We start from the raw sequence: 102040 nt of genomic DNA on the forward strand, positions 1-102040 counted from the left end.
CAGTGGCAGATAGCTTTCATCCCTACATCAAGCAGAATAACTGAATGTTTTTGAACTGGTGACTAGAAGCTTGAAATTATGTCATTTTATTTAAGATTTGACAGGATTGTTTTCTTTTTTTTTTTTTTGTAAATTTTTTTAATGTTTATTTTTGAGAGAGAGAGAGCACAAGTAGGGGAGGGCAGAGAAAGAGGGAGACACAGAATGTGAAGCAGGCTCCAGGCTTTGCGTTGTCAGCACAGAGCCTGATGTGGGTCTCGAACTCATGAACCGCGAGATCGTGACCTGAGCTGAAGTCAAGACGCTTAACCGACTGAGTCACCCAGGTGCCCCGGAAATCTTTTTTTCATTTGGCTTTGGTTTATTTGTCAGAGAAGTGTATATACCCATTAAAAAAATACTTGTGTAAAGCATATTAAAAGACATATATTCCTTCTTAGAGATACAACAAATGTCAGAAAGATTTGGGGGAGAGAATTGTGTTGAAACTTTTAAACTTTTTTACTTTTAAACTTTTAACTTTTAAACTTTTTTAAAAATAGTTATCCTTCTGTGCTTATTTCAGTTTAGAATCATACATTTTTACTAGATTGTAAGCTTCATGAGAGAAACTGTCTTGTTCGTTTTCTCTTTCCCACCACACATACTCCTCAGGTCATTTCCTTATGCTGTAGGCATAATCGATTGAATTACATATTTCTACTCCAGGAGTTTGCTTTTATAATGAGGAACAAACTCATTCCTCTATATATACGTATTTTTTCCGGACAGTTCCTTGAGACTGAAATATGGTGAATTTTTAGGTTTCCATTACAATTTATAAAAAGATTTTCTATTGAAATCCTTTTATTTGGAAGCTGGAGTTGTTTATTTCTCATACTGACTGTAAGAGTGTTGAATAATTCAGGCTTAAAATTGGCAATTTCAAAGTACAATCTAAGAGATGGGAAATTAGCTTTGAAGCCACATAGAACTTTGTCATGAAAATGTTTATTTTCCAGTGAAACCTCCAATGAAACACTTGCCAAAAAGTAAGAGCCCTGAAAGTAAAGTAACAGTTATAAGGTTTCCTTTATTTTAAACACTATTATGAAAATTTGCGAAATGTTACGTATCATTCACAAATTATTTGTGGATGTCAAATGTCAATAGTCACATTTGTTGCAGTGATTCTGACATTCTACAAAGTTTTCTCATCTTTTGCAACATATAACCTTATGAATTTATTTGATAAGATACCCAGATAAGACCTTAAGCCACAAGAACAGTTCATCATACTACTTAAAAAAGTTACCATGGTCAACTATTTTAACCAGGAATTGGCCTCTTTTCCTTCTGTTGCTTGCTGGAGTTTGAGAGAGAACCTTGAATAGAGGCCATTTGTCTTGATTGCCAGGTTTATTGCCTGTCCCCTTGAAGACTTGGATATTTCTGACCTGATCTGCTCAAAGGAGTGCAGAAATAGTATCTCCAGGATACTACTGAGCATATAAAGAGACTTCAGTGGCTCTTTAGAATCTCTATCATGTTCTAGGATTCTTCTAAGAATTTAGGGATAGGTAAAAGTGGCTTCTGACTGATAGGTACGAGCAGATTTTAAGGCTGAATTAGATTCAGATGAAATAGCCCATTAAGCCGTTACTACTGTGATGGTGACATGTTTTCTCAACTAGAACGTTTGGAGTACAAAAATGCTGGATGAAGTATGAGGCAAGTATTACTCTCTTAACTCCACCGATAATGACAATCCTTATATTCATTTCCTTCTATAATTTCTCTAAGTGTTCACTAGATTTTAACTATATTAAAGATCTTATATGAATTTTTCAAGGGGATAGAGTTCATAAAAGGCTACTAGTGATATTTCATACAATTTTATTGGACTTTCTACTTTGGGTTTATTATTAGGACTAATTCTAAAATAGACTAATATTAAACAAGAGTTAATTATGGATCACTTTGTGAGTGGAAACACTATCAGAATATTTAAATCCCATTATTTAATCCATTACTTTATTGTAACAGTTTACAGAAGACAGAGTTACCTTCAATTTCATGTCTAGTATTTGATATGTTGTTGACTTATTGATAGCAATGTTATATTAATACTGCGTACTGACCAAGATTATTCCTGCGGGATAATATCAGCATTTGGGTCTCCTCCAACAGCTAAGTGGCCTCTGGGCAACAATTTAAAACATGAATTTGATCTCAACACCTACATTCCAGTTCCAGTTTCAGGTCCTCAAGGTTAATATGTGTCCTTTGTACTTGATGTTTCTGTCTTATCCCTAGATTTGATAGGTCTGTGAATACAGCAATCTGTGTGTTTTGATTCATCATTGTATCCCTAGAGCAATGTCTGGCACAGTAATAGGTGACTAATAAGTATTTGTTGAATAGATGGATTTGTTTCCATAAGTTACCACAACTGTATCTACCTACCTAGTATCATCTGCAGTGAGCTTCTCAACCTTCCTGCCAGTTCTTGTAGGTGGACTCTATCCCCCTAGGCCAGTCCTTCCACTTTATTTTAGATGCTGTTATCTCTTGCCTACTAAGACAAGCATCACTGCATCACTGTTTTCCCCTCTCTTCTAGATTATTTCCATCAGTAACAAACCTGCTATCGCTACCTTTTCTGTTTTTCTATTCCCTTTATAACCCAAAAGAGTTATTTAATGCATACACCTATGGCCAGTTGATTTTTAACAAAGGTGTTAAGGAGGAAAGAAAAGTCTCTTCAACAGATGGTGCTGGGTAACTGGATTTCTGCATGGAAAAGAATGACCTTGGACCCCACACCTCATACCATGTACAAAAATTATCTCACAATAGATCAGTGACCTAAGGGCTAAAACCATAAAACTTTTAGAAGAGTTTTTACGTGAATTACATGGTAATTCCTTATGACCTTGGTTTTGGCCATGCATTCTTAGACAAGACTTGGAAGCATGAGCAACAACAACAACAACAAAAAAATGTAGGAGTTGGACTTCATCAGAATTGAAAACTTTTGTGCATAAAGGACATTATCAAGAGAGTAACAAGAAAGCCTACAGAATGGGAGAAAATATTTGAAAATTGCATATCTGGTAAGGGGTGAATATAAATAAAGAACTACAACTCAATAAAAAGACAACAAAATTAAAAATGGACAAAGGATTTGAATAAATATTTCTCCAAAGAAGAAACATAAATGATCAATAAGCACATGAAAAGATCCACAACATCATTAGCCATCAGAGAAATGCAATTTAAACCCACAATTAAATACCACTTCACATGTACTAGGATGGCAATAATTTTAAGAAGTGGGAAATAATGTGTTGATGAGAATTTAGAAAACTTGTACCTTGCTGGTGGGAATGTAAAATGGTGCAACAGCTATGGAAAATATATTGGTTGTTTCTCAAAAAGCTCGACAGAAAATTACCATATGACCCAGCATTTCCAGGTTAATACCCAAGAGAACTGACAAGTCACTGAAACAGATACTTGTGTGCCAGTATTCATTGCAACATTATTCACAATAGCCAAAAAGCAGAAACAACCCAAGTTGTTTTGCTACACCCTAAAGGACCAGATAAGACGTTAGGTTAGGGTCAGACCCTCTGACCCATGAAGGTCCCTCCTTCAGAAAGCCCTGGGTAACCTACATAACTGCTTGAGTGACCCCACCTCACACTTCCTGATCCGTAGCTCTTGCTCCTGTGCTTTAAATTGGCCAATAAAGAGTGAATGCAGGAAACTTAAGGCACACCACCCCCAGACCATAATGAAGGCAGAGACCCAAGTTGATACGCAGCCTCTCTCTACCCCCATTCCCGACCTCATTGTGTGATCTTTGGGCAGGCCATGTGCCCACTGAGAACTATGAGTAATAAATCTTGTTTCTTAAAGTTACCTGATGGTTTCTTAAGTGTGTTCTGCAGTCATAAGAACCACGATGACCCGTGCAGCCACAACTTTGGCCCTAGTGGGGGAGATGTCTGGTAGGGCCTCACTAGGAGTTATATGGGGCAGGATGTGTGCCTCAGGCATTCCTAGCCAACAGCATCACTATCAATAGGTGGGGGTTGACACAACAAAGAACCAGAGTAGTGTTTAATTTAGGGCTAGCCCACATTTATTTAAGCAAGATCCTTCTGGGTACTCTACACATGGTTTTGGGATTCTGAGGTCCTCTAATCTGGTAGGAATAATTATTCCTGGCTATTTGCAAGCCTCTAACCATTTTGGGTTGATACTTCCTCAGTTTCCTCACACAAATACAGTAATCAGTAGTCTACTGAATACTTACAGGGACGCTTAGCAGATCTCTAGTGTTCTTTCTGTGCACAGCTCTTTTACCCTACCCTGTGTATTCTAGCCTGCTTGGATGCTCAGCTCCAGGGAGTATGCTAAGCTCTGCCTTGGCACACCTTCCTTGAGTCGTGTCTTGGAACATGACTTTAAAGACTGTAACTTGGGACAAGTCTAGAAATCACTTCTTTCTTTTGTTTTCCATCTCTCAGGAATGCCCAAAGTGCTGAAACTCTTTCATTTGATCTATTTTAAATTTGGTTTCTTGGCTTGGAACAGAATTATTGAGAAGATGAAATTTTAAGATTTTGAGGTCTAAATTTTGTTGTTAACCCATGTGTTCTTTAGTATGATGTTCTTTAATCTCCAAGTATTCATGGTCTTTACAAATTTTTTCTTGTGGCTGATTTTGATTTTCATGGCATTGTGGTCTGAAAATATGCAAGGTATGATCGCAATCTTTTTGTACTTGTTGAGGGCTGATTTTGTGTCCCAGTATGTGATCTGTTCTGGAGAATGTTCCATGTGCACTTGAGAAGAATGTGTATTCTGCTGTTTTAGGATGAAATGTTCTGAATATATCTGTTAAGTCCATCCAGTCCAGTGTATCATTTGAAGCCATTGTTTCTTTGTTGATTTTCTGCTTATGTGATCTATCCATTGTTGTAAGTGGGGTGTTGAAGTCCCCTACTCTTATGGTATTACTATCAATGAGTTTATTTATGCTTGTTATTGATTTATGTATTTGGGTGCTATCATGTTGGGGGCATAAATATTTACAATTATTAGATCTTCTTGGTGTATAGACCCCTTAATTATAATGTCTTTCATCTCTTGTTACAATCTTTATTTTAAAATCTAGTTTATCTGATATAAGTATGGCTACTCCACCTTTCTTTTGAAAACCATTAGAATGATAGATGGTTCTCCATCCTCTTACTTTCAATCTACAGGTGTCTTTAGGTCTAAAATGAGTCTCTTATAAGCAGCATATAGATGGGTCTTGTTTTCTTATCCATTCTGATACACCATACCTTTTGATTGGAGCATGTAATCCACTGACATTTAGAGTGAGTACTAAGAGATATGAATTTAGTGCCGTTGTGTTGCCTGTTGGTGTTTTTGGCTGGTCTTTGTTGCTTTTTGGTTTGTTTTGTTTGTTTGTTTGTTTTTGTCTTTTCTCAGCTTAAAGGGTTCCCCTTAAAATATCTTGCAGGGATGGTTTAGTGGTCATGAACTCCTTTATTATTTGTTTGTCTGGAAAACACTTTATCTCTCCTATTTTGAAAGACAGCCTTGCTGGATATTGGCTGCGTATTTTTTCTGTTCAGCACGTTGAATATATCCTGCCACTTCTTTCTGGCCTACGAAGTTGTGGATAGGTCTGCTGTGAACCTGATCTGTCTTCCCTTATTGGTTAAAGACTTTTTTCCCCTTGCTGCTTTCATAATTCTTTCCTTTCTATGTATTTTGTGAATTTGACTATGATATACCTGTTGATGGTCGGTTTTTGTTGAATCTAATGGGAGTTCTCTGTCCTTTTTGGATTTTGATGTCTGTGTCCTTCCCCAGATTAAGAAAGCTTTCTGCTCTAATATCCTCACATAAAACTTCTGCTTCTTTTTCTCTCTCTTCATCTTTGGGGACTCCTATGATTTGGATGTTATTCCTTTTTAATAAGTCATTGAGTTCTTAAGTCCTGTAGTGTGCTCTTTTGCCTTTGTTTCCCCTTTTTATCTGCTTACTTATTCTCCATAATTTTATTTTATATATCACATTCCCTGCTCTGCTTCCTCCATCTTTGCCATCATGGCATCCACTCGAGAGTTTATCTTAGTTATAGCACTTTTAATTTTGTCCTGACTAGATTTTACTTATTATATCTCCACAGAAAGGGATTCTATGCTTTCTTCAACCCAGCTAGTATGCTTATTATTATGGTTCTAAATTCTAGTTCAGACATCTTACTAATATCTGTGTTGATTAAGCCCCTGGTTGTCATTTCTTCCTGTTCTTTCTTCTGGGGTGAATTCCCTCGTTTTGTCATTTTGGAGGAAAAACAAAATAAAATTAAAAAAATAAACATTAAATTTTTTTAAAAAATTTTTAGCACTTATATTTTATGCCATTACTAATTCTACAAAATATGCTCTAATACATATCAGTCACGTTATTGTCACGAGGCATTTATGTTTACTTCTTTTTTGAAATTTCTTGTGTAGTGTTTAAACATTAACATTTTTAATAGGGTGAGTATTTTCATCATTTGTGATTTAAAATATAACTAACATTTTTTAAATTAGAAAAAAGAATTGCAAACATTCAAACTCACCTGTTTCCAATTAATCTCCTCTATGATATGGACCTACCCTATTTATCCAGGGTGTTGCACACTATTGTTCAATAAGCACCATTCTTTCAAGTCAGTGTTATTTTCATAAGGCTTCCACACTTGAAATGTTCATTGCTATCTCCATGAATTTGCTCATGTTATCTTGACAAGAATTCATTTATTCTCAAAAGTATGGTGGGGTAGAGATTTTCAGGCATTTTAAAGAAAAGTTACTGTGATTTAAAAAATTGATTTCATTATAATTGATATAATTTTTATCATATGTTACATAGGGAAAACAGATTATTATATATGAATAATAGTAACAGTGGAATTGGAAATTTAAAAGCAGTACATAAATTTAATTTTCTATGTTTCTATAGAAATGATACTGGGACATCCTTAACATAGAGTAGTATAAATATAGTACAATTGTTCCCCAAATTTAGCTGATGTCCGAATCACCCTGAAAACTTATTAAAGCAGATTGCTGGACTTGAACTCCAAAGCTGATTCTGTAGGTCTGAGGTAGGGTCCAATAATTTGTATTACTAATAAATTCCCAGTTGATGCCTAGGTTACTAGTCTAGAGGACGCAATTTGAGAAGCATTCATAGAGAAATTTTAAAAGTTCAAACACTGGAATGATGGGTTTTGGTTGGAATACATATAATATATATGCTTACTATATTTATGGTTCTTCAAAAAATCAGTTTTAAGTGAGAGACAATTTGTGTACTGCGAAAGAAAAGGATCATAAAATTAGTGTTACAGAGGAAATAGTGGCAATTCCTTTTAGGTAGAAGACTCATCTTTGAGCTGATAGAAACCAAAAATGGATTATAAAACATCTGTTTATTCAAATGATGTTTGTTGCAACATTGTTTGTTAGAGAGAAAACTGAAAACAACCAAAGTGCCCATTTAACCAGAGGCCTGGTTAAATAAACTATGGTATTTTCAAATATAAAGGATTTTTAAAAAATTAGGTTGATTTGAATGTCCTGATATGGAAAGATTTTCAAGATATATTATTACATGTTAAAAAGTAAAGGAGCAAAAAGATGCATGATTCCTTTGAATAAATAATGATAGAGGTGATATCAACAAGATGGGGATCTAGAAGATCCCAATGCTTGTTTTCCCAACAAAACAACAAGAATAAAATATAAACCAATGAAAATAGCTCTAAAAAAACTCTGCACTACAAGGAAAAAGCAGAAGAAATCCTGCAGAGCTCAAAAACCAAGGATGACCACATAGAAAAGTGGAGGAGACACTTTACCTGAGTCACTCATCCTCCATGCTAGGGCATCCAGGAGAAGTTTCCTTGGAGGGATATCACCCCTTGGGGAAAAGGAGAACAGAAGAGCTCCAGCAAGCTTCACTGCCATAGATGTTTGCACTTTTGCTACTCCCACAGTATGCACCAACACTAATTCCAGCTGACAGAGCTGCTTGGAGTTCCCCCTCCCAACTACCCCCATCTGTCCAGGACTGAAGCTGTTGCTGTGGTGGGACCTGCCCCCAGGCACCCCAGTCATTGCTACTCCAGTTGAGAAACCACAACACCTCATCATCTATGGAACCAAAGGAGCTGCCACTGCTCTGTCCTCTGCCCCAGGTCCCAGAGGTTGTAGCTTTGACTTGCCATTAATAGAAATCACTACTCTTTACTCGACCCTCTAGGTTCTGCCATAGGACTTGAACATTATATCACCTGGACGTACTGCTGCTGTTTACAGACTACTCTGTGGGGCCAGAGTTAGGATTTTGACCTACCATCACCAGGCCATGGTGCTACTGCACCCAGCTCCCTAGGCCAAATCACCACCATACCCTACTACCACAGGGCCCATGATGTTGTTGCATACTCCCTTCCTCCAAACACTACCCAGAGACCTATATCTCAGTTCCACAGGAAATCTGCACATCCCACACCTCAAACACTAGTGCCCCTGCCACAGCAAGTGCACTGTGTCCCAGGATCTAATTGCTGTGGTAGTTCCACATGTAACTCCCAAGACTGGCTCTAGTGCTAATGTGAGTGCCAGTACATCAGAACTGGCACCAAGAGGGATTCATTCAGCTAGAACCTCTTCCACAGGTGAAAAAGAACAGGAAGACTCCAGCAGCCTTCACTCCTGAGGACCCTGATAGCCCAGCTGCTACTGCCAACCATACGAACTCCACAATCTTGGCCACAGAGACACCCACAGTATTCCCCAACATAGACCTCTACTGCTGTACGTCCCAGCAATTGGAGATGCTACACCCTGCCCTACAATTAACACCACCACACCTGCCCTACAAGAAATGCTAAAGGGAGTCCTTCAAGCTGAAATGAAAGGATGCTAATTAGTAACATGAAAATATGTAGTCAAAATCAAAATAGTACTGTAATGATGATGTATAATTTAGGCTGAACTCTAGCATATATGTTAAAAGGCAAAAATGTTAAAATAACTATAGATACAACATTTTGCTAATGTAAACAATATAATAGATATAAATTGAGACATCAACAAAATAAAATTGGGAGTACAAGTAAACGTGTAGAATTTTTTATAGAATTTAGGTTGTTATCAGCTTAAAATAAACTGCTATAGGATGTATTATAAATGTATTATGATAATAACAAAGCAAAAATCTATAATAGATACACAAATGATAAGAAAGTAAAACATATCACTACAAAAAATCATCAATTCACAAAGAAAGACAGCAAGAGAGGAAGAGAAGAACAATAAAACAATCAGCAATTAACAAAATGGTGATCTGAGTCCTTATCCATCAATAATTATACTAAATATAAATGGTTTAAATTCTCCAATTAAAAATACAGAGGACTTAAAAGGATTAAAAAATAAATAAGACTCAACCATATTCAGCCTACTATAGACTCCCTTAAACTTTAAGGGCACTGATAGACTGAAAGTGAAGAGATGGAAAAAGATATTCCATGCAAATGAAAACCATAAGAAAACAGGGGTAGCTATAATTTTACCAGACAAACTAAACTTAAAGAATTATCAAAAAAGACAAAATCAGTCTTTGATGATAACAGGGTCATTTCATTAAGAGAATATAACCATTGTAAATATACCTATCCCATATTGGATCACCTAAATATACAGATCTGAAGGCAAAATAGACAGTAATGCAATAATGTCAGGGAACTTCATATCTCACTTTCAACAGTGTTTAATATCTCATTCTTAACAATGGATAGATAATTCAGGTAGAAAACCCATTAGGAAATGATGAACTTGAATTAAACTTTGGACTCGACCTGACAGACACATATACAGAACATTTCATACAGTAGCAGAAGAATACACATTCTCTTCAAGTGCACATGGAACATTCTACAGATTAGATTATATGTTAGGTCAAAATAAGTCTTAAAAACTTGAGAAGATTAAAATCATATCAGGCATGTTTTCCAACCACAATGGCATAAAACGAGAAATCAATAGTGGAAGGAAAGGTAGAAAATTCACACATATGTGGAAATTAAACAACACATTTCTGAACAGCCAATGGGCCAAAGAAAAAAATCAAAAAGGAAATTTAAAAATTCCTAGTAACAAAGAAAAATGGAAACATAACATACCAAACTTTATGGTATGCAGCAAAAGCGGTCCTAATTGCTAAGGTTTTAGCAATAAATGACTACATTAAGAAACAAGAAAACTCTCTAATAAAGAATCTAACTTTACACCTCAAGGAAAAGTAAAGGAACAATAAATTAATCTGACATTAGCAGAAGGAAGCAAATAATAAAGATTAGAGAAAAATAAAAGAAATAGTAGAAAGTCAACAAAATGAAGAGTTGATTTCTTGAAAACATAGACAAAAATGACCAACATTTGCCTTGACTAAGAAAAAAAGAGAAATGACTTAAATTAATAAAAATTTATTAAATTTATTAAATGCAGAGTAGACAATACTGATACAACAAATACAAATGATCATAAGACTCTACTATCATTTAAGTAACTTAGGAGAAATAGATAAATTGAAACACACAACCTAACATGACAATCACAAAGAAATAATATGAACAGAGTAATAACAGCAATGAAATTAAATCAGGAATCAAAAAATCTCCCAATGAATAAAACCCTAGGACCAGATGACTGCATGAATGTATTCTAGTAAACATTTATTTTTAAAAATTTTTTTAATGTTTTTATTTATTTTTGAGACAGAGAGAGACAGAGCATGAGCAGGGGAGGGGCAGAGAGAGAGGGAGACACAGAATCCAAAACAGGCTCCAGGCTCTGAGCTGTCAGCACAGAGCCCAACATGGGGCTTGAACTCACGGACTGTGAGATCATGACCTAAGCCGAAGTCAGACACTTAACCTACTGAGCCACCCAGGTGCCCCTCTACTAAACATTTAAATAAGAGTTAATACTAATGCTTCTCAAACTCTTGCAAAAAATAGGAGAGAAGGGAATACTTTCAAACTCATTGTATGAGGCCAGCATTACTGATACTAAAGCCAGACAAGGAGAGAGAAAGAAAAAGAAAGAAAGAAAGAAAGAAAGAAAGAAAGAAAGAAAGAAAGAAAGAAAGAAAGAAAAGAAAGAAAGAAAGAAAGAAAGAAAGAAAGAAAGAAAGAAAGAAAGAAAGAAAGAAGAAAGGAAGAAAGAAAGAGAGAGAAAGGAAGGAAGGAAGGAAGAGGGAGGGAAGAAAGGAGGGAGAGAATTGCAGGCCAATATCCCTGATGGACATACATGCAAAAAGCCTCAACAAAATACTAGAATAGAATTCAAGAGCACTTTAAAGGATTATACACAATGACCAACTGGCATTCATCTCAGGGATGCAAGGATGATTTAACATAGCCTATCAATAAATGTGATACACCACATTAACAAAATGAAAGATTATAATCATCTCAAGAGATAAAGAAAAGGCATTTGAGAAATTCAACACTCTTTCATGATAAAAGTTCTCAACAAATTGGGTATAGAAGGAATGTACCTAAACATAATAAAGGCCAGATATGACAAGCCAACAGCTAACATACTCAATGAAAAACAAGAACAACAACACCACAAAACTTTTATCAGGGATCAGGAACAAGACAAGAATACCCCTTTCATCATTTCTATTTAAAAGAGTCCTGGGGGGGCGCCTGGGTGGCGCAGTCGGTTAAGCGTCCGGCTTCAGCCAGGTCACGATCTCGCGGTCTGTGAGTTCGAGCCCCGCGTCAGGCTCTGGGCTGATGGCTCAGAGCCTGGAGCCTGTTTCCGATTCTATGTCTCCCTCTCTCTCTACCCCTCCCCCATTCATGCTCTGTCTCTCTCTGTCCCAAAAATAAATAAACGTTGAAAAAAAAAATTTTAAATAAAAGAGTCCTGGAAGTTCTTCTAGTCATAGCAATTATAGAAAAAACAGAAACAAAAATTCATCCAAATTAGACAGGAAGAAGTAAAATGTTGTTTTCAGATTATATTATATATAGAAAACCCAAAAGACTACACCAAAAAATGATAGAACTAACAAAGGAATTCAGTAAAGTTGCAGGATCCAAATTGACATACAGAAATCAGTAACATTTTATAAACCAAAATAAAACATCAGGGAAATTAAGAAAGCAATCCCTTTTTGATTTAATGTTTGTATTTTGTTCGGATAAACAACCAGTAGTGGGATTACTGGATTATACGGTATTTTTTTCTTTCCTTTTTTTTTTTTTAGAAGCTTCCATACTGTTTTCCAGAGTGGCTGTACCAACTTATATTCTCAACAATGCACAAGGACTCCTATTTTTCAAGGATGTAGAAAATTTTGACTACAATTTTGACTAATTGACTTTATTTTTTTTTCAATATATGAAATTTATTGTCAAATTGGTTTCCATACAACACGCAGTGCTCATCCCAAAAGGTGCCCTCCTCAATACACATCACCCACCCTCCCCTCCCTCCCACCTCCCATCAACCCTCAGTTTGTTCTCAGTTTTTAAGAGTCTCTTATGCTTTGTCTCTCTCCCTCTCTAACCTCTTTTTTTTTCCTTCCCCTCCCCCATGGGTTTCTGTTAAGTTTCTCAGGATCCACGTAAGAGTGAAACCATATGGTATCTGTCTTTCTCTGTATGGCTTATTTCACTTAGCATCACACTCTCCAGTTCCATCCACGTTGCTACAAAGGGCCATATTTCATTCTTTCTCATTGTCATATAGTACCCCATTGTGTATATAAACCACAATTTCTTTATCCATTCATCAGTTGATGGACATTTAGGCTCTTTCCATAATTTGGCTATTGTTGAGAGTGCTGCTATAAACATTGGGTACAAGTGCCCCTCTGCATCAGTACTCCTGTATCCCTTGGGTACATTCCTAGCAGTGCTATTGCTGGGTCATAGGGTAGGTCTATTTTTAATTTTCTGAGTAACCTCCACACTGCTTTCCAGAGCGGCTGCACCAATTTGCATTCCCACCAACAGTGCAAGAGGGTTCCCGTTTCTCCACATCCTCGGCAGATTCTATAGTCTCCTGATTTGTTCATTTTGGCCACTCTGACTGGCGTGAGGTGATATCTGAGTGTGGTTTTGATTTGTATTTCCCTGATGAGGAGCGACATTGAGCATCTTTTCATGTGCCTGTTGGCCATCCGGATGTCTTCTTTAGAGAAGTGTCTATTCATGTTTTCTGCCCATTTCTTCACTGGGTTATTTGTTTTTAGGGTGTGGAGTTTGGTGAGCTCTTTATAGATTTTGGATACTAGCCCTTTGTCCGATATGTCATTTGCAAATATCTTTTCCCATTCCGTTGGTTGCCTTTTAGTTTTGTTGGTTGTTTCCTTTGCTGTACAGAAGCTTTTTATCTTCATAAGGTCCCAGTAGTTCATTTTTGCTTTAAATTCCCTTGCCTTTGGGGATGTGTCAAGTAAGAAATTGCTACCGCTGAGGTCAGAGAGGTCTTTTCCTGCTTTCTCCTCTAAGGTTTTGATGGTTTCCTGTCTCACATTCAGGTCCTTTATCCATTTTGAGTTTATTTTTGTGAATGGTGTGAGAAAGTGGTCTAGTTTCAACCTTCTGCATGTTGCTGTCCAGTTCTCCCAGCACCATTTGTTAAAGAGACTGTCTTTTTTCCACTGGATGTTCTTTCCTGCTTTGTCAAAGATGAGTTGGCCATACGTTTGTGGGTCTAGTTCTGGGGTTTCTATTCTATTCCATTGGTCCATGTGTCTGTTTTTGTGCCAATACCATGCTGTCTTGATGATGACAGCTTTGTAGTAGAGGCTAAAGTCTGGGATTGTGATGCCTCCTGCTTTGGTCTTCTTCTTCAAAATTACTTTGGCTATTCGGGGCCTTTTGTGGTTCCATATGAATTTTAGGATTGCTTGTTCTAGTTTCGAGAAGAATGCTGGTGCAATTTTGATTTGGATTGCATTGAATGTGTAGATAGCTTTGGGTAGTATTGACATGTTGACAATATGTATTCTTCCAATCCATGAGCAGGGAATGTCTTTCCATTTCTTTGTATCTTTTTCAGTTACCTTCATAAGCTTTCTATAGTTTTCAGCATACAGATCTGTTACATCTTTGGTAAGGTTTATTCCTAGGTATTTTATGCTTCTTGGTGCAACTGTGAATGGGATCAGTTTCTTTGTCTTTCTGTTGCTTCATTATTAGTGTATAAGAATGCAACTGATATCTGTATATTGACTTTGTATCCTGCAACTTTGCTGAATTCATGTATCAGTTCTAGCAGACCTCTGGTGGAGTCTATCGGATTTTCCATGTATAGTATCATGTCATCTGCAAAAAGTGAAAGCTTAACTTCATCTTTGCCAATTTTGATGTCTTTGATTTCCTTTTGTTGTCTGATTGCTGATGCTAGCACTTCCAGCACTATGTTAAACAACAGCGGTGAGAGTGGGCATCCCTGTCGTCTTCCTGATCTCAGGGAAAAAGCTCTCAGTTTTTCCCCATTGAGGATGATGTTAGCTGTGGGCTTTTCATAAATGGCTTTTATGATGTGTAAGTATGTTCCTTCTATCCCGACTTCCTCAAGGGTTTTTATTAAGAAAGTTGCTGAATTTTGTCAAAGGCCTTTTCTGCATTGATTGACAGGATCATATGGTTCTTATCTTTTCTTTTATTAATGTGATGTATCACGTTGATTGATTTGTGAATGTTGAACCAGCCCTGCATCCCAGGAATGAATCCCACTTGATCATGGTGAATAATTCTTTTTATAGGCTGTTGAATTCGATTTGCTAGTATCTTATTGAGAATTTTTGCATCCATATTCATCAGGGATATTGGCCTGAAGTTCTCTTTTTTTACTGGGTCTTTGTCTGGTTTAGGAATCAAAGCAATACTGGCTTCATAGAATGAGTCTGGAAGTTTTCCTTCTCTTTCTATTTGTTGGAGTAGCTTGAGAAGGATGGGTATTATCTCTCCTTTAAACGTCTGGTAGAACTCCCCTGGGAAGCCATCTGGTTCTGGACTCTTATTTGTTGGGAGATTTTTGATAACTGATTCAATTTCTTCGCTGGTTATGGGTCTGTTCAAGCTTTCTATTTCCTCCTGATTGAGTTTTGGAAGTGCGTGGGTGTTTAGGAATTTGTCCATTTCTTCCAGGTTGTCCAATTTGTTGGCATATAATTTTTCATAGTATTTACTGATAATTGTTTGTATCTCTGAGGGATTGGTTGTAATCATTCCATTTTCATTCATGATTTTATCTATTTGGGTCATCTCCCTTTTCTTTTTGAGAAGCCTGGCTAGAGGTTTGTCAATTTTGTTTATTTTTTCAAAAAACCAACTCTTGGTTTCGTTGATCTGCTCTACAGTTTTTTTAGATTCTATATTGTTTATTTCTGCTCTGATCTTTATTATGTCTCTTCTTCTGCTGGATTTAGGCCGCCTTTGCTGTTCTGCTTCTATTTCCTTTAGGTGCGCTGTTAGATTTTGTATTTGGGATTTTTCTTGTTTCTTGAGATAGGCCTGGATTGCAATGTATTTTCCTCTCAGGACTGCCTTTGCTGCGTCCCAAAGCGTTTGGATTGTTGTATTTTCATTTTCGTTTGTTTCCATATATTTTTAAATTTCTTCTCTAATTGCCTGGTTGACCCACTCATTCTTTAGTAGGGTGTTCTTTAATGTCCATGCTTTTGGAGGTTTTCCATACTTTTTCTTGTGGTTGATTTCAAGCTTCATAGCATTGTGGTCTGAAAGTATGCATGGTATAATTTCAATTCTTGTATATTTATGAAAGGCTGTTTTGTGACCCAGTATATGATCTATCTTGGAGAATGTTCCATGTGCACTCGAGAAGAAAGTATATTCTGTTGCTTTGGGATGCAGAGTTCTAAATATATCTGTCAAGTCCATCTGATCCAATGTCTCATTCAGGGCCCTTGTTTCTTTATTGACCGTGTGTCTAGATGATCTATCCATTTCTGTAAGTGGGGTGTTAAAGTCCCTGCAATTACCACATTCTTATCAATAAGGTTGCTTATGTTTATGAGTAATTGTTTTATATATTTGGGCGCTCCGGTATTCGGCGCATAGACATTTATAATTGTTAGCTCTTCCTGATGGATAGACCCTGTCACTATTATATAATGTCCTTCTTCATCTCTTGGCACAGCCTTTAATTTAAAGTCTAGTTTGTCTGCTATAAGTATGGCTAATTCAGCTTTCTTTTGGCTTCCAGTAGCATGATAAATAGTTCTCTATCCCCTCACTCTCAATCTGAAGGTGTCCTCACGTCTGAAATGAGTCTCTTGTAGACAGCAATTGATGGGTCTTGTTTTTTTTATCCATTCTGATACCCTATGTCTTTTGGTTGGCGCATTTAATCCATTTACATTCAGTGTTATTATAGAAAGATACGGGTTTAGAGTCATTGTGATGTCTATATGTTTTATGCTTGTAGCGATGTCTCTGGTACTTTGTCTCACAGGATCCCCCTTAGGATCTCTTGTAGGGCTGGTTTAGTGGTGACGAATTCCTTCAGTTTTGTGTGTTTGGGAAGACCTTTATCTCTCCTTCTATTCTAAATGACAGACTTGCTGGATAAAGATTTCTCGGCTGCATATTTTTTCTGTCTAGCACACTGAAAATCTCGTGCCAATCCTTTCTGGCCTGCCAAGTTTCAAAAGAGAGATCCGTCACGAGTCTTATAGGTCTCCCTTTATATGTGAGGGCACATTTATCCCTTGCTGCTTTCAGAATTTTCTCTTTATCCTTGTATTTTGCCAGTTTCACTATGATATGTCGTGCAGAAGATCGATTCAAGTTACGTCTGAAGGGAGTTCTCTGTGCCTCTTGGATTTCAATGCCTTTTTCCTTCCCCAGATCAGGGAAGTTCTCAGCTATTATTTCTTCAAGTACCCCTTCAGCACCTTTCCCTCTCTCTTCCTCCTCTGGGATACCAATTATGCGTATATTATTTCTTTTTAGTGTATCACTTAGTTCTCTAATTTTCCCCTCATACTCCTGGATTTTTTAATTTCTCTTTTTCTCAGCTTCCTCTTTTTCCATAATTTTATCTTCTAGTTCACCTATTCTCTCCTCTGCCTCTTCAATCTGAGCCGTGGTCGTTTCCATTTTATTTTGCATCTCGTTTAAAGCGTTTTCAGCTCCTCATGACTATTCCTTAGTCCCTTGATCTCTGTAGCAATAGATTCTCTGCTGTCCTCTATACTGTTTTCAAGCCCACCGATTAATTTTATGACTATTATTCTAAATTCACTTTCTGTTATATTATTTAAATCCTTTTCGATCAGTTCATTAGCTGTTGTTATTTCCTGGAGATTCTTTTGAGGGGAATTCTTCCGTTTGGTCATTTTGGATAGTCCCTGGCGTGGTGAGGACCTGCAGGGCACTTCCCCTGTGCTGTGGTGTATAACTGGAGTTGGTGGGCGGGGCCGCAGTCAGACCTGAATTCTGACCCCAGCCCACCGCTGGGGCCACAGTCAGACTGGTGTGTGCCTTCTCTTCCCCTCTCCTAGGGGCGGGATTCACTGTGTGGTGATGTGGCCCATCTGGGCTACTTGCACAGTGCCAGGCTTGTGCTGGGGTCTGGCTATTAGGTGGCGCGGGTAGGCAAGTTGCATGGGGGCAGGAGGGGCAGTCTTAGCTCTCTTCTCCTTAGGTGATCCACTTTAGGAGGGGCCCTGTGGCAGCGGGAGAGAGTCAGACCCGCTGCTGGAGGGGTGGCTCCACAGAAGCACAGCGTTGGGTGTTTGCGCCGGAGCAAGCAAGTTCCCTGGCAGGAACTGGTTCCCTTTGGGATTTTGGCTGGGGGATGGGCGAGGGAGATGGCGCTGGCGAGTGCCCATATTCCCCAACAAACTGAGCTCTGTCCTCAGGGGGCTCAGAAACTCTCCCTCCCTTTTCCTGCAGCCTTCCCACTTTCCGAGCAGAGCTGTTAACTTATAACCTCCCAGATGTTAAGTCACGCTTGTTGTTGGAACACACTCCGTCTGGCCCCTCCGCTTTTGCAAGCCAGACTCAGGGGCTCTGCTTGGCCAGCAGGCTGCCCCTCCTCTCCGGCACCCTCCCACCAGTCCCTGTAGCGTGCACCGCCTCTCCGCCCTTCCTACCCTCTTCCGTGGGCCTCTCCTCTGCGCTTGGCTCCGGCGACTCCGTTCTCCTAATCCTCTGGCGGTTTTCTGGGTTATTTAGGCAGGTGTAGGTGGAATCTAAGTGATCAGCAGGACGCGGGGTGAGCTCAGCATCCTCCTACACTGCCATCTTCTGCCCTTTCCCTTGACAAAATCGCATCAAGCCTGTTTCTTATCTCATTCATAGTATTCTTCATCTCTGATTCCATTTTAACTCTTCAATCTCTGCGGTAAGGGTCTCAACTGGTGTCTTCTTTTCTTTTCTAAAGCTCAGTGAGTATCCTTATGATTGCTGTTTTGCATTCTCCATCAGTCGTGTTACTTATATCTGTTTCACTTAGATCTCTGGCTGTAGCTTTATCTTTTTCCTTCATTTGTGATAAATTCCTCCATCTTTGCATTGTCAAGGCCTCTGCCTTCTTCTCTGTGTTAGAAAAGCCAGTCATGTCTACTGCTCCTGAAAGTAATGGCCTTATGAAGAAGAGGTCATGTAGTGCCCAGGGCCTGACACTTCAGGGGGATATCTCTGGTGTGTGCTGCATATGCTCTGCTTTGTATTCTGGCTGTTCTATCCTTTAGGCCAGTTGTCTGCAGAGGCTCTCTTTGCTTCCTGTGGTCAGTGTTTTCTCCCTGACTCTGAGTGTGATGAGTTAACTAATCACTACATTGGTATTTAATTTTCATTTATTTTTATAGTGTTTATTGTGTGCTTAGATTTGAAGGTATGGAGATGAGAATATGGTCACTTTCTTCCAAGTTACCTTTATACATTTCAGAAAAAAATAATATGTTTGTGATAGACACACATTTATATCTATCTAATCTATCTATATAATATATATATGAACATAGAGAAAATGATAAGACAAAAATACAGAATATAAACAATTGATGAATCTGGGTATAGGCTATATGAGAATTCCTTCTGGAAGTCCTTCAATTTCTCTGTAAATTTGAATTGAGAGAAAATTTAAAAAAAATTAAATCCTATTACACAAAAAATTTCTGCAATAACAAAAGCAACTACCAGAAATATAATAAGTAGGTGATTCTTGGAGAAAATTAAAATAACTAATAATAACAATATTAAAATATGCTTAGTTCTCATTAAATGTAAATAACCATAATTTAAAACATATTTAGTATGCATTTATTTTTATTTTTTAATTATTTATTTTAAACATTGCAGTAAAATCTACATAATATATAATTTACCCTTTAAACCATTTTTAAGTATATACTTCAGTGACATTAAGTATATTCACACTGTGCAGCCATCACCACTATCCATCTTCAGAAATTTTTCATTTTATAAAACTGAAACTCTACCCATTAAAAAATAATTCTCCATTCCCATTCCCTCCAGCTCCTGGAAACCATCATTATACTTACTATCTCTATGAATTTGACCATGTTAAGATACTTCATGTAAGTGCAATCATACAGTGTTTGTCCTTTTGTGACTGGTTTATTCCACTTAGTATAATGTCTTTCATATTCATCCATGTTATATGCTAAACCATGCTGTATCAGGTTTTCTTTCCTCTTTCAGGCTGAATAATATTCCATTGCACATATATGCCACATTTTTTTTTAGTCCATTAACCACTGTTGGACGTTTGAAAGTCTTCTTTTACCTATCATGAATGATGCTGCTATAAACAAAGATCATTTCGTGTCCTTGCTTTCATTCTTTTGGGTATATATCTGGAATGGAATCGTTGAATCATATGGTAATGCCATATTTAATATTTTGAGGAACCACCATACTGCTTTACATAGCAGTTACATCATTTCACATTTCCAACGGTAGTGCATAAGAGTCCCAATTTCTCCACATCCTCACCAATATTTCCTTCTTTTTTCCTCTTTTTCCCTTCATAATAGCTACCTTTCTGGATGTAAAGTGATATCCCATTGTGGTTTTGATTTGCATTTCCTTGATGAATAGTGATATTTACCATATTTCCATGTCTCTATTGGCTATTTTATATCTTCTTTGGAGAAATGTCTATCAAAGTCCTCTGCTCACTGTTATATCAAGTTTTTTGTTTTCATTGTTGAGCTTAAGAGTTCTCTGTATATTCTGGTTGTTAACTGCTATTCAGATATATGATTTGCAAATATTTTTCTCCCAGTCTGTGGGTTTCCTTTTTACTTTATTAGCCTTGTCTTTTGATGAATAATTTTAAAATTGTGATAAACCCTGTCCATTTTTTCTTTGTTTGACTGTGCCTTTGGTGTCATACCCAAGAAGTTATTGTCAAATACAATGTCTTTACGATTTCACCCTACGTTTTCTTCCAAGAGTTTTATAGTTTAGCACTTAGTTTTAGGTCTTTGATCTATTTTAAGCTGTAAGGTAAGGCATAAGGTAGGGATCTAATTTCACTCTTTTGCTAGTGGACATCCAGTTTCTTCAACACAATATGTTTTACAATTCTCCTTTTCCCATTAAATGGTCTTGGTCTCCTTGTCAAAGTCATTTGACCATATATGTGATGGTTTATTTCTGGGTCCTCTATTCTATTGCCTTAGTTTGTATGTCTGTCTTTATGTCAGTACCATACTGTTTTGACTACTGTCGCTTTGTAGGGAGTTTCAAAATAATGAACTGTGTGTTCTCCAACTTTGTTTTCTTCAAGATCATTTTGACTATTTAGGATCTGTAAAATTCCATATGAATTTTAAGATGGATTTTTCTATTTCCTTAAAAATACATTGCTGGGATTTTTGATATGTATCACACTCAAACTGTAGATTACTTTACATAGTATTGATAGCTTAACAGTATTAAGTTTTCCAATGTATGAAAAGTCTAGGGCTGATTAACATACTGAGAAATGTCATTCATGAAATTGCTAGCAGAATTATTAATTATTATCATTTGAAAAGTAATTTGGAAACATATATTAAAATAAAAAACGTGTATATCTTTAATGTAATACATGTTTACATGCTCTCTTTTATAGAAATACAATCACCATAACAGAGATAAATATGTACAGTGATATTTATTGTACCATTGCCTATAGTAGTAAAAAACCCGATTTGAGAAGAATTTAAATGTCATTTAGTAGAAGAATGGTTGAATAAAGTATAGCACATTCACATTATAGAATATCATGTAGCAACTTAAAGGTATGAGATATAAAAGAGATATATATTATCAGTTTATCTGGATTGGAAGCAAGAAGGATCTATACAAATGATTCTATTATGTACAGAACCAGCAAACTTATATATATATGTGTATATATATATATATATATATATTGTGTGCATGTGTGTGTGTGTGTGTGTGTGTGTGTTTGTGTATGTCAAACACACGTTTGAAGAAAGGTTTAGAAAAATATACTTGGTTCATAACATTTGTTTTTCTGGAGAAGGGGGTCCATAGGTTTAAGGTGATTGGTAAATAAAAACAATGGAAACATAATAAAAGGTTTATTTCATTTGTCTTTGTAAAGTAGTGTTTTGTTTTTTTTTTTACCTTCATAGATAGGTTTTTTAGTTGTAGACATCACAGCAAGCAGAGTATTTGTAAGTTCAACATTTTTTTTTTGTTTGAGATAGAATTTTTTTGGATGCCCTAGAAGATGAAAATAATATTACTAAATTATCTTATAAATGATCTGATTTCAACTTTTAAAATTTAAAATAAATCTTAATCCACTTCTAAAGCACAGCTTCCTTAAATTTTAAAAATAATTTAAAGCAGCTTTCCTAACACAAATATTTTTTCTCTGGTTTTTCCTTGCTGGGCATTTGATATTTAAAAACAAAACAAGGGCTCTTGGGTGGCACAGTCAGTTAAGTGGCCAACTCTTGATTTCCAATCATGTCATGATCTCAAGGTTGGTAAGTTCAAGCCCCACTTCAGGCTTCACACTGGCAGTATGGAGCCTGCTTGAGATTCTCTCTCCCTTTCCCTCTGCCCCTACCCCACTCATGTTCTCTCTCTCTCAAAATAAATAAATAAATAAATAAATAAATAAATACTTAAAAACAAAACAAAACAAAAAACAGTAAGAGTACAAATCAAGAAAAGAAATATTAGAAATATTGTATACAGAAATGCCAGAGGAAGAGGGGCACCTGGGTGGTTCAACTGGATTAGCATCCAACTCGTGATTTCAGCTCAAGTCATGATCTCACAGTTTGTGAGTCTGAACCCCGCATCAGACTCTGAGCTGAGAGTGTGGAGCCTGCTTGGGATTCTCTCTCTCTCTCTCTCTCTCTGCTCCTCCCCAACTCGCATGGATGCATGCACACTCTCTCTCTTTTAAAATAAATAAACTTCTGGGGCGCCTGGGTGGCGCAGTCGGTTAAGCGTCCAACTTCAGCCAGGTCACGATCTCGCGGTCCGTGAGTTCGAGCCCCGCGTCAGGCTCTGGGCTGATGGCTCGGAGCCTGGCGCCTGTTTCTGATTCTGTGTCTCCCTCTCTCTCTGCCCCTCCCCGTTCATGCTCTGTCTCTCTCTGTCCCAAAAATAAATAAAAACGTTGAAAAAAAATTAAAAAAAATAAAATAAAATAAATAAACTTTTTAAAAAATGCTAGAAGAGTTTTTTTTCAGTATGACAGTAAAAAATACTTAAACAATTAAATTGATAAATTCTCATATAAAGTTTTTATCTCTATATAAAATAGTATATCTTTATTAAAAAGTTTTATATTACTACAGTGAAAGATCTAGTGTTAATGGAAACACGTTTACAAATACTGTTATTAAGATACATACTTTCAACAGTTAAAAACAAAACTATGTATAAAGAAAATAGTATCAGGTTGCTCATTTCAAGAAAAATACACTAAAATAAACAGAATGTGGGGTATTTAGATGGTATTTTCTCAAAGTTAGTGGGAAAAATTTACTAAGTTAATGCATTGAGTTTCTACAATATATGTTGTACAAAGAAATAAAATATTTTTAATTTTTTCATTTCCTTAAGGCAGGTGTTTGCTCTAAAAATGTTTATCTGTTATTATTTTTAGGTTAAAAGGTTTGATAGTTTGATAGAAAATAAAAACATTTATAATAGAATCATTTCTATTCTATCCATAAAAGAAGACTACTATTTTTTTTCTCTAATTATGGAATAGAAATTTAGACAGTGAATTATTCAGACTATTTGTTAGTTGCTATTCTCTTTCTCTTTCTTGTTTCTTAAGGCAATATAACTGCTTATAATTAATGCTTCTATCAAAGGGAAAGCTTTAGCTTAGGAGAGAAAACCCAAATTGTTGGTAAAGTAGGAGCTAATAAATGGAAAGCAGTATTGTAGGTTATATGAAGTAGCAGGTGAATCTAAAATAAATTACATTTGTCTAAAATGTACATATACTATAAAACTACTGATCTCATTGTCTGGCAGTTAAGAAGAGGAGAGCTTATCTGAGTCTAAAAAGCATATTATAATTAATTTTTCTGAATTTACAGAATTGTTGTTTGCCTAATCATGCCTTACTTAATAGTCAAATTTATTTTATCTCTGAATTACATACCCATAGAATGGTAAAAAGTAGCCAATGGATAAATGTTGAGATAAAGATGCACAGTGAGAAAGAAAAACTGGCCAAAGTATTGGTAGTATGTATAATTACTTAGGACTTTAGAAAAATATAATAGACCAAATAAAAATAATCTACATTTTTAAAAAAACCTTTAAACTCAGTATCTATAGGAAATATACTAAGATGATGATTATATAATGCCTCTGGAGCAATAATAAGAAATGGCATCTATAAATTAGTTCCTAGATATTGGCTGGGGAGATAGTAATGAAGGAAAAGGGAAAAGTAAAAATAATGTTTATTTTCCTTCCAATTTACCCTCATGTTGAGTTTCTCTGTTGCAGATCCTGCTTGGGGTTGGACAAAAGGAAAAATGTATAAATATAAAAAGGAGGATTATAAGATGGGTTTATCTCAGCCATCTGCAGAATCTATAATAGTGAGCAAGAAAAGAAGGTTGAAAAAAAATGGAACTCCAATTTAGTGGTGACAGGGAAGGAAGAGATATATAAAAATGCATATATGTTAGATGAGCTTAATCAGTGTTTACTTTCACTTATGTTTTGCTAAGCTGGTTATATGACTAAGACTGGTACAATCTGGTTATTTACATATAATTAATGCTTTACTAATTAAAAAAAATCACATTGTACACTAAGAATAAAAATTACCTGAAGGTTCTTTATTTAGTGAAGGAAACTGGATGGTTTTATAAATGGTTGACCCAGCCCTAGATGTTCTGTGATATGCTTTTGGAGGTTTATTCACATGGGGTGAAATGTACTCAGATCTTTCTAGAAATATTAGAAAATATATTAACTGTTAGATTACATTTGTAACTAATTTTGATACACTTGCCAATAAAATTGAAATAACTAAATTTTTGAGATGATTAATTAGTAAAGAAATATACATTAAGAAGGATAGTTTTATTTATTTATTTTTTTAATTTTTTTTAACGTTTATTTATTTTTGAGACAGAGAGAGACAGAGCATGAACGGGGCAGGGGCAGAGAGAGAGGGAGACACAGAACCGGAAGCAGGCTCCAGGCTCTGAGCCATCAGCCCAGAGCCCGACGCGGGGGCTCGAACTCATGGTCCGTGAGATCGTGACCTGAGCTGAAGTCGGACGCTCAACCGACTGAGCCACCCAGGCGCCCCAAGAAGGATAGTTTTAGAGATCAGAGCTAAGTTATAAAAAAACAAGTCACAAAAAACCATCTATATAAATTCCATTTCTTTGAAATGGCCAGTGTAGGGAAATTTTATAGAGACAGAAATTAGATTGGTGGGTGATGGCTTGGAGTATGAATATTTCTTTTCCACATAATGAAAATGTTCTAAAATTGAACATGGTGATGGAAGCACAACTCTGTGAATGTACTAAAAGCCATTGATTTACACACTGTACATGAGTGAAATGAATGGTATGTGGCTTATGTATCAATAAAACTATTAAGTAGATCAACATCTGACTTTCTATCACAAACAATGGAGGACAGAACTCAGTGGAATGACATATTAAAAGTGCTACAAGGGGCGCCTGGGTGGCACGGGCCAGGCTGAGTATGGGCTCAGGTCATGATCTTACAATTTGTGTGTTTGAGCCCTGTGTCAGGCTCTGTGCTGACAGTTCAGAGCCTGGAGCCTGTTTCAGAATCTGTGTCTCCCTCTCTGTCTGCCCCTTCCCTGCTTGTGCTCTGTCTCTCTCTCTCTGAAATAAATAAATGTTAAAAAAAATTCAAGTACTGAAAGCAAAAATTCACAATCAAGAATTTAATACCCAGCAAAATTATTATTCAAGATAAAACGAAAACATTCCTAGATTAAAAAAACTAACAATATTTGTTATTATATTAGCAAAAATGTCTTAGAAGAAATGCTAAAGAGAATACTTCAGGCTGATACAAAATGACACTAGGTAGTAACTTCTCATTATATATAAAAATTGACTCAAAGTAAATTACATCCCTGAATGTTATAGTTATACTATAAATGTCTTAGAAAAATAGAAAATCTTGAGATTTTAATTAGACAATGTTTTTTAAATACAAGTTTAAAAGCATGATTCATAAAAGAAAATTTAATACATTGGGCCTCATAAAAATTTAAAACTTTTGACTGCCATTAAGAAAGTTAAGATGAGGGGGGTGCCTGGGTGGCTCACTGGATTAAGGGTCTGACTTCAGCTCAGGTCATGATCTCATGGTTCTTGAGTTCAAGCTCCACATCAGGCTCTGTGCTGTCAGCTCAGAGCCTGGATCCTGCTTTGGATTCTGTGTCTCACCCTCTCTCTGCCCCTGCCCTGCTCATGCTCTGTCTCTCTCTATCAAAAATAAATAAAACCTTTTTTAAAAAGTTAAAATGAGAGATGCCTTGGTGGCTCAGTCTGTTGAGTGCCTGACTCTTGATTTTGGCCCAGACCATGATCCCAGGGTTGTGGAATTGAGCCACACGTCAGGTTCTGTGCTGAGTATGGAGCCTGCTTAAGATTCTCTCTCTTTCCCTTTACACCTTTCCCCCATTCATGTTCTCTCTCTCTCTCAAAGTAATCACATATATATATATAATACATATACATGTATATATATATACATATATATATATACATGTATTACATGTATATATATACATGTATTACATGTATTACATATATATGTATATATATACATATACATGTGTATATGTATATATACATGTGTATATGTGTGTGTGTATATATATACATATATATATGTATATATATGTATTACATATATATATGTAATAAAGAAAGTTAAGACAAGCTGCAGACTAAAAGAAAATAATTTCATATTATGTATCCAATAAAGAAGTTGCATCCAGAATATATAAAGAACTCTTAACATTTTAAGAACTTAAAAGATTAAACTTTACAAATGGGCAAAAATTAAAAAGTTTTAAAAGACATTTCACCAAAGACATATACAAATGGGTACTAAATACATGAAAAGATTCCCAAAATAATTTTTCAGGAAAATGTAAATGAAAACCACAATAAAATGCCATTTCGCATCCAACAGAATGTCTATAATCAAAAGGATGGACAATAGCCAAATGATGGAAAGACTATGAAGAAATAAATTCATTCATACCTTGCTTGTCTGTAGGTAAAATTGTACAGCCACTTTAGAAAAGTTTGACATTAAAAAATAGTTAAACATAAATTTACCATACAACATGGCAACTCTACTCCTAGATATCCACCTAAGAGAAATGAAAACTTACGTCTTCACAAAGACCAACATAGGAATATTGAAAGCAACATTCATTATAGCCAAAAAGTGAAATGAACCTAAATGTCCATCAGCCTAAGAATGGATAAAGAATATGTGCTACACTTCAGTGTACTTGGAGAACAATGCTACAGTATTTCACTTGTATCACTAGGAACCAAATTTAACTCAATTATTTGTTTAAGGCTTTGAAAATTAAGTATATGTTTCATCTCAATGTTTCTCTTAACCTTTCAAATATCTCTTTCAGAAATAATAATTAAAAGTTTGAGATACAGGGACGCCTGGGTGCCTCAGTCAGTTAAGCGTCCGACTTTGGCTCAGGTCATGATCTCATGGTTCATGGGTTTGAGTCCTGCATCGGGCTCTGTGCTGACAGCTCAGAGCTTGGAGCCTGATAAGGATTCTGTGTCTCCCTCTATCTCTGCCCCTCCCCTGCTCATATACTGTCTCTCTTTGTCTCAAAAATAAACATAAAAAAAATTTTTTTAAAGTTTGAGATACAGAGGTAAGATGTAATAATCCTAATTTTACTTTTTCAAATTGTCATTAAAAGTGGCAATAAGGGGCGCCTGGGTGGCTCGGTCGGTTAAGCGTCCAACTTCGGCTCAGGTCATGATCTCGCGGTCCGTGAGTTCGAGCCCCGCGTCGGGCTCTGTGCTGACAGCTCGGAGCCTGGAGCCTGTTTCAGATTCTGTGTCTCCCTCTTTCTGACCCTCCCCCGTTCATGCTCTGTCTCTCTCTGTCTCAAAAATAAATAAACGTTAAAAAAAATTAAAAATAAAATAAAATAAAAGTGGCAATAATGCTGAGGGAAAAAATGTGCTACAGCCATAGAAAGGAATACTATTCAGCAATAAAAATGATGCATGTTACTATATGGGTGAACTTCAAAATCATGCTCACTGAAAGAAGCTACATACAAAACACCATGTATTCTTTGATTCCATTCATATGAAATGTCCAGAAAAGGCAAATTGATAGGCACCAAAAGCAGATTAGTGGTTTGCCTGGGACGGGGAGTGAGAACTAACTTAACTATCATTAGGGATCCTGAAAACTGAATTAAGATGGTGACTGCATACCTAGATAAATCTACTAAAATCCTTGACTCATACAATTAAGATGGGATAGATTTTCTGATATGCAATTTGTGCCTCATTCAAGTGTTTTTTTTTATATAGTTGCTAAACTGTACCTCTCTGAGAAACAAATTTACCAACTAGAGTACAATATTTTGCAGTTGTTTGTGTCTTTAGCCTTACAGTATCCACTCAAAGCACTCTTTTCCAGTTCCTTTGAGCACTCATTTTTCTCTGCTTCTCTCAGTAAGGTTATGTCATGCGTTTATTGTTTTTTTCAAGCTTTATTGAGATATGTTTGACATATAATATAGCATAAGTTGAAGGTGTACAATGTGTTGGTTTGACACAGTTATCTATTGCAAAATGATTACTACCATAGCATTAGCTAATTCCTCTATTACATCATATAATTACCATATCTTTTTGTAGTGAGAACATCTAACACTTACTCTTCTAGCAACTTTCAAGCATATAATACAGTATTGTTGACTATAATCATCACGATGTGCTTTATTTATTTACTTATTTATTAATTTAATTTTATTTTATTTTATTTTATTTTATTTTATTTTATTTTATTGTTTAATTTACATCCAAGTTAGCATATAGTGCAACAATGATTTCAGGAGTAGATTCCTTGATGCCCCTTACCCATTTAGCCCATCCCTCCTCCCACAACCCCTCCAGCAGCCCTCTGTTTGTTCTCTATATTTAAGAGTCTTTTATGTTTTGTCCCCCTATCTGTTTTTATATTACTTTTGCTTCCCTTCCTTTATGTTCATCTGTTTTGTACATGATGTGCATTAAATATCCAGAACTTATTCATCTTCTAACTTGGAAGTTTGTACTCTTTGACCAACATCTCCTCATTTCCCCAACCTATAGCCTCTGGTAACCACCATTCTATTCTCTGTTTCCATGAGTTCAGCTTTTTTTTTTTTAGATCCCACATATAAATGAGATCGTATTGTATGTCTTTCTCTGTGTGACTTGTTTCACTTTAACATAATTCCTTCAAGGTCCATCCATGTTGCTGAAAATGGCAGGATTTCCTTTTTTATAGCTGAATAGTATTCCATTATATATATTCAATTCTATTATGAACATTATATTTTATATACAAATAATATATAATTATATTTTTATATATAATTTATTTCCCATATATATTTATATAATAAAACCACTATTTTGAATGCTTTATATGGTAAATTTTAGATCTCTGTGTCTTTGGGTTTGGTAGTGGAAGATTATTGTAATCCTTTGGTGGTATCGTGTTTCCTTGATTTTTCATATACCTTGGAGTTTTGTGTTGCTGTCTTACATTTGAAGTAGTAGTCACCCATTACTAACTGCCTTCAGGGAAGGACTGCCTTTCATCAGCTCTGCTAGAAATCCAGAGACTTTCTCCCATCTTGACTGCACAACCCCGCTCCATACTTCTCGCTCCCTCCTGTGGCAGAATTCCTAAACTTGTATATTTTCTCTGGATCTTGCAACAGACCAGGCCAAGCGCTGACAGTTTAGTTTCCCTTTTGTTTTCCCTAAGGTCAAGTTGTTTCCCTACAGCTCAAGTTGTAGTTTTTCTCTAGCCCACAGAACCTGGCTTGTTTTCTGCAAGTGCTCCTAGCTGTTCAACAAAGCACTCTCAGGAGCATGCACAGGGAGTTGGCTGCAGAGTTGGGGGAGATGTGGGTGAGATAAGGTTGTTACTGGGGATGCCTGCAACTAGTTGGGGGGATCTGCAAGTGAGGCTTTCCCAGCATCTCATGGGTGGATTTCCTGATGGGAATCCACAAGACAGCATAACTATATCCCTTTAATGCTTTCTGAGAATCTGCCACTCTCCTGATCTCCTCTCACCCCATAATTTAGTATGCTGGATGCTTTGTGTCCTGCACAACTAACCTATTCTCCCTTCCCTCACAGTGGGAGAAATCATGGAATGAGAAAGTCTCACTTGGCCTTAGCTGTACCATGTTGGGGGACATGTGATGCAGGCAGAGTCAAACTATTCTTCTTATCCAATCCAATGTGTCCAAAATCTTATTTTTTGCTCCAACAAAGTAATGGAATTTCTTATCTAGAAACCAGGACTTCCACAAAGCTCTCTTGTCTGTGGGTGACTGATCAAGTCGGTGTTCTTCAGATGCTCCCTGACTGTGGCCAAGAGGGGTTGGAACCATTCATGAGCTACCTCAGAGTCCACAGCCAAGATGGAGGTTTGTCTGCCTATTACCTGATGCACAGGTGGGCAAGGCTTTTCCAGGTCCCTTGGTGTATGATGCTGGGTCCCATAACTTCAGTTGTACTTTTGTTCATGAATGGGTGCCAAATTTTTGTCGTTGAGAATGGGGGCACGAAAGAAGGGACATGTTATGCTATCATGATGGTGACATCAATCGTCATATACTTGTATGTTCCATATGTTCCAGTCTGCATTTCATCCTAGGATCTCCCAATACCCTGGTTCTCTTCTTTTTTGCATGCATATTTTTATTGAGAAAATTACAATATAATTAAAATATAGTATAATTGAATGATGGAAAAGGCAACATAACTGTATGCTGTATGGATCCTTGACTGCTATGTGCGTGTTTGTTTTTTTTTGGGGGGGGAGCCACCTTTTTGTAGAGGACTGGCTACTGAAGGGCCTATCCCTGTATTGTTATTGTATTTGTGTGTAAGTGTGTGTGTGTGTGTGTGTGTGTGTGTGTGTGTGTGTGTTTTGCAGGGAGTCACATCAGAGGAGCTGCCTCTGAAAATGATTATAGATAAAAAAAAGTGATCTTTGGCCCTAGTGCAAAATTTTAATATAAATTTGTGGGGTTTTGGGAAGAGCACATGTATTTTGCATGGGAGGGGTATCAAGAATATTTGCAATCAGAGGACATACTATGGTGGATTGGTTTCAATAATGGCCTTGATGTGTTCTTGACTACTGGTATTCATATCCTCTCATAAAACTCTGATCTTGGCTATATAACCTTAGTAAATGGAACAAAAGCTAACAAATGCAAACAGAGACTTCAAAATTGCTTGTACATTGGGCTTTTCCACATGCCAATCTTAGAAGGAACATCTATACTGTTTTCCATAGTAGTTGCACCAATTTACAATCCCACCAACAATGTGCAAATGTTACCATTTCCCTACATGTTCACCAACATTTTTTTATCATTTATCTTGTTGCTGATAACCATTCTAATGGGTGTGAAATGATATTTCATTGTAGCTTTGATTTGCATTTCCTTGATTAGTGATGTCAAGCACTTTTTTATGTATCCATTGGCTTCTTTGTATGTCTTCTTTGAAAAATATCTATTTACATCCTCTCACCATTTATAATAGCATTGTTTAGTTTTAGGGTTTTTCCTTCTCCTCCCCCCTGTCCCTCCTACTCCTTTTTTTGCTACTGAGTTGTAAGAGTTCCTTACATACTTTGGGTTTTAAATTATTATCAGATAGATGGTTTCAAATATTTTCTCACATTCTGTAAGTTGCCTTTTCATTTTGTTGATGGTTCCTTTTGCTGAGCAGAAATTTTAGTTTGATGTTCCACCTGCTTTTGTTTTTGTTGCTTGTGCTATTGGTGTAATGTCAAAAATATCATTGCCAACGTATATGTCAAGGAGCTTTTTACCTGTTTTCTTCTGGGAGTATTGAGGCTTCAGATCCCACATAAATCTTTAATCTATTTCAAATTAATTTTTGTTAATGATATAAAATATGGTTTTTTGTTCTTGCATATTGATAACCAATTTTCCAACATCATTCACTTAAGACACTATTATTTCCCACTAAGTATTCTTATCTCCCTGTCAAATATTAATATATATGAAGATTTATCCAGGCTCTTGATTCTGTTCCTTTGGTATATGGTCTGTTTTTATGTCAGTACTATCCTGTTTTGATTATTATAGCTTTGTAATATAGTTTGAAATAAAGAAGCGTAATGACTCTAGCTTGCTCTCTCTCAGGATTGTTTTGGCTCTTCAGGGTCTTTTGTGGTTCCAAACAAATTTTAAGATAGTTTTCTCTATTTTCAGAAAAATTCCATTGAAGTATTAATAGAGATTGCATTGAATCTATAGATGACTTTTTGGAATAGTATAAACATTAAAATTTTTTTAACGTTTATTTATTATTTAGAGACAGAGAGACACAGATTATGAGCAGGGGAGGAGTAGAGAGAGGGGTAGAAACAGAATCTGAAATAGGCTCCAGGCTCTGAGCTGTCAGCACAGAGCCTGACGTGGGGCTCGCACTCATAAACTGTGAGATCATGACCTGAGCTGAAGTCAGTCGCCCAACCAACTGAGCCACCCAGGTGCCCCGGATAGTATAAACATTTTAAAAACATTAACTTCCAATCCACAAACCTAGGGTATCATCCCATTTATTTGTGCTTCTTCAATTTCTTTCGTCAAAATGTTATCGTTGTTATGCTTAGATTATTATCAACCTTGTTTAAATTTATTAAGAATAAATAATTTATTTTGAATAAAGTATTCCGAATACTTATTTGTTTTGATGTTACTGTGAATGAGACTGTTTTCCTTATTTCTATTTCAGATATTTCATTTTTAGTGCATAGAAATGCAATTCATTTCTGTATATTGATTTTGTATCCTTCGACTTTACTGCCTTCACTTATCAGTCCTAACACTTTTATGGTAGAATCTTTAGGATTTTCTCTATATAATATCATATCATTTACAAACTTCACTTTTTCTGATTTGGATGCCTTTTATTTCTTTTTATTGCTTAATTGCTCTAAAATTTCCAGTACTAAGTTGAATAGTAATGATGAGAATGGGCACCTTTTCCTGAAAACCTTTCAATCTTTCACCTGTGCGCTTGTCATAAATGACCTTTATTATGTTGAGATATGTTCCTTCCATACCTATGGAGAGTTTTTATCATGAAAAGATGTTAAATTTGTCAAATGTCTCTTCTGAATTTATTGAGGTGATCATGTGATTTTTACCTCATTTTGTTAATGTGGTGTATCACATATAATGATTGATGTATGTAGATCCATCTTTGCACCTTATGGATAAATCCCAATTGGTCACAGAATATTATCCTTTCAGTGTACTGTTGAGTTTGTTTTGCTGGAATTTTGTTGAGAATTTTTGCTTCAATTTTCTTCAGGGATATTATTTCTCAGGGTCATAATTTTCTTTTCTTGTACTGTCCTTTGGTATGAGGGTAATGCTAACCTTGTAAAATGAGCTTGAGAGAATGTCTTTCTCTTCAATTTTTGGGAAGTTTTTGAGAAAGACTGGCATTAATTATTCTTTAAATGTTTGGTAGAATTCACCAGTGAAACCACCTAGGTGTGGACTTTTCTTTGATGGGTTGTTTTTGGTTACTGATTCAATATTATCATTATTGGTCTACTTAGATTTTCTATTTCTTTACAATTCAGTCTTTGTAGATGATATGTTTCTAGGAATTTATCCATTTCTTCTAGGTTATACAATTTTTTGGCTTATAATTATTCATTGTATCTCATAATCTTTGAATCTCTATAGTATCATTTTAATGTCTACTCTTTCATTTCTGACCTTTGAGTCTTTCTTTTTGTAGAAAAAATACTTAGTCTAGCTAAAGTTTTGTCAATTTTCTTTACCTTTTCAAAAAAACCCATTTCTTATCATCATTGATCTTTTTATTATTTTTATGGTCTTTATTTCCAGTCTGATCTTTGCTATTTCTTTATTTGTGCTAACTTTGGGCTTAGCATTTTCTTCTTTTGTAGTTCCTTGTGGTAAAAAGTTTTTTACTTGATATCTTTCTTTCCTTTTTTTGTAATGCAGATGTTTACCCCTATAAACTTACCTTTTAGAACTGCTTTTGATTCATCCTTAAGTTTTGGTGTGTTGTATTTCTATTTTCATTTGTTTCAAGTTATTTATTCATTTTACATTTTGTTTGTTCTTTGATTGGTTGTTTGGGAATGTGTTGTTTACTTTACACATATCTGTGAATCTACTAGTTTTCACTCAGTTATTGATTTTTCATTCCATACCACTGCAGTCAGAAAAAAATTCTTGGTAATTTTCAATCTTCTTAGATAGTCTAAGACTTGTTTTATGACTTATCATATGATCTCTTCTGGAGACTGCTGTGTGTGTATTTGGGAAGGATATGAGAATGTGTATTGTGCTGCTATTGTATGGAATTCTCTATATGTCAGTTAGGTCTATTTGGTTTAAAGTAGAGCTCAAGTTCAATGTCTCCTTATTGATTTTCTGTCTGGATGATCTATGGGTGTATGATGTTGAAAGTGAGGTATTGAATTCTCATACTATTATTATATTATTGTCTATTTCTCCCTTCATATCTGTTAATACTTGCTGGATATATTTAGGTGTTTGATGTTGGGTGAATAAAAATTTATGATTGTTACATTCTCCTGATGAATTTGCAATTTTATAAATATATAATTATCAGTCTGTCTTCTTGTTACTGCTTCTGAATTTAAGTCTATTTTGCCTGATACAAGTATAGCTACGTTGCTTTCATTTGGCTTCCACCAATATCTTTTTCCTTCACTTTGACCCTACATGTGTCCTTGAGTATTCCTGGCTCCTCTGTCAAATAGTAGTTGGCCATATATGAATGTGTTAATTTCTTGGCTCTCAATTCTGTTTGGTTGGTGTATCTGTTTTTATGCCAACTGTTTTCATTACTATAGCTTTATAATAGAGCTTGAAATAAGGAAGTATGATGCCTCTTGCTTTGTTCTTTCTCAGGATTGCTTTGACTAATTAGGGTCTTTGTGATTCTATATAAATTTTAGGCTTGTTTTCCCTAATACTGTAAAAAAATGCCATTGGAATCTTAATAGGAATTGCATTGAACCTATAGATGACTTTGGGTAGTATGGATATTTTGACAATATTAATTCTTCCAATTCATGAACATGGGATACTTTTCTTTTTTTTTTTTTTTTCAGTTTCTTTCATTAATGTTTTGTAGTTTTTAGTGTGGACATATTTTACCTCCAGGGTTACACTTTTTCCTAACTATTTAATTTTTTTGATGCTATTGTAAATGGGATCATTTTATTTCTTTTTCAGATAATTTGTTGTTAAAGTATAGAAATGCTACTGACTTTTGCATGTTAATTTTGCACCCTGCAACTTTATTGAATTCATTGATTGGATATAGCTTTGGTGTTTTTTGTTTGTTTTGTTTTTTGATAGAGTTTTTAACAAAGAATAGTCTCCCTGCCTGGCTGGAGCAGAACTGGCTCCATAAGTGGCAAGGGTCTTTTTTGTGGTCTTGACTCAAGTAAATTGTGCCCATTTCCCTGGCCAAATAGTGCTACTGGCTTTGCTCTGCCAAAGACCAGTTATGCCTGCTGTATCCTCTGTTCAAGTGTGGCTGGGCTACAGAGCCTCTAGTTGCTCTATCTAGGCTTTCTGGTTAGGTTGGTCTAAGAGCTACACTCAGCAGTGGGCAGGGTTTATGAATGAGCTTCCTTGCCTAGGCAGAATGGGCAGACCTGCTCCAAACAGCCTTCCTAGTGTTCCCAATCACGTTTTCTAGTTGGAATGTGCTGGGCATGGTTGTTGGTGGGGCTACAAATTAGTTCCCTTTCCTAGGCAAAATAGGGAAACTGACTTCAAGTCCAGATCTTTGTGATCTTGACTCAAGATGACAGTTCCCCATGTTCCCTGGCCAAATTTACCGCTGGCTTTGCTCTGCAAATAATCAGTTCTGTCTGTCATTTTCTGCTCAGTTGGTGTTGAACCACACAGCTTCCAGGTGTTTTACCAGTCTTCCTGGTCAGGTGGGGCAAGAGATATACTCAATGGTGAACGATGCTATGACTTAGCTCCCCTCTCTGTGCAGTGGTAGACCAAGCTCCAGGGCTAGCAAGATTCCTCTTTTAAGAACCCAAGTCATACAGACCTGCTCCTCACCAAGTTCCCTGGTGAGATTATGTCACTGTCTTGGCTCTGCAGATGAGCAAACCTGTGGTAAGGATACTACTTTGGTACTACAGGTAGGAACTCAATCTGCCAAGGTCTGAGTGTGGGTTTTTGCAAGCAATTCCTCCCTTCCCTGTCACAGATTCCCAGTGACCAAGTCCCCTGGATTACCCCACAATCCCCATGGTGTGAGACCAGAGTGGGGGCTCCCAACAGGTGACACAATGCTATAGGAGCTGAATGTTCATCCTGGGCTCTCTTTTCCAACTGGAGAAATGGGGCTCAGGGGAAATCTCTCAATGTAGTTCTCCAATGGGCATGGGGAAGAGGCAATATGGTCAGTGTGTAGCCACTTTTCCTATCTTTCTAATGCAATTGGTCTTGGTCTCTATGATGTGGAGACAGTGGTGCTTCACCTTCACCCCAATGTTCTAGGATTTTCTCAGTGGTGTCCTGTCCATGAATAGATTTTAGTTTTTCTTCTTCTTTGAGGAAGTACAGTCAGGAATGACATTTGTTACAATTTTGGTATGCCACTCTTCCTCCTACCTTTTATGTTTTTGATGTCATAATTTACCTTTGTTTATTTTGTGTATCCATTAACAAATTACTATAGCTGTGGTTATTTTCAATACCTTTTCCCCTTAACCTTTACAGTTAAAAGGTTAATATTTTACCATACTGCAGCATTAGAGTTTTCTGAATTTATATATTTGTCTTTACTATTTTACTGTATGCTTTCATGTCATAATTAGTGTCCTTTCATTTCAGCCTAAAGAACTCCTTTCAGCATTTATTGTAAGGCCTTTCTAGTGGTGATAAACCAATTCAGCTTCTCTTTGTTTTTGAGTTTTATTTCACCTTCATTTCTGGTAGGCAATTTTGCCTGGTATTCTTTTTGGGTAGTTGTTTTTTTCAACACTTTGATATATCATCCCACTGTTTTTTGGCCTGCAATGTTTTTGCAGACATTGCTTCTAATGCCTGAGAGGATTCCCATGTATGCAAGAAATATTTTCCTCTTACTGCTTTTAAAATTCTCTCATTGTATTTGATTTTAGACAGTTTTATTATAATGTGTATTGGCCAATATTATTGTGGATTGAAGTTTTGCACTGATTTATTATTTTTGTGAACTTGGATATTCAAATATCTCCCTAGATTTGGGAAGTTCTCAGCCATTATTTCTTTACATAAGCTTTGTCCCTCTCCTCTTCTTCTGCTATTCTAATCATCCATATATTAGTCAGATTATTGGTGTTCCATAGTTCATATCGTCTTCATTCATTTATTTTCTCTTCTTTGTATAATCTTAATACTGTCTTCTACTTTACAAATTCTGTCTTCTGCTGGATTTGCTACTAACTCTGGAATTTCTGTTTGATTCTTTTTATGATCTCTATTTCTCCATTAAACTTCTCATTTTCTTTGTATATTATTTTCCTGCTGTCATTGAGATGCCTTTCTGTGTTTTCTTTTAAAATTTTTTTTTTTTGAGAGCACATACACACATGTGTGAGCAGGGGAGGGACAGAGGGAGAGGGAGAGAGAGAATCTTAAGAGAGAAAGAGCCCCCCAGCCTCCAAATATGGAGCTCAATCTTAGGACTGTGAAATCATGATCTGAGCTGAAATCAAGAGTCAGATGCTTAACCAACTGAGCCACCCAGGTGCCCCTTTCTGTGTTTTCTTGTAGCTCACTGAGATTCCTTAAAACAGCTATTTTGAATTCTTTATCAGTTAAATTGCCAATCTCATTTTTTTTTGAGTTATTGGAAAATTATTGTATTTCTTTCATGGTAACATGTTTCCTTGATTTTTCATGTTCCTAAATGTGCTCTCTGCTGTCATTACATTTTTAAAAGTAGTCACCTCCTCCAGGCTTATTGACTGGCTTCCAGAGAGAAATCCCTTCTGTCAGCCCTGCTGGGGTTTCTTAAGTTTTTTCAGACCATTTCTATGGGTATGCCTGTTCCATACCTTTTGCTCTCTTTTGTGGGAGAATTCTTAAGCCTTGTTTCTGTGCTATAAAGACAGGCTGGTTGCTCAAGTCCTCCTTTTTGTTTTCCTTATGGCAGTGCTGACTGCTCAACTTTATGTTTTCTTCCAGGTCTGCTTTTTGTGGGTGTCCACTGTCTGTCAAAGCTCACTCCTGTTGTGGTTGGGAGCATGCACAGGGAGCCAGTCACAGGGTGGAGTTTGTGTGGATGAGACACATGAAGTGCTGGAGGTGCCTGTGGGTCAGGTGTGGGGGATCCACAGGTGAGGTATTTTCAGCAGCTCATGTGTGGGCCTCCTGATTGAGTCCTTGACACACTTAGCAGTCACAATCCTTTTATACATTTAGTTCTGAGCCTTGGCTGCCGTTCTCTCAGCCGTTCTCTGCCCTCTGGTCATGCAGCTTATGACTCAGTTCTCTGGATAAGATAGGAGAGAAATGGGTCTTTTTGACAGTATCCTGCATACCTAAAGAAGCTGGGTACTTACTCACATGCTCTCACTCTTTCCCATGCAAGAAATCCCAGGATGAAAAGGTCTCTCTTGACAATGAAGTATGGCTGTCCTGAAGGAGTGGTGCAATAAAGTCAAAATGTTCCTTTTGCCCTCTACAATGTATCCAATATTAGATTTTGTTGTTGTTCCAACAGTGTGCTTGGAACTACTTCCATGGACTCCTGGGCTCAACAAAACGTCTCTCATCTGTGGATGATCATCAACTTGGTTTTCCTTGGGTGGGGCAGGGGGAGGGGAGATGGCAAAAAAAGAAAAAAAGAAACAAAAACCCTGCAATGTTGATGTCATCACTGTGATCCTCCTTCTCTCTTGCCAAATATTTTACAGGAAATGTCACTTATTGTTTTTAGTTCTCTGATATATCTAATTATATCAAAGTGCTTTTTAGAAAGCTTTCTCCCTTCTCATTGAGAAAGGTTTTCTTTTCTTTTGTAGCATTTTAATGCAGTAGTGCTTTTAGTATTTGCAAATATAGATGTACAAAAGCTCTTCTTCCTTTTCCTATGTAAATTAGAATAATTAGCAGTACAGTCTTCACTGTTTTTTACCTGCTATAGAGGGTGGCATACACAGTTTTTGTTAGAAGGATAGAGTTTCTTATTCTCAGCATCTTCCTTAATTTTGTCCTTTATCCAAATGCTGTTTTATTTGGGACCAGAATACTCATTTTTGTATTTGATATGTAATCTAATTTAGAAGGATGCATCCATAAGGATATCTTTGACAATCTGAACTATAGGCATAAACCATTGGTTTCTCCTCACTAATTCAGTTAAAGTTTATTAGATTTTTTTTTTTACAAATCCTACTGATTTTAAAAGTAATGTGCTGTTGCAGAACACTTTCATTTAAACAAATAAGTATAAGCCTTATATTATTTACTCATTGGCTAGAATTAAACTGAAGCCACAGGCTGAGAGGCTTAGCAAGAGTTTGTAAGTGAGAAAATAAAATACTGTTGACATTATTTATTTCAAGCCATAATTCTAAACTAGTCATTAACATTTGTCAAATATGAACAAAAGCTGGGGGGGATCAAGTCACTAAAGATAAAAACCTTAGTGCATGTTAGGGTAATGGCCCCATACTGTGAAATTTATGTTTATTCTTCACCTTATTTTCATGAAAGTATCAAGACTAGATTGTATGAAAATATTTTGGTACATCTTGGTATTATATACTGAATATAATTTTGGATGCAGGTGGTACAGAAGACTAGCTATCCTAATGACCTAATTCTAACTAAAATGCTACATTTAAAAAACGCATTTTATTTTTTTTTTTAATTTTTAACGTTTATTTTTGAGAGACAGAGAGACAGAGCATGAGTGGGGGAGGGGCAGAGAGAGAGGCAGACACAGAATCTGAAGCAGGCTCCAAGCTCTGAGCTGTCAGCACAGAGCCCAATGCTGGGCTTGAACTCACAAACCGCGACATCATGACCTGAGGTGAAGTCAGACGCTTAACCGACTGAGCCACCCAGATGCCCCTAAAAATGCATTTTAAAAACTATTGCTGAGATGGCATAAAATATACTCAGGAAAGCAACACAAACAAAAAGAGAAGAAGTAAAAGCATTTAACTTGCAGATTTATGCTAAAAATGTGTGTGTGTGTGTGTGTGTGTGTGTGTGTGTGTGTATGTGTGTGTGTGTGTGTGTGTGTGTGTGTGTGTGTGGTACATAATTTTATAAAGTGGATTGTCCTGGAATAATGTGGGAGGTGGGGGAGAAGACAAGGTGGGTAATTTCACAATAAAGGGAAATAAAAAAGAGGGCATAATCAAGTATTTTGGAAAGTACTGGTATAGAACATCATTATTATATATGGCTTATGGTGGCAGATGTGAAAGCTGGGAAAGAAGGGAATGGGATTATAACAGCACAGAGTAGGAACCATTAGAATGACTTTTTAAAAAACTCTATATTAGTTTTACATACTTTCTGAATGCTTAAAACATTTCATAAAAAGTAAAATGAAAAATCATGCTACAAAAAGTATTCCAGGTAATTAGTTATTTTACATTGTTATATCTTTTACCTTGAGTGTCAAAGGTTGAAAAACTGATCCTGTTTGTAGAGAATTTACGTGGTGCAATGTGACTGTTAAAAAAATCTTCTTGATGTTGTGTGGACATATATCTGTTTTTGAATAAATTCACACCTAAAATAAAATGAAAAAAAATTTCACAAAGACATTGCAAATATTTGCATACTACTCCCTAGTCTCCATGTATTAGTTTTTATTTTTGCATTTGTAATTTTTCTTTTCATATTTAAATGTTTATTTATTTATTTTGAGAGAGGGACAGGGATAGAGAGAGAACAAGTGGGGGAGTGCAGACAGAGGGAGAGAGAGAATCCCAAGCTGGCTTCTACATGGGGCTGGATCTCATGACCCTGAGATCATGACCTTAGCCAAAATCAAGAGTCAGACACTTAACTGACTGAACCACCCAGGGGTCCCTTCTTTTCATATCTGAGTGGTCACTTGTCTATCATTCCAATTTCTATAAACTACTTTTTCATTTTCCCTCCCTTTTTTTGTTCTGTACTTTTAGGTAACATCTTCCATAATCTTGACCTTTAACCCAAACTCACTTTACCTTAAACATGAATATTCATTTCTATATTTGAGCTATAGTCTTGTTTTAACTCCTTTCCTCTTAGCAATTTCTTCCAAATTTTGCTTAGAACATTTAATTATAAATTCACAATTAGTAAATAAGCATAGATTAATTAGCTAAATAAATTTTGTTCTTAAAGGATATGGTATTTTAAATTGACTAAATGTAGGTAAGAGTACTTCATTGCTTTGCCAAAGGTTATTATTTAAAATTGACAAGGACTCCTAATAATAAGGAACATTGAAGAAAATAGTAATTGAAAGTACCAAAACAAAAATAGTCTGAAAATTAAAGACAGAAAAATTACTCTTCATACTTTATCAAATTTGCTAGAGTAAAACACGGAACAAATTTAACTGCTTGATTCAAACAGTTTCATTTTTATAATGCCTTAGTCATAAGCTGTTTGAGTTAGTCATTTTTATTTGTGGGGAGCCTGGGTGGCTCAGTGACTTGAGCATCTGACTTCAGCTCAGGTCATGATTTCAGGTTCATGAGTTTGAGCCCTGAATTGGGTTTGCTGCTGTCAGTGCAGAGCCTGCTTTAGATCTTCTGTTCCCCTCAGCCCCGCCCCCCCCCCCCCCCCCCGCCCAAAGTCTCTGCCCTTCCCCCGCTCATGCTCTCTCTCTTTCTCTCTCTCTCTCTCTCTTAAAAACAAAAATAAAACATTAAAAAAATTTATTTGCTTCATTTTTTAAATTTTATTTTAATTCCAGTTAGTTTCCATACAATGTTATGTTACTTTCAAGTGTACAATAAATATAGTGATTCGACAATTCCATATACCACCCAGTGCTCATCACAAGTGCCTCATTAATTCCCATCATTATTTCACCCATCCCCCACATACTTCCCCTCTGGTAACTATCAGTTTGTTCCCTGTAGTTAAGAGTCTATTTCTTGGTTTGTCTTTCTCTTTCTCTTTTTTTCCATTGCTCATTTGTTTTGTTTCTTACATTCCACATATGAGTAGAATCACATGGTTTTTGTCTTTCTCTGACCGACTTTTTCCATTTAGCATTATATTCTCTAGCTCCATCCATCTCATGGCATATGGAACTTAAAATGGATTAAAAACTTAAATGTGAAGGCTGAAACCACAAATATCCTAGAAGAGAGCTCAGGAAGTAATGTTTCTGACATTGGCTGAGGCAACATTTTTCTAGGTATGTCTCCTGAGGCAAGGGAGAGCAAAAATAAACTATTGTAACTATATCAAAATAAAATCCTTCTGCACAGCAAAAACAAACAAACAAACAAAAACAAAAAAAAATCAACAAATTAAATGCAATATACTGAGTGGGAGAAGATATTTGACTATTTTAACTAGTTCTTTTTCAGAAATAAATGTGTGATATAATGAAATAAATAAAGCATTCAAAAGCAAAGTTTCAGAAATCTTGCCTTAATCTTAAATTTCACTAAGAACACATATTTTGGTGCTTATATTTGAGATTCAACTATTTCCAAATGCTATATTTCAGCATTGTTTCTGCAAAAGTCATGACTACAATATTTCTTGCACCAGAGAGAAACGTATCTAATAGTGTTACTCCAGGATTAGAAGCAGTAGTGTAATCTGTGAGTAGACAACTACTCTAATAGAGATGTAAGTTCACATACCAACTTAATTATGTACAGGGAATTGCTAACCAATGAAATAACTGTTATAATCCTCTCATAACACTCATCAACTAGCCCTTACTGTTTTTTCCAGTTTAAAGCAACTTACCTTTCCAAACCAGCAACAGAAAGTGAGTAGACTAGCAGTGAGAAATACTACACTGAGTATATTCTAAGGTCACTAAAGCACTGGATATTATGGTTCACTTTCTAAGTGAATGAGTTTTAAAATTAATAATATCTAGCTGATTTTCTATTGATAGCAAATACTAAAGTTTAATTAATTATAAGAGGGAATTCATGAAGATTTTTACCCATGTAATAATATATACTTACTGTTGTCATTAATGATCCATACATAATAAAATCCAAAAAAAAGACATAAACTATAAATATTAGACTTGAAAAATACTTGTCACCAGGGTGACTTTTATGTTGTGTCTTGATTTTATCAATTATTTTTTCTCTTCCAACATTATATGTCAAGTGTCCTACATCAGTCTCTATAGACAAAAAAAAAAAAAAATCCCCAAACACTTTAAAAGGTAAACATTAATGTGTTGTTGTTTGTGTGTGTAGTATGAATTTAATTAGCATTTGTTATTATAGTAAAAGAGAAAAACACAATGTCTGAAATGTACAATCAAAAATTTCATAGAATTTGCATGGCTAAAGCAATTATATAAGCCTCATTATAATGAAATGCTTAGGGATTTGATCAAGAAAAAAGTCAGGATGATGAAAACCTGATAAAACTGAGGCACAACTGACACTGAATAATCCTTTAACCAGTGCTTTTTCTACACAAGGCTATCTTTTTTAAAAAACTATTTTTAATTTTTCTTTTTTAGAAAAGAGAGAGAGCATGTGAAAGGGGGAGAGGGGTAGAGGGAGGGAAGGAGAGAGAGAGAGAGAGAGAGAGAGAGAGAGAATCTTAAGTAAGCTCCATGCTCAGCGCAGAGCCCAACACGGGGCTAGATCCCATGACCCTGGGTTCATGACCTGAGCTGAAATCAAATATCGGATGCTGCACTGACTGAGCCACCTAGGCACCCCTACAATGTGATCTTTTTATAAAAACTTAACTTAAATTATTTTGAGGAGTTAATGTTAATATTATAACTTCCAAGTTTACACTAAAAGGACATTCATGCTGTAGGAGTATACAAATGAGATGGAATATGACATTGTTGTTCATAGTTCAAGTTATAAACCATAGTCCCACATCAGAAAAAGTTACTATGAGGCAGAAATTCTTTGACTCTCTCAAGACTATTTTATGCCATTTTTAGGTTATATAATTGTAAATTAAGTAGGCATCAGTGATGTAGAAGAATAAGATATTCTGTGGTCTAAAAAAAGTGTCTACCAGTTCCCCTTATGCATATACCTTGTAGCTGGAGAAAGGAATATGAGTAAATTTGCAGTAGTACCTGCATTGAGATTGCATACCATTTCATTTGAGGTTTTTTTTTTAATATATGAAATTTATTGTCAAATTGGTTTCCATACAACACCCAGTGCTCATCCCAAAAGGTGCCCTCCTCAATACCCATCACCCACCCTCCCCTCCCTCCCACCCCCCATAAACCCTCAGTTTGTTCTCAGTTTTTAAGAGTCTCTTACGCTTTGGCTCTCTCCCACTCTAACCTCTTTTTTTTTTTCCTTCCCCTCCGCCATGGGTTTCTGTTAAGTTTCTCAGGATCCACATAAGAGTAAAAACATATGGTATCTTCATTTGAGTTTTTATGGGATTTGAACATTTGCTGGATTTAGAAACTACTAACTAGGTCAAACAAGAGGAAAAACACAAGAAAGATATTAAAAAAGAATTTAAATTAAAAAGGAGATAACTAGGATTGGTGATTTGGATCAAATAAAATACCTAATGTTTTGTGAATGAAAGATGGTTATAGGAAAGCAAGTATCAAAGGTTGGAAACTTATAAATCTGACACCATAATAGGGACCTTGCTTTGTTGTAATGACTGAGACCATGAATAATTGTTAAGGGTTGTACTCTGATCTTTGTTGCCCAAATATATATTCACTGCAACATAAGAAGAGGAAGCAACCAGCCTGGGTATCTTTACCAAAAAGAACCACAAAGCATAAGATTGGATAGAACAACTTTCACTACATTTTGCGAAAATAAAATGACATATGGCAGTGAGAAATGGGGATATTAGTAGATACATCTGAGGCTTCTTTGGTTGTTTCTGCAATTTGTATAAGTAAGAATTAATTGTCCATTTGAACTGGACCAAGATATTCTTAAATAAGCACGGAGGCATTAAGAGCATTTCATAGTGGATAGGATTAAAAACTGGGGGGTGGGGGGTGGGGAAGGTATGTCCTAGAGAAATTTATGATCTAGTAAGAATCACAATTTCCCTCCTTCACTATGACCTCTCACTGCTTTAATGCTTTCTGAAAACTCTCCTTCCTGAAGTTCCTAGTGTAGAGTACACACTTATTTTTATTTTTTATTTATTTTTATTTTTAAAAATTTACATCCAAATTAGTTATCATATAGTGAAACAATTATTTCAGGAGTAGATTCCTTAGTGCCCGTTACCCATTTAGCCCATCCTCCCTCCCACAACCCCTCCAGTAACCCTCAGTTTGTTCTCCATAATTTTGAGTCTCTTCTGCTTTGTCCACCTCCCTGTTTTTGTATTATTTTTGTTTCCCTTCCCTTATGTTCATATGTTTTGTCTCCTAAAGTCCTCATATGAGTGAAGTCACACGCTTTCTGTCTTTCTCTGACTGCCTAATTTCTCTTAGCATAGTACCCTCCAGTTCCATCCATGTAGTTGCAAATGGCAAGATTTCATTCTTTTTGATTTCCAAATAATACTCCATTGTATACCACATCTTCTTTACCCATTAATCTATCGATGGACATTTGGGCTTTTTCCATACTTTGGCTATTGTTGACAGTGCTGCACAAACCTGGGGGTGCATGTGTCTCTTCAAAACAGCACACCTGTATCCCATGGATAAATGCCTAGTACTGCAATTGCTGGGTCATAGGGTAGTTCTATTTTTATTTTTTTTTGAGGAACCTCCATACTGTTTTCCAGAGTGGCTGCACCAGCTTGCATTCCCACCAACAATTCATTTTTTTTTTCAATATATGAAATTTGTTGTCAAATTGGTTTCCATACAACACCCAGGGCTCATCCCAAAAGGTGCCGTCCCTAATACCCATCACCCACCCTCCCCTCCCTCCCACCACCCATCAACCCTCAGTTTGTTCTCAGTTTTTTTTTTTTTTAATTTTTTTTTTTCAAAGTTTATTTATTTTTGGGACAGAGAGAGACAGAGCATGAACGGGGGAGGGGCAGAGAGAGAGGGAGACACAGAATCGGAAACAGGCTCCAGGCTCTGAGCCATCAGCCCAGAGCCCGACGCGGGGCTCGAACTCACGGACCGTGAGATCTTGACCTGGCTGAAGTCGGACGCTTAACCGACTGCGCCACCCAGGCGCCCCTGTTCTCAGTTTTTAAGAGTCTCTTACACTTTGGCTCTCTCCCACTCTAACCTCTTTTTTTTTCCTTCCCCTCCCCCATGGATTTCTGTTATGTTTCTCAGAGTCCACATGAGAGTGAAAACATATGGTATCTGTCTTTCTCTGTATGGCTTATTTCACTTAGCATCACACTCTCCAGTTCCATCCACGTTGCTACAAAGGGCCATATTTCATTCTTTCTCATTGCCATATAGTACTCCATTGTGTATATAAACCACAATTGCTTTATCCATTCACCAGTTGATGGACATTTAAGCTCTTTCCATAATTTGGCTATTGTTGAGAGTGCTGCTCTAAACATTGGGGTACAAGTGCCCCTATGCATCAGTACTCCTGTATCCCTTGGGTACATTCCTAGCAGTGCTATTGCTGGGTCATAGGGTAGGTCTATTTTTAATTTTCTGAGGAACCTCCACACTGCTTTCCAGAGCGGCTGCACCAATTTGCATTCCCACCAACAGTGCAAGAGGGTTCCCGTTTCTCCACATCCTCGCCAGCATCTATAGTCTCCTGATTTGTTCATTTTGGCCACTCTGACTGGCGTGAGGTGGTATCTGAGTGTGGTTTTGATTTGTATTTTCCTGATGAGGAGCGACGTTGAGCATCTTTTCATGTGCCTGTTGGCCATCCGGATGTCTTCTTTAGAGAAGTGTCTATTCATGTTTTCTGCCCATTTCTTCACTGGGTTATTTGTTTTTCGGGTGTGGAGTTTGGTGAGCTTTTTATAGATTTTGGATACTAGCCCTTTGTCTGATATGTCATTTGCAAATATCTTTTCCCATTCCGTTGGTTGCCTTTTAGTTTTGTTGGTTGTTTCCTTTGCTGGGCAGAAGCTTTTTATCTTCATAAGGTCCCAGTAGTTCATTTTTGCTTTTAATTCCCTTGCCTTTGGGGATGTGTCGAGTAAGAAATTGCTACGGCTGAGGTCAGAGAGGTCTTTTCCTGCTTTCTCCTCTAGGGTTTTGATGGTTTCCTGTCTCACATTCAAGTCCTTTATCCATTTTGAGTTTATTTTTGTGAATGGTGTGAGAAAGTGGTCTAGTTTCAATCTTCTGCATGTTGCTGTCCAGTTCTCCCAGCACCGTTTGTTAAAGAGACTGTCTTTTTTCCATTGGATGTTCTTTCCTGCTTTGTCAAAGATGAGTTGGCCACACGTTTGTGGGTCTAGTTCTGGGGTTTCTATTCTATTCCATTGGTCTATGTGTCTGTTTTTGTGCCAATACCATGCTGTCTTGATGGTTACAGCTTTCTAGTAGAGGCTAAAGTCTGGGATCGTGATGCCTCCTGCCTTGGTCTTCTTCAAAATTACTTTGGCTATTCGGGGCCTTTTGTGGTTCCATATGAATTTTAGGATTGCTTGTTCTAGTTTCGAGAAGAATGCTGGTGCAATTTTGATTGGGATTGCATTGAATGTGTAGATAGCTTTGGGTAGTATTGACATGTTGACAATATTTATTCTTCCAATCCATGAGCACAGAATGTTTTTCCATTTCTTTGTTATCTTCTTCAATTTCCTTCATAAGCTTTCTATAGTTTTCAGCATACAGATCTTTTACATCTTTGGTTAGATTTGTCCCTAGGTATTTTATGCTTCTTTGTGCAATTGTGAATGGGATCAGTTTCTTTATTTGTCTTTCTGTTGCTTCATTATTAGTGTATAAGTATGCGACTGATATCCGTATATTGATTTTGTATTCTGCAACTTTGCTGAATTCATGTATCAGTTCTAGCAGACTTCTGGTGGAGTCTATCGGATTTTCCATGTATAATATCATGTCATCTGCAAAAAGTGAAAGCTGGACTTCATCTTTGCCAATTTTGATGCCTTTGATTTCCTTTTGTTGTCTGATTGCTGATGCTAGCACTTCCAACACTATGTTAAACAACAGCGGTGAGAGTGGGCATCCCTGTCGTGTTCCTGATCTCAGGGAAAAAACTCTCAAGTTTTTCCCCATTGAGGATGATGTTAGCTGTGGGCTTTTCATAAATGGCTTTTATGATGTGTAAGTATGTTCCTTCTATCCCGACTTCCTCAAGGGTTTTTATTAAGAAAGTTGCTGAATTTTGTCAAAGGCCTTTTCTGCATTGATTGACAGGATCATATGGTTCTTATCTTTTCTTTTATTAATGTGATGTATCACGTTGATTGATTTGTGAATGTTGAACCAGCCCTGCATCCCAGGAATGAATCCCACTTGATCACGGTGAATAATTATTTTTATATGCTGTTGAATTCGATTTGCTAATATCTTATTGAGAATTTTTGCATCCATATTTATCAGGGATATTGGCCTGAAATTCTCTTTTTTTACTGGGTCTCTGTCTGGTTTAGGAATCAAAGTAATACTGGCTTCATAGAATGAGTCTGGAAGTTTTCCTTCTCTTTCTATTTGTTGGAATAGCTTAAGAAGGATGGGTATTATCTCTGCTTTAAACGTCTGGTAGAACTCCCCTGGGAAGCCATCTGGTCCTGGACTCTTATTTGTTGGGAGATTTTTGATGACTGATTCAATTTCTTCGCTGGTTATGGGTCTGTTCAAGCCTTCTATTTCCTCCTGATTGAGTTTTGGAAGAGTGTGGGTGTTTAGGAATTTGTCCATTTCTTACAGGTTGTCCAGTTTGTTGGCATATAATTTTTCATTGTTCCCTGATAATTGCTTGTATCTCTTAGGGATTGGTTGTAATAATTCCATTTTCATTCATGATTTTATCTATTTGGGTCATCTCCCTTTTCTTTTTGAGAAGCCTGGCTAGAGGTTTGTCAATTTTGTTTATTTTTTCAAAAAACCAACTCTTGGTTTCGTTGATCTGCTCTACAGTTTTTTTAGATTCTATATTGTTTATTTCTGCTCTGATCTTTATTATGTCTCTTCTTCTGCTGGATTTAGGCTGTCTTTGCTGTTCTGCTTCTATTTCCTTTAGGTGTGCTGTTAGATTTTGTATTTGGGATTTTTCTTGTTTCTTGAGATAGGCCTGGATTGCAATGTATTTTCCTCTCAGGACTGCCTTCGCTGCAACCCAAAGCGTTTGGATTGTTGTATTTCATTTTCATTTGTTTCCATGTATTTTTTAATTTCTTCTCTAATTGCCTGGTTGACCCACTCATTCTTTAGTAGGGTGTTCTTTAACCTCCATGCTTTTGGAGGTTTTCCAGACTTTCTCCTGTGGTTGATTTCAAGCTTCATAGCATTGTGGTCTGAAAGTATGCATGGTATGATCTCAATTCTTGTATACTTATGAAGGGCTGTTTTGTGACCCAGTATGTGATCTATCTTGGAGAATGTTCCATGTGCACTTGAGAAGAAAGTATATTCTGTTGTTTGGGATGCAGAGTTCTAAATATATCTGTCAAGTCCATCTGATCCAACGTATTATTCAGGGCCCTTGTTTCTTTATTGACTGTGTGTCTAGATGATCTATCCATTTCTGTAAGGGGAGTGTTAAAGTCCCCTGCAATTACCACATTCTTCTCAATAAGGTTGCTTATGTTTATGAGTAATTGTTTTATATATTGGGCGCTCCCATATTTGGCGCATAGACATTTATAATTGTTAGCTCTTCCTGATGGATAGTCCCTGTAATTATTATATAATGTCCTTCTTCACCTCTTGTTATGGCCTTTAATTTAAAGTCTAGTTTGTCTGATATAAGTATGGCTACTCCAGCTTTCTTTTGGCTTCCAGTAGCACGATAAATAGTTCTCCATCCCCTCACTCTCAATCTGAAGGTGTCCTCAGGTCTAAAATGAGTCTCTTGTAGACAGCAAATAGATGGGTCTTGTTTTTTTATCCATTCTGATACCCTATGTCTTTTGGTTGGCGCATTTAATCCATTTACATTCAGTGTTATTATAGAAAGATACGGGTTTAGAGTCATTGTGATGTCTATATGTTTTATGCTTGTAGCGATGTCTCTGGTACTTTGTCTCACAGGATCCCCCTTAGGATCTCTTGTAGGGCTGGTTTAGTGGTGACGAATTCCTTCAGTTTTTGTTTGGGAAGACCTTTATCTCTCCTATTCTAAATGACAGACTTACTGGATAAAGGATTCTCGGCTGCATATTTTTTCTGTTCATCGCATTGAAGATCTCCTGCCATTCCTTTCTGGCCTGCCAAGTTTCAGAAGAGAGATTGGTCACGAGTATTATAGGTCTCCCTTTATATGTTACGGCATGTTTATCCCTCGCTGCTTTCAGAATTTTCTCTTTATCCTTGTATTTTGCCAGTTTCACTATGATATGTTGTGCAGAAGATCGATTCAAGTTACGTCTGAAGGGAGTTCTCTGTGCCTCTTGGATTTCAATGTCTTTTTCCTTCCTCAATTCAGGGAAGTTCTCAGCTATTATTTCTTCTTATTTTTTTAAATTTTAATTTTAATTTTTATTTAAAAAATTTTTTTTAATATATGAAATTTATTGTCAAATTGGTTTCCTTACAACACCCAGTGCTCATCCCAAAAGGTGCCCTCCTCAATACCCATCACCCACTCTTCTCTCCCTCCCACCCCCCATCAACCCTCAGTTTGGTCTCAGTTTTTAAGAGTCTCTTATGCTTTGGCTCTCTCCCTCTCTAACCTCTTTTTTTTTTCTTCCCCTCCCCCATGAGTTTCTGTTAAGTTTCTCAGGATCCACATAAGAGTGAAAACATATGGTATCTGTCTTTCTCTGTATGGCTTATTTCGCTTAGCATCACACTCTCCAGTTCCATCCACGTTGCTACAAAGGGCCATATTTCATTCTTTCTCATTGCCATATAGTACTCCATTGTGTATATAAACCACAATTGCTTTATCCATTCACCAGTTGATGGACATTTAGGCTCTTTCCATAATTTGGCTATTGTTGAGAGTGCTGCTCTAAACATTGGGGTACAAGTGCCCCTATGCATCAGTACTCCTGTATCCCTTGGGTACATTCCTAGCAGTGCTATTGCTGGGTCATAGGGTAGGTCTATTTTTAATTTTCTGAGGAACCTCCACACTGCTTTCCAGAGCGGCTGCACCAATTTGCATTCCCACCAACAGTGCAAGAGGGTTCCTGTTTCTCTACATCCTCTCCAGCATCTATAGTCTCTGATTTGTTCATTTTGGCCACTCTGACTGGCGTGTGGTGATATCTGAGTGTGGTTTTGATTTGTATTTCCCTGATGAGGAGCGACGTTGAGCATCTTTTCATGTGCCTGTTGGCGATCCGGATGTCTTCTTTAGAGAAGAGTCTATTCATGTTTTCTGCCCATTTCAGCTATTATTTCTTCAAGTACACCTTCAGCACCTTTCCCTCTCTCTTCCTCCTCTGGAATACCAATTATGCGTAGATTATTTCTCTTTAGTGCATCACTCAGTTCTCTAATTTTCCCCCCATACTCCTGGATATTTTAATCTTTTTCTCAGCTTCCTCTTTTTCCATAATTTTATCTTCTAGTTCACCTAGTCTCTCCTCTGCCTCTTCAATCCGAGCCGTGGTCATTTCCATTTTATTTTGCAGTTCGTTTATAGAATATTTTAGCTCCTCCTGACTATTCCTTAGTCCCTTGATCTCTGTAGCAATAGATTCTCTGCTGTCCTCTATACTGTTTTCAAGCCCAGCGATTAATTTTATGACTATTATTCTAAATTCACTTTCTGTTATATTATTTAAATCCTTTTTGATCAATTTGTTAGCTATTGTTATTTCCTGGGTATTCTTTTGAGGGGAATTCTTCCGTTTGGTCATTTTGGATAGTCCCTGGAGTGGTGCAGACCTGCAGGGCACTTCCCCTGTCCTGTCTTGAATAACTTGTGTTGGTGGGTGGGGTCACAGTCAGACCTGATGCCTGCCCCCAGCCCACCGCTGGGGCTGCAGTCAGACTGGTGTGTACCTTCTCTTCCCCTCTCCTAGGGGCAGGATTCACTGTGTGGTGGCGTGGCCTGTGTAGGCTACTTGCACAGTGCCAGGCTTATGGTGCTGGGGATCTGGCATATTCACTGGGGTGGATGGGCAATGTGCACGGGGGCGGAAGGGGCAGGCTCAGCTCGCTTCTCCTTCGGTGATCTTCTTCAGGAGGGGCCCTGTGGCAATGGGAGGGAGTCAGATCCTCCGCTGGAGGGATGGATCTGCAGAAGCACAGTGTTCGGTGTTTGCGGGGTGCAAGCAAGTTCTCTGGCAGGAACTGGTTCCCTTTGGGATTTTGGCTGGGGGATGGGCGAGGGAGATGGCGCTGGGAGCACCTTTGTTCCCCGCCAAACTGAGCTCTGTCATCTGGGGCTCAACAACTCTCCCTCCTGTTGTCCTCCAGCCTTCCGGCTCTCCGAGCAGAGCTGTTAACTTATAACCTTATATAACCTTAACTTATAACCTTACATAACTTATAACAGATGTTAAGTCTTGCTGGCTGTCGGAACACACTCCGTCCGGCCGCTCATCTTTTGCCAGCCAGACTCGGGGTCTCTGCTTGGCCGGGGGGCTGCCCCTCCACCCCGGCTCCCTCCCGCCAGTCCATGTAGCGTGCACCGCCTCTCCGCCCTTCCTACACTCTTCCGTGGGCCTCTCGTCTGCGCTTGGCTCTGGAGACTCCATTCTGCTAGTTTTCTGGAGGTTTTCTGGGTTATTTAGGCAGGTGTAGGTGGAATCTAAGTGACCAGCAGGACACAGTGAGCCCAGGGTCCTCCTACACCGCCATCTTCCCCTGGTTCCCACCAACAATTCAAAAGAGATCCTCTTTGTCCGCATCCTTCCCAACATCTGTTGTTACCTGAGTTGTTAATGTTAGCCATTCTGACAGGTGTAAAGTGGTATCTCATTGTGGTTTTGATTTGTATTTCCCTGATGATCAATGATGTTGAGTATTTTTTCATGTGTCGCTTGGCTATCTGGATGTCTTCTTTGGAGAAGTGTCTATTCATGTCTTTTGCCCATTTCTTCACTGGATTATTTGTTTTTTGGGTATTGAGTTTGATAAGTTCTTTACAGATTTTGGATACTAACCCTTTATCTGATATGTCATTTGCAAATATCTTCTCCCATTCTGTTGATTGCCTTTAATTTTGCTGATTGTTTCCTTCTGCTGTGCAGGAGCTTTTTATTTTGATTTTTGCTTTTGTTTCCCTTGCCTTCAGAGACATGTTGAGTAAGAAGTTGCTGCGGCCAAGATCAAAGAGGTTTTTGCCTGCTTTCTTCTCAAGGATTTTGATGGCTTCCCATCTTACATTTAGGTCTTTCATCCATTTTGAGTTTATTTTTGTGTATGGTGTAAGAAAGTGGTCCAGGTTCATTCTTCTGTATGTTGCTGTCCTGTTTTCCCAGCACCACTTGCTGAAGAGACTGTCTTTATTCCATTGCATATTCTTTCCCACTTTGTCAAAGATTAGTTGGCCATACGTTTGTGAGTCTATTTCTGTGTTCTCTATTCTGTTCCATTGATCTGAGTGTCTGTTCTTGTGCCAGTACCATACTGTCTTGATGGTTACAGCTTTGTAGTATAGCTTGAAGTCTGGGATTGTGATTCCTCCTGGTTTGGTTTTCTTTTTCAAGATCGCTTTGGTTATTTGAGTACACAGTTTTAATTGTTACTTTCATGATTTATATTTTCTGTTTGGTAATAACTGGGCATTTTAGATGACATATTATAGCAAATCTGGATACTGAATTCCCCTCCCCCTTTGAAGCTTGTTGTTTGCCTGATTATTTATTTAGAAATGAAAGCTGGACAATTTTTTTTGTACTGAAATATCCTTCCCTTCAGTGTGAAGTTTCTAATGTTGCTTTTCTTAGGGCATAGACTTGGCCATGCATACCGCGACCTTTGGATGATAGTTTTTTTAAAGGGGTCTCTTTGAGTATTTCTTTTTTTATTTTTTTCTTGATTATTTCTTTCTCTTGTTTCTCTGTTAAGGTATCACACAGGGATCAATAAGAAATGTGTGAAACACTGTTCAACCAGGAAAAAAGGCAGTTGTATAAACTGTGAACTGTATAACAAAACTAAAGGTTTCTACCTCATCTGAGAAATTTGCTTGATAGTTCAATCATATAGAGGGAATTAGTAACCAATGAAATAACTATCTGCTAAATTCCTCTTCTTATTCATTTCATAAGCTAGAATTTCTGCTTTTGTAAATAAAAATAAACTATCCCATGTAACCAGAAAAAAAGAAAGTGAATAGAACAGCACTTAAAATGTTTCCATCAAGCATATTCCAAGCTCGACTTAGCATTATATTTTATGGATCATATTTTAATGGATGAGTTCTAAAACCTATAATATGTGGCTAATTGTCCATTTATAGTAACTGCTAGAATTCCACTAATTATAGGAGAGACTTTACAAAGACGTTTTATCACATAATAATAGCACATAGATTCAACAATCTTTAAAGATCCAAATTTAAACTCCAGAGGAAATAATAAACCTTAAATAGACTTGAAATATTTTTGTTCTTACCAGGATTACTCTTTGACTCTGTCTTGACTTCTCCTTTTATTATACCTCTTCCAATAGCACCTAGGAGGCCTTCTCTATCAGTGTCTATAGAAATAAACAATTCTAAAACACTTTGTAAGGTAAATGTTAACATGTGGTTGTGTGTCTAGTATTCCTCTAATTAGCATTTATTATAGGAGGAGAATTATAGTGAAATGTCTGGATGGCAAAAACATAATACCTTAGAATCCAGATAGCTATTAGTGGTCACGTAAGCCCCATCATACTGAAGCGTAGAGATGTTTAGTGATTTGACAAAGATGGCATATCTAGATAATGACAAAATTGGTGCTCAAACTGAGGCTTCATCTAGAGCTTTTCCCAGAAAATATAAAGTCTTTCACAAGTTTAAATCACACCAGAGCATTTAAGTTAATAATATAACCTTCACGTACATATTAAAAACACATTCATCTAGTGAGGCACGGCATTACTTTTTTTCCCCAGGTCAGCTTATAAACTATGGTCACTGGAGTCACAGACATTATTGTGAGGCAGAAGTTCTTGACTTGTCTAGGAATATTTTAATGCTCCCCATTTTTATTAGGTTATGTCACTTTAAATCAAGTAGGCATTAGTGATGGAAAAGAATAACAAATAACATATGGAAGGAGATAAAATGCTGTCTCAAATCTTCTTAGCATGTAGACCCTCCACCTGGAGAGGAGGAAATGGGTAATTTGCAATCATGTGAGCATTGACATTGCATCTCTTTCCATTTGAGTCTTCACATGATTTTTAGGTTTTTTTCCTGGATGTGGAAATACTATGTAGGTCTAATGACAGAAAAAATAAAAAGAAACTTATTTAAAATAATTTCACACTGCACAAGAAATAACTAGAATTGGTGACTCTTGGTTACCAATGGGCAAAATTTTAATTGGTTCTAATACAGCATATAACTGAAGTTGGAAACATTTCCATGATCCAGATATAGATTGGAAGTCTTGCTTTGGAGAAATGACTGAGCCTATGAATTTTAAAGTTTTTAATATCACCATAACAACAAAATATACACTGCCACTGTAACCTAAACAGAGGTAGATACCACCAGATGGGGCATCATTACTAAAACCAAAGACAAATAGGATTGGTCAGAACAGGTTTTAAATAAGTAATGACATTTGTGAAACTAATATGAGCTATAGATTCACATAACTGGAGAACATTAGCGGACCTATTTTAGCCTTTTGGTCTTTCTCTAACAGATGTAATTAGAATAACTGATTCACATGAACTGAGAAGGCAAGGGATTCTTATATAAGCAGGGAAGCAATGAGAATAGCCCCTGAGTGCAGATTGGATTAAACAATAGGAGCATAAAAGGTAAGTGGTGGGGAAATTTATAAGAGTTACAATTTTCCTCTTTCACAATATTGTTCCATTTCTTTAAGTCTTTTTAAAAAATCTTATGCTGCTTAGAATTTCTTGAGTTATTTTTAAAACATACATAAGGTATAAAATTTGCCCATTTTAAATGTTTAATTAATGGTTAGTAATATATTCCTAGAATTGTGTAACTGTCAGTACAGTTGTAGAATCTACTTAAGATTTATATCATTAAATTCCAGTGAGAGTTAGACATTTTCCACCATATTTTTGATACAGATTCTGTATATAACTCTAAATTCCTATTCTCTTTCTACATATAAATATAAATATAAAAATACAAATATAAATATATATAAATTCATTTATTATAAAAATGTTTCATTGTTTATAAAACTGTGCCCTATAGAGAAACTGAAAGAATAAGAGCAAGTATGTATGGATAGTATTTGCTATATTAACCATTTTTTGTCTCGGTTTTATTTTTATTTTATTTTTTAATATAATTTATTGTCAAATTGGCCAACATACAGTATGTAAAGTGTGCTCTTGATTTTTGGGGTAGATTCCCGCAGTTCATCGCTTACATACAACACCCAGTGCTCATCCCAAGTGCCCCCCTCAATGACCATCTCCCATTTTCCCTTCCCCCCCATCCCCCTTCAACCCTCAGTTTGTTCTCTGTATTTAAGAATCTCTTATGGTTTGCCTCCCTCTCGCTCTATTTGTAGCTATTTTTTCCCTTTCCCTTCCCCCATGTCTTCGGTTAATTTTCCAAAGATCCACATGAGAGAAAACGTATGATATCTTTCTCTGACTGACTCATTTCACTTAGCATAATACCTTCCAGTTCCATCCACATTACTTCAAATGGCATGATTTCATTCTTTCTCATTGCCAACTAGTATTCCATTATATATATAAACCACATCTTCTTTATTCATTCATCACTTGATGGACATTTAGTCTCTTTCCATAATTTGGCTATTGTTGAAAGTGCTGCTATAAACATTGGGGTACATGTGCCCCTATGCATCAGCACTCCTGTATCCTTTGGGTAAATTCCTAGTAGTGCTATTGCTGAGTTTTGAGGTAGCTCTATTTTTAATTTTTTGAGGAACCTCCACACTGTTTTCCAGAGCAGCTGCACCAGTTTACATTCCCACCAATGGTGCAAGAGGGTTCCTTTTTCTCCAAATCATCACCAGCATCTGTCATTTCCCAAGTTGTTCATTTTAGCCACCCTGACCAGTGTGAGATGGTATCTCAGTGTGGTTTTGATTTGTATTTCCCTAATGAGAAGTGACGTCGAGCATCTTTTCATGTGTCTGTTGGCCATTTGGTGTCTTCTTTGGAAAAGTGTCTATTCATGTCTTCTGCCCATTTCTTCACTGGATTATTTGTTTTTTGACTGTTGAATTTGGTAAGTTCTTTATAGATTTTAGGCACTAACCCTTTATCCAATATGTCCTTTGCAAATATCTTTTTCCATTCCATCAATTGCCTTTTAATATTGTTGATTATTTCCTTTTTAGTGCAGAAGATTTTTATCTTGATGAGGTCCCAATAGTTCACTTTTGCTTTTAATTCCCTTGCCTTTGGAGATGTGTTGAGTAAGAAATTGCTGTGGCTGAGGTCCAAGAGGTTGTTGCCTGCTGTCTTCTCTAGAGTTTTGATGGTTTCCTGTCTCACATTTAGGTCCTTCATCCATTTTCAGTTTATTTTTGTGTATGATGTAAGAAAGTGGTCTAGTTTCATTCTTCTGCATGTTGCTGTCCAGTGCTCCCAGCACCATTTGCTAAAGAGACTGTCTCTTTTCCATTGGGTACTCTTTCCTCCTTTGTTGAAGATTAGTTAGCCATATATTTGTGGGCCCAATTCTACATTCTCTATTCTATTCCATTGGTCTATGTGTCTGTTTTTGTGCCAATACCATACTGTCTTGATGATTACAGCTTTGTAGTACAGGTTAAAGTCTGGGATTGTGATGCCTCCCGCTTTGGTTTTCTTTTTCAATATTACTTTGGCTATTTGGGGTCTTTTTTGGTTCCAACAATTTTAGGATTGTTTGTTCTAGCTTTGAGAAGAATGCTGGTGCAATTTTGATTGGGATTGCATTAAATGTGTAGATTGCTTTGGGTAGTATTGACATTTTAACAATATTTATTCTTCCAATCCGTGAGCGTGGAATGTTTTTCCATTTCTTTTTGCCTTCTTCAGTTTTCTTCATAAGTTTTCTGTAGTTTTCAGCATACAGATAGATCTTTTTTATATATTTAGTTAGGTTTATTCCTAGGTATTTTATGGTTCTTGGTGCAATTATAAATGGGATCATTTTCTTTATTTCTCTTTCTAATGCTTCATTATTGGTGTATAGAAATGCAACTGATTTCTGTACATTGATTTTGTACCCTGTGACTTTGCTGAATTCATGTATCAGTTCTAGCAGCCTTTTTGTGGAGCCTTTTGGGTTTTCCACGTGGAGTAGCATGTTGTCTGCGAAAAGTAAAAGTTCGACTTCCTCTTTGCCAATTTTGATGTCTTTTATTTCATCTTGTTGTCTGCTTGCTGATACTAGGACTTCCAACATTATGTTGAACAACAGTGTTAAGAGTGAAAATCCCTGTTGTGTTCCTGATCTCAGGGGCAAAGCCCTCAGTTTTTCCCCATTGAGGATGATATTAGCTGTGGGCTTTTGATATATGGCTTCTATGATATTTAAGTATGTTCTTTCTATCCCAACTTTCTTGAGGGTTTTTATTAAGAAAGATGTTGTTTTTTGTCAAATGCTTTTTCTGCATCTATTGACAGTATCATATGGTTCTTATCCTTTCTTTTACTGTTGTGATGTATCACATTGATTGATTTGCACATACTGAACCAGCCCTACAGCCCAGGAATGAATCCCACTTGATCATGGTGAATAATTCTTTTTATATGCTGTAGAATTCGATTTGCTAGTATCTGGTTGAGAATTTTTGCATCCATGTTGATCAGGGATATTGGTCTGTAATTCTCCTTTTTTTATGGGGTCTCTGTCTGGTTTGGGAATCAAGGTAATGCTGTCTTCATAGAATGAGTCCGGAAGTTTTCCTTCCATGTCTATTTTTTTGGAACAGCTTGAGAAGAATAGGTATTAACTCTGCTTTAAATGTCTGGTAGAATTCCCCTAGGAAGCCATCTGGACCAGAAATCTTATTTGTTGGGATATTCTTGATAACTGATTCAATTTCTTCACTAGTTATGGGTGTGTTCAAATTTTCTATTTCCTCCTGTTTGAGTTTTGGTGTGTGTGGATGTCCAGGAATTTGTCCATTTCTTCAGGTTGTCCAGTTTGTTTGCATGTAATTTTTCATAGTATTCTCTGATAATTTCTTGTATTTCTGAGGGATGGTTGTGATAAATCCATTTTCATTTGTGACTTTATATATTTGGCTCCCTTCTCTTTTCTTTTTGAGATGTCTGGCTAGGGGTTTATCAATTTCATTTATTTTTTCAAAAAAACACCCCTTAGTTTCATTTATTTGTTCTGCTGTGTTTGGGGATTATATATTGTTTATACCTGGTCTGATCTTTATTATTTCCCTTCTTCTCCTGGCTGTGGGTTTTCTTTGCTGTTCTGCCTCTAGTTCCTTTAGGTGTGCTGTTAGATTCTGTATTTGGATTTTTCTTGTTTCTTGAGATAGGCTTGTACTACAATGTATTTTCCCCTTACGACTGCCTTTGCTGCATCCCAAAGGGTTTGGACTGCTGTGTTTTTATTTTCATTTGTTTCCATATATGTTTTAATTTATTTTTAATTGCCTGGTTGACCCATTAATTCTTTAGTAAGATGTTCTTTAACCTCCATGAATTTGGAGGTTTTCCAAACTTTTTCCTGTGGTTGATTTCAAGTTCCAAAGCATTGTGATTTGAAAGCGTGTACAGTATGATCTCAATTCTTTTGTATTTACTGAGGCTATTTTGTGAAGCAGTATGTGATCTATCTTGGAGAATATTCCACGAGCACTCTAGAAGAATGTATATTCTGCTGCCTTTGGATGAAAAGTTCTGAATATCTGTCAAGTCCATGTGGTCCAGTGTATCATTCAGGGCCATTATTTATTGATTTTCTATCTGGAGGATCTGTCCATTGTTATAAGTGGAGTATTAAAGTTCCCTGCAATTATCACATTCTTACCAATAAGATTGCTTATGTTTGTGATTATTTTATATATTTGGGTGTTTCCAAATTCAATGCAGAAACATTTATAGCTGTTAGTTCTTCTTGGTGGATAGAGCCCATAATTATTATATAATGCCCTTCTTCATCCTTTTTACAGTCTTTAGTTTAAAATCTAGTTTGTCTGATATAAGTATGACTACTCCAGCTTTCTTTTGGCTTTCAGTAGCATGATAGATCGTTCTTCATTACCTCACTTTGAATCTGAAAGTGTCCTCAGGTCTAAAATGGGTCTCTTGTAGGTAGCAAATAGATAGGTCTTATCTTTTTATCCATTCTGATACCCTATGTCTTTTGATTGGAGCATTTAGTCCATTTACATTCAGTGTTATTATTGAAAGATATGGATTTAGAATCATTGTGTTCTGTAGGTTGCATGCTTATCGTGATGTCGCTGTTCCTTTGTGGTCTTTGCAACATTCTACTCACAGAGTCCTTAGGATCTCTTGTAGGGCTGGTTTAGTGGTGATGAATTCCTTCAGTTTTTGTTTTTCTAGGAAAACCGTTATCTCTCCTTCTATTCTGAATGACAAGCTTGCTGGATAAAAGATTCTTGGCTGCATATTTTTCCTATTCACCACATTGAAAATTTCCTGACACTCCTTTCTGGCCTGCCACGTTTCAGTAGATGGGTCTGCTACTACCCTTATGTGTCTACCTTTGTATGTTAAGTCCTGTTTATCCCCTAGCTGCTTCAAAATTCTCTTTATCCTTCTATTCTGCCAGTTTCATAATGATATGCCATGCAGAAGATCAATTCAAGTTACATCTGAAGGGAGTTCTCTGTGCCTCTTGGATTTCAATATCTGTTACCTTCCCCAGATTGGGGAAGTTCTCAGCTATGGTTTGTTCAAGTACACCTTCAGCCCCTTTCTTTCTCCCTTCTTCTTCTGGAACTCCTCTGATATGGATTTTATTCTGTTTCATTGAATCACTTAGTTCTCTAATTCTCCCCTTGTGGTCTAGAATTTTTTATCTTTTTCTCACCCTCATCTTTTTCCATAATTTTATCATCTATTTCACTTAATTTCCCATCTGCCTCTACAGTTCTTGCTGTCACTGCTTCTACTTTATTTTGCACCTCATTTACAGAATTTTTTAATTCATCATGACGATTTCTTAGTTCCTTGATCTCTGCAGCAATAGATTCTCTGCTGTCTTCTATGCTCTTTTCAAGCCCAGGGATTAATCTTATGATTATTATTCTAAATTCTTGTTCAGTTATATTGTTTATATCTGCTTTGATCAATTCCTTAGCTTTCATTTCTTTCTGGAATTTCTTTTGAGGAGAATTCCTCCATTTCATAATTTTGGCTAGTTTTCTGTCCCTTATGTGTTTTAAAAGCTTGTTATGTGCCCTGCACCTGGGAACACTAGTATATTAAAGAGGGGCTATACACTGTCCAAGGCTTGTCCCTTCAGGAGGTGTTTTTTGGAGTGTGTTACTTGCTCTCTGTTGTTGTGACTCTGGCTGCTTTATCTCCGTACTTGTAGTAATGTTTTGGACCCTCCACAAAGTGTGCTTTGAGTTGTTCATTGAAGTAGTCCTGGGATAGCAACTCCTACACCTCCCTGGTGCTTGGCTGTGATTTAAACCCCGATGTCTTAATGGATCCCACTCCATGCGCCCTGGTTCAGGGGAAAGCTGCTTCATGCTGCCCCACTTGAGGCGGTTTGTCCCACTTCACCAACTCCTACACCTTACTGGCACTTGCCTGGACTTAAACCCTGATGTCTTAAAGGGTCTCCCTCCGAGTGCCCCAGTTTTGGGGAAGTGCTGCTCCACACCACCTGTATATGGCCTCTGGCTGAAAAGCGCAGGCAGTCTTTGTCCTTTGAATGGTTATATACCTTCTTGCCACATCACTCCAGGGAGGGGATTGCTTTCTTCCATTGCAGACTGTGCCTGTGAACTAGTTACTAAGCCTGGGGCTGGCTCCCCTCCTCCCCAGGTGGGTGAACAGGGCAGCCAGCCCCAGTCCAGAGAAAGCCCTGCAGTTAGAGATTGGATCTTTCTCCGTTCTGCTCCGTGGTTTTGTTCTTGTCCAGATACAGTCCTACACTTTCTCCAATCCTTGCCTACACAGCCCATTTTATCTCCCCCAGTTCGCAATCACACATCTATGGCCCATCCAGGTTGTCCCTGTGGGTCCCTAGAGATGTCTTTGTCACTCTGTAACCCAGGCTATAAACATCTAGTTCTCTTTAAGCTATTGTTTCAAATTATATTCTCTGTTCTAATTTCTCAGCTCTTATTGTAGTATTTCAGTACTTTAGTTTTGCTCATTCTTTCTTCTTTTTTTTAAACCTTTTTTAATGTTTATTTATTTTTTTAGAGACAGAGCATGAGCAGGGGAGGGGAAGAGAGAGAGAGGGAGACACAGAATCTGAAGCAGGCTCCAGGCTCTGAGCTGTCAGCATAGAGCTGGATGCAGGGCTTGAACCCACATACCATGAGATCACGACCTGAGCCAAAAGTAGGATGCTTAACAACCTGAGCCACTCCACTCATTTTCTTCTGACAGCATAAATTTACTGAGCAGTTCTAGTGAATTTTAATATTTCAGTTACTGTATTTCCATGCTTTCTTTTTTAAAATAATATCCTTCCCTTCACAGTTATTCACAAAAGACAAAGCCTTTGGACATGTGGACACAGTCACCTTTAGATGACAGTGTTTTTTAACAGGGCTATATATATATATATATATACATATATATATATGAAAAATACAGTCAAATATCTGTATATATTGCATATGTACATGCATATATATGCATATATGGCATATGCAGGCAATGGCAGTATGTTCATCGCTGTTAATGAGTAAAGGCAGTAGTATAATCTCCAAACTATATAACACAGCCAATGTACTCTGTTACAGTTGATATACCATAAATATGGCATCAAATAGAAGGAAATGGTAACTAATGAATTAACTATTCTAAATTCTTGTTGCTATTATATTCATGAAGTATAGAAAATTAATAGTATATGATTGGGCACACTTTCACCAACCATATTTTAAGGCCACTATAGCATTTTATTTTATGGTCTAATTTCTAAATGGATGATTTCTAAAACTCCTAATATCTAGCTAAATTTTTATTTCTAGTAAACACCAGAGTATAATGAATTATGAGAATATTTATGAAGATTTTATCTGTATAGTAATAACATATAGCTACTATTTTCATATAGACCCAATCTTCATTAAACTCCGAAGAAGTGCATTTAAAACCAGAAATATAGACTTGCAAAACTCTTGTTCTTACCAGGGAGACTCTTTGATTGTATCTTCTTTTCCTTCACCAATATACTTCTTTCAATGGCATCCTTCAAGTGTTCTATATCAGTTTCTATACAAATAAGAACATCAAAACACTTCATAAGGTAACTCCACTAAGGTAGAACTATCTACTTGTTATTAAATAATAAGAATTATAAAAAAAAAAAAAAAGAAAGAAAGAAAAGGGGCGCCTGGGTGGCGCAGTCGGTTAAGCGTCCGACTTCAGCCAGGTCACGATCTCGCGGTCCGGGAGTTCGAGCCCCGCGTCGGGCTCTGGGCTGATGGCTCAGAGCCTGGAGCCTGTTTCCGATTCTGTGTCTCCCTCTCTCTCTGCCCCTCCCCCGTTCATGCTCTGCCTCTCTCTGTCGCAAAAATAAATAAATGTTGAAAAAAAAATTAAAAAAAAAAAAAAGAATTATAATAAAATATTTGTATTGCCAAATCAGCAAACTTTATTATTGGAAGGTATATTAGCAATCATTAAGTCTCCATATATTGTGTATCTAGATAATGACAAAATTGATGCACAAACTTACATATCATAATCTTTTAACCACTGCCCTTTCCATACAATACTATGTCTTTGGTTAAAATAAAATATACTGGAGAGTGTATGATAATAATATAACTTTCAAGTTTATACTAAAATCATCATCATATTGTAGGGGTATACCTAGGGATGTGGAATATAACATTTTTTTCCTCACAGGTTACATTACAAACCATGGCCTCCATTGTCAGAGAAAATTAGCAAGGAGCAGAAAATCTTTGACTTACCTAAGAATATTTTATGCCCCTTTCATATTATTTAATTGTAAAAAAAAAAAAGTAAGCATCTGTAGTGGAAAAGAATAACAATATATTTTGTAGATTAAAGGGAAAAAAGTGGTTTCCCAGGTCTCGTTAGCATGAAGACATTGTTACTGGGGAGGAGGAAATGGTTAAATTTGCAGGAATGCCAGGATTGAGACTTGGTCTCTTTTCATTCGAGTGTTTATGTGATTTGAAATTTTTGCTTGATTTAAAAACTATAACTAGATCCAATTACAGGAAAAATATATGAACATGGCTAAAGGACAGTTTATACTGAAAAAGGAACACTTAAGAATCATCAAGTAAGGTCAGCTACAGGGTCTAAAGTTTTGTGAAATTGTTTCTAACTGCATGCACCTAGATTTGGAAACCTGTCATGAGCTAGTCATCCAGATGGAAGTGTTTCTTTGGAAAAATGGCTGAGTCAATAAATAATGTTGCACTGTGACCTTAGCAATCCAAATATAGCAACACTGCAATCTGTATAAAGGTGGTGACCTGCTACAGCATTACAAAAATGAAATGTGTCGGATTTGGGAGAACTAGTTTTCAATAATTAAGTAACAACCAGTTGAGAATGTAATAAGATCTATGGCAAAAACAAATAAATAAAACATGGGCGAACATTAACAGATGTATTTTAACTTCTCTGGATCTTTCTCCAACTGGTATATATAAGAAAGATTTGCTCATTTGAATTGAGGAAGCAAAGGATCCTCAAATAAACAAAAGGCAATGTGAATAGTATTTGAGAAAATATCAGGTTAACTATTAGGAATTAAAAGTTACGTGCTGGAGAAATAACCTAGAGTCAATTTTTTTCACTTGTATCTTTCCACTTCCTAAATTATTTTTTTTAATCCTATTGTGCTTGGAGTTCACTGAGCTGTTTTTAAAAACGATATAACAGAGTACAGATCTTTTACCTTTTTGGTTAGGTGTATTCCTAGATATCTTATGGTTTTGGTACAATTGTAAATGGGATCGATTCCTTGGTTTCTGTTTCTGCTGCTTCATTACTGGTGTATGGAAATGCAACACATTTCAGTACATTAATTTTGTATCCTGTGACTTTACTGAATTTATGTATCAGTTCTAGCAACTTTTTGGTGGAATCTTTTGGGTTTTCTACATAGAGTATCATACAATCTGCAAATAGTTCAAGTTAGACTTCTTTGCCAATTTGGAGGACTTTTATTTCTTCTTGTTATCTGATTGTTGAGGTGAGGACTTATAGTACTATATTAAATAATGGTAGTGAGAGTGGACATCCCTGTCTAGTTCCTGACCATGGAAAAAAAGCTCTCAGTTTTTCCCCATTGAGGATGATATTAGCTGTGGGTCTTTTGTATATGGCCTTTATAATGTTGAGGTATGTTCCCTCTATCCCTGCTTTTTGAGGTTTTTCATGAAGAATGGATGCTGTACAGGGGTGTCTGGGTGGCTCATTCAGTTAAACATCTGACTTCAGCCCAGGTCATGATATCATAGTTCCTGGGTTCAAGTCTCATGTTGGGCTCTCTGCTGACAGCTCAAAGCCTGGAGCCCACTTTGGATTCTCTGTCTCTGTGTCTCTCTGCACCTCCCCTACTCTCTCTCTCTCTCTCTCTCACACACAAAAGCGAATAAACATTAAAAAATGTTTTAAAGAGGAATGGATGCTTACATATGATTCTTTCCCTTTCTTTTATTAAAAGATCCGTAACCTGAAAACTATAAAACACTGATGAAATAAATTGAAGGTAACACAAAGAAATGGAAAAACATTCCATGCTCATAGATTGGAAGAACAAACATTATTAAAATGTCTATACTACCCAAAGCAATCTATACATTTAATGCAATCTCTATCAAAATACCACAAGCATTTTTCACAGAACTAGAACAAACTCATAAAATTTGCATGGAACCACAAAAGACCCCAAATAGCCAAAGCAACCTTGAAAAAGAAAAGCAAAGCTGGAGGCATCACAATTCCAGGCTTCAAGCTATATTACAAAGCTGTAGTGATCAAGGCAGTATGGTATTGGCACAAAAACAGACATATAGATCAATGTGTCTATATGACAGAAAACCCAGAAATGAACCCACAACTATGAGGCTGACAAATCTTCAACAAAGAGGGAATAAATACACAATGGGAATAAGACAGTTTCTTCAACAATGGTATTGGGAAAACTGGACAGCGACATGCAGGAGAATGAACCTGGACCACTTTCTTATACCATACACAAAAATAAATTCAAAATGGATGAAAGTCCTAAATGTGAGATGAGAAACCATCAAAATCCTACAGGAGAACACAGGCAGTAACCTGTTTGACTAGCAACTTCTTACTAGATACATCTCCTGAGACAAGAGAAACAAAAGCTAAAATAAACTATCAGGACTTCATCAAGAGAAAAAGTTTCTGCACAGTGAAGGAAACAATCAACAAAACTAAAAATCAGCCTATGGAATGGGAGTAGATATTTGTAAATGATATATCTGACAAAGGGTTAGTATCCAAAAATATGTAAGGAACCTAGAAAACTCAACACCCAAAAAGCAAATAACCCAGTTGAAAAATGGGCAGAAAACATGAATAGTCATTTTTCCAAAGAAGACATCGAGATGGCTGACACATGAAAAGATGCTCAACATCACGCATCATCAGAGAATTAGAAATCAAAACTTTAATGAGATATTCTGACATCTGTCGGAATGGTTAAAATTAATAACACAGGAAACAACAAATGTGGGTGACAATGTGGAAAAAGGGGAACCGTTGTCTTACACTGTTGTTGGGAATGCAAACTGGTGCAGTCACTCTGGAAAACAGTATGGAGGTTCCTCAAAGAGTCAAAATAGAACTACCCTATATGTATGTATGTATATGTATATGTGCATATATATATATATATATAATTTCATATATATTACATATATATAAAGTTTTGTGAGTTGTAATATATATATACATATATTATATACATATTTCACCTCTTCTTTATCCATCCATAAGTTGATAGACATTAAACTATTTCCATTTATTGTAGATAATGTTGCTATAAACATCAGAGTACGTGTATCCCTTCAAATTAGTATTTTTGTATCCTTTCAAAAAAATGTTTAATAGTTTTTTTTTCTAGAGCAATTTAGGGTTTCAGAGAAGTTACACAGAAAGTACAGAGTTCCCAAATACTTCTTTCCCCTAACACACAATTTCCCGTTATTAACATCCTATTTTAGATAATATATTTGTTGCAGTTGATGAACCAATGTTGATGAGTTACTAATAATATTCATGGTTTATGTTAGTGACTCCTTTTGTTGTACAATTCTACAGATATTGACAAATATATAGTATCATATGTCCACCACTATATTATTATACAAAATAGCTTCAGCACCCTGAAAATTCCTTGTGCTCCAACTCTTCATTACTCCTCATTCTGAACCCCTGGCTACTTCTGAAATTTTAACTATCTGTATAGTTTTGCCTTTCTCAGAGTGGTATATAGTTGAAATAATATAGCTTTCCCAAGCTGGCTTCTGTCACTTAGTAATGTGTGCTTAAGTTCCTTCCATGTCTTTCTGTAGCTTGATAGCCCAATTCTTTTTATTATTGAATAATATACCATTATATAAATGTACGACAGGTTGTTAACCCATTAACCTATTGGAAAACATCTTTGTTGCTTCCAAAATGGGGCAATTATAGGTAAACCTGCTATAAATATTCATGTGCAGGTTACTGCCTGGATATAAGGTTTCATTTGGGTAAACACTTGGGAGCATAATTACTGGATTGTATGGTAAGATAATGTTGACCTTTATAAAAATGTCAAACTGTCTTCCAAAGTGGGTATAGCATTTTTCATCTTCAAAAACAATAAATGAGAGTTCATGCATTCCATATATTTTACTACATTTTGTGTTGTGAGTTTTTGGTTTAGCCATTCTCATAGGGTATCTCATTAGGTATTTCATTGTTTTTATTTGCAATTTCCTAATGACATTTGATGATTTCATTATGCTTACTTGTCATCTTCTATCTTCTTTGAAGAGATGGATGTTCAGATATTTTAAGAGTTTTAAAATAGCATTGTTTTTTTAATGTTTAATTATTTTTATATATTTCAAACACAAATACTTTATATGAGATACATGTTTGGCAAATATTTTCTATCAATATATAGTATGTCTTTTAATTCTCTTAAAAATGTCTTTCACAAAATGTAAGTATTAATTTTAAAAAAGTCCAAACTCATCACAATTTTTCTGCTTCTCTTTTTCGAGTTTCCTAACGGGGAGGAGAGATTATTGATTTTTTACTTTCTTATTTTCTAATGTATGAATTCAACGCTATAAATTTCCTTCTAAGCACTCCTTTCACTGTTTTATCACACACATTTGGATAAGTAATATTTTAATTTTCACTTAGTTCAAATTTTTTAAATTTATTTTGACACTTCTTCTTTGAACATGCACTTTAGAGGTATATTGTTTCATCTTCAAATATTTTGAGATTTTCCATCTACATATGTCACTGATTTCTCATTTAATTTCATTATGGGCTGAGAGCATGATTTGTGTGATTTATATTTTAGACAAATTTTTAACACACTATTTCTATCTTAAAATGTGGTCCATCTTTGTGAATATAGCTTGTGAATTTGAAAGCAATGTGTATTCTGCTATTGTGGATGGGGTATTCAGATAGATATTGATTAGATGCAGTTGATTGATGGTGTTGTTGAGTTCACCTATGTTATTATTGATTTTTTTGCCTGCTGGTTATAGTCATTTCTGATAGAAGGGTGAAGTTTCCAAGTGTAATAATGGATGTGTTTATTTCTCCTTATAGTTTTATCTATAGTCCAGTTTTTGCCTATGTATTTTGGCACATATGAGTTAAGGCATACACACATTAAGGAATATTATATATTCTTGGAGAATTTGTTCTTTTATTATTACTTAACACTTCTATTTTATCCCTGGTAATTTTTCTTGCCTTGAACTCTTTTTCTTTTTTTCAGTCTGCTTTTTCTGATCCTAATACAGCTATTCATGCATATTTTTCTCCATGCCTTTATGACATATCCATTTTTTCCACCTTAATTGAAGTGTAATTAACAAATAAAATTATAATATATTTAAAGTGCACAGCACAACGATTTGATATTTGTACACATTGTAAAATGGTTGTCACAATCAAGTTAACACATCCATGACTTCACATAGTGAATTTCCCTTCCTTCCTCCCCTCCCCTCCCCTCCTTTCTTTTTTTCTTTCTTTCTTTCTTTTTTCTTTCTTTCTTCTTTCTTTCTTTCTTTCTTCTTTCTTTCTTTCTTTCTTTTCTTCTCCCTCCGTCCCTCCTTCCCTCCCTTCCTGTTTAGTGAGAGTGTTTATCAAATATCACATAAGCAATAGAGTATTATTAGATATAATCCTCAGAATTTACTTACCTAATAACTAAAAGTTTGAACCCTTTGACCAATCACTCTCTAGGTTTATCCTCATGTTTTCAAGAGGCAGTATTTCCTTCATTTTTATGGCAAAATTATATATATATATATATATATACACACACATATATATGCATATATATGTTAGATATAGATATATATGTATATACATACATGTTTGTGTACACATACACATAGATATCTACATATATATTCATTATTCGTTATCTATTATCCATCAGTCATCAATGGATGGTGAGCAGTTAGGTTATTTCCATCTTGGCTAATGTAAATAATGCCACTATAAATATGGGTGTACAAATGTTCCTTTGAGATAATGATTTCCTTTTCTTCACATATAAATCCAGGTGTGTGACTGCTAGACCATATGGTAGTTCTATTTTTAATTTTTTTTAAACCTCCGTATATTTATTAAATAATAATAAAATATTAAAGAAAAAAGAAAAATAAAATAAAATAAAAATAATAAATAAAATAAATAATAAAAATAATAAATTTATTATTATTTAATAAATAAACATTAAAGGAAAAAGAAACTAATATTTTCCATAATAGCTGCACAAATTTATATTATAATCAACAGTGTACAAGAGTTATATTTTCTTCACATTCTCACCAATACTTGTTATCCCATGTCTTCTGATCATAGCCATTCCAAAAAGTGTGAGCTGATACTTCATTGTGGTTTTGATTTACATTTCCCTGATGATTAATGATGTTGAGCATATTTTCATGTGTCTCTTGGGCATCTATATGTCTTCTTTGGAAAAATATCTGTTCAGATACTTAAGTTATTGTGATTGTGAATGAATTATTGGTGATTTTTCTATTGAGTTGTAGAAGTTCATTATATATTTTGGATATTAACCTCTTATCAGATATGTAGTTTACAAATATTTTCTCCTGTTCTGTAGATTGCCTCTTCATTTTGTGATTGTTTCTTTTGCTATACAAAAGTGTTTTAGTTTGATGTAGTCCTACTTTTTTCTTTTGTGCTTGTGCTTTTGATATCAAATCCAAAATTATTGCTTAGAGCAACATCAAGATATCCCCCTGTGTTTTCTTCTATGAGTATTATTGTTTTAGGATTTAAGTGTTTAATCCATTTGAATTGATTTTGTGTATTATGGAAATAGGTGATCATTCTTTTGCATAAAGTTACCCAGTTTTCCCAACAGCATTGAAGAAACTATGCTTTTCCCATTGTATATTTTTGGTATCTTTGTCAAAAAATCAGTTGACCATATGATAGTGGGTTTATTTCTGTGCTCTGTATTCTGTTCCATGGAATTATTTACCTATTTTTATGTCAACAACATATTGTCCTGATTACTGTATCTTTGTAATATAGTTTGAAATCAGACTATGTGATGTCTCTAGCCTTGCCCATCATGCTCAAGATTTCTTTAGCTATTTGCAGTCTTTTGTGGTCTATGAAAATTTTAGTGTAGTTTTTAAACATTTTTGTAAAAAATGCCATTGGTATTTCTTTTATTTTCAAATATTTGTTTCAGGAGTAGAATTTAGTAATTCATCACTTACATATAACTCCCAGTGCTCATCATAACAAGTACATTCCTCAACACCCATCACCCATTTAGCCCAGCCCTCCTACCTCCCTCAATCAACCCTCAGTTTGTTCTCTATTATTAACAGTCTCTTATGGTTTGTTTCTCTCTCTTTTCCCTCTCCTTCCCATTTGTTCATCTGTTTGTTTCCTAAATTCAACATATGAATGAAATAATTTGGTATCTGTCTTTCTCTGACTTATTTTACTTAGCATAATACATTCTAGTTTCATCCACACAGAGTACACGCACATACATACACACAACACATTCTTTATCCATTTATTAGTCAACAGACATTTGAGCTCTTTCCATAGTTTGGCTATTGTTGATAATGCTGCTATAAACATTGGGGTACATGTTTCCCTTCAAATCAGTACTTTTGTATCCTTTGGGTAAATACCAAGTAATACAATTCCTATGTCATAGAGTAGATCTATTTTTTTACCTTTCAAGGAGCCCAGGTACTGTTTTCCAAAGTGGCTGCTCTAGTTTCTATTGCCACCAACAGTGTAAGAGGGTTCCCCTTTCTCCACATCTTTGCCAATATCTGTTGTTTCCTGTATTGTTAATTTCAGCCATTCTGACAGGTGTGAGGTGGTATCTCATCATGATTTTGATTTGTATATCTCTGATGATGATTGATGTTGAGCATCTTTTCTTGTGTCTGTTAGTCATCTGGATGTCTTCTTTGGAAAAATGCTTATTCATGCCTTTTGCCCATTTCTTCACTGGATTATTTGTTTTTTGGGTGTTGAGTTTAATAAGTTCTTTATATATTTTGGATACTAACCCTTTATCTGATATGTCATTTGAAAATATCTTCTATTCTGTCAGTTGCCTTTTAGTTTTGCTGATTATTTCCTTCACTGTGCAGAAGCTTTTTATCTTGATAAGGTCCCAATAGTTCATTTTTGCTTTTGTTTCCCTTGCCTCAGGAGACACATCTAGAAAAAAAAAAGTTGCTACAACAGCTGTCACAGATATTATTGCCTGTGATCTCTTTTGGGATTTTTATTTTATGCAAAAATTTTAATTCAAAGGGGAACATGCACCCAAATATTTATTGCAGGTCTATTGACAACAGCCAAAGTATGGAAAGAGTCCAAATGTCCATTGATGGATAAATGGATAAAGAAGATGTAGTATATATACAATGTAATATTACTTAGCAATCAAAAAGAATAAAATCTTGCCATTTGCAACTACATGGATGGAACTAAAAGGTATTATGCTAATGAAATTAGTCAGAGAAAGACAAATATCATATGATTTAACTCATATGAGGAATTTAAGGTACAAAACAGATAAACATAAGGGAAGGGAAGCAAAAATAATATAAAAACAAGGAGGGGGACAAAACATAAAAGACTCTTAACTATAGGGAACAGAAGATTGTTGGAGGGATTGTGGGAGGGGGAGATGAGCTAAATGGGAAAGGGACATTAAGGAATCTGCTGGAAGCTGAGCTATCCCCACTTGAGTGGCAAAGCCCGGGCTGTGGACGGATTGGTGACTGCAAGGTGGCCCACCAACAGTGAAGCTTCTTGTACTCCTGCTTTTAGGTAGTTTGGCCTTAAAACTACCCGGGGTATTGTCTGTTGGAGAATTGCTCTTGACAGGCCCTCTGGGAAAAGAACCAGTAGGAAAGAAAATAAGGTTCCGCAAGAAATTGTGTGGCCTTACGTTTAGCCCTTACCATCCCCTATGGATGGACGCCTCATACCTTTGCCAGCAAAAAGGACCTGTATAAGAGAGACATATGGATTTGAAAGCCCCACTCTGGTAACTAAGGAGTGTATCTATGGACACAGGTCACTCTAACCCCTAGGCCCACTTGGCCCCCAGGAGGCATTCCAGGTGATGATTGAACCTAGTCGGTTAAAGTACAGAATGGTTCATTGGTTGCTAGGTGCACTGTCTCTCTGAGAATGTATAAGGCGTGGGTTTCTAAGGCCCTCTTGGCCCCCTTCCTGACACCTCGGACCCAGGCGAACACTTTTGTTCTTCAAAACCACAAATGGTTCAGGGAAACAACTAAGAGGTCATGTCCTTGTAACAGTTCCACTTGAGGTGTTGAGAGATAAATGATCTTTCGTGAAAACAGCAAAGCAAATACTTTATAAATTATAGATAAACATAGATACATAATAAAACCAATAAAAGAAATTAATCAATAAGCAAAGGGCAGGAGGTAACGTTATGACAAAACAATCATGTTGTTCCTTATTGGGTGATTATACAAAGGAACAATTTTAGAATTGGGTAATGTTAGAAAAACATAGATGACATATGTTACAAGAAAATCACTAGTATATATAATGCCACGTTTACTGCAATAAATCGGCCAGCTCAACACGCTGCTGTTGTTTGTGTCCATTTTTATTTTAGTTTTTTATTTTAGTTTTTTATTTTAGCTTTTTATTTTAGTTTTTCATTTTTGTTTTAGTTTTGCTTTATTTTCACTTTTTTGCCGACGCTGTTCATCCTTCGGGAACCCCTGGACCTGCTGGAGCTGGACTCCAGCAGGAATCTACTCCTGAAATCATTGTACTATATGCTAACTAACTTGGATGTAAATTAAAAATAAATAAAGTAAATAATAATAAAAATACAGGAGGACTATAAATAAATGAAAATATTCAACTTCAAAAAAGAAGTCCAAACTTTGTGATAAGTAGATCAAAAAGAAGCTATATTGCCTATCTTGTGAAAGTACCATTTTTCTTATTCCATCTTGTTATTACAAATGATATAAGAAATCAAAATTATGTTCTCTAAGAAACTGATCATATAACATCAAGTTTGTTATAAAAATTCACAATCTAGGGAGAATCCTATATATTTTTGTTTTATAAACAGGAAAGGAAAACTATTAAGCATTACCTAATGAACGCTTGTTTGGTGGATTAATGAGCACATAATTAAGTCACTTAAAGCTGAATATTAATTGATATATAGATTGATTAGAATAAAATTATTTTTAAATTGAGAAAGTCTGCCCTACATTTGAATTTCTTATCTTCTTTTAACAACAGAACTAGAGCTGAAATACTTTAACTCTTAGACTGTGTTTTACTTGCCCAAACATCATGAATTTCTACTTACCTATTACTTTGTTTAAATCTAATTGAAGTATTAGATCACTAATTGATGGATTAATTGCTGGAATATCTGCCATATCTGGAAGTTCTGAGGCTACTTCATTTTTGACTGGAATAATAACAGATTGCCAAATTAGTTGATTTAAAACTAAAATTTTATTTACAGTACAATTATAGCACATAAAATCAATTAGAAATATTTTACTATATAGTTATTCAGCCTTATTTTTTAAGTTCGTTCATTTGTTTGTTTGTTTGTTTGTTTGTTTTTAGCATGAGCAGGGGAGGGGCAAAAAGAGAGAGAGAGAGAGAGAGAGAGAACCCCAAGCAGGCTCTGTGCTGTCAGGGCATAGCCTGATTTGGGGCTCTATCTCAGGAGCCTGAGATTATTACCTGAGCTGAAATTAAGAGCTGGACACTTAACTGAGCCATCTGAGGTGTCTCTAGCCTTATTTTTTTTGTTTTGTTTTTATTTAAATTCCAGTTAGTTAATATTAGTTTCAGGTGTACAATTCAGTGATTTAACACTTACATACAACACTCTGTGCTCATCACAAGTACACCCCTTAACCTTATTTACTTCACAATTTAACATACATTATCCAATTGAATACAAACATGTCTAATAATTTTTAAAACTTTATCAAATAGTTACCATATGTCAGATAATATACTAAGCATTTTTCAAATATCATCTCTTTTAATCCTCACAATAATTCTAGGAAGTAGGTATTTCATTCCCATCTACTAGATAAGGGAAGTAGAGCTGAGAAAGATTACGAATATTTTGGAAGTTCATATTCTCAAGTGCAAAATCTTGAAATGAATTTTGTTCTTTTAGAATCCAAAACCTAGTCTCTAGATAGTAGACTCAAAGGTCTACCAGGACTAAGCATGCAATGTGAGTGAAATGACCTGGTGATGTTTGGAGTGGCATGAATGACAGAAGTGAAATGGAGAGTATACATTTATTAAAAATAAAAAGCTATTACTCCAAATGACTGTTACAAATGCAGGCCTGGTGTTCCTGGGTCATCAACATTCTCAAGGGAATCCAGAAATGTAGATATTTGCAAGGGATTCCAAGATTGTAAAATATTTTCAAGTAATAAAAAAGTTTTATGCATGTTTGTAGGACAAAGGAAATCATCAGCTATTGTCACAAAAGAATTACCTAATTTTAGAAAAGAATTAATTCTAACATATGGGTAGGATTTAAGAGCAATATTTCTTTGTTAAACATCATTATTTACCTACCAGTATATCTATCATCTAGTAACAGGAAAATAAGATTTAAAATCTTGAGGAAATCAGCACTTTCAAAAACAATACCAATGAGCAAAATATACCAGAAAAAGTGGAAAGAACAATTAAAAATTAAAATTCACAATTAAGCTAACCTTTTCAAAAGTTACAGGCCCACATATTTTAATGTGTGGGATTCTTTATATTACATCCTATGCCATAGCACATAAAAAGAGAATTTATTTTTACAAAGTCAAAATAGTCACTGCAAAGGTATTAACATTGACAGACATAATTGGCATAGGGATATAAAAATACTACACAGAAAAAATATATATATAATATAAATTAATTTATAGTAATTTCATAGTAGGTCTTCAAATACTTGTATGTGTGATACACTTATAGTATATCTCAATTCAGACTACCTGCATTTAAAGTGCTCAATATTCATATGTGGCTAGTGGCGGCCACATTAACAGTACTGATTTAGAATAAAAATGCAAAAATCTTAAATTAATAAGTAAGGAAATAGAATTGAGAATTATTAAAAAAACAGCATGGCATCATCTAGTAGGGTTCATTCCCAAAATACAAGCTAGGTCATCTATAATATAGTTATTATAATAATGGTTCTCAAGAGAAATGATGGAAGATTATCTTAAGGTAAATATAACTTACAAAACTTAAACATACATTCCTTTTTAAATTTCCCCAAATTTATAGAGATATAATTGCCATATAAAATTGTATAAGTTTAAGGTTTACAGTTTAATAATTTGACACACTTATATATTGCAAACTGAATACCACAATGTTAATATGTCTATCACCTTACATATATGCATAAAATAGATAAATATATTAGCACATATATAAACAAGCATATGTAATAAGTATATATAAATATACACTGTTTAATCTTTAATATATAAAATATATAATATAAATAAAATATATTACATTTATAATGACAACATTTAAGATGTACTTTCTTAGGAATTTTCCAGTATAGAGTATGGTTACCTATAGTCACCATGCTGTATATTACATCACAAGAACTTATTAATCTTATAAGTTGAAGTTTGTAATCTTTGACCAATATTTCCCCATTTCTTCTACTCTCAGGCCCCTGGCAACCACTATTATACTCTATGTTTCCATGAGTTAGCACTTTCTGATGACATATATAAGTGGGATAATACAGTACTTGATATTCCTGTTTGACTTATTTCACTTAGCATAATAGTTTCAAGGTCTATCCATGTTGTTTCAAAGAAAATTTTCTTTTTTATGCCTGAATAATATTCCACTTTATATATTTACCACATTTCCTTTATCCATTTATTTGCCAAAAAGATACATAGATTTTTTTTCCTTATTTGGCTAAGGTGAATAATGCTGCAATGAACGTGGGAGTGCAGATATCTCTTTAGGGTTCTGATTCCATTTTCTTCAGATACATACCTAGAAGTTATGCTTAATCACACAATAATTCTATTTATTTTATTTTATTTATTTATTTTTTAGTAACCTCCATATTGTTTTCCATTGGAGGTATCAATTTACATTCCCACCAAAGGTGCATACAGGTTCTCTTTTCTCCACATCCTCACCAGCACTTGTTATTTTATGTCTCCTTAATAATAACCATTCTAACAGGTGTGAGATGATATCTTATTGTGATTTTGATATGTATTTCCTTGACAATTAGTTACATTCAGTATCTTTTCACCTACCTGCTTGTGATTTGAATGTTTTCTTTGGAAAAATGTATACATTCAGGTCCTCTACCCAGTTTAATTGGATTAGTGTTAATGCAATTGACTTATATGATATATTTTAGATATTGACCTCTTATACAATATGCAGTTTATAAATATTTTTTCCTATTCTTCAGGTTTCTTTTTCATTTTGCTGATTGTTTCTTTTACTGTGCAGATTTTAAGTTTGGTTAGTCCTACTTGCTTTTGTTGCTTGTGCTTTGGGTATCTTACCTAAAAAGTCATTGCCAAAATCAATATCAAGGAGCTTTTTCCCTGTCTTCTAGGAGATTCTTCTAAACTGTCACAGTTTATTCTTTAATCCATTTTATGTTGATTTTTGTATATAAGGGATCAATTTTATTCTTTTTCATGTGGATATCATGTTTTCCAACACAATTTATTTCCTCATTGAGTATTCTTGGCTTCCTTGCATAATATTAGTTGACTGTATCTGGCATAGGTTTATTTCTGAACTCTTGGTTCCATTACATTTGTCTATGTGGCTGTGTTTTATGCCAGTTTTGATTACAATAATTGTGTAGTATATAGTTTAAAATCAGGAAGACTGAAGCCTGGAAATTTGTTCTTCTTTCTTAAGATAGCTTTGGCTATTTGTAGATTTTGTCTTTCTTTCTTTCTTTCTTTCTTTCTTTCTTTCTTTCTCACACAATTTTTATGATATATTTTCTATTGCTGTGGAATTGCCATTCATAGGGACCACATTAAATCTATAGATGGCTTTGGGTTGCATGGGTATTTTAACAATATTAATTCTTCTGGGTTTTAAGGAAAGATGACAGCTGAGTAGCAGGACCCTGGGCTCACCTCTTCCCACAAATACAACTTAAATAACTATCAAACATCCTAAATATTCCAGAAATCAACCTGAAGATTGACAGAACAAATTCACAAGAGGGAAGAAAAAGCCCATATAAAAGAAGGTAGGAGGTATGCAGAATTGGTTTAGGGGAGAAATGAATTATGGGTGTTGCAGATGGGAGGGAGCTGTGGTTACAGAGAAGGTTGAGAGAGAGAGGAAACACATGAGATTGCACAAGGAGAATGTTTTCCCAAATCCACTGGCTTGGAAAATTAGAGGGGCTGAATTTTGTGAGTTATTACAATCAGTGTACCTTAAAGCCTGGAAAGTTTTTTTTTAATATTTATTTATTTTTGAAAGAGAGAGAGTGAGAACCAGTGGCAGAGGGACATAGAGAGCAGAACAGAGGATCCTAAGTAGGCTGCCAGCTGACAGCAGAGAACCCAAAACAGGGCTCAGACTCATGAACTGTGAGATGGTGACCTGAGCCAAATTCAAACACACTTAACCGACTTAGCCACCAGGTGTCCTTAGAGCCTAGAGTTTTAAAGGTCAGTTTGCTGGCAAAGAGCTCAGAGGACGCTGCACTGCTCCTGGAGAGAAGGTAGGGAAACAACCTGGAGGCAGACAACTTGGAAACAGTATCAGAAGAACACCTGGGGCACAGAGGAGAGAGATTATTTGCTTTTCTCAGAGTGTGTCAGTGAGAGGCAGCACTCATGGTGACACCTCTCCAGGAACAAAGGAATTGGCTGGCACGATTTCCCAATTTCCTTCCCTCAGCATACCTGTGGGAAGCAGCACAGCATTAACACTGGCTGCCTAACTTTATACACCAAGCCCTATGCTGGTGGGACTGCCGTTCTCAGTTGAACTTGCCTTAGACAGTGTGGTGGGTCCCTCCCCCAGAAACCAGTACAAATCTCTGCCCATACCATGTCTCCCAACCAGAGAGTTCTGTAGGCTTTCAGTTCTGGTAGAGGTGGTGTCAGGCCTCATTTCACAAACAGACCAAGCACACCTAGTTAAAACCCACTACATTCAGGCAAAGGACCAAACACTGCCCACAGCAGGCAAGGAGAGTCTCTTCATATGACAAACAGAGCAGCCAAAACACAACAGCAAAGTACACACAACACACAGTAGGGACATTTCCAGAAGTGACAGGCCCTGGGCAATACATGACCTCTTATTCATAATGTCAGAAGCAGTAGACATAACTGTCTTTTCTAACAAACAGAACAAGGCAGAGACTGAGACAAAGTGCCAGGATGGAGGTATTCATCCCAAATGCAAGAGCAAAATACAGCCATGGCCAGAGATCTAAGCAAAACATATAGAAGTAACATTCCTAATGGAGAATTTAAAGCAACAATCATAAGGATATTCATTAGGCTTGAGAAAGGAAGACATGAATAAGACTCATACCACAGAGATAAAAGAGGTAAAAAAAAATTCAAGATTAAGACAGCAATAAGCAAATTAGAAACATGCTTGAGGCAGAGGAATGAATTATTAACAACAGAAGACAAACTATTAGAAATTAATGAAGTTGAACTGAAAAGAGAAAGAAGAATTATGCAACATAAGTATAGACTTAGGAAATTCAGAGACGCCATCAAACATAATAACATTTGTATAATAGGAGTTCCCAAAGAAGAGCAAGAAGAGGGGGCAGAAAATTTATTTGAAGAAATAATAGCTGAAAACTTCCCTAATCTTGGGAAGGAAACAGATATCCGGATCCAGGAGACACAGAGAACTCCCATCAAAAGCAACAAAAGAGACCAACACCAAGACATATTGTAATTAAATTTGCAAAATATAGTGATAAAGAAAAAAACCTTAAAAACAGCAATACAAAAGAAATCCTTAACTTACAAGGGAAGACCCATAAAGCTAGCTGTAGATTTCTCAACAGAAACTTGGCAAGACAGAAGGGAGTGACATGATATATTCAAAGTGCTGAATGGGAAAAATCTGCTGCCAATAATATTTCACCAGCAAGTCTACAATTCAGAATAGAAGGAGAGGTAGAGTTTCCCAGACAAACAAAAACTAAAGATGTTTGTGAGCAATAAAGCAGCCCTCCGGAAATATTAAAGGGGACTCTTTGATAGGAAAGGAGAGACTAAGAGTGACAAAACAAGAAAGGATCAGAGAAAATATCCAGAAATGACGACAAAACAACTAACGAAATCACAATAAACACATATATATTAGTAATTACTTTTAATGTAAATGGGTTAAATGCTGCAATCAAAAGGCACAGGGTGTAAGAGTAGATTAAAATCAAGACCAACTACATGCTGCCTACAAGAGACTCATTTTAGACCTAAAGACACCTGTACATTGAAAGAAAGGGGATGGAGAAACATCTACCACACAAATGGATATCCAAAAGAGTAGCAATACTTCTATTAGACAAACTAGACTTTAAAACAAAGACTGTAACAAGAAACAAAGAAGGGCACTACACATTACAACAAGAAGATCTAATATTGTGAATATTTATGTACCAAGCATGGGAACACTGAACTATATAAAATAATAACAAACTATTGCAATAATAGGAGGGGAGTTTAACACCTCATTTACATCACAGGACAAATCATCGCTTCTCGGCCTTTTGGCTAAGATCAAGTGTAGTACATCACAGGACAAATCATCTAAACATAAAATCAACAAAAAGCAATGGCTTTGAATTCTTTTCAATTGCACATGGAACGTTCTCCAGAATAGATCACATATTAGGTCACAAAACAGGCCTGAATAAAATACAAAACCTTTGAAGTCAAACCATGCACCTTTTCTGACCACAACACTATGAAACTAGAAGTCAATCACAAGAAAAAAATCTGGAAAGATCAAAAATACATGCAGATTAAACAACATGCTACTAAAATATTAATGGATCAAACAGAAAATAAAAAAAGAAAAAAAGTACATGAACTTTTTTCCATTGGATATTATTTCCTTGTTTGTCAAAAATCAATTAACTATATAGTTGTGGGTTCATTTCTGGGTTTTCTATTCTGTTCTTTTGATCTATGTGTTTGTCTTTGTGCCATTATCATACTGCTTTGATCAATATAACTTGAAGTCTGGAGTTGTGATTCCTCCATTTTTGCTTTTGTTTTACCAAATTGTTTTGGCTATCTGGAGTCTTTTGTGGTTCTATACAAATTTTAGAATTGTTTGTTATAGCTCTGTGAAAAATGTTGGTGGTATTTTGATAGGGATTGCATTAAATGTATATTTTAGATCATTTTGGGAAATAAATACATTTTAAAAATATTTGTTCTTCCAGTAAATGAGATGGGTTGTTTTTCCATTTATTTGTGTTATCTTCAATTTCTTTCATTAGTGTTTTATCATTTTCAGAGTATAGATCTTTTACCTCTGGTTAGGTTTATTCCTATACTCTGTCCATCTGTGTTGTTTCTTAAATCACTACATTGTTTACCTGAAACTTGCACTGTAAGTTAACTAAGTGGAATTTGAATAAAAACTTAAAAAACAAAACAACCCCATTTTCAGTTGCACCAACAAAAGGAATAAAATTCCTAGGAATAAACTTAGCCAAGAAGGTAAAAGACCTTCACTACAAAAACCATAAAACATTGATAAATGTAACTGAAGACGACACAAGTAATGATGTTCCACTCTAATTGGGAGAACTAATATTGTTAATTTAAATGTCCATACCATGCAAAGTAATCAACCAATTCAATGCAATCCCTATCAAAATACAAATAGCATTTTTCACAGGACTAGGAGAAAGTATCTTAAAATTTGTATGGAACCACAAAAGACAGAATATCAAAGCAATCTTGAAAAATAAAACAAAGCTGGAAGTATCACAATCCCAGATTTCAAGATACACTACAAATCTGTAGTAATCAAGACAGTATAATATTGGCTCAAAAATAAACACATGGATCGCTAGAACAGAATAAAGAGTCCAGAAATAAACCCACTCTTTTATGGTCAATTAGCCTATGACAACAGAAGCAAGAATATCCAATGGGCAGAAAGAATGTCTTCAACAAATGGTGCTGGAAAACCTGAACAGCTACATGCAAAAGAGAGAATTTGGACTACTCTCTCTCACCATACACAATACACTCAAAATAGATTCGAGACCTAAATGTAGACCTGAAACTGTAAAATTCCTAGAAGAAAACAGGCAGTAATCTCTTTGACATTAGCCATAGAAACATTTTTTTTAGATATATCTCCTCAGACAAGGGAAAGAAAAGCAAATTTAAGCTGTTGGACTATAACAAATAACAACTTTTTACAACAGAGGAAATCATCAACAAAACAAAAAGTCACTCTACTGATTTGGAGAAGATATTTGCAAATGTTAGATCTGATACAGGGTCAATATCCAAAATATATAAAGTATTTATACAACTCAATACCAAGAAAACAAATAATCCAATTAAAAGTGGGCTCGGAACACGAACAAACATTTTTCCAAAGAAGACATACAGATGGCCAACAGACACATGAATAGATGCTCAACATCACTAATCATTAGGGAATTGTAAATCAAAGCCACAATGAGATATCATCTCACATCTGTCACAATGGCTTAAGTCAAAAATACAAGAAACAAAACGTGGTAATGAGGATGTGGAGAAAAAGGAACTGTTCACTGTTGGTAGGTATACAAGTTGGTGCAGTCACCATACAAAACAATTTGGAGGTTCCTCAAAAAATTAAAAATCCAATAATTCCACTATTGGGTTTATTTGCACCCCTATGTTTATTGTAGTATTATTTGAAATATCCAAAATATGGAAGTAACCCAAGTGTGCATCAAATGATGAATGGATAAAGAGATGGCGCGCACGCACACACACACACACACACACACACACACACAATGGAATATTGTTCAGCTATAAAAAGAATGAAATCTTGCCATTTGAAACAATATGGATGAATCTAGAGGTTACTGCTAAGTGAAATATGTCAGTCAGAGAAAGACAAATACCATATTATTTCACTCATATGTGGATTTTAAGAAACAAAACATGCAAATAAAGAAAAAAGAGATAAATAAAAACTAGACTCTTAAACATAGAGAACAAACTTGTGGCTGCCTTGGGGAGGGGTGGGTGGATGGGTGAAATAGTTGAAGAGGATTAAGAGTATACTAATTGTGATGAACAGTGAATAATGCGTAGAATTGTTGAACTATTTATTGTACACCTAAAACTAATAAAATGCTGTATGATAATTATAATTGAATTAAAAATATACATGTTAACAAAAAAAGAATGAGTCTTGGGTTTGGGACATTTCTCACCAAGAGAGATAGTACTCATACAAACTGTGCCAGGCTTACCACACTGTGTGAAAATTATCTTTCCTTTTTCTGCACTCAATGAATGATCAATATGTCTTTGGAGACTGTGGGTCATATGGAACCTGGACAACTCCAGTGTTTTATCTGTCCTCTGCCCAGATGGGACTGTTCCTTCTACTGTGGCACAGGAGGAATGTACGTAGGAAAACTGCTTGCCACCAGCCACTGGAAAAGACTCACTGACCATGGAACACTAAGCTGCACTACTGAAGCTAATCTTGCTTAGTCTCTCTATGTACGTAAAGTGTTGTTCCATTCAGTGCTTGACTGCATTGTGTTTTCATTAGCAACTCTCATGTCAAATGACATGGAAAAAAGTGTTTGCAGTTCTCCTCTGGGTTTAGTAACTGGTGAACAGTACCCTATACCCTTGGGATTAATAACCAGTATTCTATATTTTACTGATCTAATGTCTCCTTTTTCAGTCATAAAACTCATAAGACTCATCATAGTTAGATGAGTCCTTCCTTTTTTTCTTGGTTGTCCAGCTAAAAGTTTGTAAATTTAGTTTATGTTTTAAAAAATCCAATTCTTTGTTTTATTGATTTGTTTCTATTGTCTTTCCAGTTTCTGTTTCATTTATTTCAGCTATCATTTTTATTATTTCCTTCCTTCTGCTAATTTGGGGCTTCAAACATTTGCTAATTTGGGGCTTCAAAAAAATTTGGGGCTTCTTCTTTTACTAATTCCTTGTAGAATAAAGTTAGATTATTAATTTCAGATCTTTCTTTTCTCCTAATGTAAATATCTACAATTCATAAGTTTTTGTATGTTGTTTTTCATTTTTATTGGTCTCAAGATGCTTTCTGATTTACCTCTTTTTTTTTTTTTAATTTTAACGTTTATTTATTTTTGAGACAGAGAGAGACAGAGCATGAACAGGGGAGGGGCAGAGAGAGAGGGAGACACAGAATCTGAAACAGGCTCCAGGCTCTGAGCTGTCAGCACAGAGCCCGATGCGGGACTCGAACTCACGGACTGTCAGATCATGACCTGAGTGAGCCAAAGTCGGATGCTTAACCGACCGAGCCACCCAGGCACCCCTCTGATTTATCTCTTGATTGGTTGTGCAGGAGTGTGCTGCCTAATTTTCATATACTTGTAAAATTTTCCACTTTTTCCATTGTTGATTGTTATCTTCATACTATTTAATATGATTAAATATTTAATATGATTTCAATATTCTTAAATTTGTAGCCCAACATATGATCTATCCTGAAGAATGCTTCCTGTGTTCTTAAGAATAATGTGTATTCTGTGCCAGTCAGAGTGGTCAAAATGAACAAATCAGGAGACTATAGATGCTGCCGAGGATGTGGAGAAACGGGAACCCTCTTGCACTGTTGGTGGGAATGCAAATTGGTGCAGCCACTCTGGAAAACAATGTGGAGGTTCCTCAAAAAATTAAAAATAGACCTACCCTATGACCCAGCAATAGCACTGCTAGGAATGTACCCAAGGGATACAGGAGTACTGATGCATAGGGGCACTTGTACCCCAATGTTTAGAGCAGCACTCTCAACAATAGCCAAATTGTGGAAAGAGCCTAAATGTCCATCAACTGATGAATGGATAAAGAAATTGTGGTTTATATACACAATGGAGTACTATGTGGCAATGATAAAGAATGAAATATGACCCTTTGTAGCAACGTGGATGGAACTGGAGAGTGTGATGCTAAGTGAAATAAGCCATACAAAGAAAGACAGATACCATATGTTTTCACTCTTATGTGGATCCTGAGAAACTTACCAGAAACCCATGGGGGAGGGGAAGGAAAAAAAAAAGAGGTTAGAGTGGGAGAGAGCCAAAGCAAAAGACACTCTTAAAAAGTGAGAACAAACTAGGGTTGATGGGGAGTGGGAGGGAGGGGAGGGTGGGTGATGGGTATTGAGGAGGGCACCTTTTGGGATGAGCACTGGGTGTTGTATGGAAACCAATTTGACAATAAATTTCATAAATTGAAAAATAAATAAATAAATAATTTACACCCTTTAAAAAAAGAATAATGTGTATTCTGTTGCTTTTATATGTAATGTTCTGTATATATCTGTTAGGTATATTTGGTTTACAGTGTTATTTAAGTCCTTATTTTCTGTATCTATCCAATGGTGGAAGTAAGGCATTGAAGCCCCTTACTGTATTGTATCTCTATGTATTTCTCCCTATAAAATTTTTCTTCATATCTGCTTTAGTATAAAGGTATGTACATGTATTATTATTATATCTTCTTTCTAAAATTACCCCTTTCTCACTATTCACTGACCTTCTTTGTCTATTTGGACCAATTTCAACTGAAAGTCTATTTTATGTAATATAAATGTAGCCACTCCTGTTCTGATTTCTTCTGCTTGACATTTGTGTGGAGTTTTCCATCAATTTACTTTGGGCTGATGAGTATCCTTAAAGCTAAAGTGAGTCTCTTGTAGGCAGCATATTGATGGATTTTTAAAAATCCATTCATCCAGTCTCTGCTTTTTGACTGTATATTTTAGTCCATTTATGTTTAAAGCAGTTATTGAGAAGTAAGTTCTTGTTTCAGTTCTGTTATTTTCCTGCTGTCTCTCTTTTTAAAGTTTTATTTAAATTTCAGTTAGTTAACATACAGTGTAATATTAGTTTCAGGTTTACAATATAGTGATTGAACACTTCAATATAACACCAGGTGCTCACCACAACAAGTGAAAACAGTATAGAGGACAGCAGAGAAACTATTGCTACAGAGATCAAGGGACTAAGGAACAGCCAGGAGGAGCTAAAAAATGCTATCAATGAACTGCAAAATAAAATGGAGACAACCACAGCTCGGATTGAAGAGGCAGGGGAGAGAATAGGTGAACTAGAAGATAAAATTATGGAAAAAGAGGAAGCTGAGAAAAAGAGAGATAAAAAAAAATCCAGGAGTATGAGGGGAAAATTAGAGAACTAAGTGATGCACTAAAGAGAAATAATCTACGCATAATTGGTATTCCAGAGGAGGAAGAGAGAGAGGGAAAGTTGCTGAAGGCGTACTTGAAGAAATAATAGCTGAGAACTTCCCTGATCTGGGGAAGGAAAAAGACATTGAAATCCAAGAGGCACAGAGAACTCCCTTCAGATGTAACTTGAATTGATCTTCTGCATGACATATCATAGTGAAACTGGCAAAATACAAGGATAAAGAGAAAATTCTGAAAGCAGGTAGGGATAACGTGCTCTAAAATATAAAGGGAGACCAATAAGACTCGTGACCGATCTCTCTACTGAAACTTGGCAGCCTGAAAGGAATGGCGGGAAATCTTCAATGTGATGAACAGAAAAAATATGCAGCCGAGAATCCTTTATCCAGCAAATCTGTCATTTAGAATAGAAGGAGAGATAAAGGTCTTCCCAAACAAACAAAAACTGAAGGAATTTGTCACCACTAAACCAGCCCTACAAGAAATACTAAGGGGGATCCTGTGAGATAAAGTACCAGACATCGCTACAAGCATGAAACCTACAGACATCACAATGACTCTAAACTCATATCATTCTATAATAACATTGAATGTAAATGGACTAAATGCACCAACCAAAAGACATAGGGTATCAGAATGGATAAAAAAACAAGACCCATCTATTTGCTGTCTATAAGAGACTCATTTTAGACCTGAGGACACCTTCAGATTGAAAGTGAGGGGGTGGAGAACTATCTATCATGCTACTGGATGTCAAAAGAGAGCTGGAGTAGCCATACTTATATATACTTATATCAGACAAACTAGACTTTAAATTAAAGGCTGTAACAAGAGATGAAGAAGGGCATTATATAATAATTACAGGGTCTATCCATCAGGAAGAGCTAACAACTATAAATGTCTATGTGCCAAATATGGGAGCTCCCAAATATATAAAACAATTATTCACAAACATAAGCAACCTTACTGATAAGAATGTGGTAATTGCAAGGGTCTTTAACATCCCACTTACAACAATGGATAGATCATCTAGACACACAGTCAATAAAGAAACAGGGCCCTGAATGATACATTGGATCAGATGGACTTGACAGATATATTTAGAATTCCGCATCCCAAAGAAATAGAATATACTTTCTTCTCGAGTGCACATGGAACATTCTCTAAGATAGATAACATACTGGGTCACAAAACAGCCCTTCATAAGTGTACAAGAATTGAGATCATACCATGAATACTTTCAGACCACAATGCTATGAAGCTTGAACACAACCACAGGGAAAAGTCTGGAAAACCTCCAAAAGCAGGGAGGTTAAAGAACACCCTACTAAAGAATGAGTGGGTCAACCAGGCAATTAGAGAAGAAATTAAAAAATATATGGAAAAAGGGACGCCTAGGTGGCGCAGTCGGTTGGGCGTCCGACTTCAGCCAGGTCACGATCTCGCGGTCCGTGAGTTTGAGCCCCGCGTCGGGCTCTGGGCTGATGGCTCAGAGCCTGGAGCCTGTTTCTGATTCTGTGTCTCCCTCTCTCTCTGCCCCTCCCCCGTTCATGCTCTGTCTCTCTCTGTACCAAAAAAATAAATAAACGTTAAAAAAAAATTAAAAAAAAAATATATGGAAACAAACGAAAATGAAAATACAACAATCCAAATGCTTTGGGATGCAGTGAAGGCAGTCCTGAGAGGAAAATACATTGCAATCCAGGCCTATCTCAAGAAACAAGAAAAATCCCAAATACAAAATCTAACAGAACACCTAAAGGAAATAGAAGCAGAATAGCACTGACAACCTAAACCAAGCAGAAGAAGAGAAATAATAAATATCAGAGCAGAAATGAACAATATAGAATCTAAAAAAAAACTGTAGAGCAGATCAATGAAACCAAGAGTTGGTTTTTTGAAAAAATAAACAAAATTGACAAACCTAGCTAGGCTTCTCAAAAAGAAAAGGGAGATGACCCAAATAGATAAAATCACGAATGAAAATGGAATTATTACAACCAATCCCTCAGAGATACAAGCAATTATCAGGGAATACTATGAAAAACTATATGCCAACAAACTGGACAACCTAGAAGAAATGGACAAATTCCTAAACACCCACACACTTCCAAAACTCAATCAGGAGGAAATAGAAAGCTTGAACAGACCCATAATCAGTGAAGAAATTGAATCGGTTATCAAAAATCTCCCAACAAATAAGAGTCCAGGACCAGATGGCTTCCCTGGGGAATTCTACCAGACATTTAAAGCAGAGATAATACCTATCCTTCTCAAGCTATTCCAAAACATAGAAAGGGAAGGAAAACTTCTAGACTCATTCTATGAACCCAGTATTACTTTGATTCTTAAACCAGACAGAGACCCAGTAAAAAAAGAGAACTTCAGGCCAATATCCCTGATGAATATGGATGCAAAAATTCTCAATAAGATACTAGCAAATAGAATTCAACAGCATCTAAAAAGAATTATTCACCATGATCAAGTGGGATTCATTCCTGGGATGCAGGGCTGGTTCAACATTGGCAAATCAATCAATGTGATACATCACATTAATAAAAGAAAAGATAAGAACCATATGATCCTGTCAATCGATGCAGAGAAAGCATTTGACAAAATTCAGCATCCTTTCTTAACAAAAACCCCCGAGAATGTCGGGATAGAATAAACATACTTGAACATCATAAAAGCCATTTATGAAAAGCCCACAGCTAACATCATCCTCAATGGGGAAAAACTGAGAGCTTTTTCCCTGAGATCAGGAACACAACAGGGATGTCCACTGTCTCCGCTGTTGTTTAACATAGTGTTGGAAGTGCTAGCATCAGCAATCAGACAACAAAAGGAAATCAAAGACATCAAAATTGGCAAAGATGAAGTCAAGCTTTCACTTTTTGCAGATGACATGATATTATACATGGAAAATCCGATAGACTCCACCAAAAGTCTGCTAGAACTGATACATGAATTCAGCAAAGTCACAGGATACAAAATCAATGTACAGAAATCAGTTGCATTCTTATACACTAATAATGAAGCAACAGAAAGACAAATAAAGAAACTGATCCCATTCACAATTGCACCAAAAAGCATAAAATACCTAGGAATAAATCTAACCAAAGATGTAAAAGATCTGTATGCTGAAAACTATAGAAAGCTTATGAAGGAAACTGAAGAAGATATAAAGAAATGGGAAAACATTCCGTGCTCATGGGTTGGAAGAATAAATATTGTCAAAATGTCAATACTACCCAAAGCTATCTACACATTCAATGCATTCCCAATCAAAATTGCACCAGCATTCTTCTCGAATCTAGAACAAGCAATCCTAAAATTCATATGGAACCACAAAAGGCCCCAAATAGCCAAAGTAATTTTGAAGAAGAAGACCAAAGCAGGAGGCACCACAATCCCAGACTTTAGCCTCTACTACAAAGCTGTAATCATCAAGACAGCATGGTATTGGCACAAAAACAGACACATGGATCAATGGAATAGAATAGAAACCCCAGAACTAGACCCACAAACATATGGCCAACTCATCTTTGACAAAGCAGGAAAGAACATCCAATGGAAAAAAGACAGTCTCTTTAACAAACGGTGCTGGGAGAACTGGACAGCAACATGCAGAAGATTGAAACTAGACCACTTTCTCACACCATTCACAAAAATAAACTCAAAATGGATAAAGGACCTGAATGTGAGACAGGAAACCATCAAAACCCTAGAGGAGAAAGCAGGAAAAGACCTCTCTGACCTCAGCGGTAGCAATTTCTTACTCGACACATCCCCAAAGGCAAGGGAATTAAAAGCAAAAATGAACTACTGGGACCTTATGAAGATAAAAAGCTTCTGCACAGCAAAGGAAACAACCAACAAAACTAAAAGGCAACCAACGGAATGGGACAAGATATTTGCAAATGACATATCGGACAAAGGGCTAGTGTCCAAAATCTGTAAAGAGCTCACCAAACTCCACACCTGAAAAACAAATAACCCAGTGAAGAAATGGGCCGAAAACATGAATAGACACTTCTCTAAAGAAGACATCCGGGTGGCCAACAGGCACATGAAAAGATGCCCACGTCGCTCCTCATCAGGGAAATACAAATCAAAACCACACTCAGATATCACCTCACTCCAGTCAGAGTCGCCAAAATGAACAAATCAGGAGACTAGATGCTGGAGAGGATGTGGAGAAACAGGAACCCTCTCGCCCTGTTGGTGGAAATGCAAATTGGTGCAGCCACTCTGGAAAACAGTGTGGAGGTTTCTCAGAAAATTAAAAATAGACCTACCCTATGACCCAGCAATAGCACTGCTAGGAATGTACCCAAGGGATACAGGAGTACTGATGCATAGGGGCACTTGTACCCCAATGTTTAGAGCAGCACTCTCAACAATAGCCAAATTATGGAAAGAGCCTAAATGCCCATCAACTGATGAATGGATAAAGGAATTGTGGTTTATATACACAATGGAGTACTATGTGGCAATGAGAAACAATGAAATATGGCCCTTTGTAGCAACGTGGATGGAACTGGAGAGTGTGATGCTAAGCGAAATAAGCCATACAGAGAAAGACAGATACTATATGTTTTCACTCTTATGTGGATCCTGAGAAACTTACCAGAAACCCATGGGGGAGGGGAAGGAAAAAAAATAAAAAGAGAGAGGTTAGAGTGGGAGAGAGCCAAAGCATAAGAGACTCTTAAACTGAGAACAAACTGAGGGTTGATGGGGGGTGGGAGGGAGGGGAGAGTTGGTGATGGGTATTGAAGAGGGCATCTTTTGGGATGAGCACTGGGTGTTGTATGGAAACCAATTTGACAATAAATTTCATATATTTAAAAAAATGAAATGAGTGTATTTTAAAAGTACACTAGTATGAGATTAAAGTTCTGCTTTACTCTCAGTTAAAAAGACAAAGTTTTCTTGGATTGTTGGTCTGCTGTTGATAAGAAAATATAAACAAAAGGTTTTTTCTTTATCTGTCCAGAAAACCAAAGTTTTTATGTTTTGTCTTTATCAGGTCTTTGATTACTGAAGTTAAAATCTGTCAACATTAAAGGAATTAAGATTTGCTAACAAAAAATATTTTATGACTACTAGTTTTAAATATGTTTTTAAATATTATACCCACCTTTCAATCTTTGAGATTGGTAAACTCCACTTCTTTCTCTTTGATCCTTGTATCCTATAGTAAGTTCTAGATCTTCAAGGGTAAAATCTGAGGGTTCATACATATCCTGATCTACCAAGATAAAAAAAAAAAAGCCTTTTTAATAAATTAAATATAGAAAAACTATTGAAATCTACCTACTGTGTTCTAATTCCAGGAAGAGTATAATATTTGAAAGTTAGGAAAATAGTCTTTTATATTATGTCAAGTAAGAGGAGAAAAAAATAATTCATAAATACCAGAAGTTCATTTGACAAATTTCAACATATATTCCTTATAAAACTTTGAAAAATTAAAATTATAGATTTACTTCTAGTCATTTACTCTTTAATACAGAATATGTTTCTATCTCAATCCAACAGTTAACATTTTGATTTATAGTGAAGTGCCAATAGATAGTCCTACTAAAATTGTGAACAATATAAAAATGTGACTCATTACCATTTAATAATTACCTAGTTCTGGTAAAGTTAGTAATATATAAAACAGAAATTTGATGATTTTCAGCTAATATACAAATAGATTTGTCAGAATAGATTTGCCACATATATTTTTTATTATCGACATTAAATTTAAAAAATGAAATGGGTCAAAGGGACTATACATTTCCAATGTCACTGATATATATAGGTGTATTTTTATTATAATTGATACATATTTTCATACAGCTTTCCTGAAAATGTTTAATCACTATCCCTATTTACTTGTAATATTGAGAGCTGTTTCCTCACACTTTTCCCAACTGATATTATATACTTTAAGTATTTGGTATTTTATAAGTCATTTTAATGGAAATTATTTCATTATTAGTATAAACCTACTTGATTAACAAGTACAAAAATATTTGCCATCTATTTTTTCTGTTGGAGGAATTCATTTTTCTAACTTCTTTTACTATATTTTTGGTAAAGAAATAATCTAAAAATGGACATTAAATATTTTTATAGACAGAATTATATGTATTTTATATAAGGATACAACCTGTTCACTGTAACAAATAGTTTCTTAGATTATTGTTTGCCTTTTAATTTTGCTTTTGATATTTCTGTGTGCAGAAATTTTAAATTATTATTTAGTTAATTTGTAATGATCTTTCCCTTATGTTTCTGGGTATGAAGTCATGCCTAGGGTAGTTCTTTTCCAAACAAGATTAATTTGTGTTGGACCTCTGAGAAGATGGCAGAGTAGGAGGATCATGAATTCACTACATCCAGGGACATATCTAGATAACAGCCACATCAGTGCAATCAACACAAAAAAGTGACTTGAAACTGGCAGAAAAGGATTTCCACGTTAATCATGGAGAGAAGGCCACATCAAAAAGGGTAGAAGGGGTGGTGATACAGTTGGGAAACAAACTCCCAGTGATACCAACTACAAATGGGGGGAATACCACAAACATGGAGAATGGAGAGGAGCAGACCCCACACCAGGCACCACAGACAGAGGGGACCTACACTGGAAAGATGAGTCACCATAACATCTGGCTTTGAAAACAGGGGGTTTAACTCTGGTTACTTTATTTTTTTATTTTTAAATTTTTTTTAATTTTTAAATGTTTATTTAAACATAAGAGAGAGAGAGAGAGAGAGAGAGAATGAGTGGGGTAGAGGCAGAGAGAGAGGGAGACAGGATCTGAAGCAGACTCTGGGCTCTGAGCTGTCAGCACAGAGCCCAACTCAGGGCTCAATCCCACAGACTGTGAGATCATGACCTGAGCCAACTAAGCCACCCAGATGCCATTAAATCTGGTTACTTTCAAATTCAGAGACTCATCTCTGGGAGAGATAGAGGACAATAGGAAACTTAGTTCCCACCTTTAAAAAGACAGCATAATAACCTTACTGAGATAGAGCATAGAAGAAGCATTTTGAAATGCACCTAGGGGTATGAAGGAGATTTATTTACTAGTCTCAAAATGTGTGCTGAAGGGGCAGAGAGCTTTAGGAGACTTCTCCAAGAACAAAAGAACTGGCAAGTGCCATTTCTCTCCCCCAGCATTGATAGTCAGACACTTGTGGGAACCAATTTAAACCTTTCCACCTATCTTGCTGACATCCATGCCCCATGCCCACATTCTCCTGCAGCACCCTATCCAACCTGCCACCCTAGGCAGAAGCCCCACCGAAATGGCTCCTGCTGCATCACATCTGTAAGTATCCACAGCAGTGACTGGTACCACTCCAAAGTCACTCTTGTTCTGGAGGGAGTGGAACATGACCACACACATCAGTTCAACTCCAACCCCAGCAGTGAAACCTTATTACTGGCAGTACAGACAGAGTGCCTTGACAGTCAGTGCACCTGCAGCCCCAGCAGACAGAATGAAGGCTGGCATCTAATCTAACTGCTGGATGTTCCCAGGAACCAAATACCCTGAGGGCAGCACAAGGAGAGTGATTCACGGCAACTGCAGCCCCAGCAAACAGGCCAAAGCCTGGGATCAGGTCTGAAGGTTGACACCACAGATCTACAAGCTCATGGTGCCCCCAGACTGTTCTGTTAAAAACACAGGGATCAAACCATGCCCAATAGATGCAAAGGGTGCCATTGCAGCCATCTGAACTGAAGGCAAATGATGCTTAGCCAGAATAGTAGGGCAGAGACAACCCACATAGAAGACATTCATGGAGTGTCTGGTTCTGGAGAACAGGGTACATTGTGCTACATGGCAGCATAGGATCTGTTCTTTGTAAGGCTACTACTTTCATATCAGGAGAGAGAACTGAATTTCCTAATATATAGAAACAAACAGAGAATTAACAACATGGGAAGATAGCAGAATATGTCCCACATGAAAGAACGGGACAAATCACAGCAACAGAGCTAAATGAAACAGAGATAAACAAAATGCCTGATAAAGAATGCAAAGCAATGGCCACAAATATACTTACTGGACTTGAAAAAAGAGTGAAGGATCTCTGTGAGACCTTCAACAAAAAGATAGAAAACTTTAAAAAACACAATTAGATATAATTCAATAACTGTAATTAAAAATACACTACAAGGAATAAATAGTAGGCTAGTGTAAAAGAAGAACAGATCAATGAAGACAGAATAATGGAAAGCAACCAAGCTGAACAGCAAAAAGAAAAATAAAAATGAGAATAGGTTAAAGGAACTCAGCAACATAACCAAGTGTAATAAAATCTGGATTATATGGATCCCAGAAGAAGAGAGAATAAAGAGGGAAGAAAATTTAATTAAAGAAATAATGGCTGAAAACCTCTAAATCTGGGGAAGGAAACAGAAACCCAGATCCAGAAAGCACACCTGGATCACCCCAAAAAATCAACCCAAGGAGGTCCATAACAAGACACATACCAATTAAAATGACAAAATTAGTGATAGAGAATTTGAAAAGCAGCAGGAGAAAGCAGTTGCATACAAGGGAAACCCCATAAAGCTGTCAGCTGATTTTTCAGCAGAAACTTTCCAGGCTAGAAGGGTGTGGTGTGATACACTCAAAATGCTGAAAGGTAAACACCTGCCTTCAAAAATACTCTATCCATCAAGTCTATTATTCAGAATAAAAAGAGAGATAAAGAGTTTCTCAGAAAAGAAAAAAAAAAATGGTTAAAGGGATTCAACACCACTAAACCAGGTTTATAAGAAATGTTAAAAGGAATTCTTTGACTGGAAATGAAAAGCCATAATAGGAATAGGAAAATTAGGAAAGGAAAAAATTTCCCATGTAAACACAAACATAACACAGTAGACTACTTATAATACCAGTACAGAAATTAAAACATAAAAGCAGTAAAATAAATTATACCTATAAAAATCAAACAAGGGATTCCCATAATAAAAGGGAATATATAAAGTATGATGCCATATACAAAAAACATGGGGTCATGAGGAGTAAGAGTTTTTAGAGTGGATTCAAACTTAAAGGACAATCAACTTAATATAGATGCATAAGATGTTATATATGAACTTAAAGGTTACCACAAATCAAAAATGTGTAATAGATACAAAAAATAAAGAAAAAATGATTCCAAGAATATCACTAATAAAAATATATGTGCATATATATGTGTGTGTATATATAAATATATATACACACCTCTGTGTTTATTACAGCATTATTTACAATAACCATGATATGAAAGCAACCAAAAAGTCATATTTTCTTTTTTCCATTTGTCTTAATACCATTTGGTAGACAAGCGATGTTTTTTTTTTAAATATATATAATACAATATTACTTAGGCATGAAAAAGAATGCAGTCTTGCCATTTACAACAACATGGATGGATCTAGAGGGTACAATGCTAAGTAAAATAAGTCAGTCAGAGAAAGACAAATACCATATGATTTCACTAATATGTGGAATTTAAGAAACAAACAAAATAATAAAAATAGACAAACAAAAATTCAGACTCTTGGTGATTGCCAGAGGGGAGGTCAGTGGGTATATGGGTGAAATAGATGAAGGGGGTTAAGTGTACACTTATTGTGATGAGCAGTGAATAATGTATAGAATTGTTGAATCATTTTATTGTATATATAAAGCTAATATAACACTATATGTTAATTATATTTGAATAAAAAATATTTGTGTTTTGTTTGTTTTTTCATGGAAATAGTTTATAAAATCAGATTTTTAAGCAGGGTAAGATAAAAATCTCACATTTTATTTTTTCCATTTGTCTTAATACCATTTGGTAAACAATCAATGTTTTTTGTTGTTTTCTTTTTTACATGACCAGTTTTGTTTTTACACTATAATATGACATTCTTTGATTAATTTCTGGAATTTCTAATCTGCTCCATTGATCTGAAGTTTATTAGTTAGTATTGAAATTAAAAAAATTTTTTTAATTTTATTTTTTATTTTTTAAAATTTACATCTAGATTAGTTAGCATATAGTGAAACAATGATTTCAGGAGTAGATTCCTTAATGCCCCTTACCCATTTAGCCCATCCCCCCTCCCACAAGCCCTCCCGTAACCCTCAGTTTGTTCTCCATAATTATGAGTCTCTTCTGCTTTGTCCCCCTCTCTGTTTTTATATTATTTTTGTTTCCTTTCCCTTATGTTCATCTGTTTTGTCTCTTAAAGTCCTCATATGAGTGAAGTCATATGATTTTTGTCTTTCTCTGACTAATTTCACTTAGCATAATACCCTCCAGTTCCATCCCCATAGTTGCAAATGGCAAGATTTCATTCTTTTTGATTTCTGAATAATACTCCATTGTGTGTGTGTGTGTGTGTGTGTGTGTGTGTGTGTGTGTGTTTGTGTATCACATCTTCTGTATCCATTCATCCATTGATGGACATTTGGGCTCTTTCCATACTTTGTCTATTGTTGATAGTGCTGCTATAAACACGGGGGTGCATGTGTCCCTTCAAAACAGCACCTTAGATAAATGCCTCGTAGTGCAATTGCTGGGTCGTTGGGTAGTTTCATTTTTAGTTTTTTGAGGAACCTCCATACTGTTTTCCAGAGCAGCTGCACCAGGTTGCATTCCCACCCACAATTCAAAAGAGGTCCTCTTTCTCCGCATCCTTGCCAACATCTGTTGTTGCCTGAGTTGTTAGTGTTGGCCATTCTGACAGGTGTAAGGTGGTATCTCATTGTGGTTTTGATTTGTATTTCCCTGATGATGAATGATGTTGAGCATTTTTTCATGTGTCAGTTGGCCACCTGGATGTCTTCTTTGGACAAGTGTCTATTCATGTCTTTTGCCCATTTCTTCACTGGGTTATTTGTTTTTTGAGTATTCAGTTTGATAAGTTCTTTATAGATTTTGGATACTAACCCTTTGTCTGATATGTCATTTGCAAATATCTTCTCCCATTCTGTCAGTTGTCTTTTAGTTTTGCTGATTGTTTCCTTCTGCTGTACAGGAGCTTTTTATTTTGATTTTTGCTTTTGTTTCCCTTGCCTCCAGAGATGTGTTGAGTTAGAAGTTGCTGCAGCCAAGATCAAAGAGGTTTTTGCCTGCTTTCTCCTCAAGGATTTTGATGGCTTCCTGTCTTACACTGAGGTCTTTCATCCATTTTGAGTTTATTTTTGTGTATGGTGTAAGAAAGTGGTCCAGATTCATTCTTCTGCATGTCGCTGTCCAGTTTTCTCAGCACCACTTGCTGAAGAGGCTGTCTTTAATCCATTGGATATTCTTTCCTGCTTTGTCAAAGATTAGTTGGCCATACGTTTGTGGGTCCATTTCTGGGTTCTCTATTCTGTTCCATTGATCTGAGTGTCTGTTCTTGTGCCAGTACCATACTGTCTTGATGATTACAGGTTTGTAGTGTAGCTTGAAGTCTGGGATTGTGATGCCTCCTGCTTTGGTTTTCTTTTTCAAGATTGCTTTGGCTATTCGGGGTCTTTTCTGTTTCCATACAAATTTTAGGATTATTTGTTCTAGCTCTGTGAAGAATGCTGGTGTTACTTTGATAGGGATTGCATTGAATATGTAGATTGCTTTGGGTAGTATCGACAATTTTAACACTATTTGTTCTTCCTATGCAGGAGCATAGAATCTTTTTCCATGTTTTTGTGTCTTTTTCAGTTTTTTTCATAAGCTTTCTATAGTTTTCAGTGTATAGATTTTTCACCTCTTTGGTTAGATTTATTCCTAGGTATTTTATGGTTTTTAGTGCAATTGTATATGGGAACAACTTCTCGATTTCTCTTTCTGTTGCTTCATTGTTGGTGTATAGGAATGCAACCGATTTCTGTGCATTGATTTTATATCCTGTGACCTTGCTGAATTCATGAATCAGTTCTAGCAGTTTTTTGGTGGAATCTTTTGGGTTTCCCTATAGAGTATCATATCATCTGCAAAGAGTGAAAGTTTGACCTCCTCCTGGCCAATTTGGATGCCTTTTATTTCTTTGTGTTGTCTGATTGCAGAGGCTAAGACTTCCAATACAATGTTGAATAACAGTGGTGGGAATGGACATCCCTGTGTTGTTCCTGACCTTAGGGGGAAAGTGCTCAGGTTTTCCCCAATGAGGATGATATTAGCGTGGGGTCGTTCCTATATGGCTTTTATGATCTTGAGGTATGATCCTTCTCTCCCTACTTTTTTGAGGGTTTTTATCAAGAAAGGATGCTGTATTTTGTGAAATGCATTCTCTGTGTCTATCTAGAGGATCAGATGGTTCTTGTCCTTTCTTTTTTTGATGTGATGAATAACGTTAATTGTTTTGTGGATATTGAACCAGGCCTGCATCCCAGGTATAAATACCACTTGGTCGTGGTGAATAATTTTTTTAATGTATTGTTGGATCCAGTTGGCTAATATCTTGGTGAGGATTTTTACATCCATGTTCATGAGGGAAGTTGGCCTATAGTTCTCCTTTTTAGTGTGGTCTCTGTCTGGTTTTGGAATCAAGGTAATGCTGGCCTCATAAAAAGAGTTTGGAAGCTTTCCTTCCATTTCTATTTTTTGGAACACCTTCAAGAGAATAGGTGTTAACTCTTCCTTAAATGTTTGGTATAATTCCCCTGGAAAGCCATCTGGCCTTGGACTCTTGTTTTTTGGGAAATTTTGATTTCTAATTTGATTTCTTTACCGGTTATGGGTCCATTCAAATTTTCTATTTCTTCCTGTTTCAGTTTTGGTAGTGTGTATGTTTCTAGGAATTTGTCCATTTCTTCCAGATTACCCATTTTATTGGCATAAAATTGCTCATAATATTATTATTGTTTTTATTTCTGTTGTGTTGGTTGGGATCTCTCCTCTTTCATTCTTGATTTTATTTATTTGGGTCCTTTCCTTTTTCTTCTTGATCAAACTGGCTAGTGGTTTATCAATTTTGTTAATTCTTTCAAAGAACCAGCTTATGGTTTCATTGATCTGTTCTACTGTTTTTTTGGTTTTGACAGTATTAATTTCTGCTCTAATCTTTATTATTTCCTGTCTGCTTCTGGTTTTGGGTTTTATTTGCTGTTCTTTTTCCAGCTCCTTAAGGCATAAGGTTAGGTTGTGTATGTGAGATCTTTCTTCCTTCTTTAGGAAGGCCTGGATTTCTATATACTTTCCTCTTATGACCACCTTTGCTGCGTCCCAGAGGTTTTGGGTTGTGGTCTTATCATTTTCATTAACTTCCATATACTTTTTAATTTCCTCTTCAACTGTGTGGCTAGTCCATTCATTCTTTAGTAGAATGTTCTTCAGTCTCCAAGTATGTGTTACCTTTCCAAACTTTTTCTTGTGATTGATTTCAAGTTTAATAGCATTGTGGTCTGAAAATATGCACAGTATGATCTCGATCTTTTTGTACTTACTTAGGGCTGATTTGTGTCCCAGTATATGGTCTATTCTGGAGAACGTTCCATGTGCACTGGAGAAGAATGTTTATTTGCTGCTTTAGGATGAGATGTTCTGAATATATCTGTTATGTCCATCTGGTCCAGTGTGTCATTCAAAGCCATTGTTTCCTTGTTGAGTTTTTGACTAGATGATCTGTCCACTGCTGTGAGTGAGGTGTTGAAGTCTCCTACTATTATGGTATTACTATTGATGAGTTTCTTTATGTTTGTGATTAATGGATTTATATATTTGGATGCTATAACATTAGGCGCATAAATGTTTATAATTGTTAGGTCTTCTTGGAGGATACACCGCTTGATTATGATATAATGCCCTTCTGCATCCCTTGATACAGTCTTTATTTTAAAGTCTGGATTGTCTGATATAAGTATGGGTACTCTGGCTTTCTTTTGTTGACCATTAGCATGATAGATGGTTCTCCATCCCCTTATTTTCAATCTGAAGGTGTCTTTAGGTCTAAAGTGGGTCTCTTGTAAACAGCATATAGATGGATCTTGTTTTCTTATCCATTCTGTTACCCTATGTCTTTTGATTGGAACATTGAGTCCATTGATGTTTAGAGTGAGTACTGAAAGATATGAATTTATTGCCATCATGATGCTTGTAGACTTGGAGTTTCTGGTGGTGATCTCTGGTCCTTTCTAATCTTTGTTGCTTTTGGTATTTATATTTTTATATAAATTTTTTCATCTTTTCTCCCCTCAGAAAATCCCCCTTAAAATTTCTTGTAGGGTTTGTTTAGTGGTCACAAACTCCTTTAATTTTTGTTTGCCTGGGAAACTTTTATCTCTCCTTCTATTTTGAATGACAGCCTTGCTGGATAAAGAATTCTTGGCTGCATATTTTTCTGATTCAGCACACTGAATATATCCCACCAATCCTTTTGGCCTGTCAAGTTTCTATGGATAGGTCTGCTGCAAACCTGATCTGTCTTCCCTTGTATGTTAGGGACTTTTTTTCCCTTGCTGCTTTCATGATCTCTCCTTGCCTGAGTATTTTGTGAATTTGACTATGAGATGCCTTGTTGATGGTCATTTTTTGTTGAATCTAATGGGGGTCTTATGTGCTTCCTGGATTTTGATGTCTGTGTCTTTCCCCAGGTTAGGAAAGTTTTCTGCTATGATTTGCTCACATAACCCTTCTATCCCTATTTCTCTCTCTTCCTCTTCTTGGACCCCTATGATTCTGATGTTGTTCCTTTTTAATGAGTCACTGATTTCTCTAATTCTTAAATTGTTCTCTTTTGCCTTAATCTCCCTCTTTTTTTCTGCTTCATTATTCTCTGTAAGTTTTTCCTCTATATCAGTGATTCTCTGTTCTGCCTCAACCATCCTTGCTGCTGCTGCATCCATCTGTGATTGCAGCTCAGTTATAGCATTTTCAATTTCATTCTGGATATTTTTTACTTATTTTATCTCTGCAGGAAAGGATTCTAATCTATTTTCAACTCCAGCTAGTATTCTTATTATCATGATTCTAAATTCTGGTTCAGACATCTTTCTGCTTTCTGTGTTTGTTAAATCCCTGGGTGTTGTTTCTTCGTGCTCTTTCTTTTAGGATGAATTCCTTTGTTTTGTCATTTTGAAGGGAGAAAAGGAATTAATGAGGTAGAAAAACTGGAATTAAAAAAATTAAAATTAAAAAAATAAAATTAAAAATTAAAAACACACACACAAAAATCGAATAGATGATGCTAGATACTAGGTGTCTTTTGTTCTGGGTGTTGAAAGTGGTTTGACAGATTAGAGAAAAAAAAGAGGGGGGAGAAAAAAAGGAAATCATTTGAGAGTTTGAAAAAAATGAATACACTGAAGTAGACTAAAATGAG

At 36.1% G+C, this 102040-nt stretch overlaps 1 protein-coding gene and 1 pseudogene across 1 annotated transcript; one reads left to right on the top strand and one right to left on the bottom strand.

The window, feature by feature from the left end:
• Positions 1–24395: 24395 nt before the first annotated feature.
• On the bottom strand, positions 24396–92008 carry LOC147579426 (uncharacterized). The gene is made up of 5 exons (XM_086714618.1): positions 91886–92008; positions 74597–74701; positions 63622–63705; positions 40597–40719; positions 24396–24550 (listed from the first exon to the last, which is right to left on the bottom strand). The coding sequence occupies exons 1-5, from the start codon at positions 91986–91988 to the stop codon at positions 24411–24413; spliced, it is 555 nt and encodes a 184-aa protein (XP_086570744.1). The 5' UTR covers positions 91989–92008; the 3' UTR covers positions 24396–24410.
• Positions 81037–81167, top strand: LOC147579427 (U2 spliceosomal RNA; annotated as a pseudogene).
• Positions 92009–102040: the final 10032 nt, after the last annotated feature.

This window comes from Puma concolor, chromosome B4 (genome assembly GCF_028749965.1).
Source record: "Puma concolor isolate L17-30 chromosome B4, mPumCon1.1.hap2, whole genome shotgun sequence".
NCBI classification, from domain to species: domain Eukaryota; kingdom Metazoa; phylum Chordata; class Mammalia; order Carnivora; family Felidae; genus Puma; species Puma concolor.

Bases quoted from the DNA above. Each gene is read 5' to 3' on its own strand.
- LOC147579426 (XM_086714618.1), bottom strand. From the start codon at position 91,988: ATGTATGAACCCTCAGATTTTACCCTTGAAGATCTAGAACTTACTATA. The intron at 63,706-74,596 runs GTAAGTAGAAAT...TTATTTGTATAG, and splicing joins AGATTTAAACAAAGTAATAG to AAACTGATATAGAACACTTG. The intron at 24,551-40,596 runs GTAAAAGATATA...TAATATTTCTAG, and splicing joins TTCAACCTTTGACACTCAAG to AAAGATCTGAGTACATTTCA.